The 132,074-nt window shown below is 49.2% G+C and overlaps 2 protein-coding genes across 2 annotated transcripts in view; both read left to right on the forward strand.

Annotated features, from left to right (window-relative positions):
* LOC123353425 (complement C3-like) overlaps window positions 1-20,078 on the forward strand; it is a 68,156-nt gene extending 48,078 nt beyond the window's left edge. The window contains exons 27-40 of the mRNA XM_044994490.1: window positions 1,493-1,588; window positions 2,958-3,108; window positions 4,672-4,835; window positions 6,849-7,007; window positions 8,205-8,355; window positions 9,383-9,434; window positions 9,636-9,723; window positions 11,582-11,671; window positions 12,128-12,233; window positions 14,497-14,586; window positions 16,506-16,592; window positions 17,133-17,216; window positions 18,167-18,302; window positions 19,746-20,078. Of these exons, the coding sequence (XP_044850425.1) occupies window positions 1,493-1,588; window positions 2,958-3,108; window positions 4,672-4,835; window positions 6,849-7,007; window positions 8,205-8,355; window positions 9,383-9,434; window positions 9,636-9,723; window positions 11,582-11,671; window positions 12,128-12,233; window positions 14,497-14,586; window positions 16,506-16,592; window positions 17,133-17,216; window positions 18,167-18,302; window positions 19,746-19,887 (1,596 nt within the window). The 3' untranslated portion in view covers window positions 19,888-20,078. The remainder of the gene's footprint in view (window positions 1-1,492; window positions 1,589-2,957; window positions 3,109-4,671; window positions 4,836-6,848; window positions 7,008-8,204; window positions 8,356-9,382; window positions 9,435-9,635; window positions 9,724-11,581; window positions 11,672-12,127; window positions 12,234-14,496; window positions 14,587-16,505; window positions 16,593-17,132; window positions 17,217-18,166; window positions 18,303-19,745) is intronic.
* A 23,393-nt stretch (window positions 20,079-43,471) lies between these two features.
* Window positions 43,472-121,517, forward strand: LOC123353424 (venom factor-like). Its single transcript, XM_044994489.1, has 40 exons — window positions 43,472-43,623; window positions 51,657-51,849; window positions 55,186-55,348; window positions 55,993-56,063; window positions 57,057-57,151; window positions 58,388-58,470; window positions 58,631-58,721; window positions 59,214-59,316; window positions 59,409-59,529; window positions 66,697-66,812; window positions 69,079-69,225; window positions 70,384-70,596; window positions 71,638-71,832; window positions 72,741-72,902; window positions 74,059-74,188; window positions 74,720-74,791; window positions 75,648-75,848; window positions 76,482-76,593; window positions 80,125-80,210; window positions 80,384-80,523; window positions 87,336-87,548; window positions 88,887-88,953; window positions 93,757-93,843; window positions 94,561-94,764; window positions 96,733-96,808; window positions 98,227-98,386; window positions 99,835-99,930; window positions 103,064-103,214; window positions 104,689-104,852; window positions 106,450-106,608; window positions 107,798-107,948; window positions 109,209-109,260; window positions 109,464-109,551; window positions 112,331-112,420; window positions 112,870-112,975; window positions 114,333-114,422; window positions 116,182-116,268; window positions 118,315-118,398; window positions 119,341-119,476; window positions 120,742-121,517. Exons 1-40 carry the CDS (start codon window positions 43,553-43,555, stop codon window positions 120,881-120,883), a joined length of 4,968 nt encoding a protein of 1,655 aa, XP_044850424.1. The 5' UTR covers window positions 43,472-43,552; the 3' UTR covers window positions 120,884-121,517.
* The last annotated feature ends 10,557 nt before the right edge of the window (window positions 121,518-132,074 follow it).

Below are 132,074 nucleotides of genomic sequence, written 5' to 3' on the forward strand. Positions count from 1 at the left end.
AATCACTACCCACCTCAATCATCACAGCAACTTGTTGGTTCATAATTCAAAGGGACGTCTTACTGGGCTACATCCCAAAGTCTGTGCTCACGCAGACTGATCTCGTCTCTCTCTCCTGGTGCAGTTACATGGGCAGCAGTGAATGGAGATTCAGGCCCAATGGGCCAGATTGTATCTATTTAGTCCTTAGTGGACTTCCTGGAGTCTTTGTCACTTTTCCCTTGTTGGGGGTAAACATTCTGCTGGGGGTAGATCATTTTGGGTTTTGTTGTTGTTCGGGGTTTAGGTGTGAAGGGGGGGTCATTGTTGGAGCTAGAGGTGTCACAGTTGGGATTTATGGGTGCCAGCATTTAGGGCATGTCAGTGTTAGGGTTTATAAGGTAAAAGGGGGTATCGGTGTCAGGCTTTTGGAGGTGTCAGTGTCAGGATTTAGGGGTCTCAGTGTTAGAGTTTAGGGTAGAAGGGGTTGTCAGTGTCGAGGCTTGGGGGTTTCAGTGTCAGGGTTTAAGGTATAGAAGGGGTCAGGCTTTTGTAGGAGTCAGTGTCAGGATTTAGGGGGCATCAGTGTCAAGTTTTAGGGGTGTCAGTGGTGGGGCTTAGGGGGTCTCAGTGTTAGAGTTTAGGAGTTGAAGGGGTGTCAGGGTTTAGCAGAGGTGCTGGAACTAGGGGTGCGTGGGGTGCTGCAACAACCCCTGGCTTGAAATGGTTTCCATTATATACAGAATTAGTTTGGTTCAGTGGCTCTCAGCACCCTCGCTATAAAAATTGTTCCAGCGCCCCTGGGGTTTAGGGATGTCAGTGTCTGGGTTTAAGGGGTCTCTGTGTTAGGGGTCTCAGTGTTAGGGTATAGAGCAGAAGGGGGTGTCCATGTCTGGGTTTAGGGGGTGTCTATGTGTGGGTTTGTTAGGCAGAAGGGGGTCAGGTTAGTTATGTGAGTGTTGTTCTCATGGTGGAAAGACATCTCCAAAGGAGATCTCTGGCCTGGCCTGATTTTCCCTGGGCATTGTTTCCCCAACCAGCTCCCCTCAACTGAGAATGCCTTGTCCTCGCCTCTCATGTGCTTCGTCCCAGGCTTAGTGATTTGCATTGCCCCAGAGGAGTGCAGCTGTCTTGGTGCTTCACAGGCCAAAGTTTGGTCTTTGATGTCACTGGGGCTTGATCCATTAATAAACGGGAAGCTGCCTGGGAGCTAGTGGCAGGACCTGAGCACCGGCTTGGTGAGCTAAATTCTCTCACGCTGGTTTAATACGAAGCATCTCTATTGACTTGGATGGAGTTCCTCCACATTGACAAAGGAGTAACTGAGATCAGAACCTGGCCCATTGCATGACAGATGTCCGTTAGCAAAAGGGAGATTCAGTGATAGGTCTTGGGTAGCTTTCTAGAAAGCATGTGTTCTAATTTCCTATGCTGAGGTCCTGGGATTAATTCTTTCTTTTCATGATACTCGGGGGACTTTCTTATCCCAAATCTGTCCTTCGTTCCCCTTTAGGGAGGGTACAAGGGTGCTGAGCCTGATGTCTCTTTAACGGCTTTTGTGCTGATTGCATTGGAAGAGGCCAAGGACATCTGCAAGGATCAAGTCAACGTGAGTATCTCTTCACTGTATATTCACTTCTATGTTCATACCCAGGTTTTCCCATCTTTCCATCCCCTATGAAACATGCCCTATCACATGTGAAATTTGCTGAGGAAGGAGCTAATAAATCTGCATTTATTCATGCCATATATAAGCAAATAAAAAAAAATGTTTCCTCTAAGCTTATAGAAACAAAGCTTATAGGTCCAGAACATTCTAGGAAGTTAGTAAAAAATGAATTCACATACGGAATACCGGAAACATTTTACTTCAAACATTTGATTTCCTCTTTTTCTTTAACAACAAAAACAGCATCCCAAGTCCCGCCCAAGCCCAGCACCCCAAGTGGTTGCCTGCCCCTAAATCTGGCCCTGGTCTGTGGTATCAGACAGAAGCTGCAAGAGAGGAGGATGAGATGATGTGGTGGGCACGTACAAAGAGGGGATGAAGAGAATCATAGGCGATGACACCGTGGGTGTTCTGGGGCTCAAGCACCCATGGAAAAAAAATAAGGGGTGCTCACCTCCCACCAGCCACAGTGGTTTTGTCCTGGCTGGCTGCCGATCAGCTGTTTAGCAGGTCCCTGGGGCTGTCCACTGATCAGCAAGCGGCTGGCAGGAGGCACTCGGGGGAGAGGACAGAGAAGAGGGAGAGGCTGGCTGGTGGGGAGAGGGGCTTTGAGGGAGGGGGTGAAGTGGGGGCAGGAAGAGACAGAGGAAGAGTAGGGCCTCAGGGGAGGGGATGAAGCAAGGACAGGAAGAGGTGGATAAATCATGCATGTGAATCATGCATCAAGGTTGTGAAATGTGCTACAAATGCAATAGAAAATAAGGTATTCAAAAATTTAACAAATGGGGGGGGGGTGTCTCCAAAGACACTCTGAGGCGCCATTGGGCTAGGGCCGGCCCTGCCACAGACTTTGGTCTCACTTCTGATGACATTCTGCATGTGGTCCAGAAATGTCCCCTTTCGCTCTGCATGTGGTCCAGAAATGTCCCCTTTCACTGCCCTCAAATATCTCACTTCCATGTTTTCAGCCTCTTCCATCTTTCATCAGCACAAAATTAACTGTGAAATTAAATAAAGCTGGAAGCCACATGAATTTGTAATGTCCTAATGTAACCCACACACCTCCTGGGTGTGGTGTTCTGTCCCATGTAGTGGCACTGAAACCACTTAGAGAGAGATTAATGAGTCTGCTCTAGAACCTTTGAGCTTTTAGTTCATGCAGTAGAGTCTCATGCATTTAGCTCTGCAGGTCCCAGGTTCAATCCTGCTAGCTGACGACCAGGGTCTGTCGGTGTTACATTAACACCACCCAAGACCTCAGCCTAACTCATGAGTTTGTTTTTCTTTTGTTTTCTTTGTCACCTCCTAGAGTTTGGAAGGCAGCATCAGCAAAGCCGCTGATTATGTAACCCAAAGGTACCAGTCTCTAGTCAGACCTTACACTGTGGCTCTTGCATCCTATGCCTTAGCGATGGTGGGGACACTGGACACTGAGAAGGCGCTCATGAAAGCTTCAACAGGTAAATCAGGGCATCTTATCAAGTACTGGAAAGATGTGGCCAAGTCAGGATGGGGTTCAGGGAAGAGAAGCAAAGGAGGTTGGGGATTGGTCCTGCTTTGAGCAGGGGGTTGGACTAGGTGACCTCCTGAGGTCCCTTCTAACCCTGATACTCTACATTGGAGAGGGATTAATTCATGAGGAATGAATAACAGGCATAGATTTGTTCCTTTTGACCAGATTTGAGATTGATCGGGCTGGTTGTAAATCCAGAGTAACTCTTGTGGGTTGAGTGGAGTTACTCCAGATTTACACCAATGTGTCTGAGATCTGGATATGGCAGAGATATATGGTATTACTTGACCTCAGGAGGAATCTGAGAGCCCTGTACGTATATCTAAAGGATGAAAACCCCAAAGAGAAAGAGAGAGAAAAGGGCAGGTCAAGAGAATATAACTGGATGAAACTGAACAAAGGGGAATCTCAGCAGATATAGAACAATATTACCCACAAGGAAAATGGAGTTTGCCCCATTGTTTGGGATAGTTAAAACAGGGCAGGACAAAGCAGTTGTCTAGATATAACAATGTTATGTTGAAAAGTGCCAGGTGGGTCTTTGATCCCAAAATGGTCACAGACCTTGGCCATGTCTACAATACAGGGACTAGAGTGGCACAGCCATGGTGCCACAGCTATACTGGTATCACCCCATATCGTAGATGCAGACTGCACCGATGGAAGGAGTTTTTCATCTCTGTAGGAACTCCACCACCATGATCAACGGTAGCTAGGTCAACTGAAGCATTTTTCCATTGACTTAGCTGTGTCTGCACTAGGGATTAGATTGGCATAGCTATAGCACTCCGGAAGTGGGTGTGTGTGCAGATGTTTCACATGCCCTGAGTGACCCAGCTGTCATGATCTAAGTTTTAAGTGTAGACCAGGCCCTTGTTCAATTTAATGGGTGTACCAGGCACTCTTTCAGACTCAGTGGAAGGAGCAATCAAGACTCTTTCTGTAGTAGACACAGCTAAAAACAATGTAGGGACTACCCAAGGCACACCGCAGGTGAAGAGCTAAGTCATGTGGACTGAGAGGTTTCCCTGATTGCAAACGTAGGGGCTAGTATGTTGGTTTTGCACCCTGTGCGTTAGAGGCAGAAACCAGCTGAAAGCCTGGAGAAGTGTTATGAAACAAGCAGAGAGACATTGCTTGTTGGGCCTAGAACTCACTTCAGAGGCAGACTTCGGGATTTCTCAGCAAAGAAGTTGCCTGCTGTTGGTTTCTCTCATGCTCAGGGAAAACGGGACTTTCTGTGCATTTTCATAAGCAATCAGGTTTACACCATAGAACGTACCTGAGGCCTATGACCAATTACTCAATGTAATTGAAACAATCCTCCAAGACCCCAAATATTGGGTAGCTGCTCGTCCCGAAAGGGGCAACAATCAGTTCAACTTACCGATTCTCTGTGCAGAAAGTTGGGGAAGGAGTCAGGTGATGGTATGGTCTAGTCAGATCTGCTCAGAATGAGTGGATGTCCTTGGGGAGAGTCCTTTAGCTCGCCTTCTTTGCTGCTGCCTAGGGGGAAATCGCTGGGAAGAGCCAAACGCCCACACCTTCAACATTGAGGGCACCTCGTACGCCTTGCTGGCCTTGCTGAAAATGAAGAAGTATGAGTTGGCTGGTCCCATAGTCAGATGGCTGAGAGAGCAGAACTACTATGGAGGGGGATATGGATCTACCCAAGTGAGTATGATCCTTATAGTCCCGGGTATCCTTCCAAAACTGTGTTTTGTGGGCAGGTCTCCCATCAGAAGGGATGGGATTCCGATCACTTGAGTCATTGTAGAAAGCCCTGGAGAATGCCCAGTAGAGAACAATCCTGCATTGCCTGGGAGATGGGCAACGTGACCTATCAGGTCTTTGCCATTGTTAACCTAAGGCAGAGACCAGCTGTGGTGGAGTAGGTGCTGTCGAGATAGGTGAGAGACAGGTATTCAGCCTGTAACATGAGCTAGGCAGGGGGGAGGGGAGGTCGACACCTCTGCCCGGGAACTAGACAAAGGAAAGGAGCTGAGTGGAGAGGGTTGGGTCAGTTTTCGTTTTGGGACCTGGGTGGTGGGTTTGCAGGGGAACCTATGCTGGAATACAGACACCCTGAACCCCCAGAAGGGCCAGATTGAGGGGTCCTGGCTCTGAACACGAGCTCTGCTGTATCCTGTGTTCCTGTTGTCCAATAAACCTTCTGTTTTACTGGCTGGCTGAGAGTCACTGGGAGTCCCAGGAAGAGGGGTGCAGGACCGGACTCCCCCACACTCCGTAACACCAGCACAGGAGCATGACTGAATCTTCTGACTAGAGGCTCCATCCTGCCAAGGTGATGGGTGTGAGCACATGCTTCTCTTTAACACAGCGAGTCATCCCCAGGGAATGAATGGGCCTTCTCTTCCCATGGGCAGAAACTCACATGCATCTGGACTCATTCTGGCATTTGTTTGTTTTTTGGCCATTGGTCTGGAGACAGGGTACCAGGCATGTACGACCAACGGTCTGAGTGTATATGACAAAGCCATTGTTGAATCATGACTAATCTGAATCGATTTGAGTTTAATCCATCTGTAAGTAGAACTGTAAGCTTATGTTTTTTGGATTCTTTTTTTAAAACTGTGCTTACACGAAGCACTGGAGAGGATAAAAGCCCTACTGCTTGTGACAGCTAAATAAAGATGGAGTGTCCTCAGATATCCCTCCCTTCCCTGGCGTTCAGGGGCCACTAGGAACTATAGGGTCTGTCTGTGTCCAGCAGCTTCAGTAGGGAAGTCCCTTTACATTCCTTGCTACTGAGTCTTGTCTTTTCTCTACCTAAATGGATGCTACAAGCTCGGTTGGGAGTGATCTATATTTTTGAGTCATGGACCATGTGTTCTATCCCTAACACTGTGCTGTGTGTGGCATAGATGTCCACACACCTCCTGGGTTCCCTCTAGTGGCACTGAGACCACTTAGAGAGAGAGATTATTGTGTCTGCTGCAGCCTTAACTAAGGGCCACATGGCTTTTAGCTCATGCAGGAGAGGCTCATCCATTTAGCAAGAGGCCCTGCATTCGAGTCCCAGACAAACCCCCACTTGTAATACCGATAGACCCTGGTCATCGGTGGGTGGGATTGAATCTGGGACCTCTGGAGCTAAATGCATGAGCCTCTCCTGCAGGAGCTAAAAGCCACATGGCCCTTAGTTAAGGCTGTAGCACACTCATTAATCTCTCTCATTAAGTGGTCTCGGTGCCACCAGGAGGTGTGTGGGTTACATATACATAGAAGGAGCCACTATCTTGTTGCGCTATGTCCAGCTGACAATTGGCCCATTAATAGTTAAGGGTGATGGGAAGCTAACTGACCATGCACGATTTATTTATTGACCATGGGTTCTATTCCTGGCTTGGCCACTGGCTTCCTGGGTGACCCTGGGAAAGTTACTTCCCTGCCCTGTGCCTCCGTTTTCCCATCTGCAACATGGGAATAAAGATATTGTACTGCTTTGTAAAGTGCTTGGAGATCTTCTGATGAAACACATTATGGTGGAGCCAAGTAATATTATTATATAACCCTTTGCCTGCGTGACACCCAGTGGAACCCTGGTGTTTTCTTTCATTGTATTTTTGGTTCCTCTTCATTAAAGAGTCTCTTTAGAAGTTGTCAGATGTTCAGCGCAATAGGACAATAAGGTGTAACCCTCTTATCTTCCTCCTGGTGTTCTAGGCGACCATCATGGTGTTCCAGGCTCTTGCGCAGTACCAGATAGACATTCCGCAGCACAAAGACATGAATTTGGACGTTTCTATTCTCCTGCCACGCCGTGCTAGTCCAATAAACTACAAAATCTTAAACCAGAACGCTCTGGTGGCCAGAACAGCAGAGGTATTGTGCTTCTCTGTGTGATTAGTACAGATCACTGATTATAGAGAAAGGGGATTTGACTAAAACCTCCTATCCAAACCCTTTTGGGAGGAGGAGGGGAATTCATATTCCTGGCACCAGATCCAAATGAATCCACACTTTTGACTCCGATTTTTAAGACCAGAAGGGACCATTATGATCATTTTGTCTGACCTCCACCATGACACAGGCCAGAGAACCTCACCTACTAATTTCTACATCAAGCCCATAACTTCTAGCTGAGCTGTGAGGGGTCTCTTAGGTAGATATCCAGTCTTGACGTAAAGACTTGAACTGATGGAGAATCCACCACATCCTGTCAGGCCCTAGGTTCTAGGCAGTCAGGCCTGGTGATTGGAGCCGGCTGGAGCGTCGGGACTGGGCCAAGGGCAATGCTGAAATCAGGATCTGGGGACAGGCTGTGGGTCAGAATCCACAGACAAGCCAAATCAGGATTGAAGTCAGAGTTCAGATGCAGGCCAATGGTGAAAGCCAGATTGGAATCAGTCCGAGGGCCTGGGGGGCCAGGAGGCGGATGCAGGCTGGAGTGAGTCTGTAACAGGGCTGGAGCAAGGTCAGAGCAGGGCACAGAGGTGGCTGAAGTGGGCTGGAACAAGGCTCGGGTATGGCTGGGGCAGGAACAGGAACTGGATCAAGGGCAGGTCAGAAGCCTGGGGAGTCTGTAACACTGCAAGGCCGGAGGAAGGTCCCTGGCCGACTAGTGCTGTTGTGTAGAGTAACTCTCAGCTCTGATGGGGACAGTGAAATACTTGTGCCTGGGGGTCATCTGGCCTGAGCCCTGACCAGGGATAGTTACTGCAGGCTCCGTTGGAGGGGTGAGTCACCGCAGCTGGGTGAGCAGCCCTGGGCTGGGTGGGGTTTGCCTCATACATCCCGAGGTAAATTGTTCCAGGGTTAGTGACCTGGAGTGTGCGGTTTTGAGCTGAATCCAGAAGTAGGAGGGGATGGGTTGCTATCTGGAGATCAAAGAGTTACTGCCTGGGAAGTAACCTTTTTTCTCCTTCATGCTATTGTCTCTGCAGAATCCCCCCAGCCCCTCCAGGTGAGTGAGTGTCAATCTCACCAGCTTCATTTTCTTCATTAGCTTCATTTGCCCTGTCTTTAAATAATAATAATAATGAAGTACAAAAGAAAATTAACCTTGGATCAACTTTACAGACCAAATGGAATGAAGACTTCACTGTGAAGGCAGAAGGAACTGGACAAGGGACCTTAACTGTAATAACGATTTATAATGCAAAGCTACGGGAGGATGAATCTCAGTGTAAGAAGTTTGACCTGAGGGTATCGGTCGAAGAAGCCCAGGGCGGTAAGTAATTGCCTGTCATTTCTCTTCTGAGGGATGCTGTCAATCCTCAGATCTGGACAAATTTGGCTCAGTTACACCAGTTTAACTCCATGGACAGCAGCGGATTTACACCGATGTGTAAACCAACCACCATCTCTGCAATCACATTCTTAACTTTGGAAAGTATTTTTGTGAAGCTTCTTCAAACTCTCCCAGTTCCCAAGTCCTACAAAATTATACCCATAGGGTAGGCACTAAATAATATTTCCAGCTACTATATGTTCTAAGTTGCAACCAATGCAGGGTCATTCCTGGTGAGGGAGCAGATGCTGTCTTCTCTCATCCTGGCACTTGTTAGCAGCAGAGTTGGAGCATCAGATGTGGATGGGAACACAGGCCAGCTACTCTGGGTATTGTCTCCCTCTAAAGTAGAGATGAGCCCATGCCAGGAAGTCTGGTTACAGGCCCAAACTTCCAGTGCACACATTTCCAGACACCATGGGTGTGAAATCAGCATGGGACAGAGGTCAGAATCTTCAGCACCCAAAACACAAGCCTCTGCTGCTTGGGCTAAAAGAGCAATTTTCCTTAGCTGGGAGTAGCTGATTGTTATAGTTGCTAGGGCTGGCCAGTAGAGGGAGATATGTCCAAACATTAGACCAGCTTAGGCTAGAGGGATCCAGGATTTTGACCCGCCGCTTTTACAGAAACAGGAGCCAACCGTAAATTGTTCTTAACTTTCTCAGCTGTCCAAGTTCACACACATGGGCTCTCTCTGTTTCAGTCTCCTCTTTCTGCTAGCTCTAGATTATATTTCGTTTGTGCCAACCAGCTGGGAGAGGCTTTTTAGTTTGTGTGCCAGGGACAGGAAAAGTTATTTATGGATTGCTGGAGGGGAGGGGAGATTTATTGAGGGATTTCTCAAACCTACAGTAGGACCTGTTTGATTACTAAGCCATGTTAGCACCTAAAGAAACAAAAATGGGTTTATCTGGCATGAAATTTACACTGAGATATTAATTTCTTTTCTCTTCTGCAATGTTTCTAGTTAAGAAGCCGGAAGGAGCGATGCATTCAGTCTATATTAAAATCTGCATCAGGTAAGAACAGTGCCCTTTAATGATAGATGATAAATAGATGGACAGATGCAGGGGGTACATGGAGAATCCTGGGCTATGAATTTTTCTATGGAATGGCCAAAAAAAATATGATAAAGCAACAGGAGCTGGTGGAGCGATCACAAAATCAATGTTCAAGTGATGAATTCTGATCAAAAGCATATTTTCTCTTCTCCTTGTTAGGTTCCTCGGTGTGGTTGATGCCACAATGTCCATCATCGATATCTCCATGCTCACTGGCTTCTCACCAGATGTGAAGGATCTTAAGAGAGTACGTTGTCGTAATCTGAGAACAGGGAACGTAATAAACAATGCAGTGGCTCGACTGGGGCTTTCAGATGAGAAAATCCAATGCAGTAAGGTGAACAGTCAGGCTCCAGTGTTAAACCTGGAGGGGGACCAGAAGGTTCTAAGGATTGGTAACAGCTTTAGGAAACCACAACCAGTTCTCTCCAGGATCCGGGATGGAATGTCATCTCCGTTGGGCAGTTTTTGGGGGCCAGTGTACAGTGGAACCAGAATTTTTTTTTTAAAAATGGATTCCCTTTAGATCCTCTGACCTACATGGTGCAGAGGTATTTGGGCCTGGAGAACTGTGGATACAGAAAAAGAGGCTGCACAAAGAAGCCAGGCCCCGAAGGAGTCATTGCAGTGAATTGCTGCCCTGGTATAAAATGAGGGTGGATTATTCGGCAAACAAAGCCAGGGATGTTTGGTATTATCCTCCTGCAGCTGCATAAAATCAGCCAGAATGCCAACTATAGTGTGCCCAGAGTTGCTGCTCAGCTTGTACTGAGCATGCTCAGTAACATCTACTGACACTGCTGCCCTCACTCTGTCCCCGCACTGTCTGCAGGTACAGGTAATCTCTGGCTGCATACGCAGTGCTTCATTTGTGCCAGGGCTGAGCCCTGGTACCTCTGGGCCTGGCAGTTCATAGCCCTGGCACCTCTGGGCCTGGCAGTTCATAGCCCTGGCACCTCTGGGCCTGGCAGTTCGTAGCCCCGGTATCTCTGGACTTGCAGCTTCAGTTATGAAAGTAAAAAAAAAAATTGCTTGAGCCCCAGCACCTCTTTCATTACACACGTAAGCACTGTGCATACGTACACTGTGGTCACTGAACCTGGGACCTTTATCATGACAAGCAGAACTGTTTCAGCGAGAGTACCAGCTCCATTAGCTGTGGATAGGGTTGCCAACTTTCTAATCACACAAAACTGAACACCCTTGCCCCGCCTCTTCCCTGAGACCCTGCCAGTGCCTCGCCCCTTCTCCAGCATCCGGCCCCCTGCTCACTCCATCCCCCATCCCTCATCGCTCACTCTCTCTAACCCTCACTCACTTTCACTGGGCTGGGGCAGGTGGTTGTGGTGCGAGAGGGGACGAGGGCTCTGGCTAGGAGTGCGGGCTCTAGAGTGGGGCCCACAAATGAAGCGTTCAAGGCACAGGAGGAGGTTCCGGGCTGCGGTATGGGGTTGGGGTGCAGGGAGTGGGTTAGGGCTCCAGGTGGGGATGCGGGCTCTAGGGTGGGGCCGGGGATGAGGGGTTTGGGGCACAGGAGGGGGTTAATGGTGCGGGCTCCAGCCAGGCAGCATTTACCTCAGGCGGCTCCTGGAAGTGGTGGTATGTTCTCCCAGTTCCTAGGTGGAGTGGCCAGGGGACTCTGCTTGCTGCCCGCACCCTCAGGCACCACCCCTGCAGCTCCCATTGGCTGCAGTTCCTCGCCAATGGAAGCTGCAGAGCTGGTGCTCGGGGCGCGGTCAGTGCGTGGAGCCCCTGTGACTGCTCCTGTTCCTAGGAGTTGAACATGCCGGTCGCTTCCAGGAACTCAGCAGAGCCAGGACAGGCAAGGAGCCTGCCTTAGCCCCGTTGTGCTGCTGACCGGAGCTGCCAGGGTCCCTTTTTGACCAGGTGTTCTGCTCGAAAACCAGACACCTGGCAACCTTAACTGTTGAATAAATAGTAGGCTAGTATTGTCCATGCAGATCCTATCATGGAAGACGTGATCATAGGCACGACACTGCTGAGTCACGTAGTGAATTGTTGGGTGTTTTTCGCCGAGCTGCAGGACTTTCACAGAGATACTGCCTTACCCACAATGCCTCTTGCTTTTTCTTATTCACATTTAGCTTTCCCAAGGGGTCGACAGATACATTTCCAAGTTTGAAATCGACAAAGCGCCATCTGACAGAGGCAACCTCATAATCTACCTGGACAAGGTAAAGATTTGACAAGGGGCTTCTCTGATCCTGTGTTAATTTCATGGGCTCCTGCTGAGCCAAACTGCACCCTCAGTTACACCCTGGCATCCCCACAGACATCAGCAAGTTGACAAACTTTAACCCATGGCCGAATTTGACTCAGTGGCTCAGATTCAGGCTTTCCACTAGGAACAACGGAATGGGCCAGATCCTCAGCTGGTGTATGTGGATGTAGGTCCATTGACCTTAATGGGAAATGCAGCATCTGATATTAAGGCTGAATTTGCTTCTCTGTGTCATTCATTTCTTCTTTCCTTTCACTTCTCTAGTTCTTCTTTCCTCCACCTCCCTCACTTTCTCTTTCCCTTCTTCTTTCCCCAACATCTCCCCTTCTCTTATTCTTTTTCATTCTGTCTCTTCCATTCAGCCAGCCTTCAGCCTAAGCAATCCTGTTATTTCCCCACCCCCACCCAGGTTTCTCACAGAGAGGATGAATGCCTGCAGTTTAAAGCTCACCAGTTTTTCGAAGTTGGTCTCATTCAGCCGGCATCCGTCACAGTCTACGACTATTACAGCATAGGTAACAGATCGCAGCTCTCCTCACCATTCAAGGCACCATGGCTTCAAATTCTGCTCTGGGTCACATTGGTATCATTACCTCTTGCAATCTTTTGCTGCAGTACTTAGGTATTATTATCCCGGTGTAACAGAGGAGGTGCACTGAGATGTTAAGAGACTTGCCCTCAGGTAAGGCCTAGACAGCTAGGAGCACAGCTGGGAGCAGATTGCCAGTTCAGAGCTCTAAGTACAGCTTCCGCACACGCAGTCCCCTCCCACCATTGGAAATAGAACCCAGGCATCCTGAATCCCCATGTCCTGCTCTACACTAGCTCACGCTCCCTTCTCGACTTCTCCAGATTACTGTGCCTCTTTCAGGAGTCTGATCTGTCGTGCGTACCCCAAGTTTCACCTCGCTTAAAAATGACTTGCTTACAAAATCAGACATAAAAATACAAACGTGTCCCAGCCACACTAGTACTGACAAATTGCCGACTTTCTCATTTTTTACCATATAATTATAAAATAAATCAATTGGAAGATAAATATTGTACTTACATTTCAGTGTGAGACGTGAGCCTGTTTTCACTTGTGAACCTTGTCATTTGATGCTGGAGAGTGGCAGCTGCTGGCCAGGTTCCCAGCTCTCAAGGCAGTGCCGTTGCCAGCAGCAGCACAGAAGTTAGGGTGGTATGCTATGATATTGACACCCTTACTTGTGCGGTGCTGCTGGTGGGAGCTCTATCTTCAGAGCTGAGCGGCCAGAGAGCGGTGGCTGCTGGCCGAGGTGTTCACGTTGTTTGTGGTTAATGAGGACTATTTTTTCAATCTTGCTCCCAACCCGCCTCACAATATCTACTCCCACTCCCACCCGCTCCTGCATTGTTTGTTGAATTTTTATCCCACTCCCGCTATTATGGCAACGGGCCCTGTGGGATCCCAGTCCTGTTGCAGGGCTCTAGATCCTGTTGTAAAACTAGGCAAATATCTAGATAAGTTAACATACCCCCTGGGGTACCGCTAGGGTATGTGTCCCCCCTGGTTGAGAACTACTGGATTAGAATACAGGGGTTTTAGGCTCATAGACTTTAAGGTGAGACAGGACCATCCTGATCATCTAGTCTGACTTACTGCCTACTTCCCATGTTCTCCTGTTCTAATATTACCCTATGCTGGAAATATATGCATAACAAGGTTCCTTCCCCACTCCGGACTTTAGAGTACAGATATGAGGACCTGCATGTGAACCCCTAAACTGAATAACCAGCTTAGATCTGCCACCACTCCCAAATATTAACTCCCTTCCCTGGAGAGTCTTGAGAGACTTCTTCACCAAGTTTCTGGTGAACACCGATCCAACCCCTTGGATCTTAACACAAGGAAAAATCAATCAGGTTCTTAAAAAGAAGGCTTTTTAATTAAAGAAAGAAAGGTAAAAATCATCTCTGTAAAATCAGGATGGAAAATAACTTTACAGGGTAATCAGATTCATAGAGCCCAGAGGAACCCCCTCTAGCCTTAGGTTCAAAGTTACAGCAAACAGAGGTAAATCCTCTTAGCAAAAAGGAACATTTACAAGTTGAGAAAACAAAGATAAAACTAACACGCCTTGCCTGGCTGTTACTTACAAGTTTGAAATATGAGAGACTAGTTCAGAAAGATTTGGAGAGCATGGATTGATGTCTGGTCTCTCATAGTCCCAAGAGCGAACAACCCCAAAACAAAGAGCACACAAACAAAAGCCTTCCCCCCACCAAGATTTGAAAGTATCTTGTCCCCTTATTGGTCCTTTTGGGTCAGGTGTCAGCCAAGTTACCTGAGCTTCTTAACCCTATACAGGTAAAAGGATTTTGGTGTCTCTGGCCAGGAGGGATTTTATAGTATTGTATACAGGAGGGCTGTTACCCTTCCCTTTATAGTTATGACATATGGTCACACTCATCGCCTTAACACACCCAAGCAAAGGCAGACCAAATAATAAGGGGAACCTCTGACTACAGGCAATAATTATCCTACTTGCCCTCTCCCCACGTTTTACCTCCAGAGATGAATTTGCTGCTAGTGTGATTAAGAGGGTGTCTCCAACAAGCATCAGCCCGTCATTTCAAGCTGATGGTTTCCTATAGCTAAGAAAGTCGTTCCCACAGACTGCTGCTCCCTTCCCCAAGGTCACCCAGTGGGACTTCTGCTTGAGTAAGGGCTTCAGGGTTGTCTCCTAGATGCTGTAAACTGTGGCCGTTGTTCTGCAGGAGGGGGAATGATCTGTGTCTCTGATCTTTTTCTAGATGACCGATGCACCAAGTTCTACCACCCGTCTAACCAGAGCGGGCTCTTCAATAAGATCTGTCATGGGGACGTCTGCCGCTGTGTGGAAAGTAAGGAGAGTCCTGTCTCTGCTTACATCTCGGGTGGGGGCTCCCCTCTCAGCTTTACCAGCAAAAATGAAGTCCAAGGGCCCCCCAGCATCAGCCCCCTCCGTCACCGATCAGGGCCCTCCTTCCCTGTGGGCTTTGGGTGAATCTCACATGCGATACAGGCTCATGGCAGCCACAGGCAGGATGGTCCCTGGGTCTGTCCCCCAGTCTGGAGCTCCGACTCTTGGCCGGCTGTGTCCCTGCTACAGCACCGCCACATACAGCAATGGTGGGACCAGGGTCGGGGTGAGGGCACCCTCAGTGGGAATATGTGGGGGATGCACCCCCACATGAACTCATGCACGCCTGGGGAGGGGAGGCAAGAGAAGATCCAGAAGGGACTGCAGGGCCTGGGATTGGGCCAGGGAGCAGAACCCAGAGGGGCTGGAACGGGCCTTGAAGGAGGTAGGAGCCCCTGGGACCCACCTTTTCAGCCTGAAGCCCCTCACCCCCCGCAGAGTCTCAATATCTTCCTTCACTCCCTCTCCTATCCCTCCTCCCCTGCATTCACAGAGGGTTTCCACCCTCCCGGACCACCTACCCTCACCCATGGTCCCTCCCTCCCTTCTCCAGTGGCAACCGCACCTGCCAATCGCAGGAGGGCTGGTAGCAGGACATAGAAGCGGAATTTCTCTAGCCAGCCAGGTGACTGGGAGGGAGCGGGTATTGGAGACGTCAGTTCCTCCTCTCTGCCCATCAGGGCCTTGGGGGCTGGGCCAAGCCAGCTGATCCATGGAGTGGGGCTGCACACACTGAAGCAGGGCAGTCTGGGGTGCAGGAGTTGCTGGGTTTCCAGCCATTCTGACAGGGATGCTCCCCCCAGTTCTGAAATTTCAGTGAAACCAGCTGTTTCAATGGTTGGAATCCAGCCTAGGGGTGGTGGGTGGTGACATGAAGTAAAGCACTTCTTTAAAATATCTGGGTTCTCTCATTCCAGGATGCCCACAGCTGGCACCCCTCAGCCCTCCTGCTGTCAGTTTCAGCACAGAGGCCAAGTATTGAATGAGCCATGGAGGCTCCACTCCCTGCTGACTCTTAGGAAGGGATCCTCTAGAAGAGGGTGGAGACCCATTGGTGGGGCCATTGTTCAGTGGGGAACTTGTTGTAGCCCTGCTGTCTGCCGGGCATACAGAGAGGCGCTCAGTCTCCGGATCTGTCCTTCCCATTACCTTTGTTTCCCCATCTGCAGCTCCACTAAGTCCTGTGACCAGACTCCTCCTGGCGCTGGCCCAGGCAGAGATCCATCAGTGCAGAGAGGGAAGTTAGCTGGGATTGCCAGGCCTATTTATGGTCCTTGGTTATTTCATACATCCAGGCAGAGTTCCTCTGGGCAACATCTACTGATTCCTTTGCAGAGCTGTCTGAGTCTGTCTGCTCAGGATCGCCTCATTTGGATCCTGGAACCTACCCCTCCATCCCTTGTTTCTTCTTTTACCGTGCCCCATAACCCAGACACTGACTTTTATTTTTCCTGGTGGGTGCTCCACTCCCACTCCGTCCCTTCCCCCAAGACTCCACCCTCGCTCTGCCACTTCCTTGCCCGCTCTGCCCCCTCCCCCGAGGCCCTAGCCACCTGCTCTCCGCCGAATGCCTCCTGCCAGCCGCCAAACAGCTGTGGCTGGTGGATGCTGAGAACGCCCTATTTTTTTTCCATGGGTGCTTGAGCCCCAGAGCACCCACGGCGTCGGCACCTACGCCCCATAATGTGAAGGGTGGTTGGCTTCATGGCTGCTCCCTTGTCGGAGGAGGTGGGCCTGTCACTGTGTGGGTTAGCGCGGCTCACCCAGGATTCAAATAGGTGGGCACTTATGGGTCACTAATAACAGAGCTGAAACTATGGTCTCCCTTCGTGATTCTCTACCCATCTTCCTTCCCCATAGAAAGCTGCTTCATGCAGCAGAAGATAGAGGGTCCCATCACCCTGAACAAGCGAATGGAGGAAGCCTGCAAACCTGGAGTGGATTATGGTAAATCTGTGATTTGGATCTGCTGAGTCTCTTTCCATGAGGAGAGCACAGAGACAGGGTTCGGAATTCGATTTGGATTGTAAAGTTTGCCTTTGAGCCTGATTCAGGGATGTGGATCTGCTGGGGCAGAAACCTGATGAGATTATGGGGCCTTAAACTCCCAGAAATGAACACGATCAGATGACTGTTTAAGATTCAGTCTAGCCCTAAGTATTTATCTGCTCCCAATTTCCCTAGTATCTGAGCACTTCACAATCTTTAATGTGTTTAGCCTCACAACTTCCTGTGAGGCCGGGCAGTGCTATTATCCCCATGGTACAAAAGGGAAAACTGAAGCATGGAGCAACTAAGTGAGTTGCCCAAAGTCAGGCTGAAAGTCCGTGGTGGAGCAGGGAAATGAACCCCAGTGTCCAGCTATTGCCCTCACCATGCACCATCTTTCTCACAGCCTGTTTGGGGAGTCAGTTACACAGTGAATTCACTACTGAAAAATACTGCAGACCTTCAACTGGTGTTTTGTATGTCTTCCTTTTTTTAAAGTGTATAAAACCAGGCTTGTTAGAAGTGAAGAAGTGGACGGGTCTGACTACTACACCATGGAAATTTTGGAAATCATTAAAGCAGGTAAGAGCTCCCCTTCTACAATCAGGGTGCAATTTCTTTGAATGGCCTTTGGGATAAAGGCCGGCGAAAGAGCTATTTCTCTTAGCCAGAGGAAGTGCTAAAGCCCGAAGGCTAATCTAGTCTCATGCTCCAGGGCATTAACCTATCGCCACAAGGGAACAAGAAAGAATTTGCTTAACCCACCTAGGCAGCCATGCCACGAAGAGGCAGACAAAATAACAGAGGGGAACCTCTCCCTGTGGTCAGCCTGGCACAATTGACCAGTCTCATTATGGGTTTTATCAACCTTCCTCTGAAGCAATTGGCATTGGCCATTGTGGGAGTCAAGATCCCAGACTTGGAGGCCATTGGCCCAAATGGCTATAGGGGAGGTGGAGTCTCTCTTTCTCTATGCTGACTTTTATAAATCAATAAAAAGGCAAAGAAAGCAGGGATCTAACTGAGCTCAAAGCGGCTTCACTTACTGGGAGTTGATATGACTGTTCTAATTATTTTTATTACCTGCGATTAGGGGCCCCTTGTGCTAAGCACTGGACATATCCAGATACAATCCCTGCCTTGATGAGGTTACAATCTAAATCGACACTCGGTGGATTTATTAGCCCCATTTCACAGGTGGGGAATTGAGTCCCAGGGAGATCGAGTGACTTGTGCAAGGTCACACCAGGAGTCTGTGGCAGAAACAGGAGCTGAGGCCTGACTTCTTCAGGCCCAGCCCATTGCCACAACCACAAGACGGTCCTTCCTGTTTCTAATGACTGCTGGAGCTTCAGTGATTGGTTATCGTAGCAGTCATACTGGAGCTGAATTTGTACTGAAACCTCAAGAGAACACCTAGGAGTCTCCTCTTCTCTGTTCCTTTTGTTTTCATCCATCTCCACCCCGTTTTATCTCCTCCTCACTCTGCTCTTATGTGTGGCATCTTTTTTCACCCTCTCCCCCTTTCCCAGGAACTGATGAAAATCCACAAGGAAAAACACGCCAATTCATCAGCCACACAAAATGCAGGGAGTCTCTGAGGCTGGAGCGTAACAAAGACTACTTGATCTGGGGAGTCAGCACCGACTTGTGGTCCAGGAAAGCTGAGTAAGTAGCCTCCTGTGGTTACCCTTCGTTAGTCAGTTTCAAGCAGACACGCCCTTAACTAATTACCCTATCTATTTTAGGTACCTATCAGGCCCCCATTACTGTACTTTCTGAGAGCCTCACAATATCGAATGTATTTATTCTCACTACGGGAGGCAGGGCAGCGTTATTACCCTCATTTAACGGATGGGTAAACTGAGGCACAGACAGCCTAAGGTCTAGGTCCTCAGCGGTATTGAGGCACCTAACTCTCACTGACTGGACTTAAGTGATCTCTCCAAAGTACCAAAAGGAAGTTTCTGGAGTTGCTGGGAATTGAATCCAGGTTTGCCTCGTAGTCTAACCCTGGACCACCATTCCTCACAGGGGCTACCCAACTATTTCACCAGCGCAAATCACATTGACAGTGCAATTTCATGGTCCCTGCATCCAGCCACAGTTATATCACTTAGGTTTAAATTGGGTGGAAATATAATTAATTAGGGTATAAACTGCACCTAAAAATGAGCATCAGCAACAAAGATGCAGCTCACAGAGGCTGAAAGTTCCATCCTCATGCTGTATCTGGAGCATTGCATGCTGGGATCTGTAGTCTCTCTGGACCTATGAGACGGGAGGCAACCCACTGTTTCTCTGCAAGTCAGATGTGGCCCTTAGGCACAGGTGGAGTGTGAGCCGCCTGTTTGGGAAGGCTAGACCCCAGCCCTGCCCGTCCTCTGCCCCTCATAGAATATCAGGGTTGGAAGGGACCTCAGGAGGTCATTTAGTCCAATCCACTGCTTAAAGCAGGACCAATCCCAAAACAGATTTTAGCTCCAGATCCCTAAATGGTTCCCTCAAGGATTGAGCTCCTAACCTGGGGTTTAGCAGGCCAATGCTCAAACCACCAGGCTATCCCTCCCTCCTACTGGAGCCCCCAGCCTGCCACCATGGCTGCCAGCCCTCCTGCCCCAGCCCCGGGCCACTCTGGCCGGCCAACCATAGTGCTCCCAGCGCTGAAGCCTTGGGTGCCGCAGCCCCAGCATCCCCAGCCCCGGAGCACCAGGTGCTGCAGCCCCAGTGCCCCCTGCCCAGGAGCGTCGTGTGCTGCGGCCCCAGCGCCTCAAGCCCCGCAGCACCAGGAAGCCCCAGTGCTGGGAGGCCCCAGCACCGGAGGCACCCAACCGCCTCAAGTCCCGAGCTGCAGGCCAGCCTGTGCTAGCCCCAGCCCCCTTGGGGAAGAGGAGCAGCCTGCATGGACTGTGACCAGGGGGACGCAGCGGGAAGCTCAGGGCAGAGCATGAGTGTGGCCACACCTGGCTGTTTGAGGACACTCAGCCTCCCCAGGCCTGCCATACCCACTGCCCATGCCCTTAGGCAAACCCGGATGCCCTTAAGGAACTGAGCAAACAAGTTGGACAAATTTTGTGCTTCATTGCTCACCCTCCTGCCTGTCTGTCCCAGGCTATCCTACATCATTGGCAAGGACACCTGGATCGAGAAGTGGCCCAACGAGGACGAATGCCAGAAGCCGGATTTCCAGAAACTCTGCCAGGAATTCCTTGAGTTCTCTGAAGCCATGACCATAATTGGCTGCCCAACCTAAACTTGGACCCAGTTTTCCCAGCAGCCCCAATGGGACAGTTTGAGCTGAGATGGAGCATAACACTCAGGTGGAGACATCTCCACTCAGAGTCCCAATGCTGCTGACACTCGCCACTAGCCCTGTCCTCTTTGGGGGTTTCACTCTCTTTTCTTCTTATTGTTTCTATATATATATAAAAGGCTGATTTCTTACCCTGGCCTGCTGTGTGAGTTTTTACCAATCTTTACGTGGTCTGCAATATAGCTTTATAAGTAACAAGCTGCTAGGATCATGGATGCATGAGAAACACCTTAAATTAGATTAGGATGGACAAGTATGAATGGGTGGCTAGATACGCATGGATGGATATTTGAGAGTGAATCTTCTATACCTATGTGTGCCTAGAGTGACCACACAACCCGTTTTGGCCGGGACAGTCCCTTTTCTCAGCCCTGTCCCGGCTGGTACCATGGAGCGCAACAGACCCTCTCCACCAAAATGCACAATGCCACCAGATGCCCCTGCCGAACAGAATTCTGAGGAGGCGGAAGTAATCTTAGATCAGGAGGCAGCTCCTGCTACCTGTAACTCCTTCTCGCCAGAGGAGAATGTTATGCCCCCTCCACCCACTGCTGGGGATGATCGCAGGAACTTCCAGGATCTCATCAAACAAATTGCTGTAATGTTCCAGATCACCTTAGAGGAAGACTCTCCTGGACATACTCCACACGTCCATGCCCAGATTGCCCTCCTGATTACCTCTGCACTCATGGAACCTGCCAAGAACATATGGCTGATCCCCGCTACCACCCATGTTTAGCCCACGGGTGGAGAACTACTGTGTTAAATGCTCATTAGAGCAGTGGTCCCCAAACTGTGGGACAACCCCCGCTAGGAGTGTGTGGAGGAACATTCGATGGGGGGGGGCGCATGGCAGGGAGCCCCACCCAGCCCCACCCACCACCTGGGGCTGAGAGGGAGCACGACCCAGCCCCACTCTGCCCTCACACCAGTTCCGCCACCATTTGCAGCTCCGCTCAATAGTGGGTGCTCCTTGCAGTCAGCGCTGACCCCACTGTCCCAGCATGGTGGTAGGAAGCAGTGGAGGTGACTCAATAGCAGGTTTTTTCCTCGAGGGGGCGCTGTGCTGCTAAGGATGTCAGGCTTGAGCAAGAAGGTGGAAATCAGGGGGCCTGGCCAAGCTGTAGTATTTACAGATACTGTGCCACTATGACAAGAGTCCGGATGTTTACTCCAGTGTCCACTTTGGTACAATTTTATCTCCCTCACTTCCCCCTGCAGTTCCTTTTGCATAGGGAATTCATCTTCACTTCCTGTCCTAAACAGCTGTTTTTTAGAGTCAGTAAAAAGCTGCCAGCTTCCTTCCCAGAGATATCCACAGAGATTTATCTGGAGTTTGTCCCCTATATGTTCCTGTCCCTTTCAGACGAAGCTGCAAGAGTACAGTCCTTTCACATCCGATTCAACCCCGGTTTCCTAGTCAGCTCATACAGTGGGAGGGGATGAAGCGCTCTGATCTCTTATTGAGATCTGAAATGTCTGCAGTTAATCTTTGTGCCGTGCCCAGATACCACAGGGATAAATAAATTCTTGGAGTAACAACGGGAGTGAAACAAGTGCACAGCTATGAAGCTCCACTGAGAGAGAAGGATTATACACTTTTCCCAGGTGAGTAAACTGAGGCACAGAATACTCATGTGACTCACCCACAACAGGGCAGTGATAGACCTAGGAGTGGTAGAACCCAGGAGTCCAGACTCCTGGTCTTTTGTGCTTTAAACTCTGTAAAATATTTGCTCGCTGTTCTGAGAATCAGGCTAGGAAGTAGGACTCCTGGGTTCTCTGCTCTAAACGCTGGACAATATTCCCTCGCTGTTCTGAGTATAGAACCCAGGAGTCCAGACCCCTAGTTCCCTGTTTCAACCAATAAACTTCCCATGTACATGGACATACCTTCCCACACTGAGAAGCAGAACCCAGGAGACCTTTGTCTCCTGCCTTAATTATTCAAATAAATCAGACAATTTGCATCTCTTGTGTTTTTATAATTTTTTTTTGCCTATATGTTTTGCTTTTCTTGTTCATTCTTTTTGTCTGTATTTTTATGTCTAGCCTGTTTGTCAGAGCTGTTTTAGTTACGTTCACAGGCAAGAAAGGGGCTGCAATGTATCTTCTTTCTTTTTTTGCAACGGGAGAAGCTAGTGTCACATTGCAGCAATCTGCAAATTCAGATTATTTATTAGGTATATTACAGTGGCACATAGGAGCTGCCTCCCTTCATTGTGCTAGGCCCTGTACGAACAAAAACCAAAAAGTCCCTGCCCCAAAGATCTTACAGTCTGCTTATTTATTATGTGTATCACAGGAGCACGTACAGGCCCTGATAAAAAATGGGAGGTACCTGGTTGTAGGTGCTGTACACCCGTATAACAAAGAGACAGTCCCTGCCCCGGAGAGCAACGTAAACCTGGGGGAGGGACAGGTCAGAGTTGGAAAGTTAAGCACATGAGTGTTTGCAGGATCAGGGCCTGAGTATTAGGGCTGTTTACCTCAGCTTCAGTTTTGGATTTCTTGTCAATTTCAGGGGTAGTTTAGGGGCAGCTGGTGCTGTATCCCAGCCTGGTGACACCAAACTCTGGTCACCTTCTTTCCGCCTTGCAAACATTCAGTGCCTAGAATTGACCCATTGCAACAGCCCTGTTGTGGGGCGGCCTCCTCCCACGCACCCCAGCAGGCAGCCCCTTGCCTAAGTTTCCCCCTTTTGAGGGGCTTTTGCAATAACTCACAAGCCCTTTCACAGCCCATCTCAGGGTTGGGTTTATTAAATTAACAAATATTTCAAAATAAAGTTTGCCAGTCCTTCCTCAAGTGCATCCATGCGCACCTCTTTATCAGGTCACTCCCAGACTTTTCCTGCCTGTTATCCCACTCCCCAAGTCCCAGGTGGCTCCACTGGAGTCTACTCACACCCTGCAGTTTCTGTGCTAGTCTCTGTAGCCAATTATTTTAATTTAGTATCCATTTATTGTGTGATATGATTAATCAGTATATTATATAATATATATAATCATTGTAAATTCACCGGAGTTGATTTGTAGGATTATAAAAGTATAAGATTGATCAGTATTTAGAGGAACTATGTAGTAGACATGAGTAAGACAAGCTGAAATGCAAGAACCTGTAGATTGAGGACTGCAAGAATTTGGTAATATTGTGAAAGTATAAGGTCTTAAATTTAAATAATAAAATGCTGTAACAACAGATATCGTCTCTAACACGTGCCTTAACCACAAGATAAAGGTGGTACGCCAACGTTAATGAGAACCTACACAGCCTATAGAATTCAGGGTCCTGTTGGGTATGGACTGTTATATTGTTCTCTGGTTCATTCCATGTGGTTTATTAAATTATGTGTGAGTGTAGCAGGGTGGACCCTGCTCCGGCCCTAAAGGGGTTAAAAACAGCCCTGGGAAGGGGCTTTTTGGCTGAGCAGATTGGGGAAGTGGCTGCAGCTGGGGGCCACGCACCAAACTGAGGAGCAGGGCCTTATAAAAGGCCAGGGAAGCCAGGAGCCCAGAGAGTCTCTCTCTGCCTCCAGAGGGAGATGGGCCTGGCTGCTAGAAACTAGAGCAAGATACCTGAGTGCAGCAAGGCTGGGGAAGGCCTGAGGAGCCGGGGAGCTCCGGCCTGAAAAGCCCCAGGCTGCGGCCTAGCAGTGGGCCAATAGGTACCGTGGGTTGCAAGGGGCAGCCCGGGGGTAGGACAAAGCAGCAGGTCCAAACCCTCCTTGCCAATGATGAGTAGGCTAACACTGCAGTCTGTCCCAGAGCGTGGGGCTAGACCATGACTGAGCAGTAGCCAAATACTGAGGCAAGGTAGGGATAGCGGGTGAGGGTTCCCTGAGAGTGGAAGGGAGACCCAGAAAGAAAGGGGTTACTGCAGGGGGCAGCACCCCATGTAGAAGGGCACCGGGTCCAGGGAGGGACACGGGGGCCTATGAACAGGGGGACCACCGGCCTGCAGCGGGCGCTCCGGGACTGGACAGAGCTAAGTTGGAGAGCAACCAGCAGGAGGCGCCGCAGGGGTGAGTACCGCCCGCTTACAGTGGTACCTGACCAAGGACCTTTAGAACCGCCCCTGATACAAAGGGCCAGGGCAAGGACTGTGGGACAGTTGCCCAGAAGAAGACTGAGCTAAAATGGTGGAGAAGAAAATGAAAAGAGACTATTACTGGAGAGCCTGTGTGGCCCGGCTTGCCGAGCAGCAAGCACGGCTGCTTCAGCTGCTGCGGGGGCGGGCACACGGACTTCAACAGGGGCCAGGCACTTTGGGCTGGAAGCCAGTGCCAGGGCCTAAAGACTGTTTCGCCTGTGGGCGAAGGGGACACTTAAGAAGAGTGTGCCCCTACTGGGTTGGGGCAGAGAGGCCTCACCCAGACAAGACTCGAGTGCCCCCTGTGAACTTAACAGGGGGGCTCCAAACTTGTTGGGCCTGTGGGGAGCAGGGACACCTAAAGAGGGAGTGCCCTCATAGATCCCCCAAGGCCCGGGCCGGCCCAGAAGAAAGGGCTAGGGCCCACACAACCAGGACTGGGGCCGTGGCAGGGGGAAGGCGCAGACGGTGCTTCCACTGCCACACTAAGGGCCACCTAAAGAGGCATTGCCCCCTGAGACAGAAAGGGGGAGTGCCTGAAACCAAGGCTCAGTCTGAGACCAGCCCCAGGGAAGGGGTGGTGAAGGCTGAGGCCCCCAGAGACAAGGGGGCTGGGGCAGAGAGGCCTCACCTTAAACAGGGAACCCACACAAGGGCCAAGAGGGCCAATGTGGGAACACAAATGGAAGAGGGGACCCACGTAGGACTAGGGAGGTCTACGGTGGGAACCCAGACAATGGAAGAAGCCAGCAGACTGCTCCAAACACTGGAGAGCCTGCGGCACGAGAGGGATTCCCTGCGAGCCCAGCTGAGGAGAAAGCTGGGCCGGTAGAGCACCCCGCCTACCCCCGGTGGAGGGGTTCTTGAGGTGGGGGGTGTGTAGCAGGGTGGACCCTGCTCCGGCCCTAAAGGGGTTAAAAACAGCCCTGGGAAGGGGCTTTTTGGCTGAGCAGATTGGGGAAGTGGCTGCAGCTGGGGGCCACGCCCCAAACTGAGGAGCAGGGCCTTATAAAAGGCCAGGGAAGCCAGGAGCCCAGAGAGTCTCTCTCTGCCTCCAGAGGGAGATGGGCCTGGCTGCTAGAAACTAGAGCAAGATACCTGAGTGCAGCAAGGCTGGGGAAGGCCTGAGGAGCCGGGGAGCTCTGGCCTGAAAAGCCCCAGGCTGCGGCCTAGCAGTGGGCCAATAGGTACCGTGGGTTGCAAGGGGCAGCCCGGGGGTAGGACAAAGCAGCAGGTCCAAACCCTCCTTGCCAATGATGAGTAGGCTAACACTGCAGTCTGTCCCAGAGCGTGGGGCTAGACCATGACTGAGCAGTAGCCAAATACTGAGGCAAGGTAGGGATAGCGGGTGAGGGTTCCCTGAGAGTGGAAGGGAGACCCAGAAAGAAAGGGGTTACTGCAGGGGGCAGCACCCCATGTAGAAGGGCACCGGGTCCAGGGAGGGACACGGGGGCCTATGAACAGGGGGACCACCGGCCTGCAGAGGGCGCTCCGGGACTGGACAGAGCTAAGTTGGAGAGCAACCAGCAGGAGGCGCCGCAGGGGTGAGTACCGCCCGCTTACAGTGGGTATCAGACCCAATGATCAGTGATTTTAAGGACACAGTGGCAATCCAAGATGGAGTCTGAAAACTGTCATCTTGTGACTCCATCTTGTGACCTTCTGTTCACTGTCAGCCCGGTCTGGATAAAACTAGTCTGAACTGGTTTTTCCCGCCACTGGGCGCTCCCCAAGGTTCCATCACCTCAGCCTGTTTCCCGCCTTTTTGCGGATCGTACCATGTTTTCCCGTCGTAGAGTCTGTAAAAGAGCTGGGGTCACAGGCTGATGGGACCGTCCATCACAGCGACCGTGTGTGCGGTGTCAGGGCTCCTTGGCACTCGTGCGTCAGGGAAGATCACCATTCGTGCCCGGAGTGAAAGGGAAAGAAGACGACACGTTACCCTCTCACCTGTCCTGCGCCTGGGGAACGTCACCATCCAGCGGGTTCCTGGTCCACGTCTTCCGCCCTGACGTCCACCGAGGGACTCCCCAGTGCTCCTCCTCCCAGGGTTTCAATGACCGGCAGAGTAGAGGTCCTGGACGTCACCCCGCCACACCAGGGCTGGGAATGGAGTGAGAAAGCAATGGGGGTTTCCACGTTGGGGGTCAGATTTCCTGAACGCCAGGTGGGTTTAGTTTCATTCTTGGGCCTGAGCCTCACGCTGGCAGGGCAGAAGCTGCTGCATCACTGGGCTGGTTTGTTATTTAGCTCCGAGTCATTTACATTTACCCCTTCGCGATCTGTGTAATTCTCTCCCCTCAGACATTTACCTCTTTGTTCTGAACCTTCTCTCTTGTCAGTTCGATTTATTGTGCCCCACGCCGGGGAGAGGGGAGGAGATCTGCACCAGGCCACCGCAGAGGGCGTATCTGCTCTTTTGAGAAACAGGAGCTTGTTTCTATGCCAACACCTACAGCACTTTCCACATTCAGAGTTATCGTGGATCCCCTTTGAGATAACAGTCCCTTGTGTTTCCAGGGGACACAGACCAGGAGGAAAGAGCGGGGTGACACTTCCATGTACATGCGCAGATGTAGGTATAGACAGACTCACAGAAGAGGAAGGGGTGTCCAGAGCAGGAAAATTGAGCTTCCGATGGGAAACACCTGAAGGAACCACACCTGTATTGATCCATCCATAAACCGGCCAACAGACTCTAACACCATCCAGGAGGATGTAAGTATGTCGGTAGGTATAACTGGTACATGGTACTTATCTCTAGAAATTGTATATGCTGTGACATTTATTAACGTTACCAACAAAGCTATAAAACTACTAAAAGATAGACGCTCTTGTAATTGTCGGTGTTATTTACCTGTTCCTATGAACTCTTGATCCAGAACAAACAGAGATAACTCTGTTGAACTTGAGATTGTAGCCGACAGAGCTGATCCCACTGAAGTAGGATTAACATTAAATAGAATAAAAGGCTCCATCTCCCTAGAAATGCCCCTCTCTCCACATTCCTGCTGCTCTAAGCTCTTGATAGGGAAATCAGCTGACCCCTGCTCAGGTGAGCTACCTTAGTAATTAGGGTTGACTGGCCCCAGGCCTCTAGGCCTTCACAGGCCAGCCACCCACAAGCCCAATCCCAAATGCAGAGTGAAAACTGAGAGCATGTGACCAGTGTTGCCAACTCTCATGATTTGACTGCAAGTCTTGCAAGATTTGGTGTTTCCCTTGAACAACCAGCTTCCCCGAGTCCTGTGAATGGTGAGGATCTCGGTTTTTGTTGACATCAAATGCAAGTTTCTAGCACTGCTGATTGGGGACGAAAGCTTGAAAACGCAGCCTGAGCAGGACCCTAAAAGGCCCAGAAACCCAAAGATAAATAAAAAGAACCCCCAGTTTGTTGTGTTTATAAAAATCATGTGAGTGTCCAACCAATCCAGTGATTTTGGGGGCCTGACTCCTCTTTTGAATGCTTGGTGTCCAAGACCAGACTTTTCTGCAGTGACTCAGCAACTTTATAAGGGGTCTTGGGTTTTAGAGCACCCGCCCCTCTGAAAATCAGGCCTTGAAAGCACGTCAAGTTGGGCGCTTAAAAACTGCAGGCCCCCAACTTGCCCTCTTCGGACAGAGGTGGACGGGCCAAATGTGAGTGGCGTTGAAGCCTAGCACCCGGGCTCACAATGCCACTCACGTTTGGCTCACCCACCCCTTCATAGGTGGCATCAGAGGGGTGGGCAGGCCAGACCCGAGCAGCATTGCAAACCCGTGCACCAGGTCACAGTGCCACAGAGTTTGGGGGACCCCTCAAACTGGCAGCCCAAGGCAAACAGCCCCTTTAGACCCTCCCCTCTGGGCGACCCAGAATGCAGGAAATGTTCACTCCAACCAGACCAGGAGGTTTGGGGGGGGTGTCAAAGTGGGACAGTCCCATGAACCCCAGGGCTGTTGGGAGGTCTGGAACACTCTCCCCCCATTCTGGAATGACTTTCAGACACTTGGTGGGGAAATGAACCTTTTTAATGACATTCAGCCAAACGACAACCCCCTGAACAACCTGCACATCCTGTCGGTTCCCTGGCAATGCAGTGAAGGGGAGGGAGCAGAGTTAGGGCTTAGAGATGCTGGGACAGAGGCAGGATGGGACAATTGTGCTCTGTACAATCCGCAGAGATCATACTTGCCAAGAGAAACCTGTCTGTGCCATAAGGTCTCCTTTACCTTCTACATCAAGGAAGAACCAGGAAGGAGAAGAAAGATGATCTTGTGGTTAAGACACAAAACTAAGGAGTCAGGACTCCTGGGTTCTATTTCCAGCTCCGGTGGGAGAGTGGGATTGAGTGGGTAGAAGTGGCCTGTGGTCTATTCCTAGCTGAGGGAGGGGAGGGTTATCTAATGGTTAGAGAAGGGAACTAGGGCTCAGGACTTCCGGGTTCTACTCCTAGTTTAAAGAAGGGACTGTGATCTATGGGTTAAAGAATAGGATTGAGTGGTCAGGGCTCTGGGTTCTAATCTACTCCTCGCTAGGGGAGTATGGTTTAATGGTTACAGAAGAAGGGGGCGGGCAGGACACCTGGTTCTGTTCCTGTCATGGGCTTCCTGTGTGACATTAGCCAAGATGCTCAGAACCAAAATAGCAAAAGCAGCCTTTAATTCTGAATGCCTCCTTTTTTGGGGGTTCCCAGTGTGAGCTATGAAGGCCTGAGTTTCACAGGGGCTCAGCATCCGCAGAGCCCATTGTCAGCACGCCCCAGGACACAGCGATCCTACCAGGGAACCTGAGAAACAGCCAACCATGGGGAAAGGAAACTGCCCTGGGAAGCCTGGTACACCTCTACCCCGAGATAACGCTGTCCTCGGGAGCCAAAATATCTTACCTCGTTATAGGTGATATCGTGTTATATTGAACTTGCTTTTGCCTCGCCAAACAGCCTGGCCCGGCCCTCGTCCAACCCCCACCTACTTCCCGCCCCCTGACTGACCCCCTCGGAACCCCCAACCCATCCAACCCCCCCCCGGCTCCTTGTCCCCTGACTACCCCCTCCAGAGACCCCCAGCCCCTAATCACCCCCAGAACTCCCACACCCTATCCAATGCCCCTGTTTCCCATCCCCTGACCCCCAGAATCTCCAAACCATCCAACCCCCCCTGCTCCCTGTCCCCGACCCCCCCCCCCCCCCAAGACCATCTGCCCCTTATCCAAGCCCTTGGCCCCGGCCTGGCAGCCATAACACGCCATTCAGAGCAGTGTGTCGGAGCCAGACACGCTGACGCGTTGATCCGGTGGAGTGCGCAGCCCCGTCCTCCAGAGCGCTGCTTTACCACATTATATCCGAATTTGTGTTATATCAGGTCGTGTTGTATTGGGGTAGAGGTGTATATGGTTATTAGTTTGCTAATGAAGCCAACTTCCAGGAAGAGAGTGAAATTGGCCATGTGTAATGTGTTTGGACAGGCTGGGGGTGCCATCTACTCACAGGTTCCCAGAATCCTCCTCACCAAAGCAATGAACCTCAGATTTGGAGAAATCTCTGAATACGTTTGAGAGTAAAAATTCCTCTATTTCCCATCAATCCTGGTTAAACAGTGAAGAAATCAAGGATTGTGCGGGGTTGACAGGAACTGGCAACGCCAGAGCGGACATGGATTAAGGAATGGGAGGGTGAGTGGGGGAAGTGCCTTGTACCTTTCAGTGTAGCAACATGTTGGAATTTCCTTGTAATCTCTGTGGACATGAGGTGCGGGGCACGCCGGCCTCTTAGGAAACCCCAGGAAAAGAAAACTCAGCAGTTGCCTCTTCTGTATGTTAAATGGGTAGGGAGTGAGGTAGGTTGGAGCAAAAGGGCTGGGCATCAGGATTCCTGGGTTCTGTTCCAGCTCTGGCAGGGGAGTTGTCTAGTGGTTAGAGCGGAGTGTATACTGGGACTCAGGACTCCTGGGTTCTATCTCCAGCACTGAGAGGAGAGTGGGGTCTCATGGTTAGAGTGGTGTTGTGATAAATGAAGAGGGGTGGGGGTAGCTCCCTTTTATGGACAGCCAGTAGCTATAAAATCTCTCGTTGTAGCTGTTCTCTAACTGCTCTACCTGTAAAGGGTTAATAAGTCTCACTGCTCTGCATAGGTAAAAGGAAGTGAGTGGGCACCTGGCCAAGAGAGCCAATGGGAAGGCTAGAACTTTTTAAAATTGGAAGGACTCCCCTTTTGTCTGTTCTGTTGTTGTTCTCCTGGGAAGAGGCAGCCAGGGCAGAGCTATGCTGTAAGAAGCTTGGGCCAGGTATGAAAAATCATCAGTATCATACCTAGAAACTATTCATGTAAAACCCCAGATATGTAAGTAGACCAGGAAATGTCTAGGGAGACATGATTAGGTTTATCTTTTTTATTTCTTTATGGCTTGTGGATTCCTCTGTGCTAACCCCGGTGCTTTTGTTTTGCTTGTATCCTTTAAGCTGGAGCTCAAGAAAGCTATTCTTGGTGCTTAATCCTTGTAGTTGCTCTTTTAAAATCTAGCAATAGCCTGAGCTCCCAGATGTATTTTCACCCTTTTAAAAAAAAATAAAATTTACCTTTTTTAAGAACAGAATTAATTTTGTTGTGTCTTAAGAGGTTTGTGCATGTTGTTTAATTAGCTAGTGCAATAGCTGATTTTTTAAAATTTATCAGTTCACCCCCAGAGGGGGGGTGAAAGGGCTTGAGGGTACCCCACAGGAAGGAATTCCCAAGTGCTCCTTCCTGGTCTCTTAAAGGGGTTCTGCACTTGGGTGGTGGCAACATCTACCAATCCAAGGTCAGAGAAAACCTGTAACCTTGGAAGTTTAATACAAGCCTGGAGTGGCCAGTATTAATTTTTAGAATCCTTGCAGACCCCGACCTTCAGCTGGGACTTAGAACTGCTGTTTTTTATCTCCAACCCTGGGAGAAGAATGGGGTGTAATGGTTAGAGTGGTTTATATACTGGGACTCAAAACTCCTGGGTTCTATCCCTAGCACTGGGAGGAGAATAGGTTTAGTGCTTAGAGAGCTGTGTATACTGGAACTCAGAACTCCTGGGTTCTATCTTCAGCACTGAGAGGCAAGTGTGGTCTGGTGCAGTGGTTCTCAAACTTGGGCCACTGCTTGTTCAGGAAAAGCCCCTGGCGGGCGGGACCAGTTTGTTTACCTGCCGTGTCCGCAGATTCGGGTGATCACGGCTCCCACTGGCAGCAGTTCATCGCTCCAGCCCAATGGGAGCTGCGGGAAATGGCGCAGGACGAGGCTGCTTGTCTAGTGGTTAGAGCAGTGTGCATCCTGAGACTTCTGGGTTCTATCCCCAGCACTGAGAGGAGAGCGGTTTCTAGTGGTTAGAACGGTTTGTACGCTGGGATTTAGGACTCCTCGGTTCTATCCCCAGCACTGGGAGGAGAATGGGGCTAGTAGTGAGAGCGGTGTGTCTACTGTTACGCAGAACTCCTGGGTTGTAGTCCCAGATCTGGGAGGAGAGTGGCATCTAGTGGTTAGAGAGATGTGTATCCTGTTACTCAGAACTCCTGCATTTTATCCCCAGCACTGTTAGGTGAGTGGGTTCTTGTGGTTAGAGTCATGTGTATACTGGGACTCAGAACTGCTGGGTTCTATCCCCAGCATTGGGAGGGGAATGGGGACTAGTGGCTAGAGTTGGGAAATGAGAGTAAGTACTCCTGGTTCTCGATTTGGAGTATTTCTTAATTTCCTTTTCACCCATATAGCATGGAAGACACTTTGCATGTTCAGTGCCCTTTACAAACATGGTCACTGCCCTGGGAGGAAGACAGAGGAGTAAGCAGACTCCAAAGTTCCTACCAATTGCTATTAAGCCACTAGCCACATAAAGACAGGATCAGGGGAACTCCTGCCTGTCAATTCTCTTCTCAGTCCATGGCACTCTTACAAATAAGGATGTAGTACATAGCGGGTGTGGTCATGTCACTCTCTAGTGGCTGACCCCCCGGACTACTACAATCACTTGCTCATTACTCATTGCTAAGGTTAGACCAAGTAGCACAGGGATGGGAAAACTTTTTGGCATGAGGGCCACATCAGGGTTCCGAAACTGTATGGAGGGCCGGGCCTCCCCAAGCAGCCTTGCCCCTGCCCCCTATCCACCTCCTCCCACTTCCCACCCTGCTCAGAATCACCCACCCATCCAACCCCCCTGCTCCTTCTCCCCTGATCCCCCTCCCAGGACCCCCCCATCCCTAACTGCCCCCCCTGGGACCTCTCCCCCATCCAATCCCCCATGCTCTCTGTTCCGTGACTGCCCTGACCCCTATCCACACCCCTTCCCCCTGATAGGCCCCCTGGCACTCCCAGGCCTATCCAACCCCCCCTGTTCCCCATCCCCTGACTGACCACCCCCCAGAACCTCCACCCCATCCAACCGCTCCCTGCTTCTTGTCCTCTGACTGCCCCCTGGGACCCCCTGCCCTTTATCCAACCCCCAGCTCCCTCACCATGCCACTCAGAGCACCAGGACTGGCAGTCGCGCCACCCGGCCAGAGCCAACCACACCACCACGCAGTCTACAGCACCGAGGCAGGCCGGCAGCTCTTGCAGCTGCGCCGCCTTACAGGAGCTCGCAGCCCCAACGCCAAGAGCGCTGGCAGCACAGTGAGCTGAGGCTGCGGGGGAGGAGGGATAGCAGGGGAGGGGCAGGGAGCTAGCCTCCCCGACTGGGAACTCAAGGGCTGGTCAGAAGGGTACTGCGGGCCAGATGTGGCCCACGGGCCATAGTTTGCCCACCTCTGAAGTAGCAGGAGATGTTGTGTGTTTCCCAACTGACACAGCTAAGACAGCGGGTGAGCTGTAAGGCTGTCCAGATGCTAGCAAACTGGCATGCAAATAATCCCATCTGCAAATACTGGGGCATGCAGTTAAACACAGTGGTATGACATGCCAATAAACCAATATGCAAAATAAATTGGTATGCAAATCAGAAGCATGCAGCAAAGCTAATGGGAGTCGTTGTGGCATCTTACAGACTAGCACATTTATTTGGGCATAAGCTTTCGATGCATCTGATGAAATGGGTTATACCCCACAAAAGCTTATGCCCAAATAAATTTTTTAGTTTCTTAGGTGCCACAAGGACTCCTAGTTGTTTTTGCTGATACAGGCTAACATGGCTACTCCTCTGAAAGCTAACGGGGTTCTTCCAGCTTTACTCTGAGCACAGTAACAGCAGCTTCTAGCCCCTGGTACTAAGGCCCTGCCTTTCACTGAAAATCCCCATAGGTTTCCCTTTCTCATGTTCCCCCTTGTTTGCAAATTGCAACAGGGACCTGTTGCCCAATAAATCCTTCCTCACTCAAGTATTGAACCCAGCTCTTTATCCAGCCGAAATCACAGTCCGCCCATGTGTTTGTTCAATAACGTGTCGCAGGTTGTCTGTGGGTTGGAGGGTCAGGGCCATGTTCATCTGAATCTATCTAATATTAAATTATTCAATGTGAAAGGTGGATTTTTTTTAGAAGCCTGTGTCTGAAATTCAGCAAGTGTGCCTAGAAGCATGCAGTCCCCGGATATTTCACGCAGCAGCTACAATTGCACTGTCAAAGTTAGACTCAGGACTCACAGTTTGTCAGACCACTCTGTTTTATTAGCACAGCGCTCTGCTAATAACACCCAGATAATGTGAGCACCATGCAAGACACAAACTATCTTATTTATACAGATAAAAGGGTGAGAACTTAACAAGATAACAAAGGAAGCAGAATCAGATAAGTTTACCTGGGCTAGGCATGCATATACTAACTATTACCCATCTTCTGTTAATGTTTCGCCATTAGCACCATTGTTTATGCCTAATGTTTCTTTTCCTGGCACCTGTATTTCAACATTTCGTATTTCTGCTTAAAGGTACATACAACATTTCTTTAATCCATTCTTATTTTTACAATATAATTCATTCTACTTTCACAATCCCTCCTTTTGGTCAAGCTCACGCCATGACCAAAATTTTACTGGGTTCCACATATTAACCGTTCTTTATCTCTTTGTTCATCAGCAATATTCAAAATCATCATATTAGCACTCTGTTCTGGGGCAGTCACCTGAGTGGCATGCCTTACACAATTTTGGGTACAACAGGAGACTAACTGAAAACATACAAAAATTATTAGGATTCCAAACAGGATAGTCAGGGCTCCCTGAAACAACCAGTTTCCTATGCCAGAGAATACTTAGCCACTTCCATAAAGAACTTGGCTCTTCATGGGGAAGATATGCAATTTGTTCTAAGTGGCTAGCGTGATCTATTACCTCATTGGTATCGTCAGGTATAAACACACAACATTGTTTTCCAATGAGAGCACAGGTCCCTCCTTTGGCCGCCAGCACTATGTACAATGCCTGACGGTTTTGGAGGACCACCTGTCGGATCGCCCCTGTTTCTTTGGCCAGGGCTCTTAAACTTTCTTCAGTTTTATTTGCCATTATTTTAACTACTTCTTTTAACCTCAGGAGCCTTTTTGCCTGGTGTATTACTCCCCAAGTGGGTTAAAGGAACTGCCAATAGTCTCTTCCCAGGTGTCATTACTGTTCCATATTGTGTTAAACGGACAAGGTCCTCCAGTGAGGTCTGGGGAATTGAGTGGGATAGCCAGGACAGGAACATCAGTTTGAGAGTGGGCTGGGATGTGGCTGCAGACCCAGCATTTAGAAATATTAAGGGTCTGAGCTATCCACACTTGCTGCTGGATAAAAGAATTGTCATTGTGGACTCCCCAGACCTTCAGACACCAACAGCCGAGGAACAGGCACCACCAGAGGTGCATGTTGGAGGCAGGGCCCTTCTGGTTCTGACAACCTCAACTGAGGGAACTGTAGTCACAGTTTTATGTCCACCAGGCAGCAGGCGCTAGGCTCACTACTGCTTTTTCTTGGGCCTTGCTTTAGGTAGTCGTCTGCTTCTGGCAACCCTTACGAGAACATAGATTGTAAGGTATTGCAGGCTGTTCCTCTACGTCATCTTCTGGAGTCAAAATTGACTCTGCATGGTCCTGAGGTGATGATTGGTTCGCTGGGGGTGGTGCATTCTTACACGGCAAAGCATGTATTCATGCTGCGGATTCCAGACAGTTTAACAGCCGTCTGGGTAGTAAGCAGTGCCTGATGATTCTTTGATACTCTTTAAGTCTTTTTGGTTCTTTCCTTGACTCTGGCTATAACAATGGCCTTCACACCTTATCTTTTCCTGATGCATTCATTCCTCATTCACACAAACAGATTGAGAATACAAACAGTAGTATTTTATATCGAGCAAAAAGGCATTGCAAATTAAACCTTGCTAAGTTTTACAATTAATAACCAAGACAATTTACACTGAGACCCAGGCCTTCAATGTTTCTTTAATTTACTTAACATAGACACAATAGAGAATCCTGTCTCTTACTACCTAAATCTTAAAACAAAGAGTTAGAGAGGGCCCAATTTGTAATGCATATGGGAAAACAGAATCTTACAGTTCCAGAGGGTCATTTCTTTCTGCTATTCAAAAAGGGTGGCTGGCAGGATGAAATCAAATTATACATTATAAAGTCCAGCTTCTACATATCCCCCTTTTGACACTAAGATTATCAATCGCCAGTGTCACTATTATGTAGTAAAATACTGGGAGGTGATTTGGGCCTGTGGCTCTAGCTTTGCATACATTTGTTTTATCCACCAGCATATTTTAAACATTTCAATTAAACACATACAATTTAAAACCAAAAACAATTAGGGGTAGTAACATTAGTATGCCAGTAGTTGTGGGAGACCATCCAGATAATATGAATGGTTCTGTTTCCCACAGTGTTTTGTTTGTTTGTTTTTTAGGAACTATGTTACCTTTTTAAACAGATAATTGGTAACTGTTTGCCATTCAATGCCAAGACTGATAGAGAACTCAGCTAAATCAGTGCTTACAGTAAGCTGAGACTTTTTGGTTGTGGCAAATAGTAAATGTGATTATTGGTAAACACAGTACTTACATTACATGTACATTTGTCTACTGATGGGTTGCTAAAACTTCTATCCTTTTAAAACACTTCTTTCCAAGAATTAACACACACATTGCCCGTTATACAATACTTTGGTCTAATTATTAATTTTATCCCACATACAGGATCCTAGTGAGATGTCTTTACTACAGGGCTTTGGAGCAACAGGCATGGATAAGCATACCCACTTTTGAGGAGTCCACTTGGTACAACCTCTAGTGTCCAATAGTTTCCCTTCCTCCCAGCCCACTGGCTTGAGGTTTGAGGTAGCCAGAAGGATCCCAGGCGCAATCTGTGGAGTGGGCTAGCTTTCCATATCTTTGCTTCCAGAGCCTGTTGGGGTGTGCAATTTTAACAACAATTTCTTCACTTAACAAATTTTGTGTTACCGTACTGGAGTCATACTGCATCCAGTTATATTGATAGGTATTAAACAATTATCTTTTTCTTTGCTTTAACAGATGTATTAAAACCTTAATATTCTCTGATATTACCCAAAACATCTTATGTTCTAAATATCTGCATTTTAGCACATTCCATAGCTATTGCAGTATGTTTTTTTTAAACTTTTGTTTTTTTAATAGGTTGTTCTGTAGCTGGTATTAGCTTTTTCTGATTTTCTGAAAGACAAAAATAACATTTTTCTACCTCTTTCAGGGTGGCATTGATTGTTGCTTAAAAGATTCCTTTCTTTTACAAATACCCTTGCTGATTGCAGGCAAAACAGAGGAATTACCCCCATATTTTCCTGTGTGTGTGTTTTAAGTTTATTCACAGGTGATAGCTGAGAAGCATCATTACCATATTACCTTCAAGGATTTTTCCAAAAATCATACACACTATACCTTGTTACAGGGGTACTTACTAACATTAAATTTATTTCAATGTTTAATATTAACAATAACATTTAGCATCAAATCTCTTAAAGGGATCTTGTTATACCATGTCTTTTATTTAGGCAATTTATTTTGTGCTGGCAGTTTTCACCTTCCTTTATCAGTTAGGTAATTTGCATCAACACAGGCTTGGCTTTTGGATTCAAAGCCATCAGCAGAGCTCAGAGACTCTGTCTTAAAAGGGACACAATCAACTTCCACCAGAGTTTTGATTTCTTTTCACTTTCAACTCCTGCTTACAAAACACACAGAGATCTGAAAAAGAAAACAGTCTATTGCGGCTCTTTTTGGAGCCCTAATAGGATTTTAATTCAGTAGCATATTTCATTTGTATTTTTTTTACCCCTTTTTACAATATACACTGCACATGTCCTAGGGAAAAAGCACATTTCTTCTATAGTACAACTTTTTTTTTTTTAAACATTAGCCATATGAATTTTTACATACGATGTAACTGTTTCTTTTTTCTTACAGAGTTTTCATGTACCCTTATCAAAAGTGACAGTCTGATTACACAGAGCAATTTTAAGGCTCAGTGTTTTTAACATTGCTTCTTTTTGTTTTGTGCACCTCACCTCTGCTGTTGCTTCAGAGGGGCACTGTTAAAAAATTATTTTTTTTTTCACTACAGCTCTTATCTGCTATTGTTACCAAAAAAACAAAACAAAACCAAACAAACAAAAAGACTCCAGAATCTCTCCCTATTCTCCTGATTTTGACTGCCATATTGCAGCCATGACTTGGTTTTTATTTAAAAAAACATTTTAAATTTTATAAAGAATCAAGTTACCCCTTAAGGGTTAAATGCTAAATCCCAAAGCCAAACATCACTAATTACCTGTGTCTTGCAAAAAGGTCTGTCAGTTTTGCAACTTTGATTTAAGAGTCAAATGAATTTTTTTAGTGGCATTAAAAACAAAAACAAAACTAATTTATCTTACACCTACAAAACAGGAGTTTTACAAACCAGATGTGCTGGTTTAGATTCTTAGAACTTTACATATTTTCACAAATAGATACATACACATTTTCACAAAATTTAACTGCTTAATTCTCTCCAGCCTTTGTAGAGTTAACTTTTCACTCTCTTTCCTTAAATCACTTGTTTTTCTCCCAAAATAACACCTTTATCCCCTCAGATTTCACCATTTTAAGTATTGTTCCAGGGGTTCATGCCTGCACTTACTGCTTTTCTTACTCCTTACACTATGCCCTTAGGGCTTCCAACCTGTTTTTCAGTTTCTTTATCTGTTGCTTGCCTGCTTTTCTGGGCCCGATCCTGCTTTTTTTTTTTTTTTTTTTTTTTTCTTGAATGAACTGTTTGAGTGATATTGTGGTCACTTCACAATTTTGAAATAAATGTTCAAGGAAAGGAGCCCCTCCCCTTGCTGAATTGTTAGTGGAACACTAAAGAATCAGTTTTTGAGGCAGACAACAAAGGGGAACAGAACAAGGGGCTTTTTGTCCTTTTTACAATGAGATAGGAGAATTAAGGGGGTTGGATCGATCCGGGGTGGGTTTTTGAGAACGGGGTAAAGGGGAGCGCTCGGTCTGGTGGTGGGAGAGGAGGCTTTTAATAAAGCTTTTAACTTATTATTTGAATATTTGAGAGAGGCGAGTTTTGATTTTGTCTAGCTACGATTTGCCTCTTCCCACCACTGAATGAAACAATTAACCTCTTCTTTAGCCAATTTAGTTTTAGGTTGGCCGAGTTTGTCCTTTAAGATGTCCACTCGGTCTTTGTTCCAAGATATTAACAGTGGCCACTGAGTTTTGGGATCCCCCTGAGTTAGCCTAGACCATTTTTCCAGAAATTTACAGGAGTCCGGACCCTTCTTACAGGGGTCTGGACCCATCCTAAATATATAAAATGAGCCAGCGTTCGTTTAGGGAACTGTCCTGACTTAGACGTCTGGTTACCCATACAGGAGGACTTCACACACCAATCACACAAGAAGGAAATTCGGGTTCGTCAGAGCAACACACAAAAGGAGCCCACAGGCTACTGCCTCAATTGCCCTTGCTTTCACACCAGGGGTTTTACCCAAAGTGTGGTGCGGCTGCAATTGTGCAGATTCCACTCACTCAGACCGCAGGGACAGGAACCCCTTGGTCGGCCGATCCCCGGACAGAGATGGCACCCAGACTCAAACACTCCACAGGAAGACAGATAGACACAGAGACAGGACAGTCCTCAGTCCGGACAAAACACAGAAATAATTACCTGACCAGATTCCTGATGTCAGATCCCGGGATCCCTACCAGAACAGAGTGGGAACCAACAGGTTCAATGGCGTAGACTTCACTGTGGTCGTGCACCTTTCCGTTCTGGTGGAGGACCGCTCGGGCCAAATGCCCAGGTGCCGGCTGCCACGGTCATCCTACAAAAACAGTCAGGAATCACACAGCCCCAGTGAAGACGGTTGCCATCTCGGTGGAACCTCCAAATTGTCAAAGTTAGACTCAGGACTCACAGTTTGTCAGACCACTCTGTTTTATTAGCACAGCGCTCTGCTAATAACACCCAGATAATGTGAGCACCATGCAAGACACAAACTATCTTATTTATACAGATAAAAGGGTGAGAACTTAACAAGATAACAAAGGAAGCAGAATCAGATAAGTTTACCTGGGCTAGGCATGCATATACTAACTATTACCCATCTTCTGTTAATGTTTCGCCATTAGCACCATTGTTTATGCCTAATGTTTCTTTTCCTGGCACCTGTATTTCAACATTTCGTATTTCTGCTTAAAGGTACATACAACATTTCTTTAATCCATTCTTATTTTTACAATATAATTCATTCTACTTTCACAGCACATATTGGGCACGCTGCATTTCTTTTACATTCTTTCTGTAGCAACTTGTGGCAAATAGTATAAAGTGCAGATCTTAAACTACAGTTCCTGGGGGTCGCCTCAGGCTAAACTTACTGTTATGACATTTCTTTCTATTTTCCAAGTCGCACTTTTTGGCTTTTGTGTTTTCACGTTTCACTTTTCATCATTACTCCAATCTCACTGACAGCATTGTTTTCATGTGTTCTAGAGCAGCGATTTAGTGTGCACTTGAGTGCAGACTTTGCGAAATGGGGCCCAGAAATAGTTTTTGGGGAATGCTAGACTTCTCCTCCTACCTAATCCCCTGACTTCCAATTATATTTTTCAGGAGTTCCTTTCCTGACCTTTCAGAAGTATGCGCTGAAGTGAACCAAACACTTTATTTCATAAGTAGAAATACACCCCTTGAATTCTGCTTGCAGCTCTGGTCACCCCATCTCAAAAAAGGCGTATTAGAAATGGAATATATACAGAGAAAGGCAACAAAAATGATTAAGGTATTAAGCTTCCATACGAGAAGAGATTAAAAAATCTGGGGCTCTTCAGGGTGGAAAAGTGATGGCTAATGAGGGATATGACAGAGGTGTATAAAATCAGGACTGGTGTGGAGAAAATGACTAAGGAAGTGTTATTTACCCCTTCACATAACACAAGAACCTGGGGTAACCCGATGAAATTAATAGGCAGCAGGTTTAAAACAGCCAAAAGGAAGTCCTTCACACATCATGCAGTCAACCTGTGGAACTCATTGCCAGGGGATGTCGTGAACGCCAAAACTATAACGGGGTTCAAAAAAAGAACTACAAAAGTTCATGGGGATAGATCCAGCATTGACTATTAGTCAAGATGGCCAGGAAAGCAACCCCATGCTGTGGGTGTCCCTAAGCATCTGACTGCCAGATGCTGGGACTGGACGACAGGGGACGGATCACTTGATAATTGCCCTATTTTGTTCATTCCCACTGGGCTAGGACCATTGGTCTGACCCAGTATGGCCGTTCTTATGTTTTTATCTTAATAATCCTCTTTCCACTGCTGGGAAGTCATTGTTAGGACAATAAGGGCAAGATTAACCCATTCATTGCAGGGCCACTCATCCCCCAACAGTCCTAGAATAGTCAGATAATTACAGTATAGTAGAGCCTGGAAGAGTCAGGGGCGGCTATAGGAATTGGGCCGCCCCAAGCAGGGCGGCATGCCGTGGGAGGCGCTCTGGCAGTCGCCGGTCCCGCGGCTCCGGTGGACCTCCTGCAGACGTGCCTGAGGAGGGTCCGCTGGTCCCGCGGCTTCGGGGGAGCATCCGCAGGCACCCCTGCGGGAGGTCCACCCGAGCCGCGGGACCAGCGGACCCTCCGCAGACACGCCTGCGGGAGGTCCACCCGAGCCGCGGGACCAGCGGACCCTCCGCAGGCACGCCTGTGGGAGGTCCACCGCAGCCGCCGGCCGCCCTCCCGCCGGCATGCCGCCCCAAGCGCGCGCTTGGCGCGCTGGGGTCTAGAGCCGGCCCTGGGCAGAGTGGTCACGGTCCAGCCTTTGTCTGGCTTCCTTATTCAGATTGTAAACAGTCTCTCATCATGAATCCGTGCAGCACCTGGTACAATGGAGCCCTGATCTCAGCTGGGGCCTCCAGGCACTGCTGTGATATAAATAATAACAAATATTAATTAATGAGGGCACAAAATCTACTTGCCCATTGATAGTGGGACAACTAATGACATTTTACCTGCCTGCTAAAATAAATGTGCAAGGCTGGTGTGTGGATTATGGATTATTATTGTATACTCACCCCCAAATCATGACCGGATGCCTTTCCGGAAGGTATATGCTTTAGTGGGTCACCAGTTATTGGGCTCAATACAGGGGTAACTGAGTGCAATACAATAGCCTGTGCTTTGCAGGAGGTCAGACTTGATGATGGTTTTAAATGGAGCTAATGATGGTAGCATCTGCCTAGCTCTGTATTTATTATTCATACGGCATTAGCACCTCGAGGGCACAGCATGCTAGGCGCTGGTCATACATAGTAAGAGGCAGTGGCTCTGTCCCACAGATTCATCATCCAGAGGCAATGCTACAGGTCACACCGCAGGTCAGGGGCAGAGCCTGGAAGAGAATTCACATCTCCTGGGTCCCAGGCGACTGCTTTAGCCATGACACCACGTTGCTTTTACTTTCACCGCTCCCATTCTATTGAGCCCTCCTTGGCCCCACTAGCCATATGGCATTGTCACCGCTCAGACTTGTGACACTCGTTGTTAGGTAAGCCCAGTTGGCTGTTTAGCTGTAAGTAAATATGTTGCAACTGGATGTCTTTGGATATTGTCCAGACTGAAGCCCTGTCCAAATACCACTGCCATGAAAAGAAACCTGTTACTGGAAGGCAGCTGATAACCTGCCTTCCCCCATTAACCCTTCCCTGGTTTGCTTTTACCCAGAGGAAGGAAAAAACAGACTCTGAGATGAGTGATCTCCATGGGGCTAGGCGGGTTCATACCAGAGGATGATCTGTCCCAGAGATCTGAAGGCCTGGTTCAAGGAGCTTAACCTCTAAAAGGCCAGGTACTGGATTACAGGGTTAGGCAGTTGAAGAGCGATAGGTTAACTGGTGCCTGTGCAAATTGCTGCTTCAAGCTTCAAAGCCACCCAAAGGATTCTGATACCCATCTGCCATTACAATGTGTCTGAATCTCCTACATGGCTTTGAAGATGCCAATCACGATGTATTGTTTAGGGGCACAGGAACTGCCACACAGGATAAGATCATAGAGTTTCAGAGCCAGGTGCCAGACATTTCAGATCCAGGTGCAAGAAAATCTACTGTGGACGATTATAGCCTACCTGGGGGGGCGGGACATTACCTCTTAACACCCATTGCCTTGTGTCCTGAAGCAGGGCTATCATGTGGCAATGAGTTCCGCAGGTTAATTCCACATTATTATTTCCTTTGATCAGTTTTATGTTACCTGGCAGTAGCACCCAAAGGCCTTCTTTGTGCTAGGTGCTGTGCAAACATACAGAGCAGGTGTAGATGATGGTTGGTCGAACATGCTGGTGCCTTGTCTTTATTAGCACTCCCACCATTGCTACCAGCAGTGTAGGTTCCCTAATTGAGTATAGTGGAGTCCTGGCCTAACAGACAGTTTCTGCCCCAAAGGTTTTACAATCCAAGCGAGTGGGATAGACAGAGAGATCCACGCTTCCGGGGCTCCCTTCACGTCTGGGACCGCTTTCCCTACTGAAACACCCCAGGACTTGCCCAAGGTAAAACAGAGTCAAAAGGCAGATCCAGGTGTCCTGTTTCTCAGTCTGCCCCCTCGTTGTAAACCAGTAGATCCCACTCCCCTCCCAGAGCTAGGAATAAAGCCCAAGCATCCTGACTCCCAGTCCCCCCCTGCTTTAATCCATTTGAACCTATTCCTCATTCACAGCTGGGAGCAGAACCCAGGAGTCCTGACTTCCAGCCCCCTCCCGTCCCCCATGCAAAACTGAACTGTGGTATTTATCACAGCCCCACCATTCTGATCTGTGGCTATCACCTGGGCATGGAGGAAACACAACCACAGCCTCAGGTCCCTAATTCCAACTCCTCCCCCTTGGAAAGACAAATAAACTCTTGTGTCAAGTGAGTGAAGAAAACATATTTTGTTCTGAACTTTTCAGATTTCCTGGGCTCCTCCCCCTCACTGACTAACCCACCCAGCTATTTGCACATGGGCTCAGCTTACAGGCAACTCTGAGGATAAATAGCCCAGGAGGAGCTACTTCTCCTGACCCTCCTGTCCTCACCATGGGGGGCTCTGCTCTCTTCCTGGTGGCCGTGTTTGCTTTCTACTTCCCGGCTGTTTCTCACAGCCAACTGTAAGTACCCCCGCGCTTCTGCCACGGTGATGAAGATACTAAGCTGGGTTCGTTACATGGCTGCCAATGGAAACCAAGCTCAATTTTCCTCTCTTCTCTGCTACTGTGTGTGGAGTGGGAACAGGCTGCAGAAATTCTCTTCCTCACCTGGTCCAACCCTCTTCTCCCTCGCTCAGTTCTGAGGCTAATTTTGGGGTTTGGAAGATGGAATTTTTTTTTAACGAATAAACTGGATTTTGAGCCTCACTTGATCTAAGTGAACCAGGTGTAAACTGGGAGTAACTCCATAGAAAACAATGGGGTTGCACCACCCTGAAATGCACTGAAATCAGTGGGGTTGTCATTCCGTTGGCTTCTGTGGGCTTTGGATCAGGCCCTAAAAGAGACCAGAATCATGTTCTGTAGGCCACATCTTGAACTCCTTGCTCAGTTTCTACATCGGCAAGACACCCAGTGGGGCTAAATTCTATTTTCAGTGTATACTGGTGCAAACCTGGAGTAACTCCACTGACTTCAATGGATAGTTATTTACACTGGAGTAACTCCATTGGCTAAGGGGATTGCTTATGGTGCATGAGGCAGACCAGAACCCAGTTCACTTCCAAGGGGCTGGTGGGCTTCTGAAGCACAGTGGTCCACGACTTGGGCACTGCACTGGGAGTCAGGACTCCTGGGTTCTATTTCCAGCTGTTGGAGGGAATGTGCCTGGGGGACCAGAAGATGGGAAGGGGAGTCAGAACTCCCTGGTTCTACCTGACGCTCTCACAATGGGGATATCCAGGGGACGCCTGGGTTCTGGGAGGGGAATGATGTCTAGTGGTTAGAGCCGGGTGGTGTGACTAGGAGTCAAAACTGCTGGGCTCTATTCCCAGCTGAGTCACTGACTGGCTGTGTGACCTTAAGGAAGCTCCTCCCCTTTTCTCTGCCGGCCTCTCCCTCACCTGTGAAAGGGGGATCATGACACTTACCTACCTCTGTAAAGGGATGTGAGATCTATGTCTGGTGAGTGCTCTGAGTGTGACCCCGAGGCTAAGCAGGGCCGGCTCCAGACCCCAGCGCGCCAAGCGCGTGCCTAGGGTGGCATGCCGCGGGGAGTGCTCTGCCAGTCGTCGGGAGGGCGGCAGGCGGCTCCAGTGGACCTCCCGCAGGCGTGCCTGCGGAGGGTCCGCTGGTCCCGCGGCTTTGGTGGAGCATCCGCAGGCACTCCTGCGGGAGGTCCACCGGAGCCATGGGACCGGCGCCCGGCAGAGCACCCCCTGCGGCGTGCCGCCGTGCTTGGGGTGGCGAAATCGCTAGAGCCGCCCCTGGGGCTAAGCTTCTATTGTCCATCTGACTGATTGGCTGCCTGGCATGGTTACCACCTCCCGGCCTGTTCATGTCTGTGCTGGAGTGGCCAGATGAACAGCTAAGAGCCAGACCAATAGCCCATGTGCTTGGCTCTAAAGCTGGGAAGGGATCTTGGTGCCAGGGGGTGGCAGCGATAAAAGGGAGGAGGCAGGAACAGGTAGTTTAGTTTGATTTAGTGCTGCCCCTTATGGCCAGGCCAAACGATGGACGTGACACTGAGCAGATGACAGAGGGAAACTCTGAGGATGCCCCCCTTCAGAAGTGGGGGGAGAGGGCTGCTGAAAAGTTCATCCTACCTCAGGGGCCTGCTGAGCCAGTGAGAAGCCAGAAGCTGCATGAGAGATGCATTGATCTGTCAGGATGACCCAACTCACCTACGGAGCCTGGGTCGGGTCCCCACCCTCCCCATGGGGCTGAAGGGGCTGCTGTCCGGGTGCCAGACTTCGGGGTGATAGACAGACGTCCAGATGTGGGGCTGGGTTTTGCAGCTTGACCCCACTGGGAATGCACCACGGTGGGCTGCAGGCCAGACACGCAGACCTCGGTGCAGCTTTCCCCAAAGGGTTCCAGAGATTTATGTTTCTGAGCCTGGGCCAACTTTCAGGAAAGGAGGAGGGAGAGGGGAGATTTGGTAGCCACTGTGCAGGGTTCACTCCAGGTGTCAACCCTGACCTGTGTCTTTAGGATTATTTGGAGGAACATCAGGGGCCTACCTGGTCCATTTTGACAGCGCTCTGGTAGATGGCTGGTACCAAGCACACGCCCTGCATAGGTGCTCCTGGTATTGCCTGCAGAGCAGATGAGCAGTAAACATGGCCCGTGCTCGACGACTCCCCAGCGCAGCATGCTCCTCTCTAGGCAGCGTCAGGCCGTGCAAAGGGCAGCGCATTCCAGAGGGCTCCGTAACAGGGTCACACACGCTGGCTGCAGACCGTATGATCGCAGTTGGTGGAATGCAGGAGGACACAGTATCTCCCTCTCCAAGGGGCGCTGGGGTCAGCACTGGCTCAGATGGGAGAGCTCCTTCTACTGAGCCCCCTACCCTGCTCCCTGCAGCACAGCGCCCCCTAGTGCCACTCTGGGGCATTGGGGTCAGCACTAATTGCCAGTGGAAAGCGCCCCCTGCTGAGCCCCCGGCACAGTGCCAGATTAAAAATTTTTGGGGCCCAGTGTGCACTGTGGAAATGATGGGGAAGTGCGTGACTGAGGGGGTTGAGTCTTATCCCTAGCAGGTGGGATGACCTAGGACGGTATAGGAGAATGATCCCACCCCACAGTTATCCCACATGGTGGCTCCTGTACCATGGGGCTGGCCTGTCTCCCTGCTCTGGCCCATTGGCTCTAACCATTGCGCAGCAGCAGGGGGGCTTCTGTTCCCATCCTGGTCCTGGCATCATCGGCTCACCTGCCCCAAGCTGGATTGTTTGGCAGCTTTGTTCATTCCCTCCCCTCCCCACGTGTGGACAGGCACCCCCTGAGATGAGGGCCCTGAGCAAGAGCACTGAGTACACGAGTTAAACTGGGCCTGCCCCCACCAGCACAGCACTAGTATCAAACTGGGGCATCAAGATCATCATAGATTTGGAAGAGAGCGCCCCCTACTGAGGCACCACATTGATAGTTGGAATGCAGCACCCCCAGCACCATGCTGGGGCATTGGGGTCAGCGCTGAATTAAAGGGAAGAGCATCCCCTACTGTATAGGTGTGCAGAGGGGCAGCCCATTTCAGAAAAGTGGCAACAGCAATGTCTTTTATGACAGAGGATCAGGCCGGGCGACACATCCACTCACAGCAATTTTAATTAGGGACAGGAGTGTATTATGCCCTGAACTTTTTGCCTCTGTGTGTGTGTGTGTATGATCTTTATCTGGTATGAAAAACTCAAGTCCAATTGTCCGTCACCCTTCCCACCAAAGTGACACACAGACAACTTGGATGACGTTTAGCAGAACTTTTTATTTTCCTCCAGGCTTACTTCCTTGTGAATTCACAACACTGTGGGTGATGAAATCAGTCAATTATTTCTCTGGGAAGATGGCAACCTTGCTTTAACTCCATTGCCTAAGGGAGGATTTTCCAGACAGCCTAAGTGATTTACGGGCAAAGTCAACTGGACTTGGAAGGGCTTGTCTCCATGAAGAGTTAGTTCACAGAAAACTGAGGTGTAAATCTACTTCCCACTAGCCCACTGCACACTAACTGTCTGTGTGGACACTGTTAATGTGTACTAACAGTTCCTTAGTGTGCTTTGGCTTAGTGCCCCTTGGAACCTGGCTGCCGAGACCCTGCTGCAATTTTTAGGCACCAGCCCGATCAGAGCTAGCAGCTGTATGCCCTTGTGACGGTGCTGCCCGTGGGAGCCAGCTGAGGTCACTCAATTAGGGTGAGCTGCAAACAAAATGGGGCAGACAAACCCCAAAAGCTGGTGGTTATTTCAATACTTAGATTTACCAAACCAGCACAGAACAACTTCTATAGTACCTCACTGGTTACTCAGAAGTTCAAACCACGCAGTTTCCTTAAAGTGCCCACCTCAGGCCTCCATCCAGACACGCACGTCAGCTATGACGATGATTACTGAAAATCTTATCTCATCATATAAAATAAAAGGTTCTTCCAATCCCAAAGGGTCAGCCACATACCCAGGTCCAATTATAACTTAGATCTTACCCAAAATACATGCTTATGGCCAATTCTTATCAACTAAGCTAAAATTTTATTAAAAAAAAGAGAGAGAAAGAGTTGGTTAAAAGATCAATATACAGACAGTCTTGAATTTAATTCTTGAGACTCAGATACATAGCAGAGGTGAGTTTGTAGTTGCCAAAAGTTCTTTTAGATACAGTCCATAGGTTATAGTCCAATGTCCATATTCAGGGTGACTCCAGTCAGTGGCTGGGGATCTCAATCCTTATGGCTTAAGGTTTCCCCTTCTTGAAACCCAAAGCAGATCTGAGATGCAGAAGGATTGTGTCCCAGGGTTCTTATACATTTTCAGCAGGCTTTTGGCCTGAGAAAACAATACGCTTAATTCTCCTTCCAAACATCCTGGCAATTAGCACAGGGTAATTTATCCATTAAACAGTTCAGATACAGGTTACCACAACCTTCAAAGAGACATATAGACAATAATACTATTTTACTCAAGTATCATCACAAATGTTAATATTCCTTTTTTGATCTTTGAATTAAAGTTATAGCAATAGACAAGACTTGTTTGCTTACATCACAAGACCTGAACAAACACCTACCCTTCTACTTCTAACAATGCAGACTTGCATTTCAAAGCTCTATTCATTTATATATCTTCCTAACCAGTTTCTAAAGTTCGGCCATGGGTCAGGTTAATCTGTGAATTGATTAAGTCTTTCTGGCCCTGTCACCTTCCAATGAGATATTATATTACACTCATAAGGTCACAGCCCTGGTCTACATTTAACATTTAGGTCAACACAGCTATGTTGCCCATGGATTTAAGCAGCACTGTAGTTAAGCCAACCCAACTGCCAGTGTAGCTGAGGCTAGGTTGATGGAGGAATGGATGGTGCATTATCTATGCCGATAGCAAAACCCCATAGTGTAGACAAGGCCTATGCCTACCCAAATTGGGAGCCATGCTGTGAGGGGTTCGGTCACAGAGATCCCTTTGGGACTGTCAGTTGATGTGCTAAAATTACCTTTAAGCCCATTTTCCCTGCCACCTTGGGACTCCAGAACCCTGCCTTATTGAGCCAGACACACTATCCTGCTGCAACACGGACCCAAAGTCTGGTCCACAGCCCCAAAGCTGCAGAATTTAACCATAAGCTTCTCAGCAGGTCACCTATCTCCAGCACCCACACACCCAATTCCCAATGGGATTTGGGATTTAAGTGGTTTCAAGTAATAACGGACAGAACAAAGCAAAATAAAGCAAAAACCTGCGAGTCTAAGCCTAATACATTAAGAAACTGATTACAGGTAGTATCTCACCCTCAGAGATGTTCCAATAAGCTTCTTTCACAAACTAGACTCCCTCCTAGGTGGTAAGCAGGGGTTTTCTCATGAGTGGCCACCCCTTTGTCCTGCTCCACCCCCTTTTATAGCTTTGGCAGAAGGCAGGAATCTTTTGTCTTTCTGGGTCCCCACCCCTCCTTCTAAATGGAAAAGTACCAGATTTAAGATGGTTTCAGAGTAGCAGCTGTGTTAGTCTGTATCCGCAAAAAGAACAGAAGTACTTGTGGCACCTTAGAGACTAGCAAATTTATTTGAGCATAAGCTTTTGTGCGCTACAGCCCACTTCATCAAATGCATAGACTGGAATATACAGCAAGAAGATATTTATACATACAGAGAACATGAAAAGGTGGAAATAGCCATATCAACTGTAAGAGGCCAATCAATTGAGATGAGCTATCATCAGCAGGAGAAAAAAAACTTTTGAAGTGATAATCGAGATGACCCATAGAAGGTGTGAGGATACTTAACATGGGGAAATAGATTCAATTAGTGTAATGGCTCAACCATTCCCAGTCTCTGTTCAAACCTAAGTTAATTGTATCTAATTTGCATATTAATTCAAGTTCAGCAGTCTCTCTTTGGAGTCTGTTTTTGAAGTTTTTTTGTTGTAAAATTGCCACCTTCAAGTCGGTCACTGAGTGGGTAGAGAGGTTGAAGTGTTCTCCCACTGGTTTTTGAATGTATTGATTCCTGATGTCATATTTGTGTCCATTTATTCTTTTGCGTAGAGACTGTCCGGTTTGGCCAATGTACATGGCAGAGGGGCATTGCTGGCACATGATGGCTTATATCACGTTAGTAGATGTGCAGGTGAACAAGCCTCTGATGCCGTGGCTGATGTGTTTAGGTCCTATGATGGTGTCACTTGAATAGATATATGGACAGAGCTGGCATCGGGCTTTGTTGCAAGGATAGGTTCCTGGGTTACTGTTTATGTTGTATGGTGTGCAGTTGCTTGTGAGTATTTGCTTCAGGGTGGGGGATTTAAGATGGATTCCAGCATGGTCACATGTCACCGTAAAACCAGGGGTGAGCTGGAGCCGGTTCGCACGAACCCGTTGTTAAATTTAGAAGTGGTTTTAGAACCGCTTGTTAACTAGCTTCCCTGCGAGGGAAGCTTTGATGGGCTCTGCCTGGGAAGCCTGTAATTCCTCCTCCCGGCCGCCGGGGGGCGCTGCGCTGTGCTGCGAGAGCCATGTGAGCTGCCTCCTGGCCCTGTTGCTGCTCCTGCTCTTTGGACCTCTGGCCCTGGGGCTCCTGCTGCTGCCTGGTGAGTCCCCGGCTGCCTCCTGCTGCTCCCAGCCCCCCCCCCCCGTGTGAGTATCTGCGCCCCTCCCCCGCCTTCCCTGCCCGCAGCCATCCCCTGCCCCCAGCCACCCACAGCCACCCCCTGCCCCCAGCCGCCCCCTGCCCCCAGCCACCCACAGCCACCCCCAACCAGCCCTTGCCACAGCCACCCTCTGCCCGCAGCCAGCCTCTGCCTGCAGCCCCTGCCACAGCCAGCCCCTGCCTGCAGCCACCCCCTGCCCACAGCCGCCCGCAGCCACCCCCTGCCCACAGCCGCCCGCAGCCCGCCCGTCTGCATCACCTGCCCACAGCCAGCCCGTGTCACTCCCTGCCTCCAGCTAGCCCTGCCCCACGCCCCTATCTGCAGCCAGCCCCACATCCACTGGTGCCCTGCAGTTCCCAGGGCAGTAACCCTGCACACCTGCTTTAATGAGGGGGGGGGCAGGGAGCAGCTGGGACCCACACATGTGCACACCCTAGAGTGACCAGACAGCAAGTGTGAAAAATCGGGATGGGGGTGAGGGGTAATAGGAGCCTATATAAGAAAAAGACCCAAAAATTGAGACTGTCCCTGATCACCACCCACACATGTGAAACGGAGCTCATTTCTAGTTCAGCCCCATCTTTTTAAAAAAGAACTTTAGGTAGGGTTAAAATACATCTGTATTTTCCTGGACATGTCAGGCTTTTCGGTTCTTAATCACCTCCTGGGAAAATATGGACGTATGGTAACCCTATTGGTACAAAAAATGCATGCTGTCGCACATCCCTTAAATCAGAACTTTTTATAGGGAACCCGTTGTTAAGATTTTGGCAGCTCATCACTGCGTAAAACCCCTAGTCCCATTCTTCCTGGGTTGGCCCACAGGTAGGTTTTCAGGTAAATAAACCATTTACAACCAATTGTCCTAGTCAATGGGAGCCATCAAGATTCTAAATCACCATTAATGGCCCACACTTTGCATAATTACAATAGGACCTTAGAGTTATACTTCATATTTCTAGCTTCAATACAAGAATGATACATGCATACAAATAGGAGGAATATATTCAGCAGGTTAGAACCTTTGTTATGATACCTTACAAGAGATCTTTTGCATGAGGCATATTCTAGTTACATCATATTCACACTCATAAGCATATTTCCAAAAAACATATGGAGTGCGTCACACACTCCTCCCAGCAGCTGTGTAGACATACCCCTAGGGGCAGGAACTCTCTCTTACTCTGTGTTTGTACTGTGCCTCAGTCACTGTTGGGATTTCGAGATGCTGCTGTAAAGCAAATAAACTGTGGTAACAAACTTGGTATAAAACCTCCTTGGGGATGTGGGAATCACAACCAGTGGGGTTTTAAATACTGACTGAATTAATCACATCAACCTTTTTACCATTCACAGCTACTCCCTGATCACACCCAACGTCCTGCGGGTGGAGAGTGAAGAGACGGTTGTGGTGGAAGCCCATGGCCTCAGTGCTCCAATCGTGGTTACAGTCACCGTGCATGATTTCCCGCTTAAGAAACACATCTTATACCAGGTCCAAACCGACCTCAACCCTGTGAATGGGATGATGGGCACAGCTTTAATACAGGTGGGTAAAAACCCAGCCTCAGGTCATCCAGTGAAACAAAAGGTATCATTTTCAACAGTGTCCCACTCATTGTAGGAGCCTCCAATATTTTGCAATACTGAGACGTTCAGACCCCGTCCAGGTTGGATGTCATTCTAAAAGAGACACTCTAGCCCAGCATGAAGTTATGAGCTGGAATTGCTGGGTGAAAGTCTATGGCCTGTGTTATACATAGGGCCCTACCAAATTCAGAGCTGTGAAAAACGCATCACGGACCATGAAATCAGACCTCCTCTGTGAAATCTAGCTATTGGAGGGGAGGAGAAGGGGCAGGGCTGGGGGCTGGGAAGGGACAGGACTTACTGTTACCCTGCACAGCTGCTCTCCGGGGGAGATCAGATCCACCTCTGGGTACCTCCCCTGGCTGTAGGAAGCTCTAGGGCTGGGCAGCAGCCCCAGAGCTTTCTGAAGCCACAGGAGGTTGTCAGAGGTGGAGGTGGGTCCAATCTCCCCCATACTGCTGGGAACGCCCCAGCCAGGGGAGGTACACAGAGGTGGGTCTGATCTCCCGAGGGCTGTGCAGGGGAAAAGGAAGTCCTGTCCCTCCCCAGCCCTGGCTGGGGCGCTCCCAGCAGCAAGTGGGGAGATCAGACCCACCTCTGGGAAGCTCCTGCAGCTGCAGGAAGCTGAAGGCAGTGCAGAAGTGAGGGTGGCAATCCTATGAACCCTCCACAACAGGTTTGTGACCCCCCCCCATGATTCTCTTTTGGGTCAGGATCCTCACAGTTACAACACTCCGAAATTTCAGATGTAAACGTCTGAGAACATGAAACTGACTAATTTTCAAATCCTAGGGCCATGAAATTGACCAGAATAGACTATGAATTTGGTTGGGCTCTAGTTATACAGGAGGTCAGACTAGCTGATCAGGTTGGTCCTTTCTGGCCATAACATCTACGAATCTATTAGTGATGCAGGACTCTCTTGCTGTGGATCTAAAAACTGAGGTGCCCCAAATTAGGAGGTAGAAGAAAAAATTGAGAGTAAGGATGGTGAGGTTCCCTGGTGGAGTAGGATTCTCATTTTGAGTTGATCGAAAGTCCTGGCCAGGAATGGAGAGTTGTGGGGACAGAGGGAAGGTCTCCAAGATGTTACAGTTTTAGGGGAGCACAGTAGGAATAGTCAGGAGAACATCAGTGTAGTAGAACTGACTTCAGCAGGGCACCCATGGGATGCCCTTTGGTTAACAAACATTCCATATAACAGGAGGTGACCGGACAATGGGTACAGGGCTGTCCAAATGGTCTGGCCTGACTCACTGGTGGTGACTTACACTGACTGTGCCATCCTGGGAATCCCCCTCTACCTGGGGTATTCCCCAATGAGGAGACCCACCATCTTATGGCAGCTGTGTAAGCTGCTGGAGGAACTGCATGTAGAGCGGGTTAGTAAAAGTCTGTGGTTTCTTATGGATTCTTTCCATGTATAACATCATAACGAGTGGGGTCCTACAGGGATTGATTCTGGGTCCAGTTCTGTTCAATATCTTTGTTAGGGTTCCCTCCCCACTCTGAACTTTGAGGTACAGATGTGGGGACCTGCAAGAAAGACCCCCTAAGCTTATTTTTACCAGCTTAGGTTAAAAACTTCCCCAAGGCACAAATTCCCTTCTTTGTCCTTGGACAGTATTGCTGCCACCACCAAGTGATTACACAAAAATTCAGGAAAGCATCACTTGGAGTCCGTATTCCCCCAAAATATCCCCCCAAGCCCCTACACCCCCTTTCCTGGGAGGCTTGAGAATAATATACCAACCAGTAGGTTAACAAAGTGAGCACAGGCACAGACCAAACCCTCTGGTTTTTAGGACACTAAAAATCAATCAGGTTTTTAAAAGAACTTTATTATAAAGAAAAAAGTAAAAGAATCACACCTGCAAAATCAGGATAGAAGATAGCTTTTCAGTGTAATAAAAAGATTTAAAACACAGAGGACTTCCCTTTGGACTCAGCTTCACAATTACAAAACAGGAATAAAACTCCCTCTTAGCATAGGGGAAATTCACAAACTAAAACAAAAGATAATCTAATGCATTTCCTTGCCTTACTTGCAATTTTTTATAATCGTAGATGGATCATTTTAGATATGTTTTCAGGAGATGTTTTACCTGCCTGATCTCTCTCTCCATCCAGAGAAGGGACAACAAAGAGAGCACAAACAATCTCCCCCACCCCCAACCCCCCCTGGGCAGTTTTGAAAGTTTCTTCTTTCCTCATGGGCCCTTATGCTCAGGTACCAACTAGGTTGTATGAGCTTCTTAACCCTTTACAGACAAAGTGATTTAGAACAGCTTCCCAGGAGGGATTTTATGTTACCTTTATTTGTATGTTTGACAATCTTCATCAATGATTTAGATAATGGATAGGATTAAAACTCAAAATGATCTGGACAAACTGGAGAAATGGTCTGAAGTAAATAGGATGAAATTCAATGAGGACAAATGCAAAGTACTCCACTTTGGAAGGAACAATCAGTTGCACACGTACAAACTGGGAAATGACTGCCTAGGAAGGAGTACTGTGGAAAGGGATCTGGGGGTCATAATGGATCACAAGCTAAATATGAGTAAACAGTGTAACACTGTTGCAAAAAACCTAACATCATTCTGTGAAGTATTAGCAGGAATATTGTAAGCAAGACATGAGAAGTAATTCTTCTGCTCTACTCCACGATGATTTAGGCCTCCATTTGCGTATTGTATCCAGTTCTGGGCACCACATTTCAGGAAAGATGTGGACAAATTGGAGAAAGTCCAGAGAAGAGCAACAAAAATGATTAAAGGTCTAGAAAACATGAGCTATGAGGGAAGATTGGAAAAAAAACTGGGTTTGTTTAGTCTGGAGAAGAGAAGAGTGAGAAGGGACATAACAGTTTTCCAGTAGATAAAAGGTTGTTACAAGGAGGAGGGAGAAAAATTGTTCTTCTTAACCTCTGAGGATAGGACAAGAAGCAATGGCCTTAAATTGAAGCAAGAGCGGTTTAGGTTCGACATAAGAAAAATCTTTCTGTCAGAGCAGTTAAGCACTGGAATAAATTACCTAGGGAGGTTGTGGAATCTCCATCATTTAGGATTTTTAAGAGCAGGTTGAACAAACACCTGTCAGGGATGGTCTAGATAATACTTACTCCTGCCTTGAGTGCAGGGGACTGGACTAGATGACCTCTCAAGGTCCCTTTCAGGTCTATGATTCTGTAACTTAAGCATCATTAACACTGCAAAGGTCTTTTGCGTAGAGCATTGCTTGTGGTGGTGAGTAAAAGCAGGAAGAACTCATCCATGCTCTTCTTCTCATGCAGGTTCCCACCAAAAACATAACAAAAGATTCCAGACAAAACCAGTATGTCGTGGTCCAGGCTAAGTTCCCTCAGCAAACCCTGGAGAAAGTGGTTCTGGTCCATTTCCACAGTGGATACGTCTTTATCCAGACAGATAAAACCATCTATACACCCGGGTCTACAGGTACTGCCTTCCCCTGGTTTCTTCTAATGGGAAGGGGTGGGAGCTGCTGATGTCATGCCATATCTACAGCAGGGCTGCTGGGGCCATCCTGTGCATATTGCTTTGCTTGTTGTCTGGTTGAAGATGGAGGACAGTTGGACCAGAGACTCTGCCACCACCAACTTGCAATATTTCACCCTTCACCATCGTCCTAGCTGGAATGTCCCATTGATTGTTAGATACTAAAAGACTGGGTGGGCCATGGGATTGAGAATGGGCGATGGAACTTTTCAAATCCCAGTGACTGGTTCTGCTCCATCTTGTACCAAGATACATGTCCCCATCTGACGGCTGTCCCGAAGCCTGTGTGAAATAGGGGCTGCTAATCCCAGCCCATTCAGAGCAGGACAGGTCCCAGCAATGACAAAGCCCTCCCACCTGGTACTTAGCCACAGGGGAGAAGAGCAAGACAATGCCCTAAAGAAAAAAAGCCATGGAGCTCTCCGACTGTAGAAAGAGGCTATCGTGAAACAACCCGTCTGTGGGGTCAGGCACCAAACTCCGGTTGGTTTCAATCAGATTTAGACACCTAAGTAGCTTTGAGGATCTGGGCCAAGGTGTCTATCAGTTAACGACATCCCTCTCGTCTCTCTTTATTTTCTCAGTCCTCTACCGGATCTTCACCGTGGGTCACAAACTGGAACCGGTGTCTAAGAGAGTGATTGTGGAGTTTGAGGTGAGGTCACTGTTCTGAGTGAGCCCGTGGTGGGTTTAGCCACTTGTGTGGGTAATGCACAGCAATTTATTGTGACTGAGGAGGCTGCATAGAACCCCTGTGTGTAGCAGCAACATGGTACAGCCGGGAGTAAAGCAAATGATTGTCTGAGGTCTCTCCTTGAAAACCTCTGGCATCCAAATTCTCCCCCAGTCATTAAGGAGGTTACAAAGTTTGCAGGGGCAGCAGCCAGGCAGCTCTCAGTGGAAGTTCCATGGTTCTGCAATGGTGTTAACGCTTGAGGAAAGTTGCATGGAGTTCTTCGGGAAGAGCCAGGCAGGTGGTTGTCTGGGAAGGCTGAAGACAAGGAGCCACTGCAAGGAGCCCTTTGAAGGACGTGTAAACTGGTGGCAGGGACTGGGATTATAGCTCCAGGTGTTAGTCCTGTTCAGGCCCTTTCCACTGGGCTTTATGATCCATAAAATAAAGTGAATCAGCTGCAAAACCCTGGGCAATAATCCCCCGGGGTTTTCCTCACCTCAGCCACCTGGGAGGGGAGAGAACACATCTGTCCCTTCAGTTCCTCTTTGACTCAGTTTCCCCTTTCTTTGACACTCTGCCCTGAGCAGCATCATAGCCAGCTGGGACCTTGTGATGGGGAGCAGCTGTGGTTGGCAGAGCGACACAGCCCTTTGGGCAGCTCCAAGGTTTGCAGATAGCTCAGGGTTAAGTCTGGCATCTGCAATTCTGCCATGGAGGCTCTTTAGTCTTTCAAGCTGCTTCCTTGAGTTCTTTGCTGGCCTTGCTGAGCCAGGTCAGGAGAGATTTGTCGTTTTTTCCAGTGTCTCTGGCTAGTTAAGAAATTCCAACAAATCAGTGGAGTCCAGATTGTTACATGCTATTGTTGGAAGTATGGAGAACCCTCCACTGGCCCAGGAATGTAAACGTGGCAGATGATGTTGTGAAGAGCAATTGGAAGCATTTTTTCTCCCTAAACTTTTGTTTCCTTTCCAGACCCCTGAGTCCATTATTATCAAGAGGATTCCCATCTCTGCCTACTTGAAATCAGGCATTTACTCCCTGAGCCATAATTTGCCGGAGATTGTCAGGTAGATTGCCCGGATGTTACTATGCCTGAACGGAGCAGAGCTTTGCAGGAGTTGGGCAGGGAAGCAGAAGAGATGATGTGGAGCTAGTTTCTGTGTGTGGCCCATCAGCTAGATCATCTCCTACAGGCATTTCCAAGTGATGTGGAGAAAACAAACGCTCCTGCCACATACTCAGTCGTGGCATAATTTGATTTGTATTTGTTATAGTTTGGATGGATAATCATGTTTATTTGTAAGCCTTTTTTTTCTGGTTTCTATCACTTCAAATGCTCAGTTGTGCAAAATTAAAGTATGGGTTTTTATCGTCTCCCATTCTGAGTTTTAGTACTTTAAATGTTCACAGGTGGGGGAAAACATGGAGGGCCAGAAAACGGTGGCGGGATCTGACAATAATTATTTAATGACAGTAGACACAGATTCAAAAAAGGGAAAGCTTTATAGCCATTAAAACACAAATTTGTCAACATTGTATATCCAAATACACAAAGTATTAAGCCTTAAATCAAACTGTAGTAAGTTCTCAAGGTGCATTTTTCTCGTTTTGCCTATCTGTAAATTTTGATATTATTGATGTAAATGTGTTTTTGTCGGTATGCGTGTGCACAGTGAAATCAATGACACGTATCGATTAAAAACCAATCTTTCCAAGTCTATGCAGACACCAGAATGAAGCTGCACTGACTTCCTTGCCATTACTCCTGATTTATTCTAGAGTATGTGAAGGTAGGATTAGGCCCTGTTAGCCTGTTTTTCAAAAGTGCTGAGTGCCCTACCTCCCATTCTGTGGGATTTATGAATGCTCAACTACTCTGAAAATTACATCAGTGAGCTGGTGAGTCAGGGGCCAGATTTTTGTATGGATCGGAGTTTCCTTACATTTGGGGTTATTTGGATTGAGGGTTTTGGTCCATGCAGACTGTAGAAACAAGTGCTGGCCACAACGTTTAGATCCAAATTTCTCAAACCTTGCTGGCCAAAGGTTGAGGGGGTTGTGGATCAAATGTTTTGTTCCAAGTCCCTACCTTTAGTTCTGGTTCATGAAAACATCAAGGTGCAGAAAAACATGACTTGTCTGAAGTTCCCTGGGGTTCCCTGAAGACAGCTTGAGTTCCATGTATGGCTCAGATTTACCTTCAGGAGCTGATAAAATTACTGGAGAAACAAGTGAGCCAGGTGGGCCTTGCAAAATGTGTGTGTTAAGTGCATTCAGTGTTCCTTCTTATTTCCTTCCTCCAGTCTGGGAACCTGGAAGATCACAGCCAGGTATGAAGACTCCCCTCAGCAGACCTTCAGTGCACAATTTGATGTTAAGGAGTACGGTAAGAATCCGGCATCCACCGGGCCCAGGCTCAGGGAGCGGGTCTGTCTCTTCTCTCCTGACACCATCTTGGAGCAGTCTCTCCCTGTGGCTTGGCTTTGCTGGCAACCCACCTTCTCCTACAAGCTCAATGTTCTCCTCTTCGCCTCTCATTTCTCCAGTGTTGCCGAGTTTCGAAGTCATATTGGAACCGTCTGAGAAGTTTTTATACATCGATGGCAATGAAGACTTCAGGGTTTCTATCACTGCGAGGTGGGTCTGTGAGTGGATGGAAGGGATCAGCTGAGTGGGGTAGCAACCACAGGTTTTAGTGCAGAAAGAAACCTAAGTCTTGCATCACTTTGGGAATGTTTTTCACTAAATGTTTTCTTTTTTCTTCCATGAAGAGTCTCCATTTCCAATAGAAAATTCTGATTTTTTTTTTCATCCAAAAACCAATGTCCAAAAATGCGGGGGGCAGGAGTTAGGCTGAAAATTTAGTGATTCAGAAATGCTGGCACGGTGCCTCATGGGAATTGCCATTCGGGTGCTTCATTCTTCTCCATGGGCTGGGCTTGCCAGCTGGACTTAAACTCCCATGATGCACCATAGCCATGATGGTCCCCTTCTCCTTACCATGGTGAATCATGGGAGATATACACCGACCAAGCAGCTGGGTCTATGGAGGAGAATGGTGGCACGAGGGCATAATATTCAGCAGTAGGTTTCCTTGTGGCTTTTCTTACCCATCCGTATCTCCTCCAGGTACCTATATGGGAAAAAACTAGATGGCCATGCCTTTGTCCTCTTTGGTGTGAAGGTGGATGATGAGAAGAGGAGTATCCCACAGTCTCTCAAGAGAATCTCGGTAATTCCTGTTCTCAGCTGTGGGGGGGAGGGATTCACACCCTCCTGGGGAACTGCATGGGTGAGGTCATGAAACTCTCTCTCCCTTTCTAGATAGAAGATGGAGAAGGGGAAGCAACGCTGACCAGAGCGATGCTGCAGGCTCGGTTTGCCAACCTGAATGAACTGGTTGGCCACTCGCTCTACGTCTCTGTCACCGTTTTGACAGAATCTGGTGAGCATCAGCAATAAGTGCACAGCCAAGTGCTTTATTCACAGGGTGTTCCAAACCGGTGCCGAGTGCAGTTCAAGGTGTTGATTTAGGTGCATAAAGCCCTATCTGCTTAGGGTTCTGCAGATCTTAAAGGCTGCAGGCCAGATTCTGATCTCATTCGCTCTGGGGTAAACCTGGTGTGAAGGGTTGCTCCCTCCTCCGGGGTGTCACCTGATGTATTGGGGTACCACTGAGCCTGCCTTTTCCACCAGCCTGGGCTCCCTTACACTGTCCTGCTGAGCCAGGCCCTCTCAAGCCTCCTCCAGCACAGCCTCAGGTAGGGACACACCCAGCTGCAGAAAGACACAGACACTGAAATCATAGAATCATAGATTCTTCTTCAAGTGCTGTCCCTGTGGGTGCTCCACTCCAGGTGATGGTGCGTCCCGGCGCCGTTGATCGGAGATTTTCGGTAGCAGTGCCTGGTCAGGATGCACACACTCAGCTGCTGTCTTGTGGCGTCGTTCGGGTCTGCCTGAGAGCGCACGTCCTGCACCCAGGGGCGGCTCTAGGTTTTTGGCCGCCCCAAGCAGTCATGCCCGGGAGGCGCCCCCGAGCCGCGGGAGCAGCGGACCTCCCGCGGGCATGACTGCAGAGGGACCGCTGGTCGCGCGGCTCGGCTGGACCTCCCGCAGCTGCGGGCGGTTCGCAGGTCCGGCGGCTCCCAGTGGAGCTGCCGCAGTCATGCCTGCGGGAGGTCCACTGGAGCCGCCGGCCGAGCGTCCCCTCCGCAGTCATGCCTGCAGCAGGTCCGCTGCTCCCGGGGCTCCGGTGGACCTCCCGCAGGCATGACTGCGGCAGGTCCGCCGGCCCAGCCTGCCGCCCCCCCGGGAAAGGGCCGCCCCAGGCAGGGGCTTGCCCCGCTGGGCTCTGGAGCCGGCCCTGCCTGCACCCCACTCAGTTCCTTCTCAACTGTCCCTGGCTGAAGATGGGACTCAGGGCAGTGCTGAACCTCTTCCTTGGTCACTGAAAGAAATAAGTAAAAAGAAGTAGAAATAGTTAGACAGAAATATCCCAGTTCTCTCCCTTCCTTTAGAATAGTTTGTTAGTTAAAAAAAAAAACAAAAAAAACCTTTTTCTCTCGCGTTCGTCTTCCATTGAGTCTTTGCCCCCAGGCAATCATAGGTCAATGATGCTGGGATCTCCAGGCTTTAAGAAATGTGACTCCTGCAAGGAGCCTATGCCACGCTCTGACAGACACTTATGGTATGTGAAGTGCCTCGGCGAGACACACATCCCTGCTAAGTGTCTCCACTGTACCCACCTGAAAACCAGAGCCTTGATGGAGAAATCTCTGCAGCCGCCTATGGAGCTGGGCACAAGTAAACCCTCTCTCTCAGGCTCCCCTGCCAGGTCGGAACCGATCAGGAGCGCGGCTTCACCCTCTCAAGTGAAGAGGCAGGATGCCCCAATGTCCACCCAGAGACTTTCAAAAGGGTAAAGGGTCTCCTGCGAGATCTTTACCCTCGGTGCTGACAGCGCCAAAAGCAGGTGCCTCTGACTGCCCTAGCACCTCAGCCGTGGCTCACGCAGGATGCAAAAGCAGGGAACCGACTTCCCAAAGCGGAAAGCTCTCCTCTGCACCGGTCCTACTGGCATCAGAGATGAAGCCGGTACCGGCAACATGTTTGGCACTGAGCCTGCCCATCACCCCTGCAGCAGACGCGGACCCCCTGCAGGGTGCCTATAAATGGCCCGCAGCACCTGCAAAATCTAAACAAAAGTCACTACAGGCTTCCACTCACACTCCGCACCCCGCAGGAACACAGCCCATGGAGCAGCAACAATTTTTACATCAAGATGATATCTCCGTGGCCCCTGAGCCTGGCTCCCCGCTCCTTGACACACAGTGCTAACTATATGAACAGCGGCTCTCACCACCCAACCTGGCTACCCTCACGGACAGCGAGAATGACATGCAGCAGCAGACAGAGTTCTCCCCGCCTGATTCTCCTCCACTGGAACCATATATATCTCAAGGCACGGCACCTCACAAGAACCAGCCTCAGTTTCCCTACTTTGTCCCCCCATGGGTGAGACCTCACTTTTCTTACCCTATGCCTTCACCTCAATGGTACTCTTGGGCCGTTCCTGCTGCCACTGCTCACGGCCCTTCCACCAGATCACAGACCCATTCTGAGCCTCTGTGTCCAGCTCCATCTACATCTAGAGCTCCTGAACCCCCTCTAGAAGAGGTGGGCTATAAACCCTTACCTGATTCACCGGCTCCTAACTCTTCAGCAGCTGCAGATGGAGCCCTCATGCCTCCACCTCCACAAAATGTGGATAACTTTAAGCAATTCCAGGAACTTTTCAAGAAGGTGACACTCAGCCAGGGCATTCCTGTGGAGGAAGTACAGGAGACACAACACACACTCTTCAAAATCCTCCAACCCTCTGCATCCTCAAAGATCATGCTACCCATAAACAAAGTCCTCCTAGACCCAGCTAACATTCTCTGGCAGACCCCTGCTTGCATCCCACCAACATGCAAAAAGGCTGAACGAAAATATTATGTTGCTACCAAAGATGTAGACTTATTTTCCCACCCACAACCAAATTCTCTTATAGTGGATGCAGCGACACACAGAACAAAACAGCCACAATACCTACCCACTCTGCAAGACAAAATTCTGAAACGACTTGATGTCCTGGGCTGCAAGGTTTATACCTCCTCCACTTTGCAATATAGAATTGCAAATTACTCCACCCTCCTCACAAGCTACGACTATAACAACTACAACAAGCTCTTTGATTTTACCTCCCATATCCTGGAGGACAGGAAAGCGGACTTTAAGTCAATCCTTGTTGAAGGCCAATTGGTGTCCAGGATGGTGCTACAACCATCCCTGGACATGGCAGACACAGCAGCCCGCACTACTGCAACTGTAGTGGTGATGCACAGGTCTTCCTGGCTGTCTGCATCCGGTATACCCAAAGATCTGAAGACCAAAGTGGAGGACCTTCCCTTTGACAAAGATAAACTTTTTTCTAAAAAAAGTGACCAAGTCCTTCACATGATGAAAGACTCTAGGGCCACCCTGTGCACACTTGGCATATACCCGTTTCTCTCCAGGAGACAACAGTATCAACCTTATCAGAGGCCCCGCACACAACAATATCACTGGCCCCAGTCCAGACCGTATGATATTGGAAAACAAAACAAACAGCAATTTTGAAGTGTTGGTCGGGGGTCTGCATGACCACCTCTTGACTCCGTGCCTATTTGCCCATTTGGCCACCACCTCCAGTTTTTCCACCATGTCTGGCAACAGGTCACACAGGACCGCTGGGTCCTGGAAATAGTTCAATCAGGTTACTCCAGCCCTTTCATCTTCCCCCTTCCCCGTCCCTCTTCAGGGACCCCTCTCACGAGCACCTACTTCACGTAGAAGTGGCTCATCTTCTACACCTAGGTGCAGTGGAACATGTACCAATGCAACATCGGGGAAAAGGATTCTACTCCCACTACTTTCTGACCCAAAAGAAAGGCGGGGGATGGAGACCTATACTAGACCTACTCTGACTGAACAAATGTGTACATGTACAGAAATTCAAGATGATCACATTGGGCACAATAATACCCACGCTGGAACAAGGGGACTGGTTCACAGCCCTCGACCTACAAGATGCCTATTTTCACATATTCATTCATCCAGCACACAGACGCTTCCTGCGATTCACACTCAGACATGACCACTTTCAATACAGAGTACTCCCACTCGGACTCTCCACAGCACCGAGAGTATTCTCCGAGACCCTAGCCATAGTCATGGCCCACCTCCGCAGACATGGGATTATATTTTTCCCCTACCTAGACGACTGCCTTATCAAGGGTGGCTCATACGACGAGACATTAAAGGCGACGCGTCTTACCATCTTCCTCTTCCACAGTCCAGGCCTGCAAATAAACTTCAAAAAAATTCACCTTGATACCCACACAACAGATCGAGTTCATCGGAGCTCACCTGGTGCCCAGGCCGACCCTATGGATGCTGCTAAGGGAAAAATCTTCCAGCAGGTGTGCATGTGGCACGCACACACCTGATTGGAATGGATTGAACAACCATTATGAGAAGGTGAATAACCATTTTTTTCTAAGAGCTCTGGGTCAGCTCTTAGGGATGGTCTGGGCATACTTACTCCCGCCTCAGTGTGTGGGATAGACTAGATGACTTCTTGAGGTCCCTTCCAGCTCTACATAGCTAGGATTTCTAAACTTTCCCTGCAGAGGGAGCAGCCATTCTGTTCCGAGCAGCTGTAGCTTGTTACAGATGAAACTAGTAGCTGAAAGCCTGTGCCGTTGCATGGGTGTGGCAATTGGACCAAGTAATCCAAACAACAAATGACATTATTGTAATGATGCTGCCTGTGGTGAGACACTTCTGTGAATATCGATTTAGGACAAATTGCTTAGAGCAGGGCAGTTACAGCCCAAGGCTGGGGTTTCTCCACTTCTAAGGCACCAAACCAGCCAGCCAGAGAGGACTTTGGTTTTACCCCACTGGCTAACCATAAGTCATACAAGCAATTCCCTTAGACACTCCAGTTTCCCAGTATCACCACCAGTGCCACTTGTTATGGGGACGAACGGTTATGAAAACCAACACCCCAGTAAAAGAAAAAAGGTTCTCCCGATCCCAAAGGATCAAGCCCCAGACCCAGGTCAATATACAAAACAGATCTTACCCACAAATCACGCTGTTGCCAGTGGTGGCTCCCAGCACCAGCGCTCCAAGCGCGTGTCTGGGGCAGCAAGCCACGGGGGGTGGCCTGCCAGTCCCTGCAAGGGCAGCAGTCAGGCAGCCTTCGGCGGCTTGCCTGCCGGAGGTCCGCTGGTCCCGTGGATTTGGTGGCAATTCGGCGGTGGGTACGCCAAAGCCATGGGACTGGTGGACCTCCTGCTGGCAAGCCACCGAATCCGCGAGACCAGGGACCTCCCGCAGGCAAGCCGCCAAAGGCTGCCTGACTGACGTGCTTGGGGTGGCAAAAAAGCTAGAGCTGCCCCTGGCTGTTGCCAATCCTTTAGAATCTAAAATCTAAAGGTTTATTCATAAAAAGAAAGAAATAGAAAAGAGAGCTAAAATTGGTTAAATGGAATCAATTACATAGAGTAATGAAAAAACCTGCAGGTTCAAATCAAGTCTCTGGAGTACATCCACAGCTGGGATTGGTCATTCATTCAGTCCTTTGTTCAGAGCTTCAGTTTGTAGCAAGGTCCCTCCAGAAGTAAGAAGCAGGATTGAAGTTAAGATGGAGGGGTTTTCAGGGCCTTTTCTGTTCTCTCCCCATGGAAGGACACCCCTTTGTTCCTACTGTGGAAAATCACAGCAGCAAGATGGAGTCTGGAGTCACATGGGCAAGTCACATGTCCATGCATGACTCAGTTTGCAGGCAACATTATTGTTTACATGTAAGTTTGAATGCTCCCAGGAAAGCTCAGATGTGGATTGGGGTCTCCCAAAGTCCATTGTCAGTTAAAAGTGTTTCTTGATTGGGCACTTACTAAGAATTGTCCTTTCTCAAGAAGCTGACCTAATGCTTCACTGAGGCTACTTGGAATCAAATACATTTGAGATACAAGTAAATAGCCCATATTCATAACTTCAAATACAAAAGTGATACACACATACAGCTGGCCTAATTATAACCAGCAAACCATAACCTCTTCATAGACTCCTCACACGACAACCTTTGTACAATATTTGCTGCAAACATATAACAATGGTTGCAACAATGATCTATGCGGTCACAGTTTATGTCAATAACGTCACAATTACTACATGCAAATTAGTAGTAGAGTAAAGGTGGTGATTGGTTGGTTAGTTGTGTCTGATATCACAATGGTGTAGGACTCTTGGCATGGCACATGCCTTACTGGAGCTGTACATCAGCCTGGTAAAGTCAGAATGGCTGGGGACTTAAAAGTTGGCCAGTAACAGACTTCAAATCCTGGTGACGATTGAACCTGGTGATATTGTAACTAAAAAGAGCCATTCTCTTACTTGTATAGCTGCTTCCATCACTTCACACAGACACAACAGACGTTCTAGGCTTCAGAGCGATACATGGACAGAGTGACAATCCTGGAATCTTATTATATAGTGTAGACTAGCACCTTCTTGCTCGCTGTACAAATTAGCCGGAGACCTCTTATTTTGCAACCCAGTGTCCTTTTATTTCCTTGTATTCATTTCTACCACCATCTATATACAACTCTATGTACAAATCAATTGCAGTTAGGTAGCCAGCCGAGGGACAGCTAGTGCCTGGTGCTAGCTAGGCACAGCCGATTCTTACTCCTACTAGTTCTCCCCTCCCCCTTCCTTCCTGTCTGTGAGCTTTATAGGCCTTCCTCTCAGCAGGCTCACAGGTGATTGCTCTTAGGCTCCTTTAATGAGCCACACCTTGCCAGCTCCAATCAGTTCCCCTGCATCGAAGCTACGCTAGCAGGTTCTGAGCTAACAGGGGCTGGTTCAGTGCCCCTTAGGCTAGCACCCTGTTACATATAGATACACACACACTGTGCTCTCTCTCTCTCCCAGAGACTTTGTTTTTGTTCTTTCTTGTTGCTTCTTTAAAAGCTAAAATAAGTAGTTTTAGCGTGAAAGGGACTGATTCTGTTTTCACTGCCACAGTGCCACTGACTATAGGGAAGTTATTCCTGATTTATACTGGAGTGAAAACAGAATCAGGTTCAATGGCCTGCAGTAATGCCAACCCCAAACATGCAAAAATCACAAGTCATTCCCCCGCTCCCAAAATCACGAGATTGTATTAAAAAATCATGAGGTTTTTTTAAAAATAGTAAACTTTGGTTGCTTTTTCTTTCCCTCCTGGCTTTTGAGGCATTATATTGAACTTGAGACATGTCTTGAAGCTTTTCTCTGCAACCAGGAGGGTTAGAAACTCATTTCTTCTTTTAAATGACAGCTGAGATTTGCATGCCATGTGGTGATTCTAGCAGCTGGGGCTTGAACACAAGGAATTAAAACAAAAATCACAAGAATCAGCAGCACTGAATCAACATCTGATCATTACCTATTCCTTGTGTTTTAGCCTGGACCTTAAGGACAAAATCTGTATTGCCTCGCTCAGTTTTAATTGACCTATGGCTTCTCTCTGCAGGCAGCAACATGGTGGAAGCGGAGAGAACCGGAATTAACATTGTGACATCTCCCTATCAGATCCACTTCACAAAAACACCCAAGTACTTCAAGCCGGGGATGCCATTTGAACTCATGGTAATATCTCTTCTTCTGGATCATGGCCACTGTTGCCTGAGGTGTATAAAGAGGAGAGAACTATGGGTATGAGGGTGATCACGGTGGTATAAGAACTTAGAATAGAACAGAAACAAAGGGCCACATTCCGATCTCAGTTACACCAACCTAATTCCAGTGTGGCTCCACTATATGCAATGGAATCACTCTGGATTTCCACTGGCCCAAAAGCTGACAGCAAATACAAGGTGTGGAATGGCACCTAGCTAGAGTCTTGGCCCAAAATGTGTTCTGGGGTCAGTCGTGTACTGAGGGATAATATTCCCTGGACTGTGTGTTAGTTGCTGGCACTTCAGGCTTTTCTGACTGTAGAGGGGAATTGGGCACAGGTGAGGAGTTGCAAAGGGGGTGGCATTTGCAGAAATAGGGGGCAGAGGGATCATTGCAGATAGGAGGATGTGGGGGAATTTCAGAATTGGCACTGACACAATGATTCTTCTCCCAGCGAGTTAGGCAGCATTACAGGAGAAATATTATGCTCCTAAAATTCTGAACCAATCAGCCTCAGTCCTCTTGTCCGCAGAGAACATGGTTTGTGGTCCCACACTCCTCTGGGGCTGAAGAGTTTGGGAAGGGAATTTAGTAGTTTTCTGTCAGCAGGCGCATAGGACTATAAATTAGCAGAGAACTGAAGCAATTCTTTTTGACTGCAGACCAAAGGTGCATAAACAATCTGTGACCACAGTAATGAGCAGGTTAAGTCTACTTCTTATCTGGATATTTGCGTTATGTACAGTGGTGAATGGGATAAACATAAAAAGGAGTCGAAAGGCTGAACCATAAGATCCATGCAAGTAGCTGTCTGTTTTTCTTGGGTGCCTGGAGGTAATTTAATTGCACCGGCTCACTGAATGCTTAGGGCTAACATGGGTGCTCAAATTTTATACCGGGCAGAAATTTCGGGCTGGAAAGATCTTAGGTCAGAGGCGCTGACTTTCTGATTTCCCAGGGGGTGCTTGACCCCCGTTACGTCCCAGGCCCCACCCCCACTCCACTCCTTCCCCCAAGACCCCACCCCTCATCTTCCCTCTCCAGCTCTGCCCTGCCTGCTCCTCCCCTTGCCCCCCCAGCACCTCCTGCCCACTGCTGAACTGATCCTCAGTGGGTGGGAGGCACTGGGAGGGAGGGGGAGGCGCTGATTGGTGGGGCCTGCTGGTGGGTGCTGAACACCTAAATTTTTTTTCCCCAGTGGGTGCTCCAGCCTCAGAGCATCCACAGAGTCGGTGCCTCTGCTTAGGTCGTTAGAGGTAGTGCAAACTACATTCATGAGGAGAATGCTTGATCTTCTTAACTAAACCCCAGGTGATTTATGTAGGATAGAGGTGGGTGAATGTTCTATTTCACCCAAAGCCCAATATGTAAGGGTTGGTTTCAGAGTACTAATGATTTTACATCGGCTACCAAGGTTCTGTTTGGAGCAACAGCGTAATAGGTTTAAAACTTTAAAACATCCTTGGCTTTTGCAAGGCCATTGATCTCTGCAGTCTTGAGGGTTTTCAGACCCAGGTCTAGTCAGCACTCAAAGGGTATGTCTAGACTGCAGTCACGGGGTGCGCCTGGAGCTCTAGCTGACATTGCTGAACTAGCTTCCATCACCTAGCTTGGATCCAGAACAGTGAAACTGTGGCAGCGCTAGCTATACAAGCCCACCCTGGCCCCTGGATAATTACTCACGGGGCTAGCCTGCGCTGATGCTCACGCCGCCTTAGCTTCACTGTTCCAGGACCCAGGCTAGTGAGATTAAAGCTACAGTGGGTACGTCAGCTCGAGCTGCGTTCACACCCTGTAACTGGGTAACGAAAATGACCAGGGTCTGTCAATGGCCGGGATCGAACCTGGGATCTCTGGAGCTAAATGCATGAGCTGTTACTGCATGAGCTAAAAGCCACTTGGCACTTAGCTAAGGCTGTAGTAGACTCATTCATTGCTAAGTGATTTAGGTGCCACTAGAGGGGCACAGAGTGCCACAGCCAGCAGCCATGGCGTGCATACAACTGCAGCCTAGTCATCCCCCAAGTCAGAGTGTGAAAACTTTAATTAAGCTCAGAGTTGAAGATATTTGTAAACTCAAACTTATTTAGGTGCCTAATTCCCATTGAAGTTAGACACCTAAATACCTTTGAGGCTATGGACCTGAGATGCTACACATGCGATTTGATTTAAAGTTAGGCTGAAGGGAGCGCTGCACCCCTTATTCGATGCATCCCTTTTTGATGGTGCCTCTCAGGTCTACATCACAAACCCTGATGGCTCTCCAGCCCCCCGTGTCCCAGTACAGGCTGAAGGATTCCAGTCAGCTGGGCCGACCCAGGGAGATGGAACTGCCAAGCTGATTATAAACATGCCCAGGGATAGGCAACAGGTTCCCGTCACGGTGAGTAACCTTCTAATGCTGAGTCTGGGCTAAGTACTATATGCACCCCGAGGGAAATGCCCTGTTGGTGGCATTCACTCCCCTCTCATGCACTAAGCAGGGGGGTAACTGAACTCTGTGCATTCCATCTGCACCTGGGGTCAGTTTTCTGTATGCCACTGGGTTTTGGAGATGCTCCAATCACCATGTAACCAGTGCTCCATCATGGCGCCAGAAGAGATGCCAGAAAACATTGACATGGGCATAAGCAGGTCCAGATTAGTCACCTTGCTACACTGAAGGTACCCACCATGCAGCAAAGGAGGCCTGCAGACAACGCATGGCTGCTTAATGTGAAGCAGCCATGGGCTGGAGCACATGACTTATGAGGAGAGGCTGAGGGAACTGGGATTGTTTAGCCTGCAGAAGAGAAGAATGAGGGGGGATTTGATAGCTGCTTTCAACTACCTGAAAGGGGGTTCCAAAGAGGATGGATCTAGACTGTTCTCAGTGGTAGAAGATGACAGAACAAGGAGTAATGGTCTCAAGTTGCAGAGGGGGAGGTTTAGGTTGGATATTAGGAAAAACTTTTTCACTAGTAGGGTGGTGAAGCACTGGAATGGGTTACCTAGGGAGGTAGTGGAATCTCCTTCCTTAGAGGTTTTTACGGTCAGGCTTGACAAAGCCCTGGCTGGGATGATTTAGTTGGGTTTGGTCCTGCTTTGAGCAGGGGGTTGGACTAGATGACCTCCTGAGGTCCCTTCCAACCCTGAGATTCTATGATTCTATGAAGACCCTGTGAGGTGACACCAGGCTTAAGCTACAAAGCCCGAGAGAACACTGGATCTATCTGTGTCCAGCCGCTTGAGGAGAGAGTCCCTCTATATTCCTCTCACCCCTCCTGCAAGGGGCAAGGCAGTCTCCTCTGTTCAGGGACATGTTCTCTGACAGTCCAGAAATCTGGAGTCCCAGCAGGACTGTGCTGAAGCGATGGGCCAATTAAAAGTGGCATTTGGCATTTCTCTGAAGTGTCATGCCTAGAATGGCTGTTAGCAGCAGAATCCACCAACAATGGAAGCTTCCTTTGCTGTTGCTCATGGTGTGACCCAGTGTGAGGGGCTATAGACCCTAAGCTCACTCCCAGATTCAACTAGGATTTTATCTCCACCTCCCCTACAGGTAAAAACTGCCCATCCCAACCTCCCAGCAAACCGCCAGGCCTCTAAGTCCATGGTGGCTGAAGCCTATCAGTCCCAAGGAGGGTCTCAGAACTATCTCCATCTGGCAGTGACGGCTTCTGAGCTCAAACCTGGAGACAACTTACTTGTGAATTTCCACCTGAAGAGCAACAATCCAGCTGTTCTGAACCAGATCCAGTATTTCACCTACATAGTAAGTGCTGCGTCCCTGGATACTGGGATCTCCTGGAACTTAGGCATCATCTGAGTTTCCACATGTCCTTTAATAGTCCCACTGCATGTAAGGAGAACCTGTAGCAGAGAATTCTTCCCAGTCAGGCAGTATATTGATTGTGTGTGTGGCAGGGCCCGGTTGGCTTCTGCCCCTGCAAGGTTCATAAAGTCACTCTGAGACGCTGGGTTTAGTAACCACTGGTGCATTTTATTCTCAGGCTTGTTCCCACCGCTGTTTCACCATGAACAAGTAATCCTGCACCAGCTGCAGGCAAGAGGGAGGGAGAGTTACCTCCCTGCTTTCATTCCCTTCCTTTATCCTTTTCTCCTGCTCTCCCCTGGCTTCCTTCCCCTGAGACTTTTATGCAGCCACAGTCTAATTAGGTAGCAGCTGTCTCTGCCTCTTCAATTAGGGCCAGGTTACCTCCAGCCTGCTCTAATTTGTTCCCCTAACGAGGAGCGGGCATGACAGAGGGCTGAAACTGCAACCCTATGCCCAGCACCTTGTGACAGTGTGAATGAAATAGTCAGTCATGGAGACAACCACTTATCCACTTCTGATTATCCGGGCCCTGTGAGAGCCCACTTCCTCCAGGAGCTGGAGAACGAACCCAGGAGTCCGAACAACCATCCTTCTGCACTTGCTACTAAACCATACTTCCTCTTTGAGCTAGGGATGGCACCCAGGAGTCCCAGGTCTCATTTCTCTGCTCTAAACACTAGATTTCAGTGCTACTTTTTCATCGCAGAGTAGTAGGTCAACTCTGTTATTTTTAGAGCTGGACAAATCAAATAATAAAGTTGCCATATAGCACGGATATGAAGTATATTTGGTGAGTGGGATGGGGCAAAGGAGGGGTGGTCTCTGTTGGTGAAACATAAATGATACTCAGATTTGGGAATCAGATTGAGTAAATATTAACACCAACACAGATGGATGTGAAAATTCATGGAATCTGAATCATCCATTGTGTTAACTCTTGTGGCCTTTAACAATCTATGTCTCATTTTTCCCTGTTAGATCCTGAATAAAGGGAAGATAATTCGTGTAGGGAGACAGGCCAGGCAGGCGGGACAAAATCTGGTGACCATGTCCCTGCCCATCACTCCAGATCTCATCCCTTCATTCCGCATCGTGGCTTACTACCAAGTAGGAAATTCGGAGATTGTAGCAGACTCGGTCTGGCTGGACATCCAGGACACTTGCATGGGAACGGTAGGTTGATATTCAAGTTGGCCTTCTATATGTTAATTCCTATGAAGGTATTATTACAAAGTAGTTTTTCCTAGCCTGAGGTGCCGACTGACTCTCAAAAGGGACTCTAAAAATGGCACCGGGGGCTTCTCATTGACTGTCTCCCAGCAAATTCTGGATTAGATTTGGTTGGTTTACTTGTACATAGATGTTCCCCAGCCTCCACAAGCCAATGCTCTCAACCCACTCTGGGATACGGGAGTCAAGTTGTGGTTCCTTCTAGCTCAGCAATAAAGACTCTGTGGATTGTGGATTGAAGTGGATGGAGCTATACTGACTTGCACCAGCTGAGTATCTGGCTTTGTATCTGCACCATAATTAGCCATTTTGCTGATGATGTGGCTGTCAGAATTGATTCCAGCTCCCTCTCCCAGGGCTGGGCTCGTTCTTTGGGGCTAACAGGAGTAAGATGCTTATTTTTGGCTCATGAATTCAGTAGATGTGACTCCAGATGCCTATAGGGGACCTGACTGTGATGTAACTACAATGCTACACTGCTGTAACTCCAGTTAATTGCTCCTAATTTACACGAATGTGAGATCAGAGTCAGGCCCACAGAGCAGATCCATTACAGTTCAAACTTCTTTGTAGATTTCCCAGGGCTGCCTGAGGGACAAAGGGACTTCAAAAACATTGGGTCCGATTCTGCTCTCAGTTTACACCCTCATGAATATGGAGTAACAGCACTGAAGTCAGTGGAACTACTCCAGATTTACACAGCTGCCACTGAGATCAGAACTAGGCTTTCGGCTGCTCAAGGAGCTGTCACTGAGATCTTACCTCCTTTTATCCTATGTTTTGCAAAGGACGGGCTCTTAGCTGCTTCCTCTGCTTTAAAACAAAACCTCTCCCTTCACTCTTTCATACAGCTAGTGGTGAAAGGAGCCACCAATGAAGACAGGAAAATCCATGAGCCGGGAACTGTAACAAGACTCAAGCTGGAAGGAGACCACAGAGCTTATGTTGGCCTGGTGGCCGTGGACAAAGGAGTCTACGTTCTGAACAAAAACCGCAAAATTACACAATCTAAGGTTGGGTATGAAAGATGTTGGTTGTAACTTGTGATGTTTTATAGCGGGAAATGCAGCTCAGCCCTTATCCTTGCTCTACGCCCCAGGATGGCGAAAAGTGAAGTGAGCCTTTTGTTTGCAGAGCTGCCGCTTGGGGTGTGAGCTCCACTGTACTTTAACTGAGCTGGGCCGGGCCAGGTCAGTATTTGGATGGGAGACACCCAGTGAAACCCAGGGTACTGCAAGGAGTGCTGTTCTGGACACACTAAAGGACATGCTGCCCTTTGGACAGTGTTGACCCAGATGGTGCTGGGCTGTAGGGAACTGTGTGGGTGATGCAGTAGGGGGGCTCCCCCTTCAGAGGCAGTTCTCACCCCAGTGCCCATGGTGGTGCTGTACATCAGAGAGTGGGGGTGTGCTCAGTAGGGGGCGCTCTCCCTCCACAGTCAGAGCTGCACCCAATGCGGCGATAGCGGATGCTGTGCTGTATTGAGTGGAGTGGGGTCTCAGCAGGCAGTGCTGTCCCCTCCCAGTCAGTGCTGAACCAATGTCCCAGTGCAACATTAGGGGGCGCTGTGCTGCAGAGAAAAGTGTTAGTGACTCAACAGAGGGTGCGTTTTCTTCTGAGTCAGCACTGATCCGCGGGCCCTATCAAGGTTTTAGGGGACCCAATACTACTGAAACTGCCATTTCTCAGCTGACATATCAAACACACGTTCTGGTCATTAAATCTCCTGTGACCCTTTCAACAAGGGTCAGGGCCCTGGTGCTCTGACTGAATTCTAATTTGGGTATTTAATTTCTCTCTGCCTAACATCCTCCTCTGTCTGGGTTCAACTGGCTGCATCATTTTTTCTTTCTCCTCCTGAAATCGGTTGTGTTGCTGGTGCAGAATGGCTGTTGTGCTCGATCCCAGAGATGGACACATTTCAGTGGAGATTGAGTTGCAATAAATCCTTTACTTACATCTCATGTTTTGCTTTCATTTACACTGCTGCAAACACAGAGCTAGTGAAAGGAAGTCAGTGGAGTTACTGCAGATTGCACAGTTGTACCTGAGACCAGAATCCAGCTCGCAGTCTGTATAATGCTCTGGGATCATGCTGGATGGCAGTGTATAAATGGGAAGTGTCATTGTTAACAATAATCTCTCAACCATTATGTTTGTGTCGCACAGATCTGGCACTCGGTGGAGAAGAGTGACATTGGCTGTACGACTGGCAGTGGAAAGGACAATCTGGGGGTATTTACGGATGCTGGACTGGCCCTGGAGACGAGCAATGGGATTTCCACAGCCCAGAGAACAGGTATCACTCTATAGAGCTGAAGGGTCACCATGAGTGATGAAGGAAGGCAGGAAAGTGTCTCTTCTAGCTCACTGAGTTTCTCCCACTTCCAAAGTATCTTTCTTCCCCCTGGCCTGTAAGGGACGGGCAGATGGTGCTTCTCTCTGACTCTCTCTCTACCCCAGGCTGCAGGCTTTTGGGGGCAGTGCATGAGGAGAGAGGAAGGAATGAAGCCTCCTTCACTCGCCTCTCTTTCCGGTTGCTCTGGCTGGCTGAGCATCTGCCCAAGAGCTCTTATGTGGCTCCCAGCCGGAACAGGAAGGAGCAATATGTTAAGTGCCAAAATGGCTTTTCTGGTTTTCTGATTTCCCCCTAAATCAACGGGGTTCCACTCATTGAGGCCTAGACCATTCTCAGAAATTTGGGAACTGACTGGATGCAGTGTTTGAAAGTTACCTTGTTACATCCAGACAGACAAATGGCAGCAAGTTCAGTGTAGGGCCTCACTTGGTAGGTGGGATTTTAATTTCTATTTCTCACTTCCTTCTGCAGATCCAGAGTGTCCCCAGCCAGCAAAACGCCGGCGTCGCTCCGTTCAGCTCATTGAGTATAAGGCAAACAAAGGTAGGTACTAATCAGGGGGGTTGCTATTCTTGGTCAAAGCAAGCATGCAAAGCAGGAATGCGATTCCCTAGCATGACCAGTTTCACCCTGCTACAACCTCCTGCCAGCTGCATTTCCTGTAGCAGGAGACGGGGGAGTCTGGATAGAATTCCACATGGGGAGAGATTGGAACTGGTCAGTTTATAGAGAGGATGCGAGAGAGGGATAGAAAACAATGAATGGTAACTTGCTCTTTGGGGCACGGATCGTCTCTCTGTTCTGTGTTGGTTTAGCCCCCAGCACTGTGGGGTTCTGGGCCATGACTGGGGACCCAAAGTGCTACACAACTCAAATAACAACAACAGCTACATTGTTACATTACCCATATAAGCACAAGGAGACACTCAACCCAACTGAATGGTTTCTAATTAAGCATTTATAAAAGGAACTATTTTCATACACAATGCATAACTAACCCATAGTACTCACCACCACAGGATTGTATTGAGGCCAAGAGCCTAGCAGGATTCAAAAGAGGATGAGCCATTTACATGGAAAAGGAGGATGTTCACCATTCCATAGGATAGGATTTTTTAAGAAGACCTATACACCCTCATGTTTCAGGGGATGAGCCAACCTCTGATTGGGTTCAGGAAGAAACTTCTCTGTGGGCAGATTATTCCACTATGGGGTTTCTTGCACCTTTCTCTGAAGCAGCTGGTGCTAGTCACTGTTAGAGACAAGATACTGGATTATAGCAGAGTGCCAGTTCCTATGTTCCTCCTTTGGCCATGTCTACTAGTAAATTTAATGAGAGAGAGAGAGTGAGGACTAGAAGAAGCTTGGTAGGAATGATCTCCTGGCTTGTACATTTCAGCGGCAGATTACCAGGACCAGAAGCTGAAGAAATGCTGTGAAGACGGAATGCACGAGAACCCCATGGGGCACAGCTGCGAGAAGCGGGTTGGGTACATCCTGGATACAGAAGAATGCAAGAAGACCTTCCTCGACTGCTGCAATTATATCAAGACCATACATGACAAGCTGCAACGGGAGCTCCACCTGGAACTTGCAAGAAGCAAGTACAAGGGTTTCAATATCACTCAGAGGAGCAAGACTGGGGGAATTGTTAGAGAAATAAGACCACACCACATGAATCAACGCTGCCCATGTTCACAGATCTCCCATGGGAGAAATGGGCATGAATGCAGTGGCAGCAATCCTGTTAGTGTTGCACCATGTTGATATGGGGACCCAGATGAGTCCGGGTAATAACTTCTTCACAAGTCGCCGCTGAGGTTTAACCATTGTTTCTAAAGCACAGTCCTCTACCACTTGAGCTAAAAGGGTAACTCCCTAGCTAGGAATAGTAGTAGTCTCTTACCTTTGCAGAATATCCACTAAAGGGCGCACATGTAGCACTGAGCCAGTGGCTTATATCAGTGTTATAGGAGCCCAGAAAAGGCTAGCTCATGCAGAAACAGAAAGGCAGGCATGGAGAGGAGAAGAAGCCTGTGGCTTCCCCTCCAGCCATTCAACCACACTCCAATTCATGCTCTTCTGGGCTGGCAGCATCAAAACTTGGCAACGTAGGTCAAATCACAGATGCTTTGAGGTCAGTAGAGCAGGCCAACCCTCGAATCCTTTCAGGTTTGCCCCATTCCAATCAATGTCACAGCAGAGCCAGACGGTCTGTGATTTGACTTCCCAGGTGACTTGGATGAAGATTTCATGTCTGACAAAGATATCATCTCAAGGAGCCAGTTTCCAGAGAGCTGGCTGTGGCAAGTGGAGCGGCTGAATGAGCGACCAAATGAACTGGGGTAAGAGCATGTGACCGTGTCACTTCCATTCATCAAAGGGCCATATTCAGATGTGTCATGGTGCAGCTCCCACTGAAGTCAGTGTCACTCCATAGCAAGATCCCCAGTGGAGCTGGCTGGAGTATTTGTCATGAAGTAGGGCCAGCATTCAGCAGCTGATCCATATTCATAGAGTCAGTCCTAGATTTTAAGGCCAGAAAGGGGCCTTACATCATCTAGTCTCACCTTCTGTATAACAGAGAGCAGAGAATTTCATTCAGTTACTCCAGTTGTGAGCCCATATTTAGGTACCTAAAAGAACTGGCCCGACATCCAGAGGTACTGAGCAGCCAGCGGTATCCCCTGGCTTCAGCCCTAATGAAAAACCAGGCAGCTGATTTAGGTGCTAGAATATGAATGTAGGTGTCTGGCTGTTTATCATTGGCCTTTTATCCTGTTCAGGAACCGTTCCTCATTTCATTGTTATTCAGAGTGTGTTACTGGGTTGCTGAATCACGAGATATTGATGGTGCTTTCTAACTGGATGTGTGATAAATGAAGGAGGGGGTAGCTCCCTTTTATGGACACCCAGCCAGCCAGTTAGCTATAAACTCCCTCTTATTAGCTGTTCTTTACTTGCTTTACCTGGAAAGGGTTAAAAAGTCCATAGGTAAAAGGAAGGGAGTGGGTACCTGACCAAAAGAGCCAATGGGAAGGCTACAACTTTTTAAAATGGGACAAAACTTCCCCTTTGTCTGTCTGTGTTGTTCTCCCGGAGAACAGAGACAGGGCTGGAACTGTGCTGTAAGAGCCTGAGCCAGGTATGAAACTACTCATTTGGAACCCCAGATATGTAAGTAAATCAGGAAATGTCTAGGACGACACGATTAGGTTTATCTCTTTTATTTCTTTATGACTTGTGGACTCCTCTGTGCTAACCCCAGGTGCTTTTGTTTTGTTTGTAACCTTTAAGCTGGATCTCAAAAAAGCTAAGGGAGTGAGTATAATTTTTTGAATTTGCTCTTAATTTTTGTATTTGCTCTTTTTAAATAGTAGTAGTAATAGCCTGAGTTTTTAGATGTATTTTTTTCTTTCTTTTTTTTAATAAAGTTCAGCTTTTTTAAGGACAGGATTGGAGTTTTGTGTCTTAACAGGTCTGTGCACATTTTGTTGAATTAGCTGGCGGCAACAGCTGATTTCCTTTGTTTTCTTTTTCAGCTCTCCCCCGGAGGGGGGTCTGAAAGGGCTTGAGGGTACCCAAGTGCACCTTCCTGGGTTCTCAAAGGGGTTTTTGCACTTGGGTGGTGGCAGCATCTACCCATCCAAGGTCAGAGGAAAGCTGTAAACTTGGGAATTTAATACAAGCCTGGAATGGCCAGTATTAATTTTTAGATTCCTTGCGGGCCCATACCCACTGCCCTCAAAGTGCCAGAGTGGGGAATCAGCCTTGACCAGCGTTTTTTTTTTTTTTTAAGGTAAATGAGGCACTGGGTCAGGCCCCTCTCCACTGGAATGGATTATAATCCCCCTGCTTGGAATTTGATCGGGACACTAGAATTAATATCCCAAACCTTGAGACCTTTAAAACAGGTTGTGTCCTGTGGCTGGTGTAGAACTTGGACCACTGAGTTCCTCCCCAGAGAGGGCTGTGTATTTCAGTGGGTGGGTGAAGAAGGCTTTGCCAGGGACCTCAACCTGAGATAGGAGGATCTACACCAGGGATCTCAAACTCAAATCACGACGAGGGCCGCATGAGGACTAGTACATTGGCCCAAAGGCCACACAACAATACAAAAGTATAGTAAAAAATGAAAAAAGGAAGAGGAATATAGTATGCTATTAAAAGTCAATGTATTAACTTTTTAAAAACTGTAATGCAAAAAGTCAGTGCTAATTTTTAACAGTCATTTCATTTTTGGCCACTTAGCTGGTAGCATTTTGCGTCAACTAAAGCATCAATATTTGCTTTGATATCCTGAGACAACACCAGTCTCAGTGTTGCTTGCAAATGTTCATCAGTGAGCCTTGACCTTAACACAGATTTGTTATTCATGGAGGAGAAAAACTGTTCACATCTATATGTACTTCCAAACATTGCCATTACCCTTGCGGAAGCAGAGGGAGCTGTCATGGGGTCTGATGGGGACTGATGGACTAAGAGCCATTGGCCGTGAGCGTGCACTGAGCCTCACAGAAAGCAGCTGGCAGCACCTTTCAGCCTCACGTCACAGCCCAGAACAGCAAGGGGCTGGGATGCAGGTTTTGAATCTCCCTCCCTTAGGTCATCTCTCTGTTAGAACTTCCTTTATGCGGAGCTGAGGTTCCATCTCCTCCCATTGAGACCAGTGGGATCTCAGGGTGCTTAGCACCTTTCAAAACAGGCTCTGATAGCACGTGCATTGCAACAAAGCCCTGAAGCCGAGGGGAATGACTGGTATGATTCAAATCACTGCATAGATGCCCAAATGAACAACCCCTCTCCCAGACTGCTCCAAGTTAATCCCCCCTCTGGGTCTTCCTGTGCCTCCTGGCTCCTGGGTATCTCTGCTAAACTGTAAGCTCTTTGAGGTCTTACGCCGGCACCTAATGAAAAGAGGGGTGTTACCATAGCCACTAGAGGTATCTAGCTGCACAGGGCTTGTGTAATCAGGGGGCAGAAGGAAGCAGAAGAGCAGGGAAGCGTGTGGCTTGGAAAGCCCCCTCCCCGTCGCCAGTTTGCAAATCATGCTTGCTTCCAGGGGAGGAGTGAGGAGTTGGGGGCTGTTTTCAAATGTGAAAACTCTGCGATGCCCCGAGAAACTAGGGAATTGCTGGCTGAGAAAAAACACACACACACCCTCCGCCCCATCAGCCCAGTGCGATAATACAGCCTCAGTGGCTCCTGTGGGTCCCCTGCCCAGCTTGTGGCTCTCTCTCCCTTCTCCTGCTCGCGGCTCTACAGTGCTGGGCTCCGCTTAGCCTGCTGCAGCCTGCATGCGTTTGTATGTGGCTGGTGGGGATGGGATCAGCCTCGCACTGCCCCATGCTCCCACCGCTCCACTTGCTTGGCTTGGCACAAGTTGGCAGCCTGGCGCTGGGCAGGCGGAGAAGGAAGCCCCTGGGACTGGAGCGGGGAGGGGGGAGCCTGGGCTTGTTCTGCCCTCTGCCTCTAGCGACACTTCAGTACATGCCCCACCCCTTCCCCACCCCTATTCCAACCCCTTCCCCAAATCCCCACCCTGGCCCTGCCTCTTCCTCCCCTCCTCCCTTGAGCACGCTGTCTCCCCACTTCTCCCACCTCCCTCCTGGAAAGTCCTAAGCACCACCAAACAGCTGTTTGGTGGTGGGAAGCACTGGAAGGTAGGCAGAGGAGTGGGGACGTGGCGCGCATGGGGGAGGTGAGGAGAAGGGGGAGGGGGAGGCGAGGGGCAGAGGGGACCCTATGGTGGGCCGCAGGAAATAAGTCCGCGGGTCACGTGTTTGAGACCCCAATCTACACCCTTAGCTGGGGATTGTCCATGAGTCCTAGCTCCTTCCTTCTGTAAAAGACTCTGTCTTTCTCTTTCCATGTAGAATTTCTTCCAAGAAGATGCCTTTTTTCCTGAAGGATTCCATCACCACCTGGGAAGTCCTGGCTGTGAGCCTTTCAGAGACCAAAGGTGAGGAACACCACAAGCTCTTCGGAGAACAGGCAGAAAAGCTAATGGGGAAAAGACCCCAGGCCACAATGGGCCTTGGAAACGTCACAGTGAGATGGAACAATCGAGGAGATACATTTCAGGACTAAAGTATAAGCCCCCTGTCTCTGACCCTGGGTCTTTCCCCATTGCAGGGATCTGTGTGGCTGACCCCTATGAGATAAAAGTAATGAAAAAATTTTTCATCGACCTCCATCTGCCCTACTCTGTAGTGAGGAATGAGCATGTGGAAATCCGGGCTATTCTCTACAACTATTGGGACCAAAACCTTAAGGTAAGCTCACTGCCTCATGGGGCTCTGCAATGGACCTGAGGTGTCAATGCTTTGACAGACAGCCAAACCAAACCAAAACAAAATGGTGGAAGGCTTGTTCTTCTAGGGCCTGATCCCTTTGGGGCTGGACACGCTTGTCTCCAATTGACCTTGTTGGGTGCTCAGCACCTTGCAGGATCAGGGTTATGGAATCCACCCAGTTAAGAACATAAGAACACCCATACTGGGTCAGACCAATAGTCCATCTAGCCCAGTATCTTGTCTTCCAACACTGACCAGTGCCAGGTGCTTCAAAGGGTGTGACAGACTCACATATCATGCCCACTTTTGGCCCCATGCGGTCCATGGGGGGTGCCCCTTTCAGTGAGACAGCCTTGTTCCCGAGGTTCACTCTATCTCGGGGTTAAGCCCCTCCACCTCCTGGAGCTGTACCTCTCTGAGCCTTAGCACACCTGTTTCTCGCTGTGCCCGCCCCCTCCCCCCCCGGGAGTCCACTCGCTCTGGATCCCTGGGGCCTCCACCCCCTGAAGGGGACAATGCAACCCTGTTCTCTATACCAGAGTGACTCTCAGCCAGCATAAAACAGGAGGGTTTATTGAGCATTGAACACAGCACAGGAAACTCTCAGGGCCTCAGGCCTGGCCTCCCTCAACACTGCACATCCAGGTCTCCCCACATCCAGGTGGGCTCTGCCTGCTCCCCATCTTCAGCCCAGAGCCCCCCTGCTTCCCAGCTAGGCCTCTGATATCACTGGCCCCAAGCCCCGCCTCTGTCCATTGTCTTCTATCCAGGTAAACAGGGTCGTAAACAGGGTCTCCTAGGCTTCCTCTCCTCTCAGCCCTCCTCTGGCCCCCTCTGGCTGGAATCGGATGGTTAGGTCACTGGGGTCCTCTCTTCGCAGCCCATTGTCCTCCCACTGGCCAGAACCAGCTGTGACTCCTGAGCTGGGCCTCCGGGTCACCTGGTCACCAGTCACTGGGGTCTCCATTCTCCAGCCCATTGGCTGGGGTCCCAAGTTCCCTTGCCAGTCTGCTGTAACAACAAACTACCTCTCCCATCACCTCATTAAACCCCTAGTACCTAGGGAAACTGAGTCCCACCCCTGCATGCAAACCATAGGAAAACCAAGTAAATCCCCCATAGGAAACAAGGAAAACCACTTCATCACAGAGGGAATGAACTGAACAGGTAATCATCAAATGATCCATCCCTTTTTCTTTGAGAGTTTGTTCATGTCCATCCAAATTAGGTGTGCGCCGCATCGTGTGCACGGATATCAGAAACTTTTCCCCTTAGCAGCTCCCATTGGGGCGGCAGAGGACCCCCCTGGAGTGGCACCCTTATGGCGCTGTATATTGTACCCTGCCGGCCCGACCTCACTTCAGTTCCTTCTTACCCTCCGTGGCAGCGTTGGAACGTGGTCTCTCGCTTGCGAGTGATCCCTTAGCAATCTAGTTTTAGCAGTTAGATAGTTTGTTGTTAGGTATTTAATACGTTAGTTAGGTACAGTTTAGTTAGAGGTGACTGGGATTTAGTTCCAGCCACCAGCCTTGGGCTGCGGGAATGCTGGAAGCCCAGGGGTTTAAAGCTTGAGCTACCTGCGGCAAGTCTGTGCCCAACAGCGACCCCCACGACTCCTGCCTTAGGTGTCTGGGAGAGGCACACCAGGCCGAGCGCTGCAAAAATTTGCAAGGCCTTTAAGGCCTGCACTAAGAAAGAGACTTAAGCAGCTGCTCATGGAGGGCACGTTACAACCAGCGGCCCCAGACCACCAGGTACCAGGCCGGAGCTCCTTGGTGAGAAGTGCCCTGGCATCAGTGCGCGATTCAGCATCGGGCTATAGAGATCCCGGCACCGTAAATCCTTGGCACTGAGACAAGATGACCAGCCCCGGCACTGCTCAAGCTCCCCGGTACCGGCCAAGCGCCATAAGAAAGGGGAAAGAGGATGCTCCCTTCAAAGAGCTACCAAGACACTCAGACAGGCTCCTACAACTCAGAGACAAGACTCTGTTTCCCATCTGGAGCCAGCACCATTGACTCCAGCGCCGGAGGCACCGTTGAGTCCAGCACCCAGCAACTTCAGCGCGGACCAGTGTCTAGAGGAGGTCTTGGAACCCTCCTCCACACCTGACACATTTGAGGTTGCAAAGGACTTCATTGAATTGTCAGTGCCCAATCCTCTCCCATGTAGGAAGAAACCTCCGGCACCACCCAGACAGGTGCCATCCAGAGGGAAACCGGCAATGGTGTGCTGCTCGAGGTCACCAATCCCGCACCGCTTACGGCACTGCTCCCGTTTGAGCTCGCCATAGCGCCGCACCCCGACACCAACAACCCCACATGAGGTTACAGCACTGGATGAAGAAGTGCCCTCGGCACCCCCACCAAGGACCCGGCACCACTCCATGTCACCCTTGGTCACTCAGCACCGAAGCATGGTACCAGCCACTTCCCCGGCACCATATGCTTTAAGGCGGTCCAGGTCTCTGGATAGCCAGTACTGCTCACTATCCCAATCCTCTTGGCACTGGTCCCTGCCTGCACCTCTTGGCACCCCACGGTGGCGCAAGGATCATCGGCACCACCTTGGTCCTCCCCTTCAGCCTCCTCAGAGACTGAAGCCAACTCAGGCAGCTCGAGTTATATCAGGCACTGGACCAAGAGCAGTAGAGAGTCCCACACAGCCTGGCAACCGCAGTGGCCGCCTCCGGGGCAATGGCACTTTTGGACCCCATGGGCCTATCACCAACAACAGGGCACATTTTCTAGAGCCTCCAGATTGATGCACTCAACGCAATGCCACTCAAGGTCGCCATATAAACGCACCTTGAAGGCAAGAGAGGCCACACTCTCTAGACCCACCTCGGACCCCTCAGAGCAGCCAACAGAGGCAGGTTCTTTGCCTGAACCACTACCGAGAAGCATGACCCCCAAGACTTCAGGAGGCACAGTCTGCCTCTCAAGAGGTGACAGTCTTGACAGGCCCCGACATGGCCCAGGACTATGGGGGATTACAGGAGGGTCAGGACAATGGCAACCAGCCTCAGAACATGTCCTCATCCTCCCCAGATGAAGCAGTGGCAGGAATATCTGTATCAGGACCCCCACCTATCGACCATAGAGCCCATCAAGAACTTCTCAGCTAAATTGCCCTTAATATGGGCCTTCAGGAGGAAGAGGAGGAGCCTGAGGATCCGATGGTTGATATCCTGGCTCCATAAGGATGCTCCTGGGTAGCATTGCCACTGATTAAGACTATCCAGAGTAACTATAAGACAATCTGGCAAACCCCGGCTTCTATTTCCCTGGTGGCCAGGGAAGTGGAGAGAAAATACTTGGCCCTATCTAAGGGCTATGAATTCTTATTCTCCCACCCTCTACTCTGCTCCCTGGTCGTGTCAGCCATAAACGAAAAAGAACGCCAGGGTCAGCAGGCCTCAGCACCCAAAGTCCAAAGAGGCCAAAAGATTGGACCCCTTTGGCAGGAAGGTCATCTCATCGGGAGGCCTGCAACTCAGGATAGCCAACCAACAGGCCATCCTTAACAGACAACTCTTGGAATGCTATGTACAAGTTTAAGAATCGCCTGCCTCAGGATTTGCATGCGCTAACTGAGGAAGGAAAAGCAGTAGCCAAGACAGCTCTGCAAGCCACCCTCAATTTGGCTGACTCTGCGGCCAGAACCATATCATCAGGAGTGGTTATGACGCATTCAGCATGGCTACAGGTGTCAGGCCTCCCTCCCGAGGTCCAAAACAAATTGCAAGACCTCCTCTTTCGGAGCAAACGGACTCCAGGCTGCATAGCCTCAACGATTCCAGGGCTACAATGAAATCCTTGGGAATGCGTACACTAGGAACCCAGAGGAAGCCCTTCAGGGCTCAACCTCCACAGCAGAGGCAATATCAACCTCGCCCTACCACAGGCAGGCAGGAATAATAGACGCAGACCATCGAACAATGCGTCTAGCTGAGGCCCAAACAAGCCCCAGCCAGGAAACAAGCCAGGGTTTTGAAGGCACGCACGAGGACAGCCTATCAATCCAATCCCAGGATCCCTCCCCAGAGTTTTTAAACCGGTTATTCCACTTCTACCTTGCGTGGTCCCGTATAACATTGGACCTCTGAGTCCTACGCACGGTACAGGTGGGATACTCCCTCCAGTTCTCCTCCTTCCCACCCCCCTTCCCCATCCCAGTTCAGGGACTCCTCTCACAAGCAACTCTTTATGCAGGAAGTATGATCACTCATCAATATAGGGGCGCTCAAAGAGGTTCCCCAGGAGCTAAGGGGAAAGGGATTTTACTCCCGTTATCCAGCCTGGACAGCCTGGCAAGTCCGAGAGTCTCTGCGTTGGTGGCTGGAACAGCCAGTAGTCTGTGCGGGAGACCCCTTCACCACAACCCAGCCTTTTCTGACATTAGTAACAGATGCATCAGATTTGGGTTGGGGTGCACACCTAGGGAACTGAGAACACAATGTCTGTGGATGCAGGACGAGATACCCCTTCATATCGACTTGAAGGAGCTCAGAGCAGTTCATCTGGCCTGTCAAATCTTTCATAGAATCATAGAATATTAGGGTTGGAAGATACCTCAGGAGGTCATCTGTTCAATCCCCTGTTCAAAGCAGGACCAACACCAACTAAATCATCCCAGCCCGGACTTTGTCAAGCCGGGCCTTCAAAACCTCTAAGAACGGAGATTCCATCTCCTCCCTAGGTAACCCATTCCAGTGCTTCACCACCCTCCTAGTGAAATAGTGTTTCCTAATATCCAACCTAGACCTCCCCTGCTGCAACTTGAGACCATTGCTTTTTGTTCTGTCATCTGCCACTGAAAACAGACAAGCTCCATCCTCTTTGGAACCCCCTTTCAAGTAGTTGAAGGCTGCTATCAAATCCCCCCTCACTCTTGTCTCTGCAGACTAAATAATCCCAGTTCCTTCAGCCTCTCTTCGTAAATCATGTGCTCCAGACCCCTAATCATTTTTGTTGCCCTCTGCTGGACTCTCTTTAGTTTGTCCACATCCCTTCTGCAGCGGGGGGACCAAAACTGGACGCAATACTCCAGGTGTGGCCTCACCAGTGCCGAATAGAGGGAAATAATCACTTCCTTCGATTTGCTGGCAGTGCTCCTACTAATACAGCCCAATATGCCATTGGCCTTCTGGCAACAAGGGCCCACTGCTGACTCATATCCAGCTTCTCATCCACTGTAATCCCCAGATCCTTTTCTGCAGAACTGCTGCTTATCCAGTCAGTCCCCAGCCTGTAGTGTTGCATGGAATTCTTCCTTCCTAAGTGCAGAACTCTGCACTTGTCCTTGTTGAACCTCATCAGATTTCTTTTGGCCCAATCCTCCAATTTGTCTAGGTCTGTTCGAGCCCCTGGCCACTTGTTCCCTCCTTTACCTTTCATGGAAGGTAGCGTTCTTGGTGGCCATTACATCGGCGAGGAGTGTGTCTGAACTAAAGGCTCTCACCTCCAAATCCCCTTATACAGTGTTTCATAAGGACAAGGTGCAACTTAGACCGCACTGTAGATTCCTCCCCAAGGTGGTCTCCCAGTTCCACATGGGACAGGACATTTGTCTTCCTGTGATTTTTTCCAAAGCCTCACATGAGCCCGCAGCAGCAGAGCTTGCACACACTAGACGTTCAAAGAGTCCTAGCATTCTACATAGAGCACATGAGGCTTTTTGCAAATCAACCCAACTGTTCGTGGCCACTGCTGGTAGAACGAAGGGCCTTCTAGTATCTTCTCAGCGCATTTCGTCCTGGATCACAGACTGCATTCACACATACTATGAGTTGGCTAAGGTTCCAGCTCTGACAATCACAGCCTATTGGACAAGAGCGCAAGCATCTTCGACCACCTTCCTGGCGCAGGTACCCATCCACAAAATCTGCAAAGCAGCTGCTTAGTTCTCAGTGCATATGTTTACAGCCCACTATGCCATCAACCACAGGCCAGAGATGATATAGCGGTCAGCAGGGCTGTCCTCCAATCAACCATTCCTTGACTCCTACCCACCTCCAATGGTCAGCTTGGAAGTCATATAATTGGAACGGATGTGAACAAGCACTTGAAGAAGAAAAGATGGTTACTTACCTCTCGTAACTGTTGTTCTTCGAGATGTGTTGTTCACATCCATTACAATACCCGCCCCCCTTCCCCTCTGTCGGAGTCAACGGCAAGAAGGAAACGAAGAGGGGGGGTCAGGCCGGCAGGGTAATATATACAGCGCAATAAGGGTCCCGCTCTAGGGGGCTCCTCTGTCATCCTGACGGGAGCTGCTAAGGGAAAAAGTTTTCAACGTCTGTGCACGCGACCTAATTGCAATGGACATGAAAAACACATCTCAAAAAACAACAGTTACAAGAGGTAAGTAACCGTCTTCTCTTGCCTATTCCCAGCTTCTGGAAAGATTGCATGATATAGAAGGAGATTAAAAAAAATCCCCTTCTGACTGCCATTCTCCTCTGGCTGGGCCTCAAATCTGTGAGTGGGTACCAGGTTCTGGGCTTTCTGTTGACTCACACCGGTAGCTAGACCAGGTGGGTCTCATTACTTCTACTCAGGAACACCACAGGCTGAGAGCCTCTCTGAGGCAAGACAGAACTAGAGGGGATTCTGAAGAGCCTCTCAGGAAGGAGGTCAGGATACAGTCACATGCTTTGTAAGTACAGTCCTGTCTGTTATTTATTAAGATTAAAGGCAAACTCCAGTCAGAGGGTATGATTTGGATCAATGCCCTACAGTGTCATGGTGTGCAGACTGCCTGCTCATGAATCTCTGTTCTCTTCTCAGGTCTGGCTGGAGCTGATGCACAACCCAGTTTTCTGTAGCGCATCCACTTCCGAGGCTAAATACCGGCAGATTCTTGACATCAAAGCCAAGTCCTCCCTGGCCGTGCCATTAGTGATTGTCCCATTGCAGCTGGGATCTCACAACATTGAGGTCAAGGCAGCAGTGCAGGACAGTATTGTATCTGATGGCATGAAGAAGAAACTGAAGGTTGTGGTAGGTATCAGGGGGCATGATATCTGCTGGAGGGCAAGAGGCTGGAGGCCAGATTGGCTGGCTTCTGGAATCAGTGCTGTCCCTTAACCTGTTAAATTAACACCCTGCATCTCCATCCCCATCTCACTTCCTCCCCTTCCCTGTGGCAATTACAGCAGGGCTGGGGCTGGCCTGGTTACCTTACACTCAGTCTTCTGAGCCGTCATATAAGAGACCTAGGTTCAGTTCCTCAGGCCCAGGGTCTTGCTCCTTGGACCAGTGGATGCTGGAATCAATACAGACTCAGTGCACTCAGGGAGAACCTCATATCACTCGGCAGAGAGAGCTGAGCAAATGAGCAGCATTGGTGGGTTGTGAAGGGCATCCCATTGGCCTGTCCCAGGAGATCACTGTAATGCTGGGTGAGAGGAAGATCCTCCACTGAAGATCAGGGAGTAGAAAAGTCCTTCAGGAAGGTCACAGAGCAATGATGGAATTAACTGAGCTTCTCACTTCCTCGCCCTGCCAGACTCTGTAGGGCAGATTTATAAGAACATAAGAACGGCCATACTGGGTCAGACCAAAGGTCCATCTAGCTCAGTATCCTGTCTGCCAACAGTGGCCAATGCCAGGTGCCCCAGAGGGAATGAACAGAACAGGGAATCATCAAGTGATCCATCCCGTCTCCTATTCCCAGCTTCTGGCAAAAAAATCCTCCTGTTCATCTGTAGTGGAATCAGTGGTGTTATGCTTGGGATGAATTTGGCCTAGGGACTTCTCCTTGGATGCATCCTAACCAGGATCCAAAACAAAAGGGGACGCTGCCTGAGGTTGAGGTCAGATTCCAGACTCATTGGGACGGAGCCTGATCTCAGTTTCACTTGACCGCTGACCAGGGGCGGCTCTAGACATTTTGCCGCCCCAAGCATGGCGTCATGCCGCGGGGGGCGCTCTGCTGGTCGCCGGTCCTGCGGCTCCGGTGGACCTCCCGCAGGCGTGCCTGCAGAGGGTCCTCTGGTCCCGCAGCTCCGGTGGACCTCCCGCAGGGGTGCCTGCGGAGGGTCCACTGGTCCCGCGGCTTTGGTGGAGCTGCGGGACCAGTGGACCCTCTGCAGACATGCCGTTGAAGGCTTCCTGCCTGTCGCCCTTCCAGCGACCGGCAGAGCGCCCCCCGCGGCATGCCGCCCCAAGCACGCGCTTCGCGTGCTGGGGCCTTGAGCCGCCCTGCCGCTGACTTCCAGTGGAGTCACTCCTGATTCATGCTGATCACAAGATCAGCAAGTCGCTCACCTTTTCCTACTGCTCTTCATTGTCTCTGAATGCTACTGTGCTTACTATGCTCTTGTCGTTCCTTTCTAGCCGGAAGGGTTGAGGACGACCAAAACAATTATGTCTGTCCTATTGGATCCATCTACGAAAGGAGCAGGTGAGTAGCCACACTGCTTTGCCTTTACATGGCACCTCTCATCCTGAAGGTCTCAAAGAATTCCACAGTCTATATCTAAGGGTATGTCTACACTATATGATTACTCTGATTTTACAAAATTCTATTTTTGGCAACAGATTGTATAAAGTTGAGTGCATGCAGCCACACTAAACACATTAATTCGGTGGTGTGCGTCCATGTACCAAGGCTAGGGTCGACGTCCGGAGTGTTGCACTGTGGGTAGCTATCCCATAGTTCCTGCAGTCTCCCCTGCCCATTGGAATTCTGGGTTGAGATCTGATTGCCTGATGAGGAAAAAACATTGTCGCGGGTGGTTCTGAGTACTTGTCATCAGGGCCCCCTCTCACTCCCTCCTTCCCTCCATGAAAGCAATGGCAGACAACCGTTTCGCGCCTTTTTTCCTGGGTGAACTGTTCAGACACCATACCATGGCAATCTTGGAGCCTGCTCAGCTCAAGACAGCAGTCATGAACATTGTAAACACCTCGCGCATTATCATGCAGTTTATGCTGAACCAGAACCTGAAAAACCAGGTGAGGAGGAGGTGGCGACAGCAGCGCGGCGACGAGAGTGATGAGAACATGGACATAGAATTCTCTCAAACCGCGGTTCTCGGCACTTTGGAGATCATGGTGTTACTGGGGCAGGTTCTAGCTGTGGAACACGGATTCTGGGCCCAGGAAACAAGCACAGACTGGTGGGACCACATAGTGTTGCAGGTGTGGGACGATTCCCAGTGGCTGTGAAACTTTTGCACGTGTAAGGGCACTTTCATGGAACTTTGTGACTTGCTTTCCCCTGCCCTCAAGCACCAGAATACCAAGATGAGAGCAGCCCTCACAGTTGAGAAGCAAGTGGCGATAGCCCTGTGGAAGCTTGCAACGCCAGTCAGGCGGGAATCAATTTGGAGTGGGCAAATCTACTGTGGGGGCTGCTGTGATGCAAGTAGCAAAAGCAATCACTGAGCTGCTGCTACCAAAGGTAGTGACTCAGGGAAATGTGCAGGTCATAGTCAATGGCTTTGCTGCAATGGGATTCCTTAACTGTGGTGGGGCGATAGATGGAACCCATATCCCTATCTTGGCACCGGAGCACCAGGGTAGCCAGTATATAAATTGCAAGGAGTACTTTTCAATGGTGCTGCAAGCACTGGTGGATCACAAGGGACGTTTCACCAACATCAACATGGGATGGCTGGGAAGGGTTCATGACGCTCGCGTCTTCAGGAACACTGGTCTGTTTAAACGGCTGCAGCAAGGGATTTACTTCCCAGACCAGAAAATAACCGTTGGGGATGTTGACATGCCTATAGTTATCCTCGGGGACCCAGCCTACCCCTTAATGCCATGGCTCAGGAAGCCATACACAGGCAGCCTGGACAGTAGTCAGGAGCTGTTCAACTACCGGCTGAGCAAGTGCAGAATGGTGGTAGAATGTGCATTTGGATGTTTAAAGGGTCGCTGGTGCACTTTACTGACTCACTCAGACCTCAGCCAAACCAGTATTCCCATTGTTATTGCTGCTTGCTGTGTGCTCCACAATCTCTGTAAGAGTAAGGGGGAGATGTTTATGGCAGGATGGGAGGTTGAGGCAAATCGCCTGGCCCCTGATTACGCACAGCCAGACACCAGGGCGATTAGAAGAGCACACCAGGAAGCACTGAGCATCAGAGAAGCTTTGAAAATCAGTTTCATTACTGGCCAGGCAGGCTACAGTGTAAAAGTTCTGTTCTCCTTGATAAAAGCCCACTCCCTTGATTGACTCATTCCCTGTAAGCAACCCACCCTCCCCCCTTCGATCACAGCTTGCTTTCTAAGGAAATAAAGTCACTATCATTTAAAAATCATGTATTCTTTATTAATTGATTAAAAACATAGGGAGAGAACGACAAGGTAGCCCGGGTGGGGTTTGGGAGGAGGATAGGAGGGAAGGAAAAGGCCACTTCAAAAGTTGTTGAATGACAGCCTTTTGCTTGGGCTGTCCACTGGGGTGGAGTGGCAGGGTGCATGGAGCCTCCCCTCGACCCCACGTTCTTGGATGTCTGGGTGAGGAGGCTATGGAACTTGGGGAGGGCGGTTATACAGGGGCTGCAGCGGCACTCTGTGATCCTGCTGCCGTTCCTGAAGCTCCCCCAGATGCCAGAGCAGGTCCATTTGATCACACAGCAGCCCCAGCATTGCATCCTGCCTCCTCTGATCTTCCTGCTGCCACCTCTGATCTTCCTGCCACCACCTCTCATCTCGAGCGTCCCTCCTGTCCTCACATTCATCCCTCCTGTCCTCATGTTCATTGGCATCTTTCCTGTACTTTGATACCATGTCCTTCTACTCATTCAGATGAGCTCTTTCATTGCCGGTCGACTGCATGATCTCAGAGAACATTTAGTCACGTGTGCGGTTTTTTTGCCGCCTTATCTGAGGTATCCTTCGGGATGGAGGAGGGAGGCTTGAAAAATTTGCAGCTACGGGAGGGAAAAAAGGGACAGAAATATTTTAAAAGATACATTTTACAGAACAATGGTTATACTCTTTCACAGTGAACAACACTATTCACATTACATAGCACATGTGATTTTGGTACAAGGTCAGATTTTGCATATTAATATTGAGTGCCTGCGGTTTTGGTGTTAGAGATCACAGATGCAGAGCCGGGCAACAGAATTCGGCTTGCATGCGGCCGTGGTAAGCCACTGTCTTTCGGCTTCTGCAACCTTCATAAAAGCAACACCCTCCTTTCCCATACCAAGCAAAGCCCGTTGAGTGCTGCGGTTTTCGTGTTAACGTGCAGCAGCAGAAACCAAACTAACCCCCACCATCCAATTCTCTGGGATGATCACTTTACCTCTCCCGCCAGCACGTGGCTGGTATCAGGGAAGATCCCTGCTAGCCAAACGCGAACAGCTCGGCGCCAATGCCCTCCCCCCACCCCGGCTTGGCTAACTGCAGGGAAGGATTTCTTTTCAGCCACAGGCAAACAGCCCACTAGGAACGGCCACCTCTGTCCCCTTAATTAAATTCCCATATTTCAACCAGGTTACCATGAACGATATCACTCTCCTGAGGATAACATAGCGAGATAAAGAACGGATGTTGCTTGAATGCCAGCAAACACCGGGACCATACGCTGCCAGGCTTTGTCATGCAATGATACCAGATTACTTGCTACTAGCATGGCATGGTAAAGTGTCCTACCATGGAGGACGGAATAAAGCTGCCCTGCCCAGAAACCTTCTGGAAAGGCTTTTGGAGTACCTCCAGGAGAGCTTCATGGAGATGTCCCTGGAGAATTTCCGCTCCATTCCCAGACATGTTAACAGACTTTTCCAGTAGCTGTACTGGCTGTGAATGCATCCCAAGTCCTCAGGGCAAATTAATCATTTAAAAATGCTTGCTTTTAAACCATGTTTTACATTTACAAAGGTACACTCACCAGAGGTCCCTTCTATGGCTTCATGGTCTGGGATACCGCCTTGGGAGGGTTGGGAGGCTACATCAGTCAGGCTGAGAAAAAGATCCTGGCTGTTGGGGAGAATGGTGTGATGTGTGCTCTCCGCAAGCTTGTCCTCCTCCTTCTCCTCATCTTCCCCGTCCGCAAAATCCTCAGGCATGGCTGTGAGTAACCCCTCATCAGAATCCACAGTCAAGGGTGGGGTAGTGGTGACAGTCCCCCCTAGAATTGCATGCAGCTCAGCGTAGAAGTGGCATGTCTGCAGCTCTGCCCCGGACCTTACGTTTGCTTCTTTGGTTTTCTGAAATGCTTGTCTGAGCTCTTTAACTTTCACGCGGTGCTGATATGAGTCCCTATTGTGGCATCTCTCCATCATGCCCTTGGAGATTTTTTCAAATATTTTGGCATTTCGTCTCTTGGAACATAGTTCTGCTAGCACGGAATCTTCTCCCCCTACAGCGATCAGATCTAGTACCTCCCATACAGTCCATGCTGGAGCTCTTTTTCGATTCTCAGACTGCATGGTTACCTGTGCTGATGAGCTCTGCATGATCACCTGCGCTGATCAGCTCTCCACGCTGGACAAACAAGATATGAAATTCAAAAGTTTGCGGGGCTTTTTCTGTCTACCTGGCTAGTGCATCCGAGTTCAGATTGCTGTCCAGAGCAGTCACAATGGTGCACTGTGGGATAGCTCCCGGAGGCCAATACCGTCAAACTGCATCCACATTAACCCTAATTCGAACTGGCAGTGTTGATTTCTGCACTACTCCCCTCGTCATGGAAGAGTACAGAAATCGATTTTAAGAGCCCTTTATGTTGAAGTAAATGGCTTTGTTGTGTGGACGGGTGCAGAGTTAATTCGATTTAACGCTGCTAAATTTGACCTAAACTTGTAGTGTAGATCAGGCCTAAGTGAGGGCATTTCTGTTTCTGGAGCCCATGTATCTAACCCAAACCCTTAACTGGATCTGCAGCAAACTTCCCTGAAAAATTCTACCCTGGCATCCGATCGTGCGTGGGATATTTCAGAGGGATTGGTTTAGTGTTGGCTGAGATGGAGGTCAAAATCAGGCTCATCACAGAAGACTAGAATCAGCAAAATGCAGAGCAATTCAGCTGCCACTGAAATGCAGCCTCCTCTGCCTGCCCCGTATTCCTAGCTTCCTGATTCCCATCTCAGCTGCCCCCTCCCTCCCTTTTCCCTAGCACCTCAGTGGACTGTGCAGGGCTCTCTATGAGCGTTGTAGGGTATAATTCAAGAACCAGCAGCAAAGCTCAGCCAGCTGGATGGATGGCATTTCAGTGTCTCTTTTCCTTGTCCTTCCTTTTCAGGGGGAGTCCAAGAAGTGAAGGTGAAAGCGGCAGATATAGATGACATGGTTCCAGACACAGAATCGGAGACCAAAATCAGAATACAAGGCAAGGGCCTCTGATTTGAAAGTGTTTTATGCTTTAGAAACAGAGTGAAGGGAGCAATGAATTCTTCTCTGGTAGCCACACTCGCAGGAGGTGGACTGATTACCCACTTGGTTCTGTTACAACTGTCTACGTGCACTATCGAGCATTAATGACCAAGATAGAGGAAGGTCATTGTCAGCGTGTGGCTAAACAAGGTGCTGACAGGAGAGACAGGTGCACAGAAATAAGGAGCACCCAGGGGGCAACCTATGTCACTGGACAGGATGGCCTAGTGGTTTGGGCCCTAGCTTAGTATTTCGGAAGCCTGAGTTCAAGATCTTGCTCTTCCACAGATGTCCCTGGTGACTTAGCCTGTCTGTGCTTCAGTGCCCCATCTGTAAAATGTGGATAATACCCCTTCCTTTGTCCCTATTCAGCTCAACCAGCAAGGGCTGGTGCTTTCAGAGTGGGAGTGTCCAGGTTCTATCCGCAGAGCTGGAGTGAAGTACCTAGGAGGGCTTGGTGAGAAATGCTCAGAGCATTGTAGGAACTTTGTCAGCACACAGGGCCGAGATCAATTTTTGCTGGGATAGGATCTGACTTTCATGGGGTTTCGGTGTGCTCAGTACCATGCAGGATTGAGCTGCCCCTGCCCGCAGAGAGGTCTGTCTGTCTCTCTGTCCCCACCAGCACCTGCTGTCCCTGCTTTAATTCACACAACATTATTTCCTTGGCCAGGAAACCTGGTGACAATGATTGCTGAAAACTCCATTGACGGGGCCAACCTGAAGCATCTCATTGTGACGCCGTCCGGCTCTGGGGAAGAGAACATGATCGGCATGACCGCCCCCGTCATCGCCACCATCTACCTGGACAGCACCGAGCAGTGGGAAAGGATTGGGGTGGAACGTAGGGCCGAAGCCATCAAGTTGATCATGCAAGGTAAGTACTTCTCATGCTAGACAGCAAATCCCTCTTCAGGCTCGTGTTAGGGACACAGGACTGGCCCCGAGGTCCATCTAGCCCAGTAGCCTGTGTCGGAGAATGGCCGGTACCAAATGTTTCAGAAACCTCACGTTAAGCACATTGGGCAATAGATAGAGAGCCCAGGGATCAGGCAGCTGGCCTGGCGCTCAGGGGATACCAGTTCAGTTCCCTGCTCTGCCACAGACTCCTGGTGTGATGTTGGGCAAGTCACTTAATCTCTCCGTGACTCCATTTCCCCCTCTGCAAACAGGGAGAGTCTCAGTGCCCTGCTGGCAGGGGGGTTGTGAGGGTAGATGGCAGGAGCTCCGCAAATTCCCACCATCACCTGGAGCGTGGCCCTGCTTCCACTCTGCCCTTCCCCACAAAGCTCCTCCCCTGCTGGGCCCACCCATGCTCTGCCCCAAGGCCCCACCCCATTAGGATTCTTCCCCTCCAAGGTCTTGCCCACCCCCATTCTGCCACTCACTCCTCTCCCCCACATCAGTCACCCATAAGGCAGGGAAAAAGTGGGAGGGACCTTGTCCCCTTGGCCCCCATTGTTCCGGTGCCCCTGGTAGTTACAATGAAGAATGTGAAGCACCCTAATACTATGGGAATGGGGGTCAAATAAGACCCTAAAATAGAGAGAGAATCTGCCTCCCACTTTAGGTCTCCTTTTAGAGGTTGGTTTAAGACCTGAAGCATGAGGTTTAATATCCCTCCACCAGTGTACACCGGCATTAGTCATTATAACTATGAATAGACCTTCCTATGCAGACAAACGCCCAACTCCGTTTTCAGTCCTGATGGGCTTTTGGACTCCTGTTCATTAACATAAGAACATAAGAATGGCCCTACTGGGTCAGACCAAAGGTCCATCTAGCCCAGTATCCTGTCTGCCGACAGTGACCAATGCCAGGCGCCTCAGAGGGAACGAACAGAACACGCAATCATCAAGAGATCCATCCCCCGTCGCTCATTTCCAACTTCAGGCAAACAGAGGCTAGGGACACCATTCCTGCCCATACTGGCTCATAGCTATTGATGGACCTGTCCTCCATGAATTTATCTAGTTCTTTTTTGAACCCTGTTATGCTCTTGGCCTTCACAACATCCTCTGGCAAGGAATTCCACAGGTTGACTGTGCGTTGCATGAAGAAATACTTCCTTTTATTTGTTTTAAATCAGCTGCCTATTTGTTTTAAACTATTTCTGGCCTATGGCTGTTGTGTGGGGAATGAGATGGTCATGGGGTGGAGGCCATTCACCCACAGTTCAAATCTGTGTCAGGTTGGCACTTGGTAGCGAGGAAGGATAGAGAAGCTCATGACCATTGAGAGAACTTGGTAGGTTTCAGCCTAGCTCCTGAAGGAACAGGTGTCTCTGTCACTACACCATGGCCCCCCTTGTGGGCTGCCTAAATTAGGCACGGAATCCAAACTACAAACATCCCATCATCCATTAAGCTTTTACAATATGGGGAAACTGAGGCAGAAGTGACTTGCCCAACATTGCATCACGCAGTGAGTGACAGAACTGAGAACTGAACCCAGGAGTCCTGACTCACAGCACCTTGTTCCAAACACTAACCCACCCTCCCCTCCTGGAGCCTGGCATAGGACTCAGGCATCCCGCCTCCCAAGTCCCCATACATTGTAATCACTTGGCCCCACTCCCACCCCGAAGGGAGGATTCATGCTGGTGAGGAATGGGGCAGTGCCCATGCCAATCGACTTCCCCACTAGACAGCTTTCTGCCTTTGCTTCCCTTGAGTAGTTGTGCCGTGTCCCTCCTGAGAGATACCTGCAGAAAAAGGGAGAGCCACACAGCTCAGACAGCAGCGGCAGGGGTCACAGCTCTTACTTCATTTGCCTTATGCATGTAAAGTCCTCATTAGACGCTCGCCAGACATCACACAGCTCCTTCTTCCTCTCCCTGTTTCAGGTTACACGCAGCAGATGGCTTACAAAAAACCTGACTTCTCATACTCTGCTTTCAACGCCCGGCCATCAAGCACTTGGTGAGGACAGTGGGTTTTCTAATGCACCCTCTTGCTCAGCGTTAGCCTGATCCTACACATGTAATTTGTGAGCCAGAGCAAGTCAGTCTCCAGCCCAAAACCAAAGGGCAAAGGTTAACACACACAATGGGAAAAAAATACCCAATCCAACTCCCACAGATGGCAATGGAACGATGCCCAAAGATGAGACAGGCACCTGGCAGGATTTACAAAAGCACCTAAGCAGAGTAGGGGATTAATTCCCTTTGAAAGTCAATAGAAGTTTGGTGCCTAACTCACTTAGGCACTTTGGAAAATCCCGCTGGGTACCTATTTGCATCTTTAGGTGCCTAAATACCTTGTAAATGTGGCCCCAGTGATTTCAGTGACAGGTCAGTGTGGGTGAGCGGATGGCTTGAGAGATTGGGAATGAATAAAGCGAAGATTTAGTCATGGGTATTTTTAGTAAAAGTCATGGACAGGCCACAGGCAATAAACAAAAATTCATGGCCCATGACCTGTCCATGACTTTTACCAGAAATACCCCATCAGGGTGTCACACCCCTGACTAATTCTTAGCTGCTCCTAGGGCACCACTGCTCTGGGGGTCCCCAGGGAGCTGCTGCTCTGGGGGTCTTCTTGATGCTGCTGCTCTGGATGTCCCTGGAGCGCTGGGGGATTCCCGGGGGCTGACAGCTGGCTCCTGCTCCGGCGGCAGGGTCTGACTGCATCCGGCTGCCCACTGTTCCAAGGCCCCTGGGACTGCGCTCCGACGGCCTCTGGGGCTGCTCCCAGGACCGCTGCTCCAGACCCTGCTCAGACTGCCCCCAGGGTGGCCCCTGGCACTGCTGCTGCTCAGGCGGTCCCTAGGGACGTCCCCAGGACTGATGCTCGGGCGGTCCCGGGGCCAGCCACACCAGCTGCTGCAGCTGTGGAAGCCATGGAAAGTCACGGAATCCATGACTTCCACAACCTCCATGACAGACTCGCAGCCTTAGTAATGAACTCCAGGTCCTTTCACTTTAGCTGGCTAGTTTGTAGCTGGCTCAGACTAACCGTTACCATCTTTACAGCTGTTCACTGGCTTGTGTGAAGATGAGTTTGATGACTCTCTGGTCCAGTTCCCAGTGGCCAGCTGCCCACAGCGGGCCCCCAACCCCACCATCCGGGTCATACTGCAGGCGGCGAGAGCTCGGCACATCTCAAGTAGAGCCAGCCGTAATAGGGAGCAATGTGTAGATGTGCTTTCCGGACAAGTGGTGACATTTTCCCTAGCTCCCGCTCACTCAGGTTACCATAAACTGACCCACATGAACCTCACTCCATTTACTGCTGTAAAATGTCTCAACTGATACCTGAGTGCAGACGGTCCAGCTTTCACACTGAGGGCAGTTCTGGGAAGGCAGGAGTGATCGTGATGTGATTGATTCTGCCCTCAGGCTGACGGCGTACGTGGTGAAGGTCTTTGCCATGGCTAAGAAACTGGTGCCCATTGAAAAAAAAGTTATCTGCGAGGCAGTGAAATGGCTGATCCTGGAAAAGCAGAAACTGGATGGGGTCTTCCAAGAAGATGCCCCCGTAATCCGCGGAGAGATGGTTGTACGTGTTTCCTTTGACTTTTACACACCAGTCACTACCCACCTCAATCATCACAGCAACTTGTTGGTTCATAATTCAAAGGGACGTCTTACTGGGCTACATCTCAAAGTCTGTGCTCACGCAGACTGATCTCCTCTCTCTCCCGGAGCAGTTACATGGGCAGCAGTGAATGGAGATTCAGGCCCAATGGGCCAGAATGTATCTATTTAGTCCTTAGTGGACTTCCTGGAGTCTTTGGCATTTCTCCCTTTTTGGGGGTAAACATTCTGCTGGGGGTAGATCATTTTTTGTTTTGTTGTTGTTCGGGGTTTAGGACTGAAAGTGGGGTCATTGTTGGAGTTAGGGGTGTCAGGGTTGGGATTAGGGGTGCCAGGGTTTAGGCGTGTTAGTGTTAGGGTTTATTAGGTAAAAGGGGGTGTCAGTGTCAGGATTTAGGGGTCACAGTGTTAGGGTTTAGGGTAGAAGGGGTTGTCAGTGTCAAGGCTTGGGGGTTTCAGTGTCAGGGTTTAAGGTGTAGAAGGGGGTGTTGGTGTCAGGATTTAGGAGGCATCAGTGTTAGATTTTAGGGGTCTCAGGGTGGGGTTTAGGGATCTTAGTGTTAGGGTTTAGGGATTGAAGGGGTGTCAGGGTTTAGCAGAGGTGCTGGAACTAGGGGTGCTGGAGGTGCTGCAACAACCCCTGGCTTGAAGTGGTTTCCATTATATACAGGGTTACAGTTTGGTTCAATGGCTCTCAGCATCCCCACTATAAAAATTGTTCCAGCACCCCTGGGGTTTAGGGCTGTCAGGGGGTGTCCATGTCTGGATTTAGGAGGTGTCTATATCAGGGTTTATTAGATAGAAGTGGTTGGGGTTAGTGCCATGACTGTTGTTCTCATGGTTGAAAGACATCTCCAAAGGGGATAGATTTGCAGCATTTACTAAAGATGCTTAGGCTCTGGCCTGGTCTGATCTCCCCTGGGCATTGTTCCCCAGCCAGCTCCCCTCAACTGAGTATGCCTTGTCCACGCCTCTCATGCACTTCGTCCTGGGCTTAGTGACTTGCATTGCCCCAGAAGAGTGCAGCTGTCTTGGTGCTTCACAGGCCAAAGTTTGGTTTTTGATGTCACTGGGGCTTGATCCATTAACGCATGGGAAGCTGCCTGGGAGCTAGTGGCAGGACCTGAGCACCGGCCTGGTGAGCTAAATTCTCTCACACTGGTTTAATACGAAGCATCTCTATTGACTTGGATGGAGTTCCTCCACTCTGATAAAGGAGTAACAGTAACTGAGATCAGAACGTGGCCCAGCGATAGGTCTGGCCATGACTGAGAGTCCATTCTTGGGTAGCTTTCTAGGAAGCATGTGTTCTGCTATACTTTCCTATGCTGAGGTCCTGGGATTAATTCTTTCTTTTCATGGTACTCGGGGGACTTTCTTATCCCAAATCTGTCCTTTGCTCCCCTTTAGGGAGGGTACAAGGGTGCTGAGCCTGATGTCTCTTTAACGGCTTTTGTGCTGATTGCATTGGAAGAGGCCAAGGACATCTGCAAGGATCAAGTCAACGTGAGTATCTCTGCACCGTAGAGTCACTTCTACGTTCATACCCAGGTTTTCCCATCTTTCCATCCCCTATGAACCACGCCCCATGGTGTTATGCTTATAAGAAGCACATGAGATCTTTTTCAGGGGAAAAGGCAATACGCCACATTTATTGAAGATACAACAATTAACATACGCATTCAATCACACACCACACACACACACTGACCCGCCAGTCAATGTTATAGTTATCAGTCCAGAGTCCGGATCAATCTAGTGGCCAGCTAGGTTGATCACGGGTAGGTAGGAGCCAGGTTCTGTCGGTTGCAACATGATGCTCCGGGGAAGTCTTGGAAGAACGAACCCAAAGTTTCATGGCTCCCCATTTATATAGTGATTTTCCTTCATTGGGACCAATGAGTTCTTCTTTGAGTGCTTGCTGATATCAAATCCAGTTAGGTGTGTGCATGTGCAAACCCACTATGTTTGGGCCATCTACCCACCGACCAGGATCTCTGCGTCATTCCGAGTCCTGGCGCCGGTCCGAGTCCCGGTGCTGTACATATGCCCCGTGCCTGTCTGACTCGTGGCACTGGTCTGACTCGCGGCACCAGTCTCTCAGCCCCGACCCTCGGAGCTGTTTCCATTTGAGGTGGTCATCAGCTAACAAGTCGTGGTCCTGCTCAAGGTTCAGATACCAATCTGTGACCTCGCAGCAGCGCTCGCATCGACCTCAGACTGCACTCCCCAGTCGTCGCTTGACGGACCAGCACTGCTCTACATAGCGGTACCACTCTGTCGTGGCACCGCACCCCATCTCGGCACTGCTCCACCTCAGGATCCCTCGCAAAACCCAGATCCAAGCCCACCCCCAGTGGAGGTTACACCTGGGGCTCGGGACGAACCAGTCCCGGAAAATCCAGAAGCCGCCATGGAACCACTCCTGCCGGTAGCATCTTCCTCATCCTCTCCTGACCAGGGCCACCCAGATGACGGGGCAAGTGGGGCAATTTGCCCAAGGCCCCGCAGGGCCACCAGCCCCACATCTGCCTTCCCCCATCGCCTCAGCGCACCACATCAGGAGCGGCCCTGGACAGCGCTGCAGCGGCGTGGCTCCAGCAGGGCCTGAACTCCTCCCACTGAGTCAGAACCGCATGGTAAGGGGGCGGGGCTGCGAGTCCCAGTCCCGCTGGAGCCATGCCACTGCAGCGCTGTCCAGGAGCCAGGGCAGCTTTCATGACGTGTATTTACACTTGTTATGACTTCGCGAAGGTTCCTCCATCTACTATTACGGCTCACTCCACCAGGGCTGTCCCCTCTCTTTTATAGTGAGGGGGAGCCAGCTGACTGCGGCTGTAGCAGTACGGCATGAGGACAGAGGCAGTCATCTGTAGGGAAGGGAAGCAGGGCCTAGTGGGCAGAGCACTGGATTAGGTTTCAGGGGACTTGAGTTCTCATCCCACAACAGCTGAAGGACCTCAGGCAAATAACTTTCCTACTCTGTGCCTCAGTTTCCTTTTCTGTAATTTGGGGCTAAAAAGATTGACCTCCTTCGTAAAGTGCTGAGGAAAAGTGTGATATAAGAGCTTGTATTATTAGATCTTGGATCCTGGTCAAACCAGCATGAGTGGGACATGGGGACGACACTACCCTCTCTCATCCTGGGGAGGCTTGCTCAGCCACTGTACCATTCGTGGGGCTAAACGGAGGACATCCTCCAGAATTGCCTCCATCTTTCTTCTTCAGGCTTGCCAGTCCTACATTTTCTCCATAGGCGCTTTGTCCTCCTGTCCACTGTCTTTCCACTATTTTCTTGGTCATCCTCTTGTTTTCTGCCTGTAAACGTTTCTCTCAAACGCCTCCCTAACAAAATTCCCTTCACAAGTGCTGAGTTTTATTTTTCCCAATGGGTGCTCCACCCCTGCTCTGCCCTGAGGCCCTGTCCCCACTCCGCCCCCTCCCCTGAGGCCCCATCTTTGGTCCGCCTCTTCCTGCCCCCGCTCCGCCCCCTCTCTCAAAGTCCTCCACCACCAGCCTGCCGCTCCCTCATCTCCGTCCCCTCCCCCAAGCGCCTCCCAACAGCTGCTTGCTAATCAGCGGCCAGCCCCAGGGGCTTGATCGGCGGCCAACTGGGGCAGAACCACTGTGGCTGGTGGGTGCTGAGCACCCCCTATTTTTTTTCCATGGGTGCTTGAGCCCCAGAGCACACACGGAGTCGGCACCTATGACTCTCTTCATCCCCTCTTTGTACGTGCCCACCACATCACCTCATCCTCCTCTCTTGCAGCTTCTGTCTGATACCACAGACCAGGGCCAGATTTTGGGGGCAGGCAATCCAGGAAACCGCCTCGGGTGCTGGACTTGGGGGGTGGTGCTGGGCTCAGGGTGCTGTTTTTGTTGTTAGAGACAAAAAGGACAATTGATGTTTCCGGTATTCTGTATGTGGATTCATTTTCACTAACCTACTAGAATGTTCTGGATGTATAAGCTTTGTTTCTATAAGCTTAGAGGAAACTTTTTATTTGCTTATATATGGCATGAATAAATACAGACTTACAGCTCCTAGCGTGCAAATTTATCATCTTGTACAACAGGGATAAATCATACATACTAATCATGCATTGAAGTCGTGAAATGGGCTACAAATGCAATAAAAAATAAGGTATTCAAAAATTTAACAAATAGAGGAGGGGACGCCAAAGACACTCTGAGGTGCCATTTGGGCTAGGGCCGGTCCTGCCACAGACATTGGTCTCACTCCTGCTGACATTCTGCATGTGGCCCAGAAATGTCCCCTTTCGCTGCCCTCAAATATCTCACTTCCATGTCTTCAGCCTCCTCTGTCTTTCACCAGCACAAAATTCACTGTGAAATTAAATAAAGCTGGAAGCCACTTGAATTCGTAATGTGTTAATGTAACCCACACACCTCCTGGTGTGGTGTTCTGTCCCATCTAGTGGCACTGAGACCACGTAGAGAGAGCTTAATGAGTCTGCTCTAGAGCCTTCAGGCTTTTAGTTCATGCAGTAGAGGCTCATGCATTTAGCTCCAGAGGTCCCATGTTCAATCCTGCACCCCTCCTCGGCATTAACACTACCCGAAACCTCAGCCTAACCAATGAGTTTGATTTTCTTCTGTTTTCTTTGTCACCTCCTAGAGTTTGGAAGGCAGCATCAGCAAAGCCGCTGACTACTTAGCCCAAAGGTACCAGTCTCTAACCAGACCGTACACTGTGGCTCTTGTGTCCTATGCCTTAGCCATGGTGGGGACACTGGACACTGAGAAGACGCTCATGAGAGCTTCGACAGGTAAATGAGTGCGTCTTATCAAGTACTGGAAAGATGTGGCCAAGTCAGGATGGGGTTCAGGGAAGAGAAGCAAAGGAGGTTGAAGAGGGATTAATTTATGAGGAATGAATAATGGGCATAGATTTGTTCCTTTTAGCCAGATTTGAGATTGATCAGACTGGGTATAAATCCAGAGTAACTCTCCTGGGTTGAGTGGACTTATTCCAGATTTACACCAATGTGTCTGAGATCTGGATGTGGCAGAGATGTATGGTATTACTTGACCTCAGGAGGAATCTGAGAGCTCTGTACGTATATCTAAAAGATGTAAACCCCAAAGAGAAAAAGAGAGAAAACGGTGGCTCAAGAGGATGTAACTAGATGAAACTGAGCAAAGGATATAGAATAATATTACCCGCAAAGAAAATGGAGTTTGCCCCATTGTTTCGGATAGTTAAAACAGGGCAGGACAAAGCTGTGGTCTAGATATAACAATATTGTGTTGAAAGGTACCAGGTGGTCATTGATTCCCAAAACAGTCACAGACCTTGGCCATGTCTACAATGCAGGGACTAGAGCGGCAAAGCTATGGTGCTGCAGCTATCCCGGTATCACCCCCTATTGTAGACGCAGACTGCACCGATGGAAGGGGTTTTCCATCTCTGTAGGAACTCCACCACCATGATCAACGGTAGCTAGATCAACTGAAGCATTTTTCCATTGACTTAGCTGTGTCTGCACAAGGCATTAGTTTGACATAGCTATAGCACTCCGGAAGTGGGTGTATGTGCAGATGTTTCACATGCCCTGAGTAACACAGCTATCACGATCTAAGTTTTAAGTGTAGACCAGACCCTTGTTCAAGTTAATGGGTGTGCCAGGCACTCTTTCAGACTCAGTGGAAGGAACAATCAAGACTCTTTCTGTAGTAGATACAGCTAAAAACAATGTAGGGACTACCCAAGGCACACCGCAGGTCAAGAGCTCAGGCATGTGGGCTGAGAGGTTTCCCTGACGGCAAACTCAGAGGCTAGCATGTTGGTTTTGCACCCTGTGTGTTAGAGGCAGAAACCAGCTGAAAGCCTGGAGAAGTGTTATGAAACAAGCAGAGAGACATTGCTTGTTGGGCCTAGAACTCACTTCAGAGGCAGACTTGGGGGTTTCTCAGCAAGGAAGTTGCCTGCTGTTGGTTTCTCTCAAGCTCAGGGAAAACGGGACTTTCTGTGCATTTTCGTAAGCAATCAGGTTTACACCAGAGAACGTACCAGAGGCCTATCACCAATTCCTCATCCTAATTGAAACAATCCTCCCAAGACCCCAAATATTGGGTAGCTGCTCACCCCTAAAAGGGGCAACAATCAGTTCAACTTACCGATTCTCCATGCAGAAAGTTGGGGAAGGAGTCAGGTGATGGTATGGTCTAGTCAGATCTGCTCAGAATAAGTGGATGTCCTTGGGGAGAGTCCTTTAGCTCGCCTTCTTTGCTGCTGCTTAGGGGGAAATCGCTGGGAAGAGCCAAACGCCCACACCTTCAACATTGAGGGCACCTCGTACGCCTTGCTGGCCTTGCTGAAAATGAAGAAGTATGAGTTGGCTGGTCCCATAGTCAGATGGCTGAGAGAGCAGAACTACTATGGAGGGGGCTATGGATCTACCCAAGTGAGTATGATCCTTATAGTCCCGCATATCCTTCCAAGACTGTTTTGTGGGCAGGTCTCCCATCAGAAGGGATGGGATTTCGATCACTTGAGTCATTGTAGAAAGCCCTGGAGAATGCCCAGTAGAGAACAATCCTGCATTGCCTGGGAGATGGGCAACGTGACCTATCAGGTCTTTGCCATTGTTAACCTAAGGCTGAGACCAGCACAGGAGCATGACTGAATCTTCTCACTAGAGGCTCCATCCTGCCAAGGTGATGGGTGTGAGCACATGCTTCTCTTTAAGATAGTGAGTTTTCCCGGGGAGTCAATGGGCCTTCTCTTCCCATGGGCAAAAACACACACGCATCTGGACTCATTCTAGCATTTGTTGTTTTTTGGCCATTGGTCTGGAGAGAGGGTACCGGGTGTGCAGGACCAACGGACTGAGTCCAAATGACAAAGCCATGGTGGATCATGACTAATCTGAATCAATTTGTGTTTTATCCACCTCTAAGTAGAACTGTAAGGTTATGTTTTTTGGATTTTTTATTAAACTGTGCTTACACAACCTACTGGAGAGGATAAAAGCCCTACTGCTAGTGACAGCTAAATAAAAATGGAGTGTCCTCAGATATCCCTCCCTTCCCTGGAGTACGGGGGCCACTAGGAACTATAGGGTCTGTCTGTGTCCAGCAGCCTCAGTAGAGAAGCCCCTTTACTTTCCTTGCTACTGAGTCTTGTCTTTTCTCTACCTAAAATGATGCTACAAGCTTGGTTGGGAGTGGTCTGTATTTCTGAGTCACAGGCCATGTGTTCTATCCCTACCATTGTTCTTTGTGTGGCATAGATGTCTCTATAGATGTAACCTACACACCTCCTGGGTATGGTGCTATGTTCCCTGTAGTGGCACCGAGACCACTTAGAGAGAGAGATTAATGTGTCTGCTACAGACTTAGCTAAGGGCCACATGGCTTTTAGCTCATGCAGGAGAGGCTCATGCATTTAGCAAGAGGTCCCACATTTGAGTCCCAGACAAGCCCTCACTTGTAATACCGATAGACCTCAGTTGTCGGTGGGTGGGATCAAACTCATTAATCTCTCTAAGTGGTCTCAGTGCCACTAGAGGGGACAGAGCACCACACCCTCTGGATGTGTGTGGGTTACATATACATGGAAGGAGCCACTATCTTGCTGTGCTCTGTCCAGCTGACAATTGGCCCCTGTTAATAGCTAGGAGCGAAGGGAAGCTAATTAACCATGCACAATATATTTATTGACCATGGGTTCTAGTCCTGGCTTGGCCACTGGCTTCCTGGGTGACCCTGGGAAAGTTACTTCCCTGCTCTGTGCCTCCGTTTCCCCATCTGCAACATGGGAATAAAGATCTTGTACTGCTTTGTAAAGTGCTTGGAGATCTACTGATGAAACACATTACAGAGGAACCAGGTAATATTATTATATAACCCTTTGCCTGCGTGACACCCAGTGGACCCTTGGTGTTTTCTTTCATTGTATTTTTGGTTCCTCTTCCTTAAGAGTCTATTTAAAAGCTGTCAGATGTTCAGCGCAATAGGACAATAAGGTGTAACTCTCCTGTCTTTTTCCTGGTGTTCTAGGCGACCATCATGGTGTTCCAGGCTCTTGCGCAGTACCAGATAGACATCCCCCTACACAAGGAGCTGAATTTGATCGTTTCTATTTTCCTGACACATCATTCTAGGCCTATAAAGTACAGAATCTCAAATGAAGACGCTCTAGTGGCCAGAACAGCAGAGGTATCGTGCTTCTCTGGGTGATTAGTACAGATCACTGATTATAGAGAGAGGGGATTTGACTAGAACCTCCTATCCAAACCGTTTTGGGAAAGGGAGGGGAATTCATATTCCCGGCACCAGATCCACATGCATCCACACTTTTGACTCAGATTTTTAAGACCAGAAGGGACCATTATGATCATCGTCTGACCTTCGGCATGACACAGGCCAGAGCCTCACCTACTAATTTCGGCATCAAGTCCATAACTTCTAGCTGAGCTGTGAGATATCTCTTAGGTAGATATCCAGTCTTGACGTAAAGACTTGAAGTGATGGAGAATCCACCACATCCTGTCAGGCCCTAGGTTCTAGGCAGTCAGGCCTGGTGGTTGGAGCTGGTGGTTGGAGCTGGCTGTACTGGGCCAAGGGCAATGCTGAAATCAGGGTCTGGGGACAGACCGTGGGTCAGAATCCACAGACAAGCCAAATCAGGATTGAAATCAGAGTTCGGATGCAGGCCAATGGTCAAAGCCAGGTTGGAATCAGTCCGAGGGCCTGGGGGGCCAGGAGGCGGATGCAGGCTGGAGCGGGACTGGAGCAAGGTCAGAGCAGGGCACAGAGGAGGCTGAAGTGGGCTGGAACAAGGCTCGGGCATGGCTGGGGCAGGAACAGGAACTGGATCAAGGGCAGGTCAGAAGCCTGGGGAGTCTGTAACACTGCAAGGCCGGAGGAAGGTCCCTGGCCGACTAGTGCTGTTGTGCAGAGTAACTCTCAGCTCTGATGGGGACAGTGAAATACTTGTGCCTGGGGGTCATCTGGCCTGGACCCTGACCAGGGATAGTCACTGCAGGCTCCATTGGAGGCATGAGTCACCGCAGCTGAGTGAGCAGCCCTGGGCTGGGTGGGGTTTGCCTCACACATCCCGAGGTAAATTGTTCCAGGGTTAGTGACCTGGAGTGTGTGGTTTTGAGCTGAATCCAGAAGTAGGAGGGGATGGGTTGCTATCTGGAGATCAAAGAGTTACTGTCTGGTAAGTAACCTTTTTGCTCCTTCATGCTATTGTCTCTGCAGAGTCCCCCCAGCCCCTCCGGGTGAGTGACTGTCAATCTCACCAGCTTCATTTTCTTCATTAGCTTCATTTCCCCTGTCTTTAAATAATAATAATACTAATAAAGTACAAAAGAAAATTAACCTTGGATTAATTTTACAGCTCAAATGGAACGAAGACTTCACTGTGAAGGCAGAAGGAACTGGACAAGCAACAGTAACAGTAATGATAATTTATAACGCAAAGCTACGGGAGGATGAATCTCAGTGTAAGAAGTTTGACCTGAGGGTATCGGTTGAAGAAGCCCGGGGTGGTAAGTAACCGCCTGTCTTTTCTCTTCTGAAGCTTGCTGTCAATCCTCAGATCATGGACAGCAGCGGATTTACACCAACCAACCACCACCTCTCGAGTCACATTCTTAACTTTGGAAAGTATTTTTGTGAAGCTTCTTCAAACTCTCCCAGTTCCCAAGTCCTACAAAATTATACCCATAGGGCAGGCACTAAATAATATTTCCAGCTGCTACATGTTCTAAGTTGCAACCAATGCAGGGTCCTTCTAGATGAGGGAGCAGATGCTGCCTTCTCTCATCCTGGCACTTGTTAGCAGCATAGTTGGAGCATCAGATGTGGATGGGAACACAGGCCAGCTACTCTGGGTATTGTCTCCCTCTAAAGCAGAGATGAGCCCATGCCAGGATGTCTGGTTACAGACCCAAACTTCCAGGGCACACATTTCCAAACAGCATGGGTGTGAAATCAGCATGGGACAGAAGTCAGGATCTTCAGCACCCAAAACACAAGCCTCTGTGGCTTGGTCTAAAGGAGCAACTTCCTTTACCTGGGAGTAGCTGATTGTTATAATTGCTAGGGCTGGCCAGTAGCGGGAGATATGCTGGTCTAATGTGTGGTCATATGATAGAGGGATCCAGGATTTTGGCACTGCTTTTACAGAAACAGGAGCCAGCTGTAAATTGTTCTTAACTTTCCCAGCTGTCCAAATTCACACCCATGAGTTCTCATTGTTTCAGTCTCCTCTTTCTGCTAACCCTAGACCGAAGGCAGCACGTGAGCTGATTTTCAGTGGCACTCACACTACCCACGTCCTGGCCACTGGTCCGGGGGCTCTGCATTTTAATTTAATTTTAATTGAAGCATCTTAAACATTTTAAAAACCTTATTTACTTTACATACAATAGTTTAGTTATATATTACAGAAAGAGACCTTCTAAAAACGTTAAAATGTATGACTGGCACACCAAACCTTAAATTAGAGAGAATAAATGAAGACTCGGTACAGCACTTCTGAAAGGTTGCTAACCCCTGCCCTAGACTATATTTCATTTGTGCGACTCAGCTGGGAGAGGCTTTTTAGTTTGCGTGCCAGGGATGGGAAGAGTTATTTATGGATTGCTGGAGGGGAGAGGAGGTTTATTGAGGGATTTTTCACACCTACTCTAGGACCTGTTTGATTACTAAGCCATATTAGTACACCTAAAAAAGAAAAGAGGGTTTATCTGGCATGAAATTTACACTGAGATATTAATTTATTTTCTCTTCTGCAATGTTTCCAGTTAAGAAGCCGGATGGAGCGATGCGTTCAGTCTATATTAAAATCTGCATCAGGTGAGAACAATGCCCTTTAATGATACATGATAAATAGATGAACCGATGCAGGGGGTAGCTTGAGAATCCTGGGCTATGATTTTTTCCCATGGAATGGGTAAAAAAGGTATAATTAAGCAACAGGAGCTGGTGGAGCAATCGCAAAAATCAACGTTCAAGTGATAAATTCTGATCAAAAGGGTATTTTCTCTTCTTCTCGTTAGGTTCCTCGGTGTGGTTGATGCCACAATGTCCATCATCGATGTCTCCATGCTCACTGGCTTCTCACCGGACGTGGAAGATCTTAAGAGAGTACGTCAGTGTAATCTGAGAACAGGGAACGTAATAAACAATGCAGTGGCTTGACTGGGGCTTTCAGATGAGAAAATCCAATGCAGCAGATGAATAATCAGGTTCCAGGGTTAAACCTGGAGGGAGACCAGACAGCTCTAAGGATTGGTAACAGCTTTAGGAAACCGCAACCAGTTCTCTCCAGGTCGGGGATGGAATGTCATCTCTGTCGGGCAGTTTTGGGGCATTCATAGAAGAGATTCAAGGGGATGAATAAGCCATGAGCCCAATGTCCAAACTCACAGACACAAACAGGGCCCTGGGCAAATTTTGCAGGTTGCGCAGGCTACTTTGAAATCTGGCCATACAAGTTTAGGTCAGTTCAATCCTGCTTTATTGGATAGCAAATTGAGAGGCTGCTGTCATTTGACTGTGCATGCCAGAGCAGACTGCATTTGTTACAGTCTCTTGTACAGTGGGGCCAGAGTTTAAAAAAAAAAAAAAAGATTTCCCTTTAGATCCTCTGACCTACATAGTGCAGAGTTATTTGGGCCTGGAGAACTGTGGATACAAAAAACGAGGCTGCACAAAAAAAAATCCAGGCCCTGAAGGAATCATTGCAGTGAATTGCTGCCCTGGTATAAAATGAAGGTGAAATTTAGCAAACAAACCCAGGGATGTTTCCAGCATTGGTGTTAGTGAACAGGGGCAGCTAACAGAGGAGTTTTGAGAGGGAGTTTGGAAAGGGAGTGATTTACAGTCGCCATTCTTGTTGGGCAAAAGTCAACATGGTTTCTGTAAAGGGAAATCTTGTTTTACTAATCTATTAGAGTTCTTTGAAGGGTCAACAAACATGTTGACAAGGGAGATCCCGTGGACATAGTGTACTTAGATTTCCACAAAGCCTTTGACAAGGTCCCTTGCCAAAGGCTCTTATGTAAATTAAGTTGTCATGGGATTAGAGGGAAGATCCTTTCATGGATTGAGAACTGGTTAAAAAAACAGGGAACAAAGGGTAGGAATCAATGGTATATTTTCAGAATGGAGAGGAGTAACTGGTGGTGTTCCTCCAGGGTCAGTCCTAGGACCAATCCTATTCAACTTATTCATAAATGATCTGGAGAAAGGGGTAAAAAGTGAGGTGGCAAAGTTTGCAGATGATACTAAACTGCTCAAGATAGTTAAGACCAAAGCAGACTGTGAAGAACTTTAAAAGGATCTCACAAAACTAAGCGACTGGGCAACAAATTGGCAAATGAAATTTAATGTGGATAAATGTAAAGTAATGCACATTGGAAAAAATAACCCCACCTATACATACAATATGATCGGGGCTAATGTAGCTACAACTAATCAGGAAAGATCTTGCAGTCATCATGGATAGTTCTCTGAAGACGTCCACACAGTGTGCAGCGGCAGTCAAAAAAGCAAACAGGATGTTAGGAATCATTAAAAATGAGATCCAGAATAAGATGGAGAATATCTTATTGCCCTTATATAAATCCATGGTATGCCCACATCTTGAATACTGTGTACAGATGTGGTCTCCTCATCTCAAAAGAAGATATACTGGCATTCAAAAAGGTTCAGAGAAGGGCAACTAAAATGATTAGGGGTTTGGAATGGGTCCCCTATGAGGAGAGATTAAAGAGGCTAGGACTTTTCAGCTTGGAAAAGAGGAGTCTAAGGGGGGATATGATAGAGGTATGTAAAATCATGAGTGGTGTGGAGAAAGTGAATAAGGAAAAGTTAATTTACTTGTTCCCATAATACAAGAACTAGGGGCCACCAAATGAAATTAATGGGCAGCAGGTTTAAAACAAATAAAAGGAATTTCTTCTTCACGCAGAGCACAGTCATCCTGTGGAACTCCTTGCCTGAGGAGGTTGTGAACGCTAGGACTATAAGAGGGTTTAAAAGATAACTGCGGCTGAGGGCTCTGGCTGGCAGTGCCAGATCTGGGGTGGGACCACAAATGAAGCGTGCAGGGTGCAGGAGGAGGTTCCAGGCTGGGGCATGAGGTTGGGGTGCAGGGAGCAGGTTAGGGCTCTGGCTGGGGATGTGGGCTCTAGGATGGGGCCAGAGATGAGGATTTTGGGGTGCAGGAGGGAGCTCCAGGCTGGGGCAATGGGTTGACATGCGGGAGGGGGTAAGGGGTGCGGGTTCTGTTAGGGAGTTAGGCTGTGTGAGGGGGTTCTGACCTGGGGCAGGAGCTTGGGATGCAGGAGGAGGGTCATGGCGCAGGCTCCAGCCAGGCAGCACTTATCACAGGTGGCTCCTAGAAGCGGTGACATGTCCCTCCAGCTCCTAGGCAGAGGGAGCAGGGGGCTCTGTGTGCTGCTCACGCCCGCAGGCACGGCCCATGCAGCTCCCATTGGCTGCAGTTCCTGGCCAATGGGAACTGCGGAGCTGTCGCTCGGGGCGGGATCAGTGTGCAGAGCCCCTGTGGCCACTCCTGTGCCTAGGAGTTGGACATACTAGCCGCTTCCGGGAGCTGTGCAGAGCCAGGACAGGCAGGGAGCCTGCCTCTAGCCGCGCTGTGCTGCTGACTGGAGCTGCCAGGGTCCCTTTTCGACCAGGTGTTCCGCTCAAAAACCAATTGCCTGGCAACCCTAGGTGTGGAGTAAGTAGCAGGCTAGTATCCTCCATGATACGATCTGCATGGGAGACGTGATCACAAGCACGACACCACTGGGTCATGTAGTGAGATGGTGGGGGGGGGGGTTCGCCCAGCTGCAGGACTTTCATGGAGACGCTGCCTTACCCACAATGCCTCTTGCTTTTCCTTATTCACATTTAGCTTTCCCAAGGGGTCAACAGATACATTTCCAAGTATGAAATCGACAAAGCCCCGTCCGACAGAAGCAACCTCGTAATCTACCTGGACAAGGTAAAGACTCGACAAGGGGCTTCTCTGATCCTGTGTTAATTTCATGGGCTCCTGCTGAGCCAAACTGCACTCCCAGATATACCCTGGCATCCCCGCAGATGTCAGCAGGTTGACAAACTGCAACCCACGGCCAAATTTGATTCACTGGTCCAGATTCAGTCTTTCCACTAGGATCAACTGAATGGGCCAGATCCTCAGCTGGTGTATGTGGATGTAGGTCCATTGACTTTAATGGGAAATGCAGCATCTGATATTAAGGTTGAATTTGCTTCTCTATGTCATTCACTTCTTCTTTCCTTGTTCCTTTCACTTCTCTAGTTCTTCTTTCCTCCACCTCCCTCACTTTCTCTTTCCGCAACATCTCCCTTTCTTTTATTCTTTTTCATTCTCTCTTCCATCCAGCCACCCTTCAGCCTAAGCAATCCTGTTATTTCCCCACCCCCACCCAGGTTTCTCACAAAGAAGATGAATGCCTGCAGTTTAAAGCTCACCAGTTTTTCGAAGTTGGTCTCATTCAGCCGGCATCCGTCACAGTCTACGACTATTACAGCATAGGTAACAGATCGCAGCTCTCCTCACCATTCAAGGAACCATGGCTTCAAATTCTGCTCTGGGTCACATTGGTATCATTACCTCTTGCAGTCTTTTGCTGCAGTACTTAGGTATTATTGTCCTCGTATAACAGAGGGGATGCACTGGAAATAGAACCCAGGCGTCCTGAATCCCAGTTTCCTGCTCTACACTAGCTCACTCTCCCTTCAACTTTTCCAGATTACTGTACCTCTTTCAGGAGTCTGATTTGTCGTGCATCCCCCAAGTTTACCTCACTTAAAAACGACTTGCTTACAAAATCAGACATAAAAATACAAACGTGTCCCAGCCACACTAGTACTGACAAATTGCTGACTTTCTCATTTTTTAACATGAGACTATAAAATAAATCAATTAGAATATAAATATTGGACTTATATTTCAGTACGAGACATGAGCCTGTTTTCACTCATGAGTCGTGTCATTCAGTGGCTGGAGAGTGGCAGCTGCTGGCCAGGTTCCCAGCTCTCAAGGTAGCACCCCTCCAGGAGCAGGGCAGAAGTTAAGGTGGCATGACCTGCTGCTGGTAGGAGCGCTGCCTTCAGAGCTGGGAGGCCAGAGAGCAGGGGTTGCTGCCTGGGGGGTTCATATTTTTGGCGGTGAACGAGGACTATTTTTTTCAATCCTGCTTCCATCCCGAACCACAATATCTACTCCCACTCCCACCTGCTCCTGCATTGTTTGTTGAATTTTTATCCCACTATTATGACAATGGGCCCTGCGGGATCCCAGTCCCACTGCAGGGCTCTAGAGCCTGTTGTAAAACTAGGCAAATATCTAGATAAGTTAACATACCCCTGGAAGACCTGTGCGGGCCCCTAGGGGTATGTGTCCCCCTGGTTGAGAACTACTGGATTAGAACACGGGGGTTTAGACTCATAGACTTTAAGGCCAGACAGGACTAGTCTGATTTACTGCCCACCTCCCAGTTCCTCCTGTTCCAACATTACTCCATGCTGGAAATATATGGTCACAATCATCACCTTAACACACCCAAGCAAAGGTAGACAAAATAAGGGGAGCCTCTGACTACAGGCAATAATTATCCTACTTGTCCTCTCCCCCCTGTTTTACCTCCAGAGGTGAATTTGCTGCTAGCGTGATTAAGAGGGTTTCTCCAACAAGCACCAGCCCATCATTTCAAGCTGATGGTTTCCTATATCTAAGAAAGTCGTTCCCACAGACTAGTGCTCCCTTCCCCAGGGTCACCCAGTGGGACTTCTGCTTGAGTAAGGGCTTCAGGGTTGTCTCCTAGGTGCTGTAAACCGTGGCCATTGTTCTGCGGGAGGGGGAATGATCCGTGTCTCTGATCTTTCTCTAGATGACCGGTGCACCAAGTTCTACCACCCGTCTAACCAGAGCGGGCTCTTCAATATGATCTGTCACGGGGGCATCTGCCGCTGTGCAGAAGGTAAGGAGAGTCCTGTCTCTGCTTACATCTCGGGTGGGGGCTCTCCTGTCAGCTTTACCAGCAAACATGCAGTCCCAGGCCCCCCCCCCCAGCAACCAATCAGAGCCTTCCTTCCCTGTGGTGTCTGGGTGATTCTCAGGTGCGATACAGGCTCATGGCAGCTGGAGACAGGATGGTCCCTGGGTCTGTCCCCCAGCCTGGAGCTCTGACTCTTGGCCGGCTGTGTCCCTGCTACCCACCATTCCTGTATGTGGTGGTGTGACCAGGGTCGGGGTGAGGGCACCCTCAGTGGGAATATGTGGGGGATGCACCCCCACATGAACTCATGCATGCCTGGGGAGTGGAGGCAAGAGAAGATCCAGAAGGGACTGCAGGGCCTGGGATTGGGCCAGGGAATGGAACCCAGAGGGGCTGGAATGGGCCTTTGAGGAGGTAGTAACCCCCAGAACCCACCCCTCACCCCCGCAGAGGTCTCAATATCTTCCTTCACTCCCTATCCTGTCTCTCCTCCCCTGCAGTCACAGAGGATTTCCACCCTCCCTGACCACCTGCCCTCACCTGGGTTCCCTCCCTTCTCCAATGGCAACCCCACCCACCAATCACAGGAGAGCTGGCAGCAGGACATAGAAGCAGAATTTCTCTAACCAGCTGGGTCACCAGGAGGGAGCGGGTATAGGAAACATCAGTTCCTCCTCTCTGGCCATCAGGGCCTTGGGGGCTGGACCAAGCCAGCTGATCCATGGAGTCCAGTTGGGGGTGGTATGGTGACACAAAGTCAGGCACTTCTTTAAAATATCTGGGTTCTCTCATTCCAGGATGCCCACAGCTGGCACCCCTCAGCCCCCCAGTGTCAGTTTCAGCCCAGCGGCCAAGTATTGAATGAGCCATGGAGGCTCCACTCCCTGGTCTCTAAGAAAAGGATCCTCTAGAAGATGTTGGAGACCTATTGGTGGGGCCATTGTTCAGTGGGGAACTTGCTGTAGCCCTGCTGTCTGCCAGGCATACAGAGAGGCGCTCAGTCTCCGGATCTGTCCTTCACATCACCTTTGTTTCCCCATCTACAGCTCCACTAAGTCCAGTGACCAGGCTCCTCCTGGCACTGACCCAGGCAGAGATCCATCAGTGCAGAGAGGGAAGTTAGCTGGGATTGCCAGGCCTACTTATGGTTCTTGGTTATTTCATACACCCAGGCAGAGTTCCTCTGGGCAACAGCCACTGATTCCTTTGCAGAGCTGTCTGAGTCTGTCTGCTCAGGATCGCCTCATTTGGATCCTGCAACCTACCCCTCCATCCCTTGTTTCATCTTTTACTGTGTCCCATAACATAGGCGCTGACTTTTATTTTTCCTGGTGGCTGCTCCACCCCGACTTCACCCCTTCCCCTGAGACCCCACCCTCGCTCTGCCACTTCCTGTGCCCGATCTGCCCCCTCCCCCGAGGCCCCTGCCACCTGCTCTCTGCCAAATGCCTCCTGCCAGCTGCCAAACAGCTGTGGCTGGTAGGTGCTGAGCACCCCCTATTTTCCCCCCCCCATGGGTGCTTGAGCCCTGGAGCACCCATGTTGTCAGCACCTATGTCCTATAATGTGAAGGGTGGTTGGCTTCATGGCTGCTCCCTTGTCGGAGGAGGTGGGCCTGTCACTGTGCGGGTTAGCGCGGCTCACCCACGATTCAAATAGGTGGGCACCTATGGGTCACTAATAACAGAGCTGAAACTATGGTCTCCCTTGGTGATTCTCTACCCATCTTCCTTCCCCATAGAAAGCTGCTTCATGCAGCAGAAGATAGAGGGTGCCATCACCCTAAACAGACGAAAGGAGGAAGCCTGCAAACCTGGAGTGGATTACGGTAAATCTGTGATTTGGATCTGCTGGGTCTTTTTCCATGAGGAGAGCGCAGAGACAGGGTTCAGAATTCGATTTGGATTGTAAAGTCTGCCTTTGAGGCTGAATCAGGGGTAAGGTCTGGATCTGCTGGGACAGAAACCTGATGAGATTTTGGGGCCATAAGTGCCCAGAAATGAACAAAATCAGATGACTGTTTAAGATTCAATCTAACCCTAAGAATTTATCTGCCCCCCTATCACAGTGCACAACTCACCCCTGTGGCACCTCCTGCTGGTTCTCTCAGGGAATTAGTGTTTCCAGCCTCCAGAGCACCCTCTGCAGGCTGGTGTCCCGCCTGCTGCTTGGTCCAAGTCCCTCTTGGACCCCAGTGCCCTTTTCAGGCCAGGGTGCTTCCTCCTTACAATACCCCCACAATCTCAGGGTCTCCCCACCCAGGGGAACCCACAACCCTCTAGCCCCACCTTTCTTCAGTCATGGGTTACTGCCAGTCACCATCTAGCCCCCACTCACTGGGGCAGACTGCAGTGCAAAAGCCACTCATCATAGGCAAGGGGGGTTTGGACCTGCTGCCCCTACAACTCCAGTACCTAATTCGCCTTCCACTAGGCCACAGCCTGGGGGATTTCCAGGCCGGAGCTCCCCAGCTCCCTTGGCCTTCCCGCAGCCCTGTTCCAGTCTAGGTACCTTCTCTCAGCAACCTGCAGCCAGATCCCTCCCTTTCAAAGCTAGAGAGAGTCTGTCTTGGTTTCTGGCCCCCAGCCCTCTTATAAGGGCCAGCTGGGCCCTTATTAAGCCAGCCACAGCTGTGGCTGCTTTCCAATCAGCAGGAGTGGGGTAACTATCCCGCTATGCCCCCATTCACGAGTGTCAGGTTTGTAGAAATTTTAGTGGTGTCCACAACCCACCCACTGCCAAACTCTGCCCCTCCCACCTGCCTATGGCTATGGGAGGGAGTTTGGGTGCGGGGAGGAGGTCTGGGGTGCAGGCCCTGGGCTGGGGATTAGGGTGAAAGAGGGGTGCAGGCTCTGGAAAGGAGTTTGGGTGCTGGGTGCAGGCTCTGGGCTGGGACGGGGTGGGTGTGCAGGAGGGGATGAGGGGTGCAGGCTCTAGGATAGAGTTTGGGTGCAGGCTCTGGACTGGGGGTGGGGGTGTAGGAGGGGGTGAGGGGTGTAGGCTCTGGGAGGGAGTTTGGAGGTGGGAGGGGGTGCAGAGGGAGGGAGTTTGGGGGCAGGGGAAGTGTGTGTGCAAAGGGGAGGGGTGCATGCAAGGGTGAGGGCTGTGGCATTGAGGATGAAGGGTTTGGGGTGTGTGAGGGGGCTCAGGGCTAGGGCAGAGGGTTGGGGTGTGGGCTCTGCCTGGGACTGAGGGGTTCATGATGCAGGAGGGGGCTCAGAGCTGGGGTAGAGGATTGGGGAGGATGAGGGCTGGGGTTGAGGGGTTTGGGGTGTTGGAGAGGCTCAGGGCTAGGGTGGAAGGGCAGCCTGCCCTGCCAACAGTGGATGGGGGGCACTAGGACCCTGTGGCAGCAGTTGATGCCAGGAGCTGGCAGAGCAGACTCAATGTGAGCTGCGGGCTCTGGGGCCCGGGGGAGGTGAGCAGGGGCAGCAAGTGGGGGCCAGGGGAAACCAGGGGAGAGACCCGGCCCCAAACATTGGTGGAGCTGAGCCCCCGGGCCCTGAATATTGCTGGAGCCCAGGCACCATGAGTGTATATAACTCACCGCCCCTGCCCCCTTTTCCCTAGTATCTGAGCACTTCACAATCTTTAACATGTTTATCCTCACAACCTCCTGTGAGGCAGGGCAGTGCTATTATCCCCATGGTACAAAAGGGGAAACTGAGGCATGGAGTGACTAAGTGACTTGCCCAAGGTCATGCAGCAAGTCTGTGGTGGAGCAGGGAAATGAACCCCGGTCTCCAGTTATTGCCCTCACCATGGCACCAGCTTTCTCACAGCCAGTTTGGGGAGTCAGTTACACAGTGAATTCTCTACAGAAAAATACTGCAGACCTTCAACTGGTGTTTTGTATGTCTTCCTTTTTTTTAAGTGTATAAAACCAGGCTTGTTAGAAGTGAAGAAGTGGATAGTTCTGACTACTACATCATGGAAATTGTGGAAATCATTAAGGCAGGTAAGAGCTCCCCTTCTACAATCAGGGTGCAATTTCTTTGAATGGCCTTTGGGATAAAGGCCGGCGTAAGAGCTATTTCTCTTAGCCAGAGGAAGTGCTAAAGCCCCAAGGCTAATCTAGATCCATGCTCCAGGGCATTAATTTATCGCCACAAGGGGACAAGAAAGAATTTGCTCAACCCTCCTAGGCAGCCATGCCATGAAGAGGCAGACAAAATAACAGGGGGAATCTCTCCCTGTGGTCAGCCTGGCACAATTGACCAGTCTCATTATGGGCTTTTTCAACCTTCCTCTGAAGCAATTGGCATTGGCCATTGTGGGAGTCAAGATCCCAGACTTGGAGGCCATTGGCCCAAGCGGCTATAGGGGAGGTGGAGTCTCTCTTTCTCTATGCTGACTTTTATAAATCAATATAAAGGCAAAGGAAGCAGGGATCTAACTGAGCTCAAAGCGGCTTCACTCACTGGGAGCTGATTTGACTGTTCTAATTATTTTTATTACCTGAGATTAGGGACCCCTTGTGCTAAGCACTGGACATATCCAGATATAACCCCTGCCTTGACGAGGTTACAATCTAAATCGACACTGGGTGGATTTATTAGCCCCATTTCACAGGTGGGGCATTGAGTCCCAGGGAGATCGAGTGACTTGTGCAAGGTCACACCAGGAGTCTGTAGCAGAAACAGGAGCTGAGGCCTGACTTCTTCAGGCCCAGCCCGGTGCCACAACCACAAGACGGTCCTTCCTGTCTCTAATGACTGCTGGAGCTTCAGTGATTGGTTATCGTTGCAGTCACACTGGGGCTGAATTTGTACTGAAACCTCAAGAGAACACCTAGGAGTCTCCTCTTCTCTGTTCCTTTCATCTTCATCCCGCTCCACCCCGTATTATCTCCTCCTCACTCTGCTCTTATGTGTGACATCTTTTTTCACCCCCGCCCTAGGGACTGATGAAGATCCACAAGGAAAAACCCGCCCATTCATCAGCCACATAAAATGCAGGGAGTCTCTGAGGCTGGAGCGTAACAAAGACTACTTGATCTGGGGACTCAGCACCGACTTGTGGCCCAGGAAAGCTGAGTAAGTAGCCTCCTGTGGTTACCCTGCGATAGTCACTTTCAAGCAGACACGCCCTTAACTAATTACCCTATTTTAGGTACCTATCAGGCCCCCATTACTCTACTTTCTGAGAGCCTCACAATATCAAATGTTTTTATTCTCACTACGGGAGGCAGGGCAGCGTTATTACTCTCATTTAACGGATTGGTAAACTGAGGCACAGACAGCCTAAGGTCCAGGTCCTCAATGGTGTTGAGGCTCCTAACTCCCACTGACTGGCCTTAGGTGACCTCTCCAAAGTACCAAAAGGAAGCTTCTGGAGTTGCTGTGAATTGAATCCAGGTTCGCCTCGTAGTCTAACCCTGGACCACCATTCCTCACAGGGGCTAACCAACTATTTCACCAGCACAAATCACATTGTCAGTGCAATTTCATGGTCCCTGCATCCAGCCACAGTTGTTCCTAAATCACTTCGGTTTCAACTGGGTGGAACTATAATTAATTAGGGTAAAAACAGCACCTAAAAATGAGCTTTACCAACAAAGATGCTGCTCACAGAGGCTAAAAGTTCCATCCTCATGCTGTATCTGGAGCATTGCATGCTGGGATCTGTAGTCCCTCCATACTCCATGGGCTGGACCTATGAGAGGGGAGGAAACCCACTGTTTCTCTGCAAGTCAGATGTGGCCCTTAGGCATGGGTGGAGTGTGAGCCGCCTGTTTTGGGAGGCTAGACCCCAGCCCTGCCTGTCTCCCTTTCCCACCGGAGCCCCGAGCCCGTCACCGTGGCTGCCAACCCCCCGGCCCCAGTTCTGGGCCGCTCCAGCTGGCCATCCTGAGCCCCCACAGCCCTGAAGCATTGGGTGCTGCAGCCCCAGTGCCCTCAGCCCCGGAGCACCAGGTGCCGCAGCCCAAGTGCCCCCAGCCCCGGAGCGCTGTGTGCTCTGTCCCCAGCACCTCAAGCGCCACCAGCCCTGGAGCGCCAGGGAGCACCAGAGCTGGGGGGCCCCATCACCAGGGGCACCCAACTGCCTCAAGTCCCGAGCCGCAGGCCAGCCCATGCTAGCCCTAGCCCTATGTGGGCTGTGGCCAGGGGGAAGCAGGATAGGGCTTGCGGAGGAGCATGAGTGGGGCCACGCCTGGCTGTTTGAGGAGATTCAGCCTCCCCTGGCCTGCCGTACCCGCTGCCCATGCCCTTAGGCAAACCCGGCTGCCCTTGAGGAACTGAGCAAACAAATTGAACACATTTTGTGCTTCATTGCTCACCCTTCTGCCTGTCCGTCCCAGGCTATCCTACATCATTGGCAAGGACACCTGGATCGAGAAGTGGCCCAACGAGGACGAATGCCGGAAGCCGGATTTCCAGAGACTCTGCCAGCAATTCCTTGAGTTCTCTGAAACCATGACCATGTTTGGCTGCCCAACCTAAACTTGGACCCAGCTTTCCCAGCAGCCCCAATTGGACAGTTTGAGCTGAGATGGAGCATAACACTCAGGTGGAGACATCTCCACTCAGAGTCCCAGTGCTGCTGACACTCGCCGCTAGCCCTGTCCTCTTTGGGGGTTTCACTCTCTTTTCTTCTTGTTTCTATATATATATAGAAGGCTGATTTCTTACCCTGGCCTGCTGTGTGACTTTTTACCAATCTTTACATAGTCTGCAATATAGCTGTATAAGTAACCAGCTACTAGGATCCTGGGTGCATGAGAAACACCTTAAATTAGATTAGGATGGACAAGCATGAATGGGTGGCTAGATATGCATGGATGGATATTTGGGAGAGAGTCTTCTGTACCACTGTGTGCCTAGGGTGACCACACAACCCGTTTTGGCTGGGCCAGTCCCTTTTTTCAGCCCTGTCCTGGCCATCCCGACTTTTTGTCAAAAAAGTGGGGTTTTGAGGAATGTGCAGGGAGAGGAGCGGCGATGTCACTCTTCAGTCTATAAGATACCATTAGAGATGCTTAGGTTTTGCAGGTTTCAAACTGTGGATTTGTGTCTCCAGAGATAATATGCTTGTTAACAGTAAAGATGTTTTAAAATAAATACATAAATATATAAAGGTGAGAAATAACAGACCTCAACCCTATTGTACCTCTGCAAATTTGTGTATGCAGAAAACTGGGAGGAAACTGTCCTGGTTGATGTAGAACTGGGACACAACATTTGGGAGGAAGGCCGGATTGGGCTTGAGCTGAACCTTGTCCTTATAAAATACGGTGTAGGGCGGCTCTGACATTAGGGCCCTGAGCTCAGACACCCTCCGGGCTGAAGTTATCGCCACCAGGAACGCGACCATGTAAGACAAGGCAGGGAGTATGTTGCTAAAGGCTCAAAGGGATGCCCCATGAGCTAGAGAGGACCAAGTTGAGGTCCCAAGCAGGAACCAGTTGGCAGACGTGCAGGTACAACCTGTCAAGGCCCTTCTGGAAGCAGCTGACCAAAGGGCTAGCAAAAATTGAACGGCCCTGTACCTCCAAATGGAAAGCCAAGATGGCAGCCAGGTGCACTCTTATAGAAGACAAGGAGAGACCCTCCTGCTTCAAGTGGAGAAGATAATCCAAAATGTGGGGCACTGAGGCTAGTGCCAAAGGCAAGTTGCACTGTGCTGACCAGATTGAAAATCTCTTCCACTTGGCCAGGTATGTGGAGTGGAGGGTTTCCTACGCCGACAAAGACCTGTCTGACTTGTTCTGAATAGGAAAGCTTGAATAGATTCAGCCATGGAGCCTCCATGCTGTGAGATGGAGCGACTCCAGGTTCAGGTGTTGGAGACGCCCGTGATCCTGACTGAGAAGGCCTGGGAAGAGCGGCAAGGTAATCAGGGCTCCCACGGACATGTCTAGGAGAGACGTGTACCAATGCTGACGGGGCCAGGCTGGTGCTATGAGAATGACCCATACCCAGTCTCTGCAGATCTTGAGCAGGACCTTGTGGACAAGCGGTATAGGCGGCAAGGTGTATAGAAGAGGTCCCCCACAATGGAACGCGTCCGCTGTGGAAACCAAATGATGATTCTGGAAGGAGCAGAACTGCTGACACTTCCTGTTGCGTCACGTGGTGAAGAGGTTGATCAGGGGACAGCCCCACCTCTGGAAGAGTGAACATGCGACGTCCAGGCGAAGGGACCACTCGTGGCTGTGGAACGACCTGCTGAGGTGGTCCGCCAGCTCATTCTGGACCCCAGGAAGGTACGCCGCCTATAGATTGAGTGTTCTATACAGAAGTCCCATAGCCTGAGGGCTTCCTGGCACAGGGGAGAGGAGCGTGCACTCCCATTTGTCAATATAGATCATCCCAGTCATATTGTCCGTAGTGACCGATACACATCGACCTGTTAGATAAGGGCGGAATGACTGACACGCTAGGTGCACCATTCTGACCTCCCTGACATTGATATGAAGACGGAGATCTGTCTGCAACCAGAGGCTCTGAGTCCTGTGGTCCCCCAGATGAGCTCCCCAACCGAAATCTGATGTGTCCATCACCAGCACTAGGGATGGCTGTGGGGCAGCGAAGGGAACTCCTGAGCACACCTGCTGAATGTCCGTCCACCACGGGAGCGAGTTGAGGATAGGGCGAGGCAGGGTCACGATCCTGTCCAAGCTGTCCCTGGCAGGTCTGTGCACTGACACAAACCATGACTGAAGCGGATGAAGCCTGAGTTTGGCATGTCGTACCACGTATGTACAGGCTGCCATGTGCCCGAGAAGCTTCAGGCAATTTCTCGCGGTGATGGTGGGGAACTGCATGAGTCCCTGGATCATGGTGTTGAGGGCCTGAAATCTCACCTGTGGGAGCAATGCTCTGGCTTGTGTTGAGTCCAGTACCGACCCTATGAACTCTATCTCTGGACTGGGGACAGAGTCGATTTGGCTTCATTCAGTAACAGGCCCAGATTCTTGAAGGTGGCTCTGATAAATGCCACCGGCGCTTCCACCTGAGCCCTGGAGTGGCCTTTGACCAGCCAGCCGTCGAGGTACAGAAACACCTGCACCTGATGTCTCCACAGGAAGGCGGTGACGACTGTGATGCACTTGGTGAATACTCAAGGTGCTGCTGACAGGCTGAACGGGAGGACAGTAAATTGGTAATGGGAACCATTGACCAGAAACTTTCTGGGGTAGTACGCAATTGTTATGTGAAAATATGCACCCTTCAAGTCGAGGGTGGCATACTAGTCTGCTGGATCCAGTGAAGGGATGATGGAGGCCAGGGAGACCTTGTGGAACCTGAGTTTCCTCACAAACTTATTGAGGTCCCGCAGGTCCAGCATAGGCCTGGCCTTTGGTATTAGGAAATAGCGAGAATAGAAACCCTTACCCCTGTGTTCCAGTGGAACCTCCTCCACCGCCCCTAGTGCTAGGAACAACTGCACCTCCTGAATGAGAAGTTGCTCATGAGAAGAGTCCCTGAAGAGGGATGGGGAAGGGGGCTGGGAGGGCGAGAGGGCACAGAACTGGATGGAGTATCCCCTCTCTACCATGCAGAGCACTCAGTGGACCGATGTGATATGGGACCATGCACGGTGGAAAGGGGATAATTGGGAGAAAAAAAGGTAAGACGGGATAGATCCAGTCTCTGGTCTGGAACGCCATCCTCGATCACACCCTCAAAAGGCCGCTTTAGGGCCGGCCAGAGCCTTGATTAGCAGAGGGATGTTGCCTCCTCCTGCCACTCCGGTTCCTCCTCCGAGAATTGTCCTGGCGGTTCTGCTGCTGGAACCTTTGAGGAGGTTGCAGGCGGAAGTGTCTCCACTGTGTGGCAGGGGTATGCAAGCCCAAGGATCTGAGGGTCGCTCGGGAATCTTTTAGGCTGTGGAGCCATTTGTCTGTCTTCTCTGAAAACAGTCTCACCCTCAAACGGAAGGTACTGAATGGTTCGCTGGACCTTATAGGATAACCCTGAGACTTGCAGTCAGTGCCCCCCCCCACATACCCACCCCCATTGTCATCACTCTAGTGGCAGCATCTGCAGCATCTAAAGCTGCCTGCAAGGAGGCCCAGGAGACTAATTTCCCTTCTTCCACCAAGATGGTGAACTCCAATTGGGAATCTGAAGGGACAAGCTCCGTGAACTTCACCATTGCTGCACAGGTGTTACAAAGGTACCTGCTCACAATGGCCTGTTGGTTAGCAATATGGAGCTGCAAACCACTAGTCGAGTAGAGCTTTCTACCCACAAGATCTAGGCATTTAGCATCCCTATTCTTTGGGGAAGGACCTTGGAAACCCTGTCTCTCCCACTGGTTAGCTGCATACACCACCAGTGAGTCCAGCGGCGGGTGGGAATACAGATGCTCAAAGCCTCTGGAGGACATGAAATACCACCGCTCACTGCATTTGGCAGTGGGTGGCAGGGGGGCCTGGTGCCGACATCAGTACCAGGGCCATAGGTGTCTGCATCAAGGTCGACGTCAACAATGGTGCAGGCGTGGGAGATGGGTGCATCGATGCTGTGAAGGCTGCTGCCAAAGTCAGAGCCGAACACGGTGCCGGAGTCAATGACTGGGCCGGAGGCACAGGGCAGATGCACCATGGAAGGCAGTATGAAAGGGGTGAAGATGTTGCTGATTGTGGGCCCTGGGTTCCTTCCTGGCCCTGGTTGAAAAGCCCAGGGGGTCCAGAAGGGCCACTGAGGCGGGTTCTGCCACTGTGGAGGCCACGCCTGATGCTCTCGTCTGTCTCTACCCAATCTCACTCTACGACTTCTGCTCCTTCCTGAGCTATAGGAGTCAGACTCAGACTCCAAGGTCTCAGACACTGAAGACCACAGAAGAGCTGATCCTCAATGCCTCGAATGTTGAGAGCTCAGGGAGTGGGTAAGCTCTCTGTTGGAGCGGGTAGGCACCGATGGACAAGGCAAAGGGGAGCACCTCGACATCATAGCCGGCTTCCCTTTAGAGTGCACCGGAGGATGCAGCTATGTCGGTGCTGAGGGTTCTTCCCTGGCAGGAGAGAACAGTGCCGTCAGATGGAGGAGGTGCCAAGCAGCCTGGTACGCTTCTGCCATGGACAGGAGGTGCAGCTGCTGCGTAGGCACCGATGATCGAGATGGGGTTGGACTCGACTGCCACACCTGGGCAGGAGTCAACATGGTCCCAGAAGGAGATGCCGAGGAGTGGCCCGCCTGAGGTTGGATGTCTCCTGGCTTAGCCAGAGGAGAACGGTCATCTGGCTTTTTTAGTGGGTCTCAGCCTGTGGTCAGCGGACCCTTGGGGGTCTGCAGACTATGGCAAACGGGTCCGAAAAATAAGGCAACTTACAGCGCTGCAGCTGGACCGTACAGCTACTCCTCTGTAGCGCATGTGGTGAAGCCGCTCTATGCCAATGAGAGAGAGCTCTCCGGTCAGCATCAAAAAGCCACTCCAGTGAGCGGCAGAAACTATGTCAGTAGGAGAAGCTCGCCTGCCAATGACGCACTTATGCCAACATAACATATGTCACTCGGGGAAGAGGCATGAGCAACAGACATTTTGACAACATAAGTGGTAGTGCAGGCATGGCCCATCCCTTTAGTAGTGTGTCAGAAGAGACACCTTTAAATTGGGGCATGAAGGAGACAGGGAAGAGGACAGATACCCAGACATATTCTTCAAATTGATCTAGAACGCAGTAGTCACTGGCAACAATACATTGCTTCTAGATTCTGAAATGCAAACATGAAATCCTCTTCACCAGCTCATACTCCAGATTACCAAAGCACTGTGCAAGTTGTGGGCTGTGCTTATTAGTATTTTAAAATTAGGAGTGTAACTTTTAAATAAAGACACATTTCCTATAAATGAGAGAAAGTTATCGCGTGACTAATCCAAATAATTTTGCTTTATGCATCAGTAGGTGAGAGCTTGAGAATACAGCAGGTTTGAAGGAGAGAGATGGCTTCTGCTGGTTTGCATTTCTTCTTGTAACTCATGAGGACACAGTCCAGACTATAAACAGAAAAATAAGGATTGGAAAAGCGACAGTCCTCTACCCCGCCATCAAAGAGGCATAAAACAATCGTGCAACTTAAAGACTTGAGCTATGGAACACTCAAAGTTTTCAACAAAAGGAAATTCTAAATCATTTCCTGTGTTTGTTTTACCATAGTTTCATTCTTGCACAGGACTGGCTTTTAGAATTCATGTACTAGGTATTTCTCACCTATGGTCACAACTCTGTTTGTAGCATCACAATTAGCTTCTGTAGATTGTGTTGACCCCTCTATGACCCCACTGCTGCTGCTTCTGGCCGCCCTGCCGCAGTCCCTGGGTGGCTCGAGCCGCTTCGCCCAATGCCGGCTGTGGTGCTAGGGGGCAGTCACCCTGCGGCACCTGCAGGCAGCACTGTGTGCCCCACAGGGTGGCCCCCAGCCCGATTGTGCCCTGCTCGGACCCTGCCCGGCCCAGCCACAAGGTGTGGGACCTGCTCCCTTGTGGCGTGAACCGCAGCAGCCGCAGGGCACAACGTGCTGCTGCTGCCATGGCCGGCTCTAGGATTTTGCTGCCCGAAACAAAACAAAAAAAAAAGATGTCCAGAATGCCGCCCCTGAAAATGTGCTACCCCAAGCATGTGCTTGGTTTGCTGGTGCCTAGAGCCGGCCCTGTCTCTTATGCAATCCCTATCTTGTTGTTGTGTAGGTACAGAAGAAGGTAATGGCAACACTGAAGGGCATGGGGGGGTCTCGGTAGCTGCCCTTTGTTTAGTTAGGCAGGATGGAACATGTGATTCAAGGCACGAATGGTGTTCCATAGTGATCCCATTGTGTTAAAAATGGCCTAGATTGTGAAGAGACTCATAAGTATTTGTGTTCCATTTTTATCAATACTTAATAAAAGAAGAGGACATATTGCATTGTACACTTGTTCTGAGGTCCAGAAGGAGGTGAGAAGCAGACCAGTTGAAAGTCTCTGAGTAAATAGAAAAGAAGGATAAAACAGGGGGGATGTCCTGGTAGGGGTCTATTACAGACCACCCAATCAGGAAGAGGAGGGAGATGAGGCATTTCTAGAACAAAACCCGGAAATATTCAAAACACAAATCCTGATGATAATAATGGGGGATTTTACCTACCTAGACAGCTGTTAAAAAAGAAATATGGCAAAAAACAAAATTATCCGGTAAGTTCCTGGAATGTACTGGGGACAATGCTTTGTTTCAGAAAATGGCGGTAGTAACCTGAAGGACAGCCATTTTAGACTTTATTTTGACCAACAGGGAGGAGCTGGTTGTGAATGTGAAGGTGGAAGGTGATTTGGGTGAAAGTGATTACGAATGATAGATTTCATGATTCTAAGGAAAGGAAGGAGTGAGAATGACAGAAGAAGGACTACAAAAAGCACACTTCAATATATTCAGAGAATTGGTAGGTAGCCACCCATCAGGAAAATATCTAAGGCATAAAGGAGTTCAGGAAAGCTGGCAGTTTCTCATGGAGACAATATTAAAGACACAACTGCCAATACAAAGGAAAGATAGGAAGAATAGTAAGTTTTTTAATGACCTGAAAATCAAAAAGAAATCCTACAAAATGTGAAACGGATGAATTACTAAGGAGGAGTACAAAAGAATAGCATATACATGTAAGGATAAAATCAGAAAGGGTAAGGCACAAAAACAGTTATACATAGCAAGGGACAAATGTAATTGGAATTCTTTTTCCATATGGTTTACTGCAAAGTGTGTCATCACTCTGAATGCTTTAAAGGCAACATAACTTCCAAAATCAAGAGTTGGCTCTACATATCGCCCTACATATGACACCACACTGTATTAAACACAATAAAAATTAATGTAGTTGATTTGTCTGGCAGGACATGGAAATTAAGTATAAATTTCAATTCATTGTAAAAGAATATAAAAATCAATATTTGTAATACAGTTCAATAAGGTTTCATCAGGCTTTTTGATCAACCAAATTAAAAAGCAAAGGAAACCAACCAACCACACTCAAGGGTCACTGTGCATTCTCCAAGGCAGTTTCTTCTCTTTCTTTGTTTGGTGCTTTTATTTTATATAAATTCAACCAGGAGCAGATAAAGTGTGGTAAACTGAGAGAGGGACGGAACCAAAATTCAAAATGATGTTGAGAGAATGAGAAATTCTACACTGGAGCAAATGTAGCCACCTATTGAACTGCTTACTTGTATGGGCCCAGATATTGATATGTATTTAGGTCCCTAAAAGCTACTGATTTCAGTGCGAGTTAGGAGCCTAAATACCTTTGAGGATCTTGTCCATGTAATTACAGCACATACCTGGTCAGCAGCAGATTGTGAGGTATGCTGCAGTCACATTGATGTCATAATAGTGCTTGCATAATCTTAACTGACTATCCTGGCCATGACAGACTGAGAGGCCAGCTGCCTGACAGTACAGGAGCTCTTTAGAGAAAGGACTGTAGGAAGTGGTGAGAAAAGACTAAAACATGAATAATCTTGTGAGTGAACAGGAGGTAACCGAGAGAGGTAAGGGTCAGCATTGTATTTTCTAGATCCAGTCTATGTTCACACACACATTCAGAAAGCCTAGGCATACAGATAGATTAGTTGTAATGTTCTCCATTTCTATGACCAGAACCTCAGCTGCTGTAAATCAGTGTTGCTCAGTTGTCTTCCTTGTAGCTGTGTCGATTTACACCAGTTGAGGACTTGGCCTACAGCCTGTGGACCTGGAAACTTTCCTGAGAATCTGAGTTTCTATTGAATGTTATGGGGGAGGTCTGACTAAGCAAAACTCTTAAAGCATGTGCTTAACTTTAGGTCTCTTTGTTGGCTTAGAGTTAAACATGTGATTAGGATGCCGAATCAGGGTGTAGGTGCCTTAATATGGATTTAGGAGCTTAAGTTTAGGCACCCAGTTTTGAACATTTGGGCCATAAATAATTATTCTGTATGCTATCAAACCTCATCAACTGATAGTAAAGAGGGAAAGGAAGATTATTTTACATGGGGATCTACTTGAAAGGAGCAAATTTTCTTCATTATGATTTCCCCCCCAAACACACTGGGTCCTTCAGCACACAGACCTGGTCATCAGGAGGAAGGAAGAGGATTTACATGATTCCCAGGTCGTCTTCTCCTCACAGTGTTTGGGCACCTGCAGAATCTTTACTGGATAGTGAATTAAAGAGGCCAGCACCAATTCTACTATCAGTGGTAACCAGCTAAATCCTTTTATTTAATTTCAGGTGTTTATAATGAGGTTGTTTCCCTCCTGGCACACATGGATGACCAAGATAAGGACAGAATTGCCCTCAGGATTGCCTCTATAGCTAAGACCAAGCTGGCTAGTGTTGTGAGAGTTCTGCTGGAGAAACTGCAACAGGATAAGGTAGGGCAGTTTCATGAAATTAAATCTGCTTTCCATGTGTCCACACCAAATTCTGCCTGACTTCCTGGGGGAATGCATGGGGGTAATTCAGTATAGAACTTGGCCTGGTGCACCAGCAGTGTAATCAGTATTCACCCTTCTATCCTCATCATGCAAAAGGCTGTTATTACAGATCAGGCTGATATAATGCTCTATAAAAAGAGCATTGTCTGTTTACACACAGTGGAGTACATGGGTTGTATATAGTAAAAGTACACTATAGGACCTGCAGTAATCTCTTCCAATAATACTTTGCCCTTCTTTAGCATCTTCATCCAAAAATCTCAAAGCACTTACCTAATACTAGTGAATTAAGACTCACAGCACCCTTGTGAGAATGGTAAGCATGATCCCCATTTACAGATGATTTGTGTCACAGGGAATTAAGTTACTTGCTCAACACCACTTAGCAAGTTAGTAAAAGAATGTGAATAAAACCCAAGTGAACTGACTCCCTGCTCTTATTCCTAACCAACACTCATGTCATCATAAGAAAGATTATTGAGATTATAGCACTGAAGGGACCTTATCTATATATTTTCTAGTGGGGGGATTCTGCAACAAAAAAATAAAAATGATGCGCACAGTATTTTAACATTTCTGTAAATATACAATATAATTGCACCAGTTCAAATTATTTATTTCAAAATCTCTGTCAGCAAGTATGTCTGTATCAATACAGACAACAAAAAGGATTGAGGAAATCTTTTTTGACAAATAGATTCCTTACTATGCATATTAATACAGAACTCTGAGTAACAATTCATTTCAACTCACTACAGAGCCATATTTCTTGCACCCTTCAGGGCTTGGTGGAGTCAGGGGTAATGGAGGAGCTGAGGGAGAGGGAGGTAAATTGCTGGGAAGGAGCCTGGGTGTGAACTTGGAGGGTTGCTGGGTATGGATGGGAAAGGTATGGAACAGTTTTTTTTGGGAGGGGTGGGGAGGAATTGTTAGGGAGCTCTCCCCATGCAGACCCTGGCTGACTCCTAACCTCTCCCATTCAGTAAGTCATCTGCCCCTGTCTCCATGTGTTCCTGGACCCTCATGGGTCCTTGTACCCCTTGTCCACATGTGTTCCTCCACCCCCACTCAGACACCCACTCCCCCCGCTCTATGCCCCACCCAACCACCCCCTGTCCCTGTGTAGCTCTGCACCTCCTCCCCCATCACTATGTGGCTCTGAACCTCCCTCCCTCCTGTAACCCTGGGTCTCCACTCCCATTCAGCCCCTCCCCCAGTCTGTCCTCTCCCACTAGCCCTTATGAGCAGAACTGAACTGCTTGTCTTGGCCTCCTAGTACTTTAATTATTTGAATTACTTGATTAATTATGAATCTTTTGGTTTTAAAGAATAAAATTGTTGCCTAATCCAGAGCTACTTGTATTATGTAGCGCTTATGTATTCATAAATTATCAGTGACAATTTTCAATTAAACAAATCCTCCTGACATTTAAAAAATTAATGGAAGGAGCTTCTCCCCAGTGGGGCTGTGTGTTCTGATTGCAGTTTGCAGAAGCCTCCTTTTCAAGCAGCACCCCTGGAATGTTTAGCCAATCAAGAGATCTGATTGGCTCTGAACATTCCAAAGGGCTTTATGACCTTGGCATGCAGGTCACCTAGATTTAGAGACTCCCAGGAGACAGAGATGGAAAAGATCTATTGGATCATCCAGTCCATGTCCCTGCAGATGCAGAACCATTCCAAATGGCCATTTCCCACTGGTTTGGCAAAACTAATTTTAAAAGCCCCTAATGACTGAACTTCCACTATTTTCCTAGGAAGACTATGTCATAACCTTATAGATCTGTCTCGCAGGTGAGGCATTTTTCCTGTTATTAAAGTCTAAATTGTATGTCTTTTTTTTAGTTTAATCCCATTACTCCTACTTTTACCTAAATGTATTATACACCTTAGATGAACAGAGAAGAACTGTCATCTTCCTGCTTTGTGCCATGATCCCTGTGTGGAAAAGACCCAACCCACATGGCTCTTTGTGGTAGCCATCACCCCTTGCATATACACGTTGACTTGGTTTTTCACTGTCACCCCCAGGGCACTTGTTGCTTCCCACTTTTCTCCCTCCCATTAAGTCAGTTACTTTCCAGATGTGCTAGTTTTCAGTTTTCTGAAAGGAATCTTGTTCTCTGCTCAGGTTTTTAATTTCTCTGTGTCCCTCTTTATTTTTTTTTCTGTCCCAGCTGATACTAAACTCCCCCATATTTAGTATCATCTGTGAATTTCTACACTGACGGGCCTCATAAAAG

This window comes from Mauremys mutica, chromosome 20 (assembly GCF_020497125.1).
Source record: "Mauremys mutica isolate MM-2020 ecotype Southern chromosome 20, ASM2049712v1, whole genome shotgun sequence".
NCBI lineage: Eukaryota > Metazoa > Chordata > Testudines > Geoemydidae > Mauremys > Mauremys mutica.

What these genes read in the sequence shown, in the direction of transcription:
- LOC123353424 (XM_044994489.1), top strand. Translation starts at nt 43,553, where the DNA reads ATGGGGGGCTCTGCTCTCTTCCTGGTGGCCGTGTTTGCTTTCTACTTC. An exon ending in ATTTGATGTTAAGGAGTACG is followed by an intron (nt 58,471 to 58,630) that starts GTAAGAATCCGG and finishes TCATTTCTCCAG; the next exon opens with TGTTGCCGAGTTTCGAAGTC. An exon ending in TTGTGGCCCAGGAAAGCTGA is followed by an intron (nt 119,477 to 120,741) that starts GTAAGTAGCCTC and finishes TGTCCGTCCCAG; the next exon opens with GCTATCCTACATCATTGGCA.